We start from the raw sequence: 144,179 nt of genomic DNA on the forward strand, positions 1-144,179 counted from the left end.
GACGTATAGATGTCATATCTAGTCAACACAAACACTTAGCCATGGATTCTTGCATTCCTTGTTTGTATGACTTTGCTACTAGGTAGCACTAGCGACGCCATAGCCGCTTGTATTTCCCATTAGTTCACTCTATGTCCGGTAGATGGTAGAACAGTGATGAAGGAAAGTGCAAATGTGGCGAGAACATAGCCTACTATTCGTGAAAGAAACAAATCTAGGCTTTAAAATGAATACTGATGGCCAGTTTGTTACACTGTACTCAAGTTTATGCACTGCACCAATATTACGGAATATTAATCGATGAGTTACATATTTCAAGGTAATTACATAACCTGCCAGCTGCAATTCTATTTCTGGATTGATTGAATCTGCCAAGACACGCAAGAAACGGTTCACGATACCTACGACATTAGCAACAATGTTAGCAATAACTCGAAGACGTCATGTATTCAACCTGACAACACAGAATGTTCAATTTGAAATACGGAGAAATGTGAACAGTGACAATACTATCAAATCCGAAAAGAGTAAGAAAATGCCGGATGTTAAAGACCCTCAGCAAATAGAAAGAAGAAGACAATTTTGGGAACAAGAGAAAGAATTTGAATCCAACGTAGATTATACTAGATTAAACGATTTTGAGAAGATGATTCATAAGACACACGCAGACGCTGTTACTAGGGGTCATTTCACCTATGATGACCCTGAGAACGGGGACAGAGTCTTCACCCGTCTTCGACATTTCCTAAAAGGATCATGCTGTGGCAGTGCGTGCCGACATGTAAGTAAACGTCATATTATGTTTAGTAATTTTTTGATTTTGAAAGCATGTGTTTAGGCCAACTTTGTTTAGAAGGGTAAATTTATAGAAAAATAAAAATACAGTTTTATTCATAGAATGGGGTTTATTTTCATAGGAACTTTTGTTTCGTTTCAATTATTTCATTATTGTTATTGTGGCAAATGAAATAAATAGCAATTCAAGCTATTCATTGGCAAGTTTATGCTTTTTTTTTTTTTTTTTTTTTTTTTGCAAATTCGTACAGTACCAGAATTTTTTAAATTTTCTTTTTGCTAATGTGAACTGCTCTTATTCAGTGTTATTGTGATAGTAATAGAAATTGTTGTCCCAACGCACTGAGAAGATTCGGCTCTTTAACTGGATTGAAGTGTGAACCTTGCAATTTGTCGTCGTTGTGGAAACATAAAAATTTTGGGGGAAAAAAAAATGACCAGTTCCGTTGCAAGTAAAAAAAAAAAAAAGTGTGGTGTATCAAAGTCCATAAAATCGAAATGACAGAGCATATTTTAAAGATTTTGACCGCATAAATGCATGCATATTTTAGATATTTTTAGTGCATATACTGTAAATCCGATGTTTAATAATTTTATGTTCAAAGTTTTAAAAAACAAAGGAATTGCTATATCAAACTCATGTTAAACATGCATTTATATATAAACTTGTTCAATGTTGGCCATGTTATGACTAAGAATGTGACGTTGCGCCGTAGCCTGTCTTTCTCGTTAGCCACGTAGGCTTAATCAACAGTGTGACGTAGACTCAGAAATTGGTTTATACCTGAATAAATCCCACTCTTTTAGGAACAAGACTACTATTATTATTATTATTATTATTATTATTATTATTATTATTATTATTATTATTATTATTATTATTATTATTATTCGAATGAAACGTTTCTACGGTGATTTATAAATTGTTATTGGTGGTTAATAATATTAATCGTACATGTACGACTGCATTGTGACTATAGGATTAAATTTCCTACTTTACGACAGTCGACAACTATTGTTTATAATCAACAGTACAAGCCTATTGTTGCCACAAGATCACCTCAACCACCGATCCAGAGTTGCGCTCGGGCGTGAGTTCGACTCCCGCTTGGATTGATTAGCTGATTGGGTTTTTTCCGAGGTTGTCTCCAACCGTAAGGCGAATGTCAGGTAATCTATGGCGAATCTTCGGCCTCATCTCGCTATCACCAACCTTATCGACACTACAGGGTATATCAAAAGTCCGGTAACAATTTCAATATTTTATTACACAAAAAACTACTAATGATAGCACTTTCAAACACACGTCAGTTTAAAGTCAAACTCTCAAAGTTATCCAGCCGCTTAATTTTCAGCGACGAAGCGACATTCCATATGAGTGGGAAAATTAACAAGCACAACTGTTGTGTTTGGGGTACACAGAAACCTCACAGAATCATTGAACATGAGCGTGATTCACCAAAGGTGAATGTTTTCTGCGCGTTGTCACAACGAAAACTGGACGGACCTTTCTTCTTCATTGAGGCTACTGTGGCTGGACATTCATATCTGGACATGTTGGAGCAATGGTTGGTGCCTCAACTTAGACAAGATCTCGATGACGATTTCATCTTTCAGCAAGATGGGGCTCCGCCACATTTCCACAATGCAGTTCGTGCTTACCTGAATACGGAGATGTCTGATCGTTGGATAGGACGTGCTGGAGTAAGGGACAGATGTTTCATGAGTTCATGACATGGCCACCAAGGTCACCCGATATGACTGCATGTGAATTTTTTCTATGGGGGTAACTAAAGGACCGTGTGTTTGTACCGCCTTTGCCTCGTGATTTAGAGGAACTAAAAACCAGAATTCGAGAAGCTGTCGCCACGGTCACAGAGGATACTATGTTGAAAAGGGTATGGGAAGAGTTTGATTATTATTGTTTGGACATCTGCCGAGTCATTCGTGGTCCACACATTGATCTCTGTAAGGTGTAAACAGAACTTTGAGAGTTTGACTTTAAACTGACGTGTGTTTGAAAGTGCTATCATTAGTAGTTTTTGTGTAATAAAATATTGAAAGTGTTACCGGACTTTTGATATGCCCTGTAAATAACCGAGTAGTTTATACAGCGTCGTTAAATAAGCAACTAAAAAAAAAAAAAGATCGCCTCTTCTAGAAATGTATCTTACAATACACGTTTCGAGATAAAATATGAAGACTGTAATTTTAACATACATACACTTTTCCCTGATCTGTTTAATTCGTCACTTTCGTAGAAAAAGTAACTTATAACACACTTGCGGAAATGGCAATTGCAAAACTAATATGATTGGAGCCGTGCTTCAACTTTCGGCTAAACTAGCGCTGAGGTAGTTCCCTTTGTACTCCACTTATACACCTTGCATATATGAATCTCTGACAGGTTAGGCTTGGTTGGTTTAGTCTTTTGTTATACCTTGCATATACGACCAAATGCATCTCAACAACAAAAAAGTACCTTATAAATTCAACGATTTTCACTTCTGAAATCACCGGAACTACTTCAGCTCTAGTTTCACCCAACTTTCATCCTCGTTTTGCAATAGAGCTCTTTCCACACTTGTATTACAATCATAAATACACTATTTGGTAATTTTAAAGATATGATGGAAAGGTATGTCATAAAATTCAAATAATCCTCTGAACTAATCCACTATCCTGGTCACATAAGTACCTCAGCTTAATGTCAGTTAGCTATCTTCTCATTTAACCCGACAAGGTTAGTGGGTTAGTTGAGGGGATTATTTAAGTTATTGACATCCAGTGGCGTATACTGGTTAAAGGGTTTGGGCTACCGCTGACCCTATTATTACACAAAATATATCTAACAATTACTTTAATTTTAATTACTATGGTAAAACTAATAATACAAAATTATTACATTATGTTATATTATAAACTTTTTCTTTTGTAATTTCCTTGGGCTACCGCCGGTAGCCTGCAAAATACGCCCCTGTTGACATCATTCCTTTTCGTCGTATTTCTGTAAACTATCTTTTTAACAACGTCAGAGGACTTTCAAATCTTTCGCGAATTTTGAATAATCCTTTAGTTTCTCAGAATTGCCTATCTGTGAACCCATGGAACTACAATCTACTCTTTCATCCAACGATAAGAGATGTCACCACTAAAAAATCGTACTGTAACTAACACACATAAACATTGATGTGTTGTAAGTTATCATTCAAAAGCAATATTATAATTTCATAAACATCAGCTAGCTTTGTTTTCATTTCCAATCATAAACATGTCTCTAGGGAGTGCAGATTGTTTCTCAATGGTCAGGGCTCCTTATCAATCTTACCATAAATATTTCAGAAGTAGGCTACTATTCTATTCTTTCAAAACATTACATACTGGTACTTGGGTCGAGACCAGATCACTCACATAAAATAATTGAAACATAATTAAATATTTTTCCTTTTTTGTCACATATTTTCCAGTGTTTTAGCACAAAAAATAAATATTTTCCCGATTTTTAGCACCTAAAAATTCGAGCTCTAGTAAATAATTTTTACCTGTATATATTCCTTTTGAGTGTTTTCAATTGTAATATATCTTTCTTTGTTTTCAGTGTATCTACGACCATGTGAAGGTTCCAGAAATAAAGAAGAAGGGACGAAAATTCAATACAGCATATTGGACATACGACGATGACAGTGAAAGCAATATTAATTTATCTGAGAGCTTCAATAAAGTGAAACCACTGGCCAGGAAAAAGAACCAAACTGCAACTCAGAAACTAACAATCCCACCACAGCCTGCTCCCCAGGATTCATAGTTCGCTATAGTTTATTTCTTGCAGTATTATGAATTTTATCAACATCAAAAGATTTCAGTATGTCCTGCTAAAACAGTGATAAATTACTAACTTCGAAGAAACAATTTCCCAGAAATAGTGAGGAGTATAAGCTTGCAATATTTACAGCTTGTAGTTCAGTATTTTTCCTGAATTTTAACACGATAATTTGTATATATTTTTATTTTTATTTTTCATCTCTCACAATGAAATAATCTCTGGAAAATGGAAGGGAAAAGTATGCACATTTATTTGTCGAAAACGTCATATTAAGATAGGTTTTCTTAAAATTTAAAATCATAATATTTAAAAAACAAAAAAAAGCGATTAGTTGTATTAAGGGGCCGTAGGATTTAAATTTCAATATTTTCGTCAAAATTATCAATTTTTTGTCACTTTCATACTCACAAATACTTCAATGTCTTGTTTATTTCTTTCATAAAATATCATCAGTTTTGTTCTGCCACCATTTTAAAGCCCACACAGAGTAACATAATATAGTGCAGTGCTATTCTAATGTCAGCACATGGTGTTATGTTTGTATGCTATTGTCTCACTTTTTTTAATATGTATAAAATGCTCCTTGCGTCACAAATTTCGTCATATCATGTTGAAACTTTCAGGATATCTTCATAAATGTACAAATAACTGAATTTTCTCTGGGTTTTAGTGTGAATTATATATTGGTGAATTTTTCACATGTTAAAAATACCCAAAAAGAAATAAAAAATGGTGAAATAAAAAATCCGGAAGTTAAAAAATGTTTGCTATAAATATGTTAATCACATAAATATCCAGATAAAGTCTTAATTGCCTAACTTTATAGTAACTACTGACCATTCAGTTCTAAAAGTAAGAATTGCAATGAAAAGAGCATTGGTATGAGATGATATAGAAAAAACAATACAACAATTAATAAATGAAAACCTGTTTCACTTGTGAAGTTCAAATTTGGTATGATAACTAGGGACCGGATTTTTATGTAATTACATATTATATTCCTTTCAACCTAACTGTATATAAATAACAAATTTTTGCGAATCTTGTAATTACCATTAATATATTAAAATTTGATACTACACATTTACCCCACATTACATATTATGGCTTGGTATTACATAAATCTACATATTTAGGGGTTTTATTCATTTTTACTTCTCTGAAAGGAAAAAAAAAAAACTTCTGCTGGGAAAGTTTACAATTTGAAATACACAGATTTTTTTACCTACCCAAGAAAGGATATATTTCGGGACGAAACATAACGTCCTTAGTTCCAGGAAGTAATAGAGGCACTCACCCCATACTGTCCACTGTAAATATGAGTGAACAAAGGCAACCTTTCTCATACAACTACCTTGTATTGTAAAAATCACTCAAAAAGTAGCGTTGCTTTAATGCAGTGGATGGGACGAGGACGACATGATTTGTCTCGAAATATAATTGTTCTGCACACGTCTTAACAAGCCGTTCCCATGCAATTTTCAACCTTATCCACCCTCTTCCTAATTTTTCCAGGGAAAACCCGTGTCAAGTCTGACATGAGCTACAATAAAGTAGCCAACTTTTGTAAAGAAGCTGGAGTAAAGGAACAAATTGGAAAGATGTTGAAAGATTAAAATAAATAGCTTTTCAGGTTATTGCTTGACCTCTTTACTTTAAATTTAGTAGACCTATACGGAAATGGGATTTTCCGAGCAATTAGAAAGTATGGTTCTCGGTTGGAATAATCCTACCCTTCTGAATGAGACAGGAATGTCACTTTTCAAACAACAGTATGTAAATGCCTATAGTTCGAGGTTTTAGTAGGTACTTTGTTTCTTACAGGGAGTAGCTAAAATGCATGTATCTCACATCTCCTCTTATTTTCTCCTAATCCAGTAAAGCGAAACAGTGCTTGCAGTACTGTTGTGTCATTCATTTCACTCAGTTCTCTAGTTTTAGTACTTACAGTATAAAGTGCAAATGAGTTTATCTACTGCTTTTAACTAACTAAAATGACCCCTGTATCTTCAACCCTAATGACAAAAGTAAAATCATGGATTGCGATGGACGAAGCTTTCACTACAGATGGAAAAATAGTAATGTGTCAAGTGTGCGGTAAAAAAGTCGGGTGCTCTGTGAAATCACAACTGGAGAGTTTTACCCATCCTATATCTGCCGTAGAGTTTTACCTATCCTATACCTTCCAGATATTGATATTAAATATTTTCATGATTTTACAAATTTTGGTACATAGCTATTCAGCTTATTTTTCTTACATAAATATGTACATATTTCACACCTTGATATTACATAAAAATCCGGTCCCTAATGATAACACATGTTAATTGTGTGAGTATACATATGATAAAAATTTAAAAAAGATTGCTTCAAAAATATAGGTAGACTTTTAAAATTTCAGCCCTAACCTCTCTTGAGCACGACAGAAAAGCTTGTGGTCTTTTAAGGAATTAATTGGTACACTACAGAATATCTGACACTATAAACGAGATGTCTTATAAACCGATGTCGTTATAATAAAGTTCAACTGTATTTATTTTTCTCGATTTTCAATCCATACTTCCTAATTATATAATGAAGAGAAATCTCATTGCCTTATGAAGAAGTTATTAATCCACGAATGTGGAAATAGAATAAGTTTACAAGTACAAGTACACTACTAACATGTATTACTACATTGTGTAATGGTAATTTATTTATATTATTTATTATCAGTTTAATTAAGTATGTATAAATTTCAGTATGAAGTTTGGAAAAAATATAGCTACATGTGAATGCAATGCTACCATGCAATTGTCACTGAATTAGGAATTATTGGCAGTCAGTTCTCTTTTATTTCATAATTTCGAATGTCTTGATTATACTGAAATCAGTTTAATGTATTTTTCAGTATGGTACCTTTTATTTAATACTGTAAAAAAAAAATGAACTCAGTTGACTGTGATATAGTTGTAAAAAAAATGTATATTTTATATATATGTATATATTGGGTAAAGCAAAGAAGAAGTGAATAAAATCGACATGTATCCTACATGGCATTGGACAGAATTGTACACATGGCTAGTGATAATCTCTCAGATGACAGAAAGAATGCCAAAAGACCAACGAAAAGTTGGACGGATTCCAAACCTTTTGTTAAAACAGGTTTTAAGCTTGCTATGTAAAAAAAAAGAAGAAAAAGTGTAATTAACATAGTATTTTGTTATAACTTATGAGACATGTATATATATTTTAACGTTTTCAAGTGGAAATAGAATGCTTTCCCACATACCTCATGATCTGATTAATAGTGTTCTAATTCTTTATTTAACGTGTTAAATAATAAATGTTAGGTTATTCCAATGTTTACCTATTTTCTAACATGTTTTCAAGTCAATTGACGGCCTTTACGAATTATTCACATTCCATACTATGATCCCTTTGAAAATTAAACTATTTTTCCACTTTTTCGTAAAAAAAAATTTTGTTTTGCGTGTTATAGAAAACGCCCTTATTCATTAAGCTTTAACTACCAGTACTTACGTAATTTTTGGGTTACACATATCCCACTTGATGTTACACTAATGTCTACACTAAGCTCTTCATTTCAGAAGGTACAGTATATCTTCCATATAGCAATAAGATAAACTAAGAACAGTGTATGACTTTTCTTACCTTAGAGCAGGTCTGGAAGTGCCCATCTGCTTCATTGTAGACTTCACAGGTCTTAAAACTGTTCCATCACCACACAATGCAATTTCTCGAGAATTGCCAAAATTTCTTACCGAATGTATTGTCTTAGTTCTTTTACAATTATGCATATTGTTTCCACACACATTGTTCTTCAATATTACCCACAAATAAAAGTCACACATACTGTCCTTCAACATTATCCACAAATAAAAGTCACAGGGGTTTAGATATGATGCTCTGGAATACTGCACTTAAAAAATATGAGGTTCTATTTCTTTGATAATTTGCAGTATGATCTGTGATCTTTCATAAAATGTCCAATTCTTGCACTCCCTTTCACCTGTCAGTTAGTTAAAGAAAAGTGTTAAAATTAGTCTAATGTTCTACCAAAGAAAACTGATCCACTTATTTTCCGGGAACTAATGGCACACCAAATCCTATTTTCAAAGCACAGAAAAATCTCTTGTTCAGAATATGGGGATTTTCAGTTGGCCAGTATGTTTTTAATGCAATCTGGATTCACTGCACAACTCTTGTAGGGTATAAATTTTAATAGTTCTGTGGCAACATGAGCAGTTTGTTTTGAGATAAAGGTCGATGGATATCGTAAAGTTTTACTCCAATTAGAACACGTCTCTTTTGGTATTTTTTTTTTGCGTCTAAAGTAACACGAAATTTTCTATCTAAATTGTAAATTGTTCGTTTATATGGCTGGCGAAATTTAAAATGTTCTCCAATACTTTCAGCACGAACAACGTAAATATTTATTCTAAATAAAAATCCTTTCCTCAACACTGTAAATTTTATTTCACACTCAAATCACAAGCGAAAAACTGTTCACTATTATAATGCACATGTGTGAATGCTGTATCAAATTGGAGTGAAGCGGTACTATTAGATGATAAATGGCTCACTGGAAGTCAGGTCCTGGCTATCTGAGGTATTGCAGCACAGCTGAACAATAGAAAGAAATGGGCAGTGTCGGTGTGGTCTCAATTCATCCACTCTGTAGAAGTAAGAGAAGAGAAAAATTAGTTCAGATTCTTATAGAACAAAAATAAGAAACCTGAAAGATAATTTGCTAGGTACACTACACAAGAAAAATGGTGTATTTTTGGTGTGTAATGAAATAAATTGCATGACGATTTACATGGAGGTAAGAAATCAGTTTTATTGTGTAAGACATTAAGGACATTTCCATGCAAAGTTAAATCTGTAAGTGAAATCAAAAGAACAACTAAAAAAAACTGATATTTTTATTTTGTTTTATGCCAGTTGGCAAAATTATTGCTTGAATTTTAGAGAGATAAGTCGATTTTTATTTTATTGGGTTATTTTACGACGCTGTATCAACATCTAGGTTATTTAGCGTCTGAATGAAATGGTGATAATGCCGGTGAAATGAGTCCAGGTTCCAGCACCAAAAGTTACCCAGCATTTGCTCGAATTGGGTTGAGGGAAAACCCCGGAAAAAACCTCAACCAGGTAACTTGCCCCGACCGGGATTCGAACCCGGGCCACCTGGTTTCACGACCAGACGCGCTGACCGTTACTCCACAGGTGTGGACGAGATAAGTTGACACTTTACAGCAGAATTTAACTTTACGTTTGCAGTCTTAGTTTTGTCTCCAGTTATTAAATTGTAACATTGTCACGAGACCTTGTAATGGAGATTAATTCTCCTTCTTCAGTATTACATTTCCTTTCTCCAGGTAGTTGACCTCATATTTAGTAACTTAAAGTATGTTCTACTTTTGAATCTAAGAGAGAGAAAAAAGAACAATTTTCTGTGATTCACAGAATCATTACATAAATTACCTATATTCCAGGAAAATAACAGTAAAGAAATTAATAACACAGTTAAACTAAATTTTTTCACAATTTCCGGGGACAGATACCGACATATTAAAAAAATAATTTCAACGTTAGTTACCAGTACATTGCCATTCACTTATATCGGTTTTACATAATTTAAATACTTGAAAAACTGATATTCGTTCTATTTACAGATGAAAGTAATTTTTTTTCCAGAAGAGTGAATTTTTTTAAGTAGGTCTTCTCTACATCCAAATTTTTCAGATATTCCTGACAAGTCATGTTGAAGTTGGTTAAGATAGTAAGCATGACACGAAGAGTTTTTAAACTCCTCCTGGATTTTTGGGAGGTCCACATCATGTTCACTGAAGAAACTCTCTTCACTGAAGCATTACTTCCAGGACACAGAGATAGTTCAATGAACTTCTGGAGTTGTGCACAGGGAATCATTTTCTCAGAAAAAATAAATAAATAAATAAAAATTCCATTTCATTTTGAGCAAAGAGTAGCATTTTCTTCATTCTACTTTTTCATTTTCTCTTAAGTCACATATTTCTTCAAGCAAGACATTTCATCAAATAATTTATCTCCATACAGGTCAAGTCCATCTACATTTGAAGAAAAATAATAGACTGTCTCTTCAAATGTATCTCTTTCAGTGGCGTATACTGGTTAAAGGGTTTGGGCTACCACTCACCCTATTATTACACAAAATATATTTTAAAATCCCTATAATAAAATTCCTTACATATTTATGTGAATTCCAGACGTCTTGATTGGGACGAAAATACGTTGATGACTTCGTCCTTGAAATTACAGTTGGGCCACTTGCAAAGTTTCTGTAGAAATTACTTTTCAATGGTTATTAGTGCCAAGCCGGATAAACGTTCTTGCGTATGAGTTGATCTACAGTAGGATTTTATTCTCTTCAACGCAGAAAACGTTCTTTCTACCGATGCTGACGTAGCTGGTATTGTCACAATTAATGTTGCCAATTTAAGGACTTCAGGAATAACTTGGTTCAGCTGGTTTTCATATATGGCAGATAATATTTCATGGATAGGTTTGTTCGAAAAATCAAAGACTTCTGCTGAATATATTACTTAATTCATTTTTCAAACGTACTTGATCAAAGTGACTGCTATAAGACTGAAATAATTTGTTTAGTGCCTCATTCGGGAAGTTTTCTCTATAAGCAGAAAATTTTTGAGAATCTAGAAGATGTGTGAACTGAAACTTTCCATAATCAGAAAATCTGTCAGTAATTTCCATGTGCATACGATCTAGTATGCTGTAGTACAGCTGCCTGTATTTCAATTCATCATCTCCTTTTCTTTGCTTTAATGGTGGTTCCATTTTATTGGCTGAAGAATTTTCATTTTCCATATTATTCCATATGGACGGAAACCCACTACGTCTGAACTCTGATATAGTTTTTTTTTTTTTAACTTTGATACCTCTTGCAAGTAGTACGCTATGTCTAGACTTTTTGTCTGAAGAATATTGTAGAGCACATCTGTATGTGCGAACACTCTAGCATAGACTTCAAGAAGAAATATATGCTGAAACTGTGTGAAAAAATTCAAATATCCTTGAGCCTGCACATTTACAGCATCATCCCAGTTTTCTTCAAAGTCATTACAAATGATATTTTTAAAGAAAGCAGTCCGTTTTTCTCTGTATTCCTTTACTGTATTTACAAGCCGAGATGTAAAATTCAATCTAGTTGGTGCTACTTTTGGGAGTTTCTTGTTTATAAATTCCTTGAGTTTTCTGATCTTTTAGGAGATGATGAGAAAAATGCAGCTAAACCCGACAGTGTTTTGAAAAAAATGCGGCATTCTGGGATGGATGAAGTAGTTTGTTGCAAAACTAAATTGAGAACATGGCTGTAACAATGGACAAATAGTGCTTGAGGATAATTTCCTTGAACTTTTGTTTTTAAGCCATTAATATTTCCCACCATAACTGAAGCACCATCGTATGTCTGTGCAATTAACTTATTGCCGACATTGTATTCTGCTATAACACCTTCCACATGCTGAAACAAAGCAGCAACAGTTTTGTCCGAACTGACATTTGTGAATCCTATAAACCGTTCTTGAACATTGGCAGTACTGTCGACGTATCTTAAAACAGTGGACAATTGACTCTGATTAGAGCAGTAACTTGTTTCATCAACACATTGGCCACAAAAGGTTTTATGTTCTTTATCATAATCCCACTTATAGCAAATATTAAGTCATTCTGAATTGCGAGAGAAGTACCACGAAATACTGTTGAACTCTCAAGATGATTGGCCAGTAAATGGTCAAATTCACTTAAGGAACTTAAATATTCAATATAATTTCCTATATTGTCTGATTCCACACTCTCGTTATGACCCCGAAAAGCCAATTCTTGTTTTCCTAGAAAGCAGACTACGTAAATAAGATGCAGTAAAATCTCCCGATTTTTTTTTTCACAAGAGCATTGTGTTGGTTGATGTGTAGAGCTTTTTGCTTATCTAGCTGTAAATCAATTCTTGTCTTTTCCAAAGTTTGCAAAGTTCATGCTACTACAAATATGAGCTTTTGATTTGTCATATTCTAGGACTGCCGTTCGAAGGGAGTTCATATTAGAAAACCCCTCACATTAGTTTCGCGGCTAAATAACAAACATGGCCAGCAAAATAGTTTAGACAGTTTAGAAGAACCACACAACCAATTCCACTTACCATATGATGTTGAAGTGAAATGGCGTGTGTACTCTCGCTGTTTTTCTTTTACGTCCATGGACAAATTTAACTCAGGAGATGGTCTTTCCATTTTTACAATTTCAACTTTCTCGTTATGTACGACGGTTAAAAGGCACTTTTAATAAACCTTCTATTACAAAGTCATTTTCAACACAAACCTCTCCAGAAACTTGTTCTGCCATATTTTTCACAATATCACTTAATTGGGAAATTAAAAACTTAATAATTCACAATTAATATAACTCTTAGACACTCGAACAAATCACAGATTTAAAATAATGCACTGCAAGAACACAATCACATTCATGAGCTAGCGTACTAAGAGTATTGCTGCTTCGCGCCTGCGAAGAAACCGATCACGAGAGCGGCAACTCACCCGCCTGCATTGCACGATGGAAACAGATGGGAGAGGGGGGGATGGGCAGTTGTGCGAAGGACAGCGTGCGCGGTACGGTCACAGGCTACCTCACGTAGCAAGCGGTTTCTCCAGCGATGCCGCCTTGACAACTTGTTTCTTTTCGAGAGCAGAGAGTGCATATAAATCTAACAATTACTTTAATTTTAATTACTATGGTAAAACTAATAATACAAAATTATTACATTATGTTATATTATAAACTTTTTCTTTTGTAATTTCCTTGGGCTACCGCCGGTAGCCCCGGTAGTCCGCAAAATACGCCCCTGATCTCTTTCTAGAAGAAGTCCCAGTAAATACATTTCCTAGATATCTTATCTTGTGAATGAATAACCCAGACGGGGTATTCAACAGCATTTTCATAAAGTTCTTGAGAGACACTGAGAATTCTGAATGTGAAATAAGAACCACTTCTTCTAAAGAGGCCAAAAAGTTGCTTAATTGATGGTGGAATAAATTTATCTCCATTTCTGGAGTTCAGTTTTTTTTATTAACTCCAATAGCAATGGAACACTCAATTGCAATAATTAAGCTTACATCCTCACCTTCAGTTTTGATTATGGTATCATGGAAAGCAGCAATGTTGCATTAGCAAAATTTATCACAGCAATGTGCAAGAATCATTAAATCACATTAATAATTGACAATGAAAATCCGGTGTAGGTCTATCTGGGAAAATATTATTAAATCTGGAGACAGAAAGCAAAATTCGGGGACATCTGGTTAAACATTTGAGTGTCAAATTATTTAGTAAATATATATATAAACACAAATGTTTAAAATCCTTTCATACTCCTAATAATAATAATAATAATAATAATAATAATAATAATAATAATAATAATAATAATAATAATAATAATAATAATAATAATAATAATAAGTTGTTGTGCAGCACAATAAATATTAATAAATAAAATTATTATTATTATTACTTACTTACTTACAAATGGCTTTTAAGGAACCCGAAGGTTCATTGCCGCCCTCACATAAGCCCGCCATCGGTCCCTATCCTGTGCAAGATTAATCCAGTCTCTATCATCATATCCCACCTCCCTCAAATCCATTTTAATATTATCCTCCCATCTACGTCTCGGCCTCCCCAAAGGTCTTTTTCCCTCCGGCCTCCTAACTAACACTCTATATGCATTTCTGGATTCGCCCATACGTGCTACATGCCCTGCCCATCTCAAACGTCTGGATTTAATGTTCCTAATTATATCAGGTGAAGAATACAATGCGTGCAGTATTATTATTATTATTATTATTATTATTATTATTATTATTAATTCGTGACGCGATAGCCCACAAAGACCCAAGGCCGGCTGCTGGCCTCACATCCACATGCGTCAGCTGAGGTTAATGATAATCCAACCAGAAGGAAAGTGTCATGTGGTTAGCACTATGATCCCCCTAACCGTAATACCTGGTTTCTGTAACCAATTTCGTTTCCTATTGTAGGTCTCCAAATTCACCACAATGCTGGGTGGGCACCGGCCCTATACCCTGGCCGAAATTTCATGATAAAATTCCTTCCCTTTGAGGACCTGAACCAGCGCGCAATCCGTAACTATTCTACAGTGCAAGACAATTCAAAATAGTGAGTCTGGAAAATGAACCGAAATTGATATATTATAATTATCATAATGTAGTCAACTTTAATTTATTATTTTTTGTTTCTTAATAGAGCTTACCAGTGCTGTAGTTGGAAACAAATTTTAGGGGGTACTGTTGAAATCTTCTTGGTCAGACTAGACTCTGTATGGACTCTTTCTGCACTTCTTTTCCAAAATTACTTCTTCGTCATGCAGTCGCCTCTGCAGATCTCCTTCCAGATCGCAGCCACAATAAAATTGCATATAAGGCAAAAAAATAAACGCTGACACTGGTGGCCCAACACTTTCTAGGAACAAAAGCCTAGGAACTCTTTTACTGGAAGAGTATTCCTTTTTTAGTGCAGATATAGTTCATTACAGTACCTAATGCTCATTCACATTCTTTATTTGAAATTGGAATAGAATCTATAATATGTAACCGGACTCAAGATTCATCAAACGCACGAAAAGTGACAATATTTCCCTCCTCTAGCAAACTACTAGCATTACGCCTAAGAGAGTTTTAATATTAGCGAATCAGTGCAACAGAATTCTTGAGGCGCCACATCATAAAATTAGTGTTACGCGAAGGCATCTACGCAAGTTCTGAAATTAGCGAATCAGTGTAGCAGATTTCTTGAGGCGCCATGCCATAAAGTTAGTGTTAATTACTTACGTTAGAAATATCACGGTGTTATGTAAGCTTGAAATTAAAAAATCGCAACTACCTACTCCTGAAGTGCCAGAACATGGTTTTTAATAAAACAACGAATGGCCTAGCAAAGGATATGAGATGCCAGATGCTACTTTTGTGCTAAATATCAAAATCAAAATGTTTTTCAAATAGCTAACATCCTCCATTTCAAAGTAGGCTATATTAAAGACTATATTATATTAAGCATAATTAATATATTTTCGAGTCTATATTTTTTTCGGTACGGTAACAGCGAGTATTTATTTTAGACGGTACGGCATACCGGCCCAACTACAGCACTGGTGCTTACTTACAGAAGTATAAAATATGCGTCATCTCGTTGGATATTTTTTTACATACGTGCAAATGTTACATTTTACTAAGATTTTATGGATGATTTCTTAATTTAAGAAAAATTGTTAGTGTCGTTATTACGAATAGAACATATTATATTACAGACCATCAAAAAGGCTGACGAAAGGAGACTCACAACAGTCGAAATGTGATTTATGAGAAGAACTGCTTGTTTACTCCCTCCTTGACTATAAAAAGAATGAGGACAGTCTTAAAGAAGTAAAATTAGATTCAATTACCCAGTACAGAGAACAATACGGACTGAACTGGAAAAAACATGTTGCCAGGATGCCCTCCAATCGCTTGCCAAAACTGATCTTACTCCAAGAGGCCGAAAAAACTTGGAAGACCGAAAAAGCGCTGGACATAGACCATAACAGACCCCTAGGTCTAATACGTGAAATACGGTAGTTATGATGATGATTATATTATTATTATTATTATTATTATTATTATTATTATTATTATTATTATAAAATATGGAACATCTTGAAAATCGAACTAAACGCATCTATTTTAACCAAAAATATTGCACCACATCCTAATTTACCACATTAAGTTTTGTGACAATCGAAAACAAATTATTATTATTATTATTATTATTATTATTATTATTATTATTACTACTACTACAACTGCCGTACTATTACCAGTAGTTTTTGCTTTGGTCCTTCCATCCTACAGATCACGACTGGAAATGACTGACTGGCTTCCAGGGTAAAATCTAATAAATTCTATAAAATAATCGTAGACTTCCGTGTTATTAGGATCGTACATCACATTCGCCGAGATATATAACTACGACGTCTTTGGATCCAACCAATCATGTCAATGCTCGACTCTGGATTTCAGGGAGAAAGTGGATTTCCGAACATAACCTAATTCATGCAAATTCTCTCAAATCTGAATCTCTTATAACTCATAAAAAATGTTGACGCGTTCTTATGCATAAGCAAATAACATATTTAAAGAGTAAATGGTCTTACATAACATATTTATTTAAATAAATAGTTAGAATATAAGCAAAACGAAACGTGGTCCTCGGTAGTATAGTGGTCAGTATCCCCGCCTGTCACGCGGGAGACCGGGGTTCGATTCCCCGCCGGGGAGAACTTTTTATTTCATTCCACGATAATGTACATATTGCGATTTCCTTTGTAATTTGATCATCATATTCAGAGGAACTGCGAAGATCCATTTATATTGTATTTTCTGTAATAAAATTACCACTGCAATTTGCCAAGTCTGAAGTCTATGTTGCAACCACCCAGTTTTAATTTGGAGAAACCCAAAATTGAACACTTTGCTACACTGCCGAATGAGAGAGTTCGGAATGTCTGAAAATACCGAACTGCTGTATTTGCAAATGTCTTTATTGTGAAATGAACATTTCACTTCAGCAATTTAAAATTTTGACATTTCCTTTCATTGCTACATTGTTAACTTCATAAAAAATTCTATTCTGGATAGTATAATGGGGGCCACTGCGAAGACAGACCTTAACCTGTACCCTTTCCCTGAAGGGGGAATAATAATAATAATAATAATAATAATAATAATAATAATAATAATAATAATAATAACAACAACATAGATGGGAGGATAATATTAAAATGGATTTGAGGGAAGTGGGATATGATGGTAAAGACTGGATTAATCTTGCTCAGGATAGGGACCAATGGCAGGCTTATGTGAGGACGGCAATGAACTTTCGGGTTCCTTAAAAGCCATTTGTAAGTAAGTAAGCAAGTAGTAATAATAATAATTGTACAAATGAACTTAATTATCTGAATTTTAGAATATTAACAAGTACTCTACAAATCATTTACATTGTTCCACATAGCCAGTTCTGATAATAAGTTGAAAATAAAATTTCAAGTTGGAAGAAACTGATAAATCAGACTGAGCATGCAAATGCATATCTATAGCATTATAACAATTAATACCTATGTAATTTAGCACATATTTGGTCACATACATTCTATATGTATGTATGCGTGTGCTTTCTCTTGTACAGAGGAGAAACCCGAAGGCTGCTTGCACTGCAGCCTGTGGCTTATTGTGCTTACCACTCCTATTCTGTGAATGACTGGGTGGCCAAACGGCCATGCTCTTGTACAAGTACAGCACGCCACACCATAACTTAGCCTGGGTATTGTATGGATGATGATGATGATGATGATGATGATGATGATGATGATGATGATGACATGTGAATTAATGATGGCGAAATGAGTCTGAGGTCCAACGCCGAAAGTTACCCAGCATTTCTATATGATTTATTTAGTTTTTGTTTTAAAATATTTTGTAATATATTCATTCTAAAATAAAACATTTTAAACACCCTCATTATCTCCTACCTTAGTTGCCTCATCAGCGGTACCTTAATGGTGTCACCTATGAGATTCAAATCTGTCTCAGACAGTTGGCTAAACAACAACTTTAGCAGCATTCTTGGATAACGAGACAAGTATGAAATATGCTATATCATCTGAACCAATATTAAACACGTGCTTTCAGTTACAGTTTATGAAGGAACTAAGCAATAGATAGGCCTAGTATGCTGTAAATTTAGTACTTTTTTTTTTAATTCAGTTCCCGATATTTTTAATAAAAAAATAATTTCACTATGGTGTTGAGATGGTATCGTACCATTATAATTTAGAATTACAATTTCTGCATTAATTGACAAATTGAAACGTTAGTTCGATCCTCTTCCTCTTCACTATTTTGTCAATTCTATTATTTAATTTATTGTTAACCAAAATCAGTTTCGGACACCTATGGTATGTCAGTTTAAGGCATGTTATGTAACAACTCTCTTTCTCAGTGTATAAATTTACGATGGCATGAAGTCACTGAAAATGTGGTCTTACATATTGTTAAAAAGATTAAAAGACCCAATAGTACCCTATATATATATATATTTATGGTTTGAGTATATTTACTTCAAACATCACTTTCAATTAAGTTTTAATTACCGGTACTATAATATTGTTAGAAAATGAACAATTCTTATACATTACTTAAATATGTAATCTTATCATACATGTTTTCCACTTATTACGTGCATTAATACATATTTAAAGTGTGGAGTTTTTCATCAGATATTTAAATTAGCAAAACTGTCCTTGTTTATAAGGAAGATAGTAGCGATTGTGTTGGAAATTACAGGCTAGTAGTATTTTATCTTTTTTTTATGTTATTCCCCTACACTTCAGAGAATACTTTCACCATATTAAACTTATTAGTATTTCACAATTTGGTCTCTGTTCAGGAAAAAATCGGTGGTGTTCGGGTAAAGAGAGTTTAAGAAATTTTTTGTTCAAATGGAATTTTGCTCCCCAGGGGAATACACAGGTTAAATGCTACAAGTGAATGTGACAAAAAAAAAATCATTTGATGTGTTTTATTTTTGTAGAAAATTATTTGCAATAAATGTCCGATGTTTAATTTTAATTTCACTCATAACAAATTTATTTTCTCCCTTTACCCAAACACCATCGAATTATTCTGGACGTAATTGTTGATCTCTTCAGGACTAGGGTATGTATATGACTTTTGAGAATATATATATATATATATATATATATATATTTTTTTTTAACTGATGACAGGTACTTAACTTAGTCATTCTCTCATATGAAGACAGTTATGTAGATCAATTTACCAACAGAGTTATTCCCAGAGTGTGCCATAGGAGTCTGGTCGATAACTGAGATGAGATGAGATGATTATGAAGATTTGTTGGGATGCCACAGGGGAACTGGATTACCTGGACCATGGGCTTGCCCAGCACAAGTTATCGGGATCGAACCCGGGTCCACAGGATTATAAGTCCAGTCCTCTAGCCACTAGACACCATGACGGCTACTTTTGAGAATATAAATTTTCCCGTTCCTGTATCATACCTCTGAAGTGATCAGAGATCATACTCAATAATAAAATTTAAGTAGTAAGGCACTTGATCCCATTCCATTTATTGTCAATGAAACTTGCATTCTATGGCATAAGGAAAAAGAATATCATTTTTTCATACATTTTGATTGGACGCAACCATATTGTTGAAATAAATGAGGGAAATAGTGCTGAAGCTACAATTAAATAATACCAGTATGAAGTTCTACAGGTTTCAATACTTGGCCCTCTTTGTTTCTTGTTATGACAAATGGACTTTCCATCTAAAGTGACAGCTAAAACTATAATGTATGCAGATTATCCAACTTTTGTTATTACATGTAGTACTCATAAAAATAATATTGATAATAATTATGTGCGCTTGATGAATATATTATACAGTACTATAAAAGAAAGAAATACTGAACAATTAAAGATTACTACTGAACATGGTTGGTAGATGGTGCGCAAGTTCGAAATCAGATGTCGCTTTCAAACGAATCAAGTGACCGTGCGAGATTATTTTAATTTCTTTGGTTGGTAAGCCCTATACATGTACCACCCGCCCCCCGCGCTGCCATGAGACTGTAAACATGGTGGGTGAAACGCGTATTGATGATTTAGTTCAATCTGTTAGTCTCCATATCCCTCGTCAGTTTCTGTTTCACGGATATATATTACCATTTCTTGTTCTCTATGGAGGCTGGTTGTACGGGTGGATTTTTGTTTATGGAATTGAAGATTATTATGAAGCAGGTCTCATCGGAGTGGCGGTGATTGGTCTTGTACAAATTCTGAGTTGTCTCTGCTGCCACTGGTCTGTACACGTACAATGTTTCTTAACATGCAAAAGTGTAAGTTGACATTTATTTTAGGAGATCGCATTTCACAGTCTAGTTAAGTTTGTAAGTCGATGTGTAATCATAACCTTTACTGTATGTTGTCTTGTAGTTGGCCATATTTCATGTATACATGATTTTGCGAACGTGGCAATGTATTAACCTATTTCACTTTTTTCATAGTGTCCTATAGAGCAGAAGAAACTTATCGTTTGTTATTTTAATTAAGTGTGTGAATTACAGTCTTGTATTCTGCAAAAACATGTTAAGATTATGAATAGACATTACCTGTTTAATGTCTTCTTGAACACCATCTGATATGAATTTTAAGGTTATGAGCAGAAGGATTCTTCATTTTATGGACATATTATATGGGTAGTAAGTTAAAAGACTGTGAACCATTTTTAAATATGTTTCATATCTTAACAGAGATGATAATAATAATTCACGAAATCACTGAAGCCATGTTATTCTTAAGCAGAAAATTGTAAATATGCAGGTATACAATATTAGTAATCCAGGAAAGTGCTTATTGTCTCCTTTTTTTATTAAGATTATCAATATATTTTCTGTTTACCCTATTGACCTTATACTTGTTTATCAGCTGAGTGACACGTATAACAGCATAAATGACAATATGGGAATTTCCCCATTCAGAATCAAGGCAAAAATTATTTTATAACATGTTTATCCTAATATATGTGAGGTTTTAGGCTTTCACAATGAATGTGTTAACGAAAGAGACTTTTGGATATTTCACCATGTCTTGGAACTTATATTTCAACGTTTCGGAACTAATTATATACAGGTTCCATCATGAGGACATATAAGCAAGACAGGTTGTCTTTGATGGACGCCTTATGTCTGGCTAGTCCAAACGACTGAGCGTTTACAAATTCAATTAAATTTGCTCTTATTGACATTTAATATTAGAAGAGTATGGATTTTAATTAAGTATGGTAGGTATCTACTGGTTTATCAAGAACGTGTGAACGACAAAATAATGTCAAGTTTAATTTTTTTGCGATTTTAATAAAACAAGCATTTTTATTTAATGGTACGTGAAGCTTTATGTACAGAATGATTCCCAAATCTAGGTTCCCATATTTCAAACAAAGTTTGTAGGGTGTAGGGGTATATATTAGGCTATATACAGTACCATTGCCCTGGATAATTCAGTTACAAATGTGCCATTCTTGCACACAACCATTCACGTTAACTAGGAAAGATTCTTTTCCTCCATTACCCTGTACCCCCACCTCCTCTCTACCTCCCTCCTTCTGGTCACGGTCATCGTCTCTCTTCTTCTGTTTCACGTTCTATCCTTAATTTCCCCATGTAGACCTACAATACATTTTGCCTATGAGTAATAGGTAGTAGTACTATTCCCCCCCCCCCCCCCCCCAGCAGATTTTAAGGTTGTAAAGGAGATCTGCGCAAGTTCTGTGACATGAATTGGTATTGTAGCCTATCTAAGCTTTCGAGTTTTTTTTTTTTTTTTTTTTTTTTGAACGAATTCAATATTAACCCAATTTTTATGCATTAAACTTCAAATAAAATGAACGCAATTCATCACGCGATTATCTGGCGAAAATTAAGATACTTTCTATTTACATAAATATCCGATCTTGCATATTTTTCACAGACTAAAGGATTTAAATATCGATATTGCAACACTGTAAATTCGCTAGAATCAATCTAGGTCCAACAGGAACCATATTATAAGTTAAACTGCTTGGATGAATGGTCATCGTTTTGGCTTATGGACAAAGAGGATGCGGGTTCGATTCCATGTGAAGTTAATTTTTATTCGTTTATTTTATTTTTTACAAATAAAGGAAATTACAGATATTTTAAATAATTTCATTAAAAAATTCTTGCAATAGCCTAATTTGTCTGGTTGTAGTTGAAACTCAATTTTAAGTTCGTGTATTCATAATCAGCTTTACGGAAATAACGTGATTTGTATCCAGCAAATCAATTGAGACATTATTATTATTATTATTATTATTATTATTATTATTATTATTATTATTATTATTATTATTATTTAAAAACTAAGAGAAATGTACAATTTGAGTTCGAAACGTTCTATAATTTTATGTAAATCGTAATCCATTACGTGAAAACTTTACAAAAAACAAAAAAGGAAAAGTCTTGCAATGTGACATCAAACAGCCAAATTATTTAAATGTCAACGTAACAGCATTGTAAATACACTCTGTTCAATAAGAGAGTGTAGACAAGCTGAGATGCTTGGCTGAGTGGTTATGATATTTGCTTAAAAACGAAGAGGACTCGGGTTCAGTTCCAGTTGAAATTCATTTTTTTTTTGTAAACAGACACGAATGAAATTACTCATCTTTTAAATAATTTTATTTAAAAATTATTGCAACAATTTTATTAAAACTCAATCTTCGTGTATGCCTATTCAACATAAGATTTTCTGAAATAAGATAAAATTTGTATTCAGCACATCAAATAATACTAAATATCATCATCATCATCATCATCATCATCATCATCATCATCATCATCATCATCATCATCATCATCACCACCACTACTATTATTATTAAAAACCGGTAATTTTAAAGATACGATGGAAAGGTATGATGTCATATCACTTAAATAATCCCCTCAACTAACCCACTAACCTTATCACATACGTTCATGGGTTAGATTGGTTAAATGAAGGGTAGCTAATTGTAAGTGAAATTAAGTCGAGGTATGTGACAAGGTTAGTGGGTTATCGAGGGAGTTATTTAAGTGATATGACATCATACCTTTCTATCGTATCTTTAAAATTATCTAAAAATCAATAGAAATTTAATACAATTTGAATTCATAATGTCCCCTAATTTTATGTAATATGTAAGCCATTACGTGAAAATAAAAACAATCTGAATTTAGAACAAAAAAATAGGCTATTCTTATGGACTATAACAAATGTGAAAAAAAGGCCTATAGACTATAAGAAATATTCACCCAAACATTGTTGCATTACGACATTCCTGGAAGCGGTAATAGTAGAAAGTAATATTTACAGTATTGCTGTGTTCTCTGTTTCAATTTACATTTCTGAGAAAAATATGCGGCATTTGAAATTTACGTAAACAGAAGAGTTTATTGATTTTCTCTGAAGAATCACATGCTGGAGCTTGTCCGCGAATTTTTTCCTCACCCTGCTATTACTAATTCTTCCGAATCGTCACTTACTTTGATCTGAAGCATTAAAAAATACTGAATGTCAGAAACAGGTCTCAAATTTACTTGTACTTAAGCACAGTCCTCCTACCCCTTCTTCAATATAATTCCTGTTCTTGGTGCTGCGGCACGTTCGAATTATAACAATGCTATCTTTATTATAGAGAGATCTACTGCCTAATACCAACCTTGTAATAAAATAAAGCTGACACAATATGAAATTTAACTTGTTGGGAAACATATTGAAAAAGTTGTTTTGTCAATTCTGCAGTGCAAATGTTAAATATTGTGCATTGTCGATTTTAAACTCATTTTAAGAGCGGTATTCACCCGCTCGTTAGTTTGAGATCCAATTTTATTGTGAAATGTTCCTTTAACGTTTTGTGCATTTGACAACATTCATATTTTAAATAGCCTATAAACTTCACATTATCGTTCTGGGTTCTTTGATATGTCTAAGCGACCGCAAAACTCAATTTCACAATTTTTTAGTAAAATGTCGTGTAGTGATTCTCGCGAGGTTAGCGAAAATTTCATATTGGCAAATGTTTCTTCTCAGCCGCAGCACGACAATGTTGTCACGAACGATTTTCTCGGAACTAGTTTCACATCCCCCTGTGAAAACTGGACTGATGATGATAATAATAATAATAATAATAATAATAATAATAATAATAATAATAATACACAAAATTTTAAATACCGTTAATGTAAATTGTAAACAATTTTAATAATATATTCTTTCTTTGTTGTGACTGAATTACAAATGGAGAGTTGAACAAAGCCAATGATTTGTATCTTTTAAAAAATTCATAACTGGCCAAGTTTTGAACCCGAGAACCTAAACTTAATGGTAGGCATGGTGACCAGTCGACCACCGAGGAAAAACGGCCTTTCTTATTAAAAATTTTAGCGTTAATTACTGCATGGTGTTAGCACATTACGAAACGACACGTGGTTACAACAAGGATGTGAGTGACATAATGCTGTTTATTCTGTCATAAACACTGCCTCTTACGTCACTTGAAAATACGGTAGTTGCGAAGGTAGGCTATAAATGGGAGATATGTACCTGACCCAGTTAATTAGAATTATGTTTTAAATATTTTGTTGTACCTTCTTGCCTGTCATTTAATTTTTGTCTCACCGAAGAGGAAGTTTTTGTTCGTGAAAGTAAAATAATTATCAGGAAGCTTCTAGACTGAATGTTTTCGATTCAAACTTAGCTGAAGACAATACATTTTTCAGATGACAGAAATTCCAACTTGGAGAATGAAAATGGTGTTCTATTTTGTTTTCTATACAGGAGGAAATTTCCCGCGGTTGAGTTTAAACGTTAGGGCGAACCTTGCCAATCAGTAACGAGGGGATAAGGGTGTGCTACTTATAGCTCGCGCAAGGAACAATTACCGAAAAGCAATGGTGGCATTGCTGTCTATTTTGACGTGTGTATGTAGGCACGTCGAGGGAGCGAGAGGTTCGGGCCGATGGAAGTACTGTCTCTTCCAAGAAGATGAACGAATGAGGACATCGCTGTGGAAATAAAGAACGTAGCAAGAGAAAAATTCGAAGCTAATTAAACGCGCAACATATGTTTACGAATGAAATAATAATACCGTGCGATACAAGACACGTATTCACATGCAATGGAACAAACTAAAGTCGTAATGTAACTATCACAACGCAAGACTGATTCTATCGATGTCATTTCTCTTCCGATTGTACTCTTGAATATCATTCAAGCTATCTCGTGACCTTTCCTGTCGCCGGCTCTTCCTTATCGCATTGTTTCATTCGCATTCCTTCCGTCGGTATTCCCTGCTTGCGAGACCTATACCACCACATATCTGTTTCAAAAAATGTTCCTACATCACGTTAATGTCTTTGTTATCCTCCCTCAGTCTAGATCTGCTTGTAACCTAGTAAGTTCAGTTTTTAAACACTTCATTTACAATTACTTTTCATTCAAAATTATGGATATTGTGATAGGTGTGTTAATGTTCATGTGCTTAGTAAATTACTTTCTATTTAATAGATGGTAGAGGACATTAGTCTACATACTCTGATATCAAGGAAGTTGTGGGTCGTGTTTATAGGCTAGGCCTATATATTTTCAGAGCGAATATGACAATGTAAGGAATGGAAGACAAATTTTCGTTGGTCTTGTTTTGGAGAGAATGCTTTAAGCGACGGGTCTGTCTAGCAAAATACGGAACACTGCAAATTAAAATTTCACGTTCTTTATTGCGGAAAATACCAAAAGCTGTTGGATTCCAATACAGCAGAAACGATGGCAGTAAGAAATATTTAATGGAACGTGACGACATTGTTGCCAGTCGCAACGAATTTTTAAGAACAATGTTAAAAATAAGGGAATTAGAAAATCTATAATACTTTAGATGGAAATGTTTTTAGTGTAGTTCTGTATTTTGCGTTCATATTATATTCGAAGTGGAGATGGTCAGATCGTTTTAAATTTCAGCGAGAAGTTTTCTTTTGTATACAGTAAATAGCAGAGTAAAACATGTGTCATTCTTGCATTCAGCGTATTTAATGGACGTAAATAGACATTTACTGCTGTTTCCCTACCCCTTTCTCTTCCTTCTCCCTTTGCCCTCTCTGAAATCGGACACATTCACGTATATCACAAGTTAGTTTAAGAAATACGCCGCATTTAACTTTGAGACTCAAACTTTGGCGTGAACTGTTGCAACACATCTCAATTCAAGCATTATACGATACCTCTGTTCCAACACAAACAGAACATTTATTTATTTCAATTTGGTTCTAGAAAACAATTCCAATTTCAATATTAGGTACAACTGTAAAATGTAGGATGAAAGAGTAATGGAACGGAGAAAAATTCTCTCCGGCGCCGGGATTTGAACCCGGGTTTTCAGCTCTACGTGCTGATGCTTTATCCACTAAGCCACACCGGATACAACCCCGACGTCGGACAGAATTGTCTCTGGTTGAGTTCCAACTCTTGGGTTCCCTCTAGTGGCCGCCCTCTGCACTATGTCATAGATGTCTATGAACATAGGACCGAAGTCCACACATGTGCTGAGGTGCACTCGTTATGTTATGAGTGACTAGTTGGCCGGGATCCGACGGAATAAGCGCCGTCTTAAATCACTTCGTGATTTACGCATATCATATATTATTTCAATGTACCGAAGTACATATGGTATTTCCATGCAGAGAATTTTTCTCCGTTCCATTACTCTTTCATCGTATGATGACGCAGAATATCTGCATGGAAATATCATATGTACTTCGGTACATTGAAATAATATATGTAAAATGTAGGCTATGTGTTTTCTTATCTTTAACGTATAACCCCTTATCACACACATATTTTATATAATATAAAAAAAACACACACACACAGGGTGTCCCATTTATCTTGTGCACCTATTATAACTTTTTTTTTGTTTGGATAGGTACTGGAATTTTTGTTTTTGAGAGTTATGTTAGAACGAGAGGCTAACATGAGTGTGGAGATTTGGTGCATGTAACTACATTATGGTACAAGATACACGTGACGTCATCAATTTTTCAAATAGCACTAGAAGAGAAGGCCTAATGGCCTTAACTACACCAGAATAAATAAATACATACTTTAATCATGTTACATTGATTACACACATTAAGACAAGTTCAAAAATGTATCACAATGTCACCTTCCCAATCAATAACAACAACAAAATGAAAAATGAATGCCATCAGAATGTGCCATTTGTTGCGATGCCCCATTCATCTTGTGCATTAACTTACACAAAACGAAAGACGACTGATGTCCGTACACGTCGTGTGTCGTGTGTTTGCTGTCTAACACGTAAACAAACCACAACTGTCGACGCCACAATTCACGTACAGTGGCCTGCACGTTCTCCGCACCTATCGCCACTCGACTTCTTCGTGTGAGGAACTGTAAAGGACAGTGTGTACCAGAACATTGTGACAACACCAGACGACATGCAGCAACGCATTCGACAGGCTTGTGTGTCCATTCAGCCAGCAACATGCCGGGCAGTCATACGGTCTTTCGGGGAACGCCTTCGAATGTGCATTAATGTGAATGGTCACCATTTGGAACATCTTCTGTGACTCTCAAAGCATAACTTTATCACATTGGAAGTACGTTTTTTGTTTCATTTTGTTGTTATTGATTAGGAAGGTGACATTGTGATACATTTTTGAACTAGTCTTAATGTGTGTAATCAATGTAACATGATTAAAGTATGTAGTGCTACTTCTTCTACTATCGCTAGATGGCAGCTTAGAGAGATTGATAAAAGTTGTTGCCTTCAAAGGCCGTAAGAGTGATCAATCTGTTATATGTGATCTGGGGTATAACTATGAATGCTACTTATTTCAACATCAATATTCATGTGAATTATATGAGCCTAGGTTATCAAATGTTTTTAGCATGTTTTATTTTATTGTTAATCACTTTTGTAAACCAAATATTTTGACGTGCACAAATATTTAGATATTGTATAGTTCATTGCGTGATGATGCCAATAAGGCACAAACGTTCGCAAATGAAATTTATAATAAAAACCAAATTATTATATGTTGTAATATTTGTTTTTTATCAGTTAGATAAGTCATTAGACGTAAATACATAAATAAATTAATTGAATTATTACCTTACACTTATCGAAACACTACCACTACAATGAATTATAAGATAATTCCAAAACTGTCCAACACATGTTGACCTGCACTTGCAAAATACGATATGGCTTCTTATGGGAGAAAAGCAAAGCTACGGTTCTGTCATTCTAAGTTCGTGACGTAATAGCAAACCTTTTGCGTTTATGACAGTTGAAAGACTAATATCGTAAATATTACTGTTAACAGAATACGTATTGTTCAGCTACGAACCCCAAATGTGTCTTCTTGTGTCTGTAGTATTTCTCTGCTCTTGTCATCTTCGTGTCATGAATTTCGCCCGAGGGTGCGCCGATCTCATACAGGAAATGAAACTCAATCAGGCCATCAGAATTCCGTAAAGGTTTTAGTTGACCATATCTGAAAATATTGAAAATCAAGTAATCAATGCAAGGCAGTTTAATAACATTTTATGTCCATGATTACCCAACAATATATTAACACGTTGCGTCCGGAAGACTTATGCCACTACTACATGCAAATTTATAGCTTTTAACCAAGAGTTCGTATACCTGCATAATCGGGTAAAGTCGTATTGGGTTCGTTACCCGAGCAGTTTAACGCGCACAAGAAATGTCTGGCCAACATATCGTGCCTGAAGTCGCAGCTTCGCGTCCAGGCTACTGCAATCAATTGAGCCTGTGGTAAAGGATGGGGACAGCCCATGTAAAGCAATCGGCGTAATGATATGCATGAAAGGTGACGGGGTTTTAGTTAACTGCAGTTGAAATAAAACCCCTTTCCTCCTTTTAAGAAAAAAAACATTAGGTTTACAATATTTAAAAAATATAAAATTATTTTAAATTATTTAAATTAAGTCTAATGTTAATTAAAATTAAAAAAAAATATGAACGTAGTTGATAAAAACACAATTTTGCTTTTAATAATGAGGTGGTCGTGCCAGAGAATCAGTCCAATTCCGAAGCTTATTGTGTGGTTTCGTAACAAGCTGTTTTTTTACGGTGATGGATTGTTAGCCCTTCTCCCAACCCCCAAGCTGGAGGACCACCCCTTATCGGCTGTCCAAGACTGTTTATTCAATATATTTGCAGCTACCCTCCATATCTAGAGGCCATATACTCTATCCGCAAAACAGTTATATTATTGGTTGTTCTGTATGGCTGTGAAACTTGGACTCTCACTTTGAGAGAGGAACAAAGATTAAGGGTGTTTGAGAATAAGGTTCTCAAGACAATATTTGTGGCTAAGAGGAATGAAGTTACAGGAGAATGGAGAAAATTGCACAACGCAGAACTGCACGCGTTGTAATCTTCACCTGACATAATTAGGAACGTTAAATCCAGACGTTTGAGATGGACAGGGCATGTAGCACGTATGGGCGAATCCAGAAATGCATATAGAGTGTAGTTGGGAGGCCGGAGGGAAAAAGACATTTGGGGAGGCCGAGACGTAGATGGGAGGATAATATTAAAATGGATTTGAGGGAGGTTGGGTGTGATGTAGAGACTGGATTAATCTTGCTCAGGATAGGGGCCGATAGCGGGCTTATGTGAGGGTGGCAATGAACCTCCGGGTTTCTTAAAAGCCGTAAGTAAGTATAATGAGGTTGTACATGTAAAACTGCCGGATGCAAAGTGTTAACCTAGTTTCTATGTCAAATACCTCGCGATCTTGTAAGAGTCTTCAGAACCTTCGTATCATTCTTTTCGTGTATGCGTGCGTGCCTTTCATTTACAACCGATGTAGTCAAGCAATGAAGTGAGTTGCAGAACCTTTGTACGTGCAGTTACAAATAAACACTATTGGTGAACCTAAGAATTACGTCATGACTCCACTACCACTACATGAACACTACTACAGTCAGATTACAAGTTGTTTATAAACAAGCTCTTATTTATAAGCGTCTGTTTGTAAACTTGGGGAGGACTATTTGTAGAAAATGAGCTCTAACACGGAAATAAATCGTTTTCGGACCCATGTTTATGTAATATATTTTCATCCTCTACACGTGAGAAATATTTCCCTAAAGTTTTGATATCTCTTTTTGTTACATCTTGTATATAAAAATGACATTTCCTCCATTTCTACTGTGGAGTAACGGTCAGCGCGTCTGGCTGCGAAACCAGGTGGCCCGGGTTCGAATCCCGGTTGGGACAAGTTACCTGGTTGAGGTTTTTTCCGGGGTTTTCCCTCAACCCAATACGAGCAAATGCTGGGTAACTTTCGGTGCTGGACCCCGGACTCATTTCACCGGCATTATCACCTTCATCTCATTCAGATGCTAAATAACCTGAGATGTTGATACAGCGTCGTAAAACAACCTAATAAAAAATCCATTTCTACTAAAATGAGATTTGGATAGGAGAGTTAAAAGATGTGCGGCTGTAGAGAAAGAAGACATGTTGGTGCAGGAATATTAGAGTGTGAGAAGACTAATGGCTTCGTTGTCAAACGTCTAGGGCCTAGGCATTGGACAGACTCACTCTCTCCCTCTCTCTCCCTCCCCCTCTTTCTATCCCTCCCCTTCAACCTCTTCCCCCTCTCTTCAAGGATGAGATGTCAATGATGGTACAAGTGACCAGAATCTTATATAGACTTAATTTTAAGCTGATATATATTTAAGTATGTTTATTTTTTTTCTAGGCAAAAGATCCTATGAAAGCAAAAGTTGCGAAAGTTGTACCAACTGCAAATAATGGATCATCAGAATTGGTCTCTGTTCATCACTACCAGGTGAGTATCATTCATTACTTATTTTTGTATGTGTGTGTTACGAGGGAGCGAGCATTTTTTATAATACCACTTGGTAAATTTTATTTTGTGTAACAATCTTAGATGTTGGCCATCACGATTAATACACATTAATGATTTTTATAACAGTGCGAAATTTTTTTTTGTTTGTTTTTGTACTGTGTTTTAAATGCAGGAATATCCAGTGTCCTTGAACTACAGGGTGATTCAGTAAAAGTATGCACACATTATACAGGAAATAGGGTATGCTGTACTGAACATTTTGAGATAGGGAACTTGCGGCATACAAGATTCTGTTGCACCCTTCCAAATATTCCTGGTGTGTTTTTTAAACACATCACAGGTTGCTATAATGCTAGCAACTAATTTCATGTCCTTGAATAATTTCCTAACTACTACTGGGTGTTCATTTCAAAGTGTGTCATGACGATACTGTTGATGAGTCAGCGATTTTAAGCGGGTTTCAGCTTTTATGTCAGAGAAGTTGCCTATTATTCAAGGCGTTCAATCTGAACTTGAGAACGTGTACAGTATAACTTGAACGTCGTAGCAACAGATGGCAGGCTGTACGGTCTGTGTACTACCATAACCTCTTTCGAACTGTGTTTTTCGCGGGCAAGTCGTACGCAGGGTATTTGCTATCATCGGTTGCGTACGGCAACATTCCACAACACAAATCAAATGCTCCGTGTCCATGTTGACCGTCGAAGTTAATGTCAACAAATACGTAAGTAATCGTCTTAACCCTCTCCACATATCCCGACAGCAAGAAAAAAACTCACCTCAGTACGTGTTTCCAAACAGTTCACATTCCTGCCACTACCGGCGTTACCATGCGTATCGGTACGCACTCTTCAAAATGAATGCCGCACTTGCCAGGCAACTTCTCTGGAACTTAGGTAATACGCCTGTGCGGGAGTGTAGGAAGATTGAATTCTCTAGGCTCATCAGCTAGCCACATGACGGCATACGGCGAGCCATGACACACTTTGAACTGAACACACAGTAGAAGTGCAGAATAATCATGAAGTATTTAAATGTACATTTCTAGGATGATGGAAACCAGGGTGTGAACATCTGGTTCATCTTCCAGAAGACAAAGTATGTCTGGGATGAAAACAAGAAACAGTTTTGTGGTCTGCAGTTCCCTGTGGACCTTCCTTTTGGAGAGTACATGGAGTGGAAAGGTTATCAGGAGGATCATGAGGTTACAAATGCGGACATCAAATATGGCAGAAACCAGTATGTACCACTTTGTCAGCGTATTTTTAATATAAAGTGTAAAGAAAGAAACATGGCACCACAAACAGCAAGTTTCGTTTAGGAGAGCGACATGTTGATTTTTAATATCGTGAATTAAATTAAATTATGTTTGACGTATATATTATTTTAATGTACCGAAGTACATATGATATTTCCATGCAGATATTCTGCGTCATCATACGATGAAAGAGTAATGGAACGGAGAAAAATTCTCTCCGGCGCCGGGATTTGAACCCGGGTTTTCAGCTCTACGTGCTGATGCTTTATCCACTAAACCACACCGGATACAACTCCGATGCCGGTTAGAATCGTCTCATATCGAGTGCACCTCAGCACATGTGCGGACTTCGGTCCTGCGTTCATAGACATCTATGACGTAGTGCAGAGGGCGGCCACTAGAGGGAACCCAAGAGTTGGAGCTTAATCTGAGACGATTCTAACCGGCGTCGGAGTTGTATCCGGTGTGGCTTAGTGGATAAAGCATCAGCACGTAGAGCTGAAAACCCGGGTTCAAATCCCGGCGCCAGAGAGAATTTTTCTCCGTTCCATTACTCTTTCATCGTATGTTTTGACGTGCTCTGATTGAATGATTTTTATCTGATATTCGTTATTTAAATTTTAGTGTATCTTGCTTCTAAAGGAGTTTATTACCATGACCTTCTGTTTTTAAACTTTTTTAACCTGAATCTCATGTCTTTTATCCTCCAAAAGGTGTTTATTTTGCTAGTAAAATGTATACTGCTCTCTCTTCTCACAGCATTGTACAGTTTCCGAATTGTAGGAATTTCTCGTTTAACTTCATAATATCGAAGAAATTTGCGGCACACTACACACTAATCAAACCGTCCAAATCCTTTTTCTTAGTCATGAGTCTTTACGATCACATCTGTTGCCCAAATTTATTTCAATCTTTTTAATTTACTGTCTACATTCGTATTCTCCAAATATGCCATTATGCATTCTGTGTACATAATTTTGCAGTCTATTATTATTTTCGACCTCTTATGTTTTAGTTCTCCATACTAATGTATTCAGATTTTATTCATTAGTTAATTTATAAACCTCAAACACTGCTTTTTGTCGTTGATCTTCTGAGCTAGGGTTAACAATTATTTATTTAATAATTATACGTACACAGGGCTTTAAAAATGTATGTTGGCTCACCAGTCAGCATTGTGAAACTATAGAAGCGCAATTAAAACATCAGAATTTTTTTTCACTCATCACAGACGAGCAGACGAGTGCTTTTTTTTCAAGCCCTGAATATGTGATATAATAATGTTCGTTTGTGATTGACACTGAAACTTGTGGACTGTTTCAGACTCGACATGGTTGTGCCAGAGTTCATGGAGCTGTTCAAAGAGCGAGCCACAGCTCCTTTCTTTGTGTTCCAAGTGTTGTGTGTGGCCCTGTGGTGCCTGGACAAGTACTGGTACTACTCCCTCTTCACTCTGGTCATGCTCATTCTGTTCGAATGCACGCTGGTACAGCAGCAGCTACGCAACATGGCAGAGATTCGAAAGATGGGTAACAAACCGTACATGATTCAGGTAAGCACAAATGATCTCTTTGCTAGTATAAATATCATACAAATGTATGCACTTGTATGTATTGTGATTCCTCTTAATATGTTATTGTTATAGGAACTTCTACTTTTGTAGACACTAACAGCTCTGATGTACGTGTGTGTGTGTGTGTGTGTGTGTGTGTGTGTGTATCTAATGCTCTGGATTTAACAATGAAGTCATCATCCTTCTTGCTTCCCAATATTTTGATGGAAGGTCCACAAATGTCCTAAGAGTTTCACAATTAGCCAGGTGCTCCATCTCCATGTCCCCTTCTCTGGTGCACAGTAAGCATTTAGGTGAATTCAGTACTCCAATACGATGGAGGTGTTTACTGAGGCAATCATGACCAGTAATCAATCTAAACATGGCCACGGCAGATTTTCGAGGTAGATCAGGAATTAGTTTTGGATCTTTCAATAATTCTTTCCATTTTGAATTTTGATGTTTTGCCTGTTCGCTGTAACTTATTCTTTTTATGACTCGCTTTATTGATTCATATGGGAACTTGAAATTTGTTTTTAAGTTGATTTTAGTTCCTTTCTTTGCTAACATATCTGCTTTCTCGTTACCGTTCAGTCCACAGTGGGCCGGGATCCATTGGAAGACCACTTTTTTATTTAGCATTTGAATTTATTTTACCATGCAATGAATTTCTTTTACTTTTTCCATTTTAGGGGATGTAGTTGAGCTGATGGACTGGATTGCAGCTTTGGAGTCAGACAGGATGACTATGTTTTTGCACTGGTTTAGCCAAACAAATACATTTTGAAGTGATGTATAAATGGCTTCAACTTCGCCATCAAAATTTGTTGTGTACTTGCCAACATTTTTATAAAGAGAAAAGTATTGACAAGTAGCTCCTGCTCCAGCTCCTTCATTTTGATCCATGGGAGATCCATCAGTGTAAATGTACAACCAGTCCTTTTGTGGATATTTTCTATTAATTGTTTGTAGGGCAATGGCTTTTGCTATTTCTGGATTTATATCTTTTTTGTTGAAGAGTTCATCAAGATCAAGGCAGCAATCTACTTTGAAGTTATTAAGTGGATTATATCGAGACATCAAGTTTTCCTTTTCACTTTGTATTTCTAGAATTTGCTTAAGCTTTTCTACCTCTTGTATGTATCCATTTTGGGTCCTCAGTGTAAATTTAGAATCTTTGTATCTACTCCATTTATCGCAATTTGGAAGCCTTCTTAATTTTTCACAGGTTAAAAGGGCTTGTGTTTCAAGGTCTGTTACAACTGGTTTATTAGATGTGATTATTTGCGTGGCTTCAATTGGAGTAGTTTTGATTGCACCAGTGATGAGACGTAAAGCTTGATTTTGAGTGCGTTCTAATATCTGTTTATTTGTGGTTGATGAGGTTATTAGTGCTCCACCACAGTACGTTAAGATAGGCTTTATGTATGTGTTGTAGGTTGTGTTGAGTGTACTCCTTGAGCTACCCCATTTCGTCCCTGCCAGTCTTTTTAGTAATTTAAAACGATTTGTTGCCTTTGTGCTGATCTGTTCAATGTGATTTCTCCATGTGAGCTTATTGTCGAAATGTATACCCAGGTATTTTGCATTTTCAGTTCTTTGTAACTTATCATCTCTATAGTTTAGATTTATTTTCACTGGTTTCTTTCTTAATGAGAAGAGTTGAAAATTTGTTTTTTCTGTGTTCACTGACATCATATTATTTGAACACCAGATGTACGTATGTATAGCATAACGTCATGAATTTAATGTAGCAACTCATGTTGAAACAAAATCAAATTTCAGTAAAACTTAAAAACATTATCGAATTGGAGAATAATAATTTCAGGAATAAGGCAGGATTGTAGCTTTTCATCTCTGTTCATCATTTTTATGAATCACATTATAAAAAAAAATTCAGGAAGCAAGACATGGTTATATACCAATATCTACTGACAATCTAGTTCTGCTTGCTACATCGGAAGATAATTTGTTGTTGTTGTTTTCTAATGCCAGGCGTTTGACAGTAAAGTCATTTGACCTCTTGCACTCCAATATTTTTCAAAGATATTGTCATGGTCAGTCACTGAAGCACAGATTTTGAGGTGTTCCGAATCCATTTATTGGTTTGAATTGCACAATGGGCAGTTAGGGGACTGATATATTCCAATTCTATGCAGGTGTTTGGCCAAACAGTCATGGCCTGTTGCCAATCTGAATACTTCCAATAATTATTCAATCCTAGATTTAAAAAGGCATATGACTCGGTTAGGAGAGAAGTTTTATATAATATTCTTATTGAATTTGGTATTTCCAAGAAACTAGTTCGATTAATTGAAATGTGTTGTAGTGAAACACACAGCACAGTTCGTATAGACTAGTTTCTATCTGATGTTTTTCCAATTTACTGCAGGCTAAAGCAAGGAGATGCACTGTCATCTTTACTTATTAACATTGCTCTAGAATATGCCATTAGGAAAGTCCAGGATAACAGAGAGGGTTTGGAATTGAATGCATTACATCAGCTATTTGTTTATGCGGATGATGCGAATATGTTAGGAGAAAATCCACAAACGATTAGGGAGAACACGGGAATTTTACTTGAAATAAGTAAAGAGTTAGCTTTGTTGTTGTTGTTTTCTAATGAGGGAAGGTAATTTACAGTGTTCGATATGCAGCTTAATTATAGGAATTTCTTCTGAAAAAAACTGAGATAATGGCCATTCATGGCAAAGAATCAGTTGACTTCTACTAAATTTACTGCATGAAAAAAATACCTTTGTTTATGAATATAAATTTTTATCCAGATCTGTCATTTATTCTCAGCAAGTTACTCTGGTAATGTCTGGGGAGACCTCTGATGGAGAAGAGTGGGAACATAATCTCACTGGTCCAGTAATATCCATATACAGAGTGTCCAGCTTAAATGTGGAACATTTCATTATTTTATTACTTGAAAAGTATTGTTGATATTTACATTGGGTTTGCTTCTACGGGTAGGGTAACTCAAAATCTTTTTTACATACCTAATACACCTCGATATGCGCACCATTAGTGGCATGGCAGACGTCCAATTTGTATTCCACCAATTAGTTATGATCATTTATGAAATAAGACTAATTTTTAGGAATGTGATGGAAATGAGAAAGAAAATGAAAATGGCACAATAGACACACATGAGATATTTTCTATATCAGGTTCTCTTTTACAGAATTGACTTCTTGTTTAAGTTTACAGTCCACTGCTGTGCGTGGAAACCTATGCTCACTTTCTTTCTCACACAGCTCTCCTCTTGTGTTCTACAGATACTATTATTTGTATCAGTGCACAACCGAAATTTCTGCTATAGCACGTGTCTTTGCAATGTTTCCAGGTTTACAGGAATAGACGATGGCGTCCAGTATTCACAGACCAGCTAGTTCCAGGGGACATAGTTTCCATCGCCCGATCACAGCATGATAACTTTGTGCCTTGTGACCTTCTCCTGTTACGTGGGCCATGTATAGTTGACGAGAGCATGTTGACAGGTAGAGTTATATAAGAATACTTTTATATCGTGCAATTTCACTTTATGAAATTTGTTCAAACATTATCCTACTATACCAACTTTTAGAGGGAAAAAAAATTTCATATTTCTATGACGAAACACAGAAACCCACGAATATATACGAGGTGCATTTGAAAAGTTTGTAGCCTGACATATAGGTGGTATTGAAAACGTGTCAGCAGTGCCACCATTGTTAGCACTGCCATTTTATATTAATTAAGCACGAAAAATCATAATTTCGTGTCGACTGCATATTGTGTAATTTAACCTTCAAATTTATACAGATGGATCTCTAAATCCTAATAATGGGACACCAGGAGCAGGGTATTATATTCCAAAATATCAAGAAAGTTATTTCATACCATGTTCATCCTCCTCCAGTCTTGACACTGAATTACTAGCTATTGATGCTGCTCTTCAGTGTGTTACTCAAATTCTGAAAAATCTATTTGCATACTTACCGACTCCAAGGGGGCTATATTTAATATAATTAAATATATACCAAACCTATATGCACATAGAATTATTCCAATTCAGAAACAACTAAGTAAACTAAAAGAACTCCAAAAGGAAATAACATTTCAATGGATACCTAGTCATTGTGGTATACCTGGAAACGAGAAAGTCGATAATATTGCAAAACAGGCAACATATTTGCAACCAAGACCTCTTCAAGTGATATCTCTTTCCATTGCTTTTGCTTCAGTGAAGTCTCATTTTACAAACCTATGGATCAACAATTGGCTCTCTTCTGACAAAGGAAAAATTTTACAGTCTGTACAAAAGAAACCAAATGACCTGGAAATGTACAAAAACTTGCCCAAGAAGTTCAAACATTTTTAACAAGAGCCAGAACAGGTCACATTGTCACTCAATTGTACCTACACCGATTTCACATTTCTGATAATCCTACTTGTCTGTGGTGTAATAATCATGATGAAGATCTGGAACACATTCTTCTATACTGTCCATCCATAAACCACAAAAGAAGTAAATTAAAATCATCAGTACCAGTTGCAGAAGACACAGCCCTGCAGTATATATTGACTACACCCCAACTCTGGCTACTAGCAACAGGCACCTATAATGAACACTGATCAAAATACTCCTCATTTCTCGTGGAAAACAACACCTGAATAGACTACAGTGGACTATAGTGGACTTTATGTTGTCAGCAAACAACTGGATACATGAAGTAGATTGAAGATTGAACTTTTAAATTGGTGCTCCAAACAGAAAAATATCGAGCTTTATGCTGTCTAAATATTTAGTAAAAAAAGGAATAAGTTCAACAGAAATTAAAGCAGACATGGATGCTACATGGGAGAATCTGCTCCAGCAATTTCGACCGTGAAAAAATGGGCGGAACTATTTAAACCTGGGTGAGAGAGAGTGGAAGACAACCCCTGCAATGGACGTCCAGTAACAGCAACAATAGTGAAGAAATCATAGAAAAAATGCAAGATATGGTGTTGACTGACAGTCGACTGAAAGTGCGGGAAATTAGTGAGGTTATGCGTATCTCAGCTGAACAGGTGCACCATATCTTATTTAATGTCTTGGACATGTATAAGGTCTCCTCAGTGGGTTCCCACTTTGTTAACACAGAATAAAAGCATGTCCGATGTCAAATTTCGAGGGATTGTCTGGTCAATTCGAGAAAAATACACCCGATTTTTTTTAGACAGTTTGTGACTATGAATGAAAACTGGATCCACTACTACATACCAGAAACAAAATAGCAATAGAAACAATGGAAGCACAATAATTCTTCGCCTTCAAAGAAAGCAAAAACTGTTCAATCGATGGGGAAAGTCATGGTATCAGTGTTCTGGGATTCTAAGGGGATAATCATGATTGGGTATCTAGCAAAGGGGAGAACAATAACTGGAGAATATTATTCAAATCTCGTGCAGCAACTAAAAGAGAAAATTCGCGAGAAGAGACTGAGTAGGGCCAAGAAGAAAGTGTTGTTTCATCACAACAATGCAGCTGCTCACACGTCAGCAATCATGGTAGCTAAACTACACGAACTACAGTTCGAATTGTTACCGCACCCTCCCTACTCGCCAGATCTCGCACCCTCTGACATCTTTCTTTTTCCAAAGCTCAAACCTCACTTGGCTGGGAAGAAATTTTCGTCAAAAGAAGAGGTTATCGCAGCAGCAGAAGGCTTTTTTGCAGACCCCAAGGAATCTCGTATGTACAGTAGATACAAGGAAGGTATAGCAGCATTGCAGCACTGGTGGACCAAGTGCGTGAATCTCAAGGGGGATTATATTGAGAAATAAAGATTGTTCCAGAATAATCCTAGTTTAATTTCTATATCAGGCTATGAACTTTTCAAACAACCTTCATGTGCTGTAGAATTCTGCACTCCACTACTTCATAAAATATGTTAGCTTGTTCGATATGTTACAAGGATTTTGGAAAATAAATTGTTCTTTCTGTTGCCCTTTTGTAAAAACTACTAACAACAAAATTAAGAGACATTTCTGAAAAGCTAATTTTTTTAACGTCTTTTCTTTCAGGGGAATCAGTACCACAAATGAAAGAACCCATTGAAAACCTTGAGCCAAGTAGACTCCTTGACCTAGAAGCTGATGGAAAGTTACATATTCTTTTTGGAGGCACCAAAGTTGTTCAGCACACCCCACCTAGCAAAACATCTGCTGGATTGAGAGGTATCCGTCATTGCTTTTAACAACAGTCTTAAAGTTTGCTTGAAATATATATCTGATCTCCAAGTTGAACCACTTGGAAACCTCATTCTTTGAATATTGCACTCTGTACTGCTACAACTTCATTTAAACTGCATTCGTAGGTTTTCAGTAATTAATTTTATGAAAATTCCAATGGAACTAGGACTAAAGTTACTGTATTTACACGAATACTCCACACTATCGAATAATCTGTGCATCCTAATTTTAGGAGGGAAAATTTAAAAAGTGTTAGAGACAAAGTGGTACCAATCTTATTTCAAATAATCCACGCATCTCAGTTTTTCTTTGCTAAATTCGGGAAAAAATATGCGTGGAGTATTCTCGTATATATGATATTTTAAGAATTAATGAGCCAAGCAGATTATTTTGCCCTGTTGTAAAATAAAATTTGTTCCACCTGAGATTCAAGAGCCCCCATAACAAATTGAAAACTTACTTATCAGGGTACATCCGTTATCAACACACTTTTTATATAATATAATATGATATATGATATGATATATGATATATGATATGATATGATATGATATGATATGATATGATATGATATGATATGATATGATATATGATATGATATGATTTATTTGAAGGGTTCAGAACCATAGTGGGCCAAGCGCCATTTACTGAATACGTAGAAAACAAGGGTTAAAATTAAGTTATTACCATAATTCAGTGGAAACCTATAACAAGTAAAATAAAATATACACATTAAATGTAAATGATGTCAATGTTCATTAAACTATGGTTGCATGTAATAAAAATTAAGAAACATGTTAAAGGAATTGTCATTACAGCAAATGAGTGCTCTCTGGACCAAAATGATTCCATTTTAATTATTTAAATATAATTTAAATTAAGTAACATATTAAACGATTTATCGTTCTATCAAACACGAATGTTCCCTGGATCAAATGTCCTATTTTAATTATGTAATTACTTTATATTTATTTCTAACGGGTGCAGCGGAGCACACGGGTACGGCTAGTTAAATATATGACGAGTGAACTTCCAAACTGCACTTTGTCCAAAAAAAATCGCTTCAATATAAGTGTTTATGTAAGCCTCTTTGCTAATCGCGGGTACTTGACTTTTCGTCATTCGTCCCTATAAAGACAGTTGTGTAGACCGACAGAGTCATTGCCTAGGGTGTGCCCTAGGAGGTTGGTCTACGCTACACCCACAGTAAGATGAGATAATGATGGAAATTTGTTGGGATGCCACAGAGGAACCGGAGCTCCTGGAGAAAACCACTGTGTTATAGATCACGGGCTTGACCTACACAAGTTATAAATCGGGTACACCAGGGATCGAACCCAGTCCACAGGATTGTAAGTCCAGCACTCTAGCACTAGACCATCTTGGCGGCTATAAGTCTTCATATTATACATATGCTTTTTCACTTCAAAATAATTTCCGGTTATATACGTAGATATTAAATTGGTTTGGACATGTGTTCATTTTCCATATAACATGATAATGTATACAAAACTGCATTTTGAAAGTCCACTCCTCAATTGTTTTTTAATTCATAATTTATAGGAATTCACTTACATAGACTACTTTCCTCCATACTTCACTGCTGTGATACTTTCAGAAGTCAGCCTTTTTTTTTTTTTCAGATAATTTGTAATCTGAAACAAAAGATAATGTTAAATTTATTTATTTATTTATTTAAATTCAAATATACAGAATAAAGAAATATAATTACAAAACAAACAAAGAGAAATACAAATAAAATAATACAAGCAATATAAAAAGAAGATACAGTAGTATTAACAAAATTTGAGACCGAATGAGCAGCGCTCGTGCTCGGTCGCAGTTCAGATATAATATTAAAATAAAAAAAAAATAATAATATAATAATAATAATAATAATAATAATAATGATTTATTTTAGCTGGCAGAGTTAAGGCCATAAGGCCTTCTCTTCCACACAACCAGCAAAAGTGTATATACATATGCATGAACTTACATATAAATAAATAAGTAAAATAAAATAGGAACTAAACTATAATTACAGCGGCAATGGAATTATATAATATAATATTAACACTAGAGAAGAATAATATCGCACGTGAAAAGTAGGACTAATATATATTTCAAAATTATAGAATACAAATATAATATAGGTTGATGAATTCATACACATAGGCTATAAATTTATTTAATCAAATTGAAGATATTAACACGTTTCTAATTTTCTTGTTATATGTTAGTGGGTTACATGTTAGAAGTTCTGGGTGTAATTTAGTTAAAGCATTGTACAACCGAGGGCCAAAATTTATGCTATGCTTTAGACCAGCAGATGTGAGACATTTAGGTTCTACTAATGTTGAATTTATATTTCGTCTTGTGTCATAATTGTGTGTCTGTAATACAAACTTATTACGATTTTTATGATAAAAGTTTAACAGCGTACACTTATAAATTTGTTCAATATTAAATACATTAAATTCAGAATAAATTAATTTAGTTGGATAATCGAAACGTTTCTTCAAACAAATTTTGATTATTCGTTTTTGTAGTAAATTTAACGGACTAAGATTAATTTTTGTACTTCCACCCCAAACAATTATACCATATTGAATGATAGACTGAATAATGGCCAAATAAACATTTCATAGAACTCTAATAGGTAAGTAGCATCGAAGATTAACGAATTTATAAATTGTTTTACGAAGCCTCTTACAAAGATAAGTAATGTGATGAGGCCATTTTAAATTCTGATCAATAATGACACCCAGATATTTGACATACGTGGCTTCTTTCAAAGGTGGACATTTACAACTTTTGGGATCTAAACAATTTTCACTGTGTATTATTAGTCTATATTTATCGCTAAATTTTAAATTTTGAACACTGGCAGCTGTTAACGAAAAAGGAACTAAAGTTGATTTAGATATATTTAAAGAAAGGAAGTTGGAATTAAGCCATTTTTGAACAATGTTAGCACCTATATTAGCATTTCTATATGCTTCCTGCCAAGAAAAACCACTGAAAATAGAAACACATATATTAAGTTTTATTTACATGTACATTTTTTTTTTTTATACCTAAAACTCCGTCAACTTCATCCGGTATTGTACCTGTGTACCTTGTCCAGAAGGGAGTAACTAGACTGCCCATGCCAATTTGTTTGAGAAACTTAGATGATAGTTACCTATATTAGGCCTACTTTTATTTTGTAATAGAGAACAATACTTCAAATATGCCTCAACTTGAAGCGTGACAAAATAATACATTGAGGACAAAGGATTTACTTAAATAATCAGACACAAATTAGTGTCACATTGCCTTTTTCTTTTGGGAAGCAATGCCATTTTTGTTGCTATTTTGCACTACCCAGAGGACACATATGACTTAAAGAATACCATGGATGTCAGCAACTTTGTCTCTATTGGGAAGCAAGAAACAAAATGGGTTAAATGATCCCAATCATGGCTATTGGAGACCAATTTACCAATCAACCAATTAGTGTCAAATTAACAATTTGAAAGATGACTTAAGGTGTACCATCTTCAGCGTGAGTTTTTCTTTGCTGGAAACTTGGGTCAAAACTCCTTACAGTCCATTGGAAATAATTGTGGACAAAGACAGAGTTATACTAGCACTGTGATGTTGTTGTTGTTGTTTTCTAATGCCAGGCGTTTGACAATAAAGTCATTTGACCTCTTGCACTCCAATATTTTTCAAAGATATTATCATGACCAGCCACTGAAGCACAGATTTTGAGGTGTTCCGAATCCATTTCTTGGTTTGAGTTGCACAATGGGCAGTTAGGGGACTGATATATTCCAATTCTATGCAGGTGTTTGGCCAAACAATCATGGCTTGTTGCCAATCTAAATGCAGCTACAGACGATTTTCGTGGTAAATCGGGAATTAGCTGTGGATTTTGATGCAGAGAGTTCCATTTTTTCCCTTGGGATTGTGTTATCAAATTTTGTTTGTTGAAGTCTAAGTATGTAGATTTAATAAATCTTTTCACAGAGTAATACGTAGATTTAGTAACAGGTCTGTAAGTAGCAGTGCTGCCCTTCTTTGCTAAAGCATCCGCATTCTCGTTTCCCAGGATTCCACAATGGGATGGTATCCATTGGAATACAATTCTTTTATTAAGTGATATTAATTGAGAGAGCATTTTAGTTATTTCTGCTGTTTGAGATGAAGGTGTGTGTTTAGAGACTACTGATAGAATAGCTGCTTTGGAGTCTGACAATATAACTGCATTCCTAAATTTACTGATGTGGCATAGAAGATTCCTGATGTGCTGATGGGTCTGATTATTGATTTCAGACACAATTTTATTAACTGTTTCTAAGAGATACTCGTGGGCTTGATCCAGTGCATTAGGGATAAACCACATAGACATACAAAAATCACGTGTTATCATCTTCCTAACTTCACTATTTTCTATTGCAGAAGCAAAAGTTTTTAAAACTATGGCATGAATTACTCCCATGACTCTCATTTTCTTGTAGTCCCCCTACCTGAAATAGTGCTGACTTTGTATTATTTATATTTACTCTTTATGTCATTAGAGCTTTGGGGGAAGCGTGCAACCACTCTTTTTTCTCCCCATTTGATTTCGGATTTGAACAAGACTGCCTAACAAGTTCATGATCAAATAACTAATGATATTGCATTGCAATGCAGGTGTATTACTCAACTCTGAAGTGACAGTAATCCAAAGTCCTACATAACAAAGAAGCATGCGTCTTTTATTTTTAGATATTTAATTGTAAATTCCTCTTGGTTTCAGCGCAGGATAATGGTTGTGTTGCATATGTACTTCGTACTGGCTTCAACACCTCGCAGGGAAAGCTTTTGCGGACTATACTGTTTGGTGTGAAGAGAGTTACCGCAAACAATTTGGAAACGTTCGGATTTATCCTTTTCCTTCTGATTTTTGCAATTGCCGCTGCAAGCTATGTATGGATAAGAGGTAAGTGTCACGTTTAAATGCCCAGCTTTCATAATAAATAACCTGTGATATATTTAGTCTACCACCTCGTCTGCATTATCATCAGCAGGACTACATCTCTGTTCGAGCCTTGGCTTCCTTTAAAATCTTCTTCCAGGGCTCCCTATCCCTGGCATCCATCCACCATATTTAAATCTGATTGTACTCAGATCTACTACCACTCCATTGTCCTACATTTCTTCATCCCTCTGGCTTATATTTCAGTATCCTTCTGGCTAATTTAGTTTCTTCCATTGTTTTCGCATGTCCAGCCCACCTCAATCTTGACACTTTGGGTTTTTTTTAAATTATAGTTTATTTAACGACGCTCGCAACTGCCGAGATTATATCAGTGTTGTCGGTGTGTCGGAATTTTGTCCCACAGGAGTTCTTTTACATGCCAATAAAGCTACTGACATAAGCCTATCGCATTTAAGCACACTTACAGACGTGGACAAATTATTAGACTAAAACTTTTTCTTGGAAAGATAATATAATTCGTCATATCAACTATCAGTATAAGTCAAAGAGTCTCTGTTGTTGCAAATATGATTGTTTACATCTTCTGGTATATTTTTCCAATGGTTAAGTATATTTTTTTCTAGCTATGTTGGTACTACTGGTGTTTTAATTATACACTGCAGAAGATATTCTGCTATGGCCTGCAAGAAGACCGGACATGAACGAAATTGAAAATCTGTGATCTATACTGAAGAAGAAAGTGAACAAAAAGAGGCTTACAACAAAACATGGACTCATTTAAGCACTGTCTGATATCTGGCCAAATGATACTGATATTCAAAGAAAGTGTCAAACTTTGGTTTCCAGCATCCCTGACAAAATCAACGTGTTAATAAACAATAAGGGAATGTTCACAAAATATTAGTAATCTCAAGATTCAATTTTCTGTACATTATATCTGTGTAAAATACATTTTTGTTCATTGTCTTTACCGATAAATACAGCTTCTTTGCACATTAATTAATTTTGTCTAATAATTTGTCCACGTCTGTAAATGCCATCGAACTCGCAACCTCGGGCACAGAAGCCCAGCACTCTACCAACTGCGTCACCCAGGCTGACACTTTTTTGAGGTTTTAGAACAATAAGTTGCTTTACGTGAATGGGTTGCCAAACCATTTCACACCCTTTATTTAATCTAGTTCCTGTTGTTGTTGTTTTCTAATGCCAGGCATTTGACCTCTTGCACTCCAATATTTTTCAAAGATATTATCATGGCCAGCCACTGAAGCACAGATTTTGAGGTGTTCCGAATCCATTTCTTGGTTTGAGTTGCACAATGAGCAGTTAGGGGACTGATATATTCCAATTCTATGCAGGTGTTTGGCCAAACAATCATGGCCTGTTGCCAATCTAAATGCAGCTACAGACGATTTTCGTGGTAAATCGGGAATTAACTGTGGATTTTGATGCAGAGAGTTCCATTTTTTCCCTTGGGATTGTGTTATCAAATTTTGTTTGTTGAAGTCTAAGTATGTAGATTTAATAAATCTCTTGACAGAGTAATACGTAGTCTAATAATCTAGTTCCTGCCTGGAAAGAGAAGCCCTACCAGTAGCTATATGGCTCTTGGGGTCATAGGAACACGCAAGCCACCCTGCCAATCAAGACAAAATGGCTGGGAGGGCCTCCTCTTCTTGCATGTGTTGCAGTTCTTCTTCCAAAGCAATTACAGCCCAGGGTGGACTTTAGACTCCATCACAATTTGCCTCTTTAATGGTACTCATGGTACCACACCTGCTGTTGGTCGATGGGTCCACTGGACCTAGCTGGGAGATCTTGTTGATCACCAGCTTTCCCTCCTTAAGCCACTGGAGGACGATTTTAGTGCCATAGCAGGTCAGCACTAGGAACAGAAAAGTAGAAAGAGGAGGAAGGAAAGGGAAATGAACCCCTAGGCCTCGAATGCTCTAATGCCGTCGGGGTCGAAGAAAGTAAGAGTTCAGTCAGAGGACTGGATAGGAAAGAGTAAAGAGGGAATTAGATATTGAATAGAGGAAAATTATACCAAATTCAGTCATCTCACTACATCTCGCCAAAATGTAAAAAAATGTAAAAAAAATTGTACAAAATTGTAAAAATTGTAGAAAATTACTAAATTGTAAAACTATAAAAATTTGTAAAAATTGTAATTGTAATATTGTAAAATGTTGACATGTTCCACATCTTAAAGCTTCATAGCTCATGTAAGATCTATGGAATAAAATAAATAAATGAATGAATGAATGAATGAATGAATAACTCATCAAGCTGACCAATGTTAATTGATGAGTGAAAAGATTTATTAAATCTACATACTTAGACTTCAACAAACAAAATTTGATAACACAATCTCAAGGGAAATGGAACTCTCTGCATCATCATAATCCACAATTAATTCCCGATTTACCACGAAAATTGTCTGTAGCTGCATTTAGATTGGCAACAGGCCATGATTGTTTGGCCAAACACCAGCATAGAATTGGAATATATCAGTCCCCTATCTGCCCATTGTGCAACTCAAACCAAGAAATGGATTCGGAACACCTCAAAATCTGTGCTTCAGTGGCTGGCCATGATAATATCTTTGAAAAATATTGGAGTGCAAGAGGTCAAATGACTTTATTGTCAAATGCCTGGCATTAGAAAACAACAACAACAATTTGCCTCCTAGACAATCTGGCAATCTCTATCCTTTTCAAGTCTTCCTCCACGGACTGTAACCATCTTCTTCTTCTTCTTTTTTTTTATTCTCCAACAGTTTTTCAATAAGCGTGCACGTCACACACGCACTTATAAGTCATTATTTAGTACTCGATACATTCAATGACTGCCTCTAGAATGACTTCATTCATAAGGTATTGCAGCTTGTCCCACACTTGTGACATTACGGCAATGTGTGAATCAGGTCAAAGTGTTATAGTTAAACCTAAAATTTTGGGAAGCTGTGAAGAGTAGAGAGAAAACTATTGTTTTGAATGCTTTCAGTGCTTTCCTTAAATGCTACCCATATGCTAGCTTGTAAGAGTTATCTAAAATAAGATATTCTGAATAAGAACACTGCATTTCTCTAGCAGTCTGTAATACTCAGAATGAACATGTCCCTCGTTAAGATAAGAGTGGAATCCAGCTGAGGGAAAGCCACTATAGACAGACAGATGTTGTGAACCTATCACACTACTTGAGCATGGGAGTGATGAAACTGTTTTGTTTATGTGAAATTTCTTTTCTTGAGCTGGATAATAGATAATAGCCTAGATCGTATATAGAGAGATATGTCGGCCTTATAGGTTTTGAAGTTAACTTTTGTCAGGTTTACTACGCTGCCATCTAGTTGTTACATAAGGAGTCACGTCATAATTCCCATTTGAATTGCATTAGTGACTGTACTGCCATCTCGTGTTTGTTTACGGCGGACGGGTTGTGATCCTGGCGGTTGTTCTCTTCAAAGTGCAAATGATTTTAACATAGCGATGACCTATCTGTTACATATATGAGTAGCTTAATATCAAAGGCGGACATCTGACCTTCAGATGAAATTTAGATAATGTGGATTCTTATACATTTTTTCATGCTTTTTTCAGTTATGGTGAAACTATATACAAACTCTAACACTACATTTATAAAAATAAATTGTTTTAAAATACTACAAAGAACACTGTGAAACAAAAAAGTGCCTCTAGATCAAAACTATGGAGACGACAGATGTCCATCTTTGATATTAAACTACTCATATGATCTGGGATAATAGCTAGAGATCTGTGAAATTCGCGAGACGCGATAACATGAATTATTCTCATTTTGTCAGTTTTTTTTTTGTTGCGCCATTTCTTGATACTTCTTGTCGTAATCTCAAAAAAAAAAAAAAAATTCTGAATCGTAAAATAACGTATAATAATGTGGTAAAAAATCATTCGGATTTTTAAACGAATTTCACGAGTACTTGTTGCTTGAAAACGAGTTTATTTATCGTGCTGTTGAAGCTGTACGTTTTGAAAATGCCGAGAAATACAATTTAAAAACACCAATTTTTCCCAATTGAAAATCCCACTTTCTGCACTTCGAACTCAACGAAAAATTCGTCTTTAGCTATAGTTAGTGTGTGAAGTTCTTTGTACAGACTCAGGAACAAAATTTGGACCACCTGAATTTTCCAAGTTTTCCTGAGTTTTGGAAATTCAGGTGGCCCAAATTTTGTTTCTTTGTCTGTACAGTAGTAAACATTGTTTCATTTATACCAGAGTGCTGCATTGGAGTTAAATCGCTCGCTTGAACTCGGTCGAATGTCGCACCCTCGAGTGAGATAAGATCGGTCGTGATATGCTCGTAATAAATAGAAGCATAGTACAAGGTCATCTCACAGACATGTCTTATCTTGTATGGAAAGCGACAGATAAGATACACATATGTTTTGCTCATGCGGTAAAAATAAGGCTTTATTTTCTGCGTTTATGACAAACGTTTAATGGAACGTACCAAAACAGGAACATGAAGTTATAAATAAAATAGTATGAAAAACTTCGATATACAGTTATTATTGCTAATTAATAATTATTCAATATTTGATTTACCACATACATAATATGATAGGTCCATACATATTGTTCCGCCTATATACTGCGACAATGTAGAAACATTTTACAAAATATTATTGATATAGCAGTAGATTAATAACAATATTAGTACAGAGATAACGTCACAGAAAATATAATAAAACGAATAATAATGCTGCACAACTGTTACAGACGCAAAGATTGATTCACTAATTATTAAAGATTATTATTATTATTATTACTAGAAAACTTGATACAGTTCTTGCATTATCGTGATTGGGTTCTCCGTTTATAATAATTACATTTACATCCAATAACATCTATCAGATGTGGCAAAAACAAAATCACTTCGGTTTGGAAAAAAAAAAAAAAAAAAAAAACATTTACCTACAACATTTATATTACATTTTGAAGCAAGTTTTGTAGTTGTACTATGGAGAGGTTAGTTAAACACTGCAAAGTTTTGAAATGATAAAAATCTATGATGTTACTACACAGTTCATCACTGTAACAAGAACGAATGTCTAACGCTCGGCTTATACCTTTCGAGGATTTATCACTCGCGGCAATTTTACCCATCATGCATGTGCGCTGCCTATCGGATTATGCTATGAACTACTTGGTGCTTGAGCGAAAACGTCCGATGCAGACCTCTGGTTTATACTGTTAATTTATGTCTGTGCAATGTTACATGTAAAATATATTTTATTTGCAGGTTCAGAAGATCCAACTAGGAACAGGTACAAGCTCTTCCTAGAATGTGCACTTATTCTTACATCGGTTGTGCCTCCAGAATTGCCAATCGAGCTCTCTCTAGCTGTCAACACGTCACTGTTATCACTCTCAAAATTAGGTACTTTGCTTTTATCTCTGTCTTGGTGAGGTTATGTACTATGATCTTATCTTGCTCTATTTTCATATTTATAATCTGTGGCGAAATATCTAAATAAAACAAATTATTGTATTAGTACATAACCTTTCTTCCTCATCTGAGGTGAAATTTTGTTTTGGCTGCAGTATTTGTTGTACAGAGTAACTGTAAAAAAAAAAAAAAACAACAAAATAATTTTATTGTCACATTTCCTGAATAAATGATCTCCTGTAACGACATAGAAGTAGTATATTTAACATTAGAAAAAATAACACCAAGTGGGGGTGGCTCAATGGCAAAACACTAGATTTGCATTAGAAAGGTCCTGGGTACAAATCCCGAAGTCTGCTAATCGTATCTGGATTTTTAGTGGTTTCCTCGATTATAAATAACTAGAGATCTAGTGCAAAACAGAGTTATATTCCCGGCTGTTCTGTATGGTTGTGAAACTTGGACTCTCACTTTGAGAGAGGAACAGAGATTAAGGTTGTTTGAGAATAAGGTGCTTAGGAAAATAATTGGGGCTAAGAGGGATGAAGTTACAGGAGAATGTAGAAAGTTACACAACACAGAACTGCACTCATTGTATTCTTCACCTGACATAATTAGGAACATTAAATCCAGACGTTTAAGATGGACAGGGCATGTAGCACGTATGAGCGAATCCAGAAGTGCATATAGAGTGTTAGTTGGAAGACCGGAGGGAAAAAGATCTTTGGGGAGGCCGAGACGTAGATGGGAAGATAATATTAAAATGGATTTGAGGGAGGTGGAATATGATGATAGAGATTGGATTAATCTTGCTCAGGATAGGGACCGATGGCGGGCTTACGTAAGGGCGGGAATGAACCTGCGGGTTCCTTAAAAGCCATTTGTAAGTAAGTAAGTAAGTAAGTAAGAGATCTAGTGCTTTCAAAAGGCAAATACTGGCTTGGTTCCCACTTCAAGACACTAGCACAGTCTACTATATACAGTCACGAAGCTTGAGTTTTGAGGGTGCTAGAAACAATAGACTGTGACGGTTCTATTTTGCATTGCCTGTAATGAGGCGATATTAGCGATCCTATTGGTGAGCAACTATCTAATGTTTGCATATTTACTATGTATTGAGCTTCGCAACTGTATATACTAGACTGTGATACTAGTAACAGATACTGATTTGCAAAATCTGAATCTATGGCAGCAAATGGAGACCCAGTGTATCAACAACCGCGGTATGACCTTAAAGTTAAAGTGACTATCAATAAAACCGAAATCAAATAGAAAATAAGATTCAAGATTCGAGTGGCTACTGTCCTTTATAGGATAGGCAACGAAACATTTGGGTACTTGCGTAGAAAGTCACCAGTATTGTAGCTAGAACTCCTTACATCATATTTTTAATGAAAATCTGAAGTAGAACCTAACCTTATTTAATAACATTAGAAAAGATGACAGATGAACCATGCAGAGTAAAAATTATGAAACAGTACAAAACATTAAAGTGGAAGTAAACTGAATAAAAAGAAAAAGGAGTAGCTGATTTCTGGCTATTTACTAGACACAACTGTTCAACAGTGCATCTAGTTACATACAATATTACCTGGATATCCAATACAACATCTGTGAGGAGCAAAGGAAAAATTTAATACAAACCATCTCTTTCTGCTAAAAACCCTTGGAAACGTTGGAAAATGAGAACAAAAATGTCGCAGGATACACAGTCAATGGAAATTAGCTATAACATGTAAGGAATGTAAACAGTACTTGATTAAATTTCCTTAAAATTTGCTTTAAGTTATTCTGTACTGAAGTTAGGTCCAGTAAGGCAGAAGCAAAGAAAAATAGCCATACCAAATTTTTTTTTAACAATTTGAAACATTTACCCACTTTACTTTAAGTAATATATATTTTTTTTAACTGATTTTCATATGAAATAGTGGCATCTGTTTTTAACTATGTTGTTTTTTTAATTTGTTTTGCAGGTGTATTTTGCACAGAACCATTTCGTATTCCATTTGCTGGCAAAGTGGAAATCTGTTGTTTTGATAAGACAGGCACTCTGACAAGTGACAATCTAGTTGTGGAAGGAATTGCAGGACTTGAGTAAGTTAAAACTTTGTTACATTAGTTCAAAGTTAAAAATATAATGTGTTTTAACTACTGTAAACTGGGGTTACTTTGAACACAGAGGAAACTTTGACCATTTTTTTCAGAAAATCATATTTAAACTTGTTTTTTTGAAAGATGGGACATGACAGGAGCGTTGCGATCGGAAGAACAACTGAATGTCACATAGCGTGGTAGGCCTGTTGCTATGGTAACAACGTTTGAGTTGCCAAAGTTACAGTTTCCATATGGCGAGTGCTTAATAGCTCACTTGACTACATTTATTGTGCACACAATGTTAGCATTGGCACGTTTCGTCTTTGATTCTCTGTCGATTTTTGTATTGTTTTCTTACCTTCGCGTCAATTGTCAATGAATGTTTTAACATCAGCCATTTTAACGACTATTGCTAGCTACCATCAGCTGGCAGCATGTTCGTCCATATTGGCAACATGGCACTGTACTTCCAAGCTCGGCCGTTTAACTGTCATGTCCCATCTTTCAAAAAAAACAAGTATAGGTTTCTACATGCTGCACTTGTTATAGATGGAGGTAAATTTGGTATGAGAATGATTTTATGATAATTTACCTCCATCTATAACAAGTGCAGCATGTAGAAACCTAAATATGATTTTCTGGAAAAATGGTCAAAGTTTCCTCTGTGTTCAAAGTAACCCCAGTTTACGGTACTCGATTTCCATACCTCCAGTTTATTTTACTTTCTCATGATGTAAACATATCTCGAGATCTCTGAATTGGCAGTGATTCTTTTGTTTGTTGCCATGTGAACAGATCTATTAGTGTTCTGTGGTTTACATTACTTTACTCTCTGTCAGAATAGACTGTACAATTTATTATATTGAAAGTTTAGTCTCTCTCAGAGTGTATATGAGTGGGCCTAGAGCAAGCAACGTAACACGTTAATAATGCACTCATTGTTGAAGTGATCTAAACGACTTTTGACATTATTATTACAAATATGGCAAGTATTGCACTACCTGAGATTTTTACAACTGTCCACACTTGTGGAGTAAACAGTCAGCGCGTCTGGCCGCGAAACCAAGTGGCCCGGGTTCGAATCCCAGTCGAGGCAAGTTATCTGGTTGAGGTTTTTTCCGGGGTTTTTCCTCAACCCAATACGAGCAAATGCTGGGTAACTTTCGGTGTTGGACCCCAGACTCATTTCACCGGCATTATCACCTTCATCTCATCCAGACGCTAAATAACCTAGGTTGATACAGCGTCGTAAAATAACCCAATAAAATAAAATAAAAAATTTTGCAACATTAAATATGTTATAAGCAAATTGCAAGTGACAAAAATACCGTATTTACCCATGTAATATACACTTTTTTTTTTTCTTTCAATTTTTATAACCAAAAACTGGGGTGCATTCTTTATGCGAGAAAAAAATTTTTGTGGAAGAAAAAAACGCGTATTAAAGGTGTGCCAGCTCGAATGCTGAAATAATCGACAGAATATGTAACGATATGTGGGCCACGACTAATTTATATATCGATTGCATTGCACTTAAGACAATCGATAGTTAGCAGCAGTTGTATAAACAGATAACTTGTAACAATGAATATAGCGACAATAAGCTAAAAGACTTTATTGTTAATATTAACACTAGCCTTACCTTATTCACTGTCAGGTTCAGCATCACTGATATCATTTTCACAGATTCAATTTCTCTATGCATCTAATATGTGGGAAATTTTTTTTTTTAATTTTAACGCGAAAAATTGGGGTGCGTCCATTGCGAAGGTAAATATGGTAGTAACATTATTTTTGTTACTTCATTAGTCATAAAAGTAACTTCGTTACATAATTACTTTCTTTAAATAATAGTGCTGTTACCGAGTATTACTTTAAAAAACAATTGTTACTAGTAACGAATGACATTACTTGTAACATGTTACTCCCTAACTCTAGATAATATCGTAACCCCAATAAAATACTGCCGTAAGCTGAAAATCACATATTACTTTGTAATTAATTTCCAATGCTGTTTACTGGTTGGAAGTATGAAATTCTACAGACGTGGACAAATTATTAGCAAAATTGAAGATTTTTTAAATATATTTTTACGAAATATGATTCTTCAATTTAGACTACAGTTGACATTTTTGCGTATTTCCAAATTATTAGAAAAATTGAAGATTTGTATTGTATATTTTTAGAAAATTTAACTCTTCAATTTGGACTACATTTGATATTTTTGCGTATTTAAAAATTATTAGCAAAACTGAAGGTTTTTATTACATATTTTTACAAAATTCGATTCTTCAATTTGGAATACAGTTGACATTTTGGATATTTCCAAATTATTAGCAAAACTGAAGATTTTTATTTTATAGTTTTACAAAATTTTACTCTTCAATTTAGACTGTAGTTGACATTTTTGCTAATTTACAAATTATTAGCAAAATTGAAGATTTTTATTATATATTTTTACAAAATTTAACTCTTCAATTTAAATACAGTTGACATTTTTGCATATTTCTGTTTACTGTAATGATATAAATATGCAAAATTGTCAAGTGTAAGGTAGTCTAAATTGAAAAGTCAAATTTTGTAAACAGAATTATCATAAAAATCGTCAATTTTGTTAATAATTTGTCCACGTCTGTAATAATAAATAGTAAATTATTATAGGTTTTGGTACATATTTATTAAAATATTTTTACATCAGTATTTCGGTACGGAATAGCATATCTTTACAAATCACAATTTTTTAGTTACAACACTATTTTACTTTACAGTTCAGTTAACTGCATCAAGAAATGCATGTGCATAAATGTAAATAAAATTCCATTTGTACACAAATCTAATACCTGATGTTGATTAAATGGTTTGCTTGCTCGTGGTCTAGACACAGAAGGACAATAATGTTAGTCTACCTTATAGTATAATTATTTATATAAGGTAATAGTTGTAAGTGATTTGAATGATATGTTTCAGTACTCAGCAAGGAGTCACACCCTTATCAGAGACATCCCTAGATAGTATTCAAGTTCTAGCAACGTGCCACGCACTGGCACAATTAGATGACGGCCTTGTTGGGGACCCATTAGAAAAAGCAACTCTGACAGCTGTTGACTGGAATCTCACGAAAGGTGACGCAGTGATACCGAAAAGGGGCAAAGCTCCTGGAATGAAGATATTTCACCGACATCATTTCTCGTCTGCTCTGAAGAGAATGTCTGTAATTGCAGGCTACACTCTCCCAGGCAGCACAGATACTACATACATTACTACAGTAAAAGGTGCACCAGAAACACTCAAATCCATGGTAAGGATCTAAACTTCACTGTCTTTTCTAATAGTGCTGTTTTGTCCCTTAAATTTCCTTTGTAGAGTAGTTAACATAAAGTCTCATTTAAAATGTATATGATACATAGAGAAGTGATATTATAGCATTAATTTTTTTTATTCATAGAAAAAATGTTGTAAAAATACCATTTTATAGCATTAATTATTTGAAGAAATGGCGTTTATTGGCTAAAATCTGTCTTACTATTTTATGTATTTCAGAGGAATATTCATTCATTCACTCACTCACTCACTCACATACATTCATTCATACTTGAACTACATTAGGCATTGCAGCCCAAAAGAGCAGAAGCTCGTGCTCGGGTGCAGTTCAGATCAGTTATACAAAATATATCACAAAATTAAGAGAGTTCATTGAGCACAATAACATTAATAAATGGTAAAATAAATACAGCATGTAATAATACAGACGTGGACAAATTATTAGCAAAATTGAAGATTTTTATTATATATTTTTACAAAATATGATTCTTCAATTTAGACTACAGTTGACATTTTTGTGTATTTCCAAATAATTAGCCAAATTGAAGATTTGTATTGTATATTTTTCAAAATTTAAATCTTCAATTTGGACTACATTTGATATTTTTGCATATTTACAAATTATTAGCAAAACTGAAGGTTTTTATTGTATATTTTTACAAAATTCGATTCTTCAATTTGGACTACAGTTGACATTTTGGATATTTCCAAATTATTAGCAAAACTGAAGATTTTTGTTTTATATTTTTACAAAATTTGGCTCTTCAATGCAGTTGAAATTTTTGCTAATTTATAAATTATTAGCTAAATTGAAGATTTTTATTATATATTTTTACAAAACTTGACTCTTCAATTTAAACTACAGTTGACATTTTTGCATATTTCTGTCTACTGTAATGATGGAAATATGCAAAATTGTCAACTGTAGTTTAAATTGAAAAGTCAAATTTTGTAAACAGAATTATCATAAAAATCGTCAATTTTGTTAATAATTTGTCCACGCCTGTAGGGTCTATATAAAATAGAAAATACAAAAGTACATGAATATTAGAGTATCAATTTTTAACTCAATTAGCTTAAACAGTTAAATAATTAATCTGATTTGTTTTTTAAATCTATGTGTATTAAGTGTACTTAGCTCAGGGTAAGCTCTAATTAATGCATTATATATTTTGGGTCCAAAATTTCTGCTGTGTTTTAATCCAGCAGTTGTGTGGCATTTGGGAGTATTTAGAAAGAAACTGTAGTTTTGTCTCGTATGGTATTCATGAGGATCAAATTTAAATTTATTGTGGTTTTTATGGAAGTAAATCAGCAATGTTTTTTTTATAAATTTGTGAAAATAAGATATATCTATCTATGTAATATTGTTAATGGACGTAAGTGTTCATTGTTACAATGTTCAGTTAGATAACTGTAGTTTGAATTATGTTGCCAAAAAAACAAACAAAATCATGTTTTTAATGTGGGATGCAGTTTCAATATAATTTTTAAGGTATCTTCTTTTGCCCACTGAAGTGTTATAAAGACAGTGATGACGTCATGAAATAATAGTTGCTAGGTAACCTTTTCTGGCACCACTGCTAGAATTAGGCCAATTGTGCACGATTTATAGCGTCATAATGAGCGTGTTTTAATGCTAGGATTGCATAAAATAAACATTAATAAGTTCTCGTTAACACTTTGTTAAAAACATAATAACGTATGACAACGTAAAGTTTATAAAATAAACATTATGAAATGATTTGCTATGCTATAATACTTAATACATTATTGTTGTCATGTTGTTGTTTTCTAATGCCAGGCGTTTGACAAAGTCATTTGACCTCTTGCACTCCAATATTTTTCAAAGATATTATCATAGTCAGCCACTGAAGCACAGATTTTGAGGTGTTCCGAATCCATTTCTTGGTTTGAGTTGCACAATGGGCAGTTAGGGGACTGATATATTCCAATTCTATGCAGGTGTTTGGCCAAACAATCATGGCCTGTTGCCAATCTAAATGCAGCTACAGACGATTTTCGTGGTAAATCGGGTATTAACTGTGGATTATGATGCAGAGAGTTCCATTTTTTCCCTTGAGATTGTGTTATCAAATTTTGTTTGTTGAAGTCTAAGTATGTAGATTTAATAAATCTTTTCACAGAGTAATACATAGATTTAGTAACAGGTCTGTAAGTAGCAGTGCTGCCCTTCTTTGCTAAAGCATCCACATTCTCGTTTCCCAGGATTCCACAATGGGATGGTATCCATTGGAGTACAATTCTTTTATTGAGTGATGTTAATTGAGAGAGCATTTTAGTTATTTCTGCTGTTTGAGATGAAGGTGTGTGTTTAGAGACTATTGATAGAATAGTTGCTTTGGAGTCTGACAATATAACTGCATTCTTAAATTTCTTGATGTGGCATAGAAGATTCCTGAGACTTTCACTTATTGCAACGATTTCTCCATCAAAACTTGTTGTTCCATATCCAATAGATCTATAAAGCGAGAAGAGACAGCACGTAACACCTGCACCGGCACCTTGTTCTCTGGAGATCAAGGATCCATCGGTGTATAAATGAAGCCAGTTTTGTGGAGGGTACCTAATATTAATTGTCTCTAAAGACAATTGTTTCATTATTTCAGTGTTTATTTCTGATTTCAGTATTTGTTCTGTTAAATTTAGATTATATTCTATTATTGTTGTCATAGCAACCCCTTTCTTCATAGACCATATCAAATTATCCATCATTACAAATTTAATGTGTTATTTCTTTATTAATTGTTTTATAATGCTGTCGTAAAAAAATTGCATATACTGTAGGACATCTTTATAATGTTATACAGTTATTGCATTTTCAAAATTACGAACTGTCTTCGCTCATTTCCTAAACATTGACTTTTGCAATAAAGTGTAACATAAATTTGTTTCATAATATACTATTACAATATTTCGGTGGTAATGTCTACTTATAGTATTTATTTACAATAATGAAACTGGCTTCAAAAGGTTGCAATAATGATGAAAAAGGAGCAAAAAGCACTCTTCTCACTTTTATCATTTTTATTGCGATTGCGATATTTTCATGCCTCTAATGATTGCATGATTTTAACCATGAACACACAATAATTGTAAAATAGGTTAAGTTTTAAAGTTTTTTAAAACTGTTCATATTTATCAATGATGAGATAATGGTGAAGCTTGCAATAATGGTTCCGACACATTAAGATATAGGATAACATTTTAACAAATGATTGAATTGTGTAACCTAGAGTGAAACCCAGGTTCAAAGATGTTAATTAGACATATTACATTACACTTGTGTAGTTTTGATGGAGATATCATTGCAATAAGTGAAAGTCTCGGGAATCTTCTATGCCACGTCAATAAATTTAAAAATGCAGTTATATTGTCAGACTCCAAAGCAGCTATTCTATCAATAGTCTCTAAACACACACCTTCATCTCAAACAGCAGAAATAACTAAAATGCTCTCTCAATTAATAACACTCAATAAAAGAATTATATTGCAATGGATACAATCCCAATGTGAAATCCTGGGAAACGAGAATGCGGATGCTTTAGCAAAGAAGGGCAGCACTGCTACTTACAGACCTGTTACTAAATCTACGTATTACTCTGTGAAAAGATTTATTAAATCTACATACTTAGACTTCAACAAACAAAATTTGATAACACAATCTGAAGGGAAAAAATGGAACTCTCTGCATCATAATCCACAGTTGATTCCCAATTTACCACGCAAATCGTCTGTAGCTGCATTTAGATTGGCAACAGGCCATGACTGTTTGGCCAAACACCTGCATAGAATTGGAATATATCAGTCCCCTAACTTTCCATTGTGCAATTCAAATCAAGAAATGGATTCGGAACACCTCAAAATTTGTGCGTCAATAGCTGACCATGACAATATCTTTGAAAAATAATGGAGTGCAAGAGGTCAAATGACTTTATTGTCAAACGCCTGGCATTAGAAAACAACAACATTATGCTTGTGTGACACTGTAAGTTTAATATGTACTCACATTTAGATATCGTTATAGGTTTTTGTAGTCTGAAGATGCTGAACTGGCAAAAACGTTACCTATTATATTAATGTAATGTAAATAGCAGGATGTAAAAGTTTAATTACATTATTGTAGGATAAGTCATATTGAGTGTATTATTAATAAATAAGAATATTGAAATATCTAGTGATAGAGTAAAGGTGGCGTTCTTTCCTCTTTGTTTCAGTTTTCAAACATTCCGTCTAGTTATGATGCCGTGTACCTGGAGATGTCACGTCGTGGCGCTCGTGTGCTAGCTTTGGGCTGGAAAGAGTTGGGGCGCTTGACACCACAACAAGCACGCGAGCTCACCAGAGACGAGCTGGAATGCGATCTCAAGTTTGCAGGCTTTGTTATCATTTCTTGCCCACTGAAATCCGATTCACGAAGCGTTATAAAAGAAATACTGAATGCCTCACATCTGGTGAGTCTTGATACTGACAGGTTCTTTTGACACATTAGAACGTGCTGGTAGGGTTCAGTTCACTTTGTAACACATTTCTGTTCACAGGTGGTAATGATCACAGGGGATAATCCACTCACTGCTTGCCATGTAGCAAAAGAGCTGCGTTTCACGCAGAAGCCAAAAACATTAATTCTCACTGAATTAGCAAATGACAGTTGGGCATGGGAAAGCATTGACCAGTCCCAACGCTTGCCAGTATTGCCACAGAAAGGCTATAAGGATTTAGTATCAAAATATGATCTCTGCGTTACAGGAGAGGTAAGTTTTTCCTATTGTAGGAACACTTCATTTGTATATGACTTGAGTCTGGATTTCCATGCATTATCAAATTTTATTGAATTGAATTTAACGGACGGGGGCACTATGGCCCAGCACTGCGGCCTTGTTCAGATCTATTGTGCTAGCCCTCTGGTGACGCATTCCCAAACTCACACCGGCCAATCACACTAAGGTTCTCTGGTCCAGGTTTCGAGCAGGCAACCACACTCATCTCTAGGCCAACCCCCTCCATGTGTCACCGGCCGGCATTCGGGGAACGCTACAAAATAATGAAATGGAGAAATGGTGACAGAATGATGTAAATGCCTAATTTGGGGAAAAACTGGAGAACCCCAGGAAAAACCCCAACTGCGACCTTGTCCGCCACAAGTGTCACTATGGATTTTTTCAATGAAAAAATCCCAGACCTGACCAGGAATCGAACTCGGGCCGCCTGTGTAACAATCTGAAGGTCTGTCCATTCAGCCACTGCAGAGAAATCAAATCTTTAAAAAATGCATGTATTCATGCACGATTATATGACAAAACATGCACAATGAAGCGAAAAAATTGACAGTTTCTTCTTAGCCAATATGCAATATAAAAGTTTAAATATGTGCTATTAAATCTAAAATCTTCAGAATATGTGCAGTAGCGTGCAAATTAATCTGAACACGACATATTTTTACATTTTCTGTCATTGTTGGCCTCACAGCTGCTCATACCGCTTTAATTGACATCTGTAGTACGTGTAATTCCTTTGTTGAAGGTCTGTCATTATTTTTTTTATAATATGTGACATTTTGCCTGTTGTTTTGTACTTACAAGCATTTCAGTTGTGTTGAAGACTTAATACTGCAATCCTGTATACATTCTATCGTCTTCACAAATGGATACAACTCCACGAAAACGGTCTAAAATTATAACATTAGCAGAGCATTCTTCTATGACACAGAGGCAAATTGCTGCAGAATGTCACATCGGTTTGGCTACTGTTAATTCGATCATAAAACGATACAGGGAGACTGGATCCATCACACCCCAGAAAAAAGGAAACTGTGGCCGGAAAAGGAAGACTTCATCTGCAGATGATCGTTTAATTGTCAGGAAAAGTAAATTAAATCCTAGACTAACTGCTGTCGACTTAACCCACGAGTTAATGGCTACCACTGGGGCGAATATTCACGTCACAACAGTGCGGCGTAGGCTTTTGGAAGCTGGACGAAGGGCTCGTAAGCCTATTAAGAAGCAACTGCTAACCCCTGTTATGTGCAAAAAACGCTTAATGTGGGCAAAATTACATCAACACTGGACAGTGAATGACTGGAAGAATGTATGTACTTTTTTCCAATGAGTCTCATTTCGAGGTCCACGGCCACCGTATTTCTTACATACAGAAAGGATCCGAAAAAGTAACAGCAGCTCATCTCCAACAAGCACCCAAATACTCCCCTAAAGTAATGTTTTGGGGTTGTTTTACACATGAAGGGCCTGGAGCATTAATACCTATCAAGGGAATGATGAATTCTGACAAATATATTCACTTATTGGAAACCAGAATCGTACCCCAGCTGCAAAAATCATTTCCGGATGGTAGAGGTGTGTTCCAACAAGACCTGGCACCATGCCATACGTCTCGAAAAACTACAGAATTCTTCAACAAGAAGAATATTCAGGTACTCCCCTCAGGCAACTCACCCGACATCAACCCCATTGAGAACTTGTGGTCAATTTTCAAAAGAAGAATGCAAAAAATGGATTGTTCTACAAAGGAGAAGATGATTTCTGCTCTCATTGGTGTATGGTTTCGCGATGAAGAAATGAAGAATATTTGTGGGGAATTAGTGGAATCCATGCCAAATCGTCTCAGAGCTGTTATTAGGAACAAGGGAGGCCACATAGATTACTGAGGTATGTCTTAGATCCTTTTTTTATCCCGTTTGAGTGTTTTTGCATAAGTAATTACGTTGTTTGGATTAATTTGCACGCTACTGTATTATACATGAATTTACTCCCAAAAAAAGACCAAAACATGCATGGAAAAAGTACGGTTATTTGAAATCGATGTCATAAAGCGAATATTTACAAAGTTCGAGAAGTGTAACAAGCTTATATAAAAACATGCATTTTGCGTGGAAATCTGTGCTCTGTATACGACATATTTCTAATGACTGTATATAGGATCTGTATGTATATTTTCCTCTCTCTAACCTTTTTCAGTTGAAAACGCTTCTGACATTTTGAACATAGAATTTCAGTTAATTATCAGTATTGGCTCAAATCTAGTATGACCTTGAATATAATATGACCCCCAAGTTTTCAGATGTTCTATATGGAAAAATTAGTGAATATCCACAAAACCAAATATATGTTCATGGGGCAAGCAATATTACGAGGAGGAGAGTCTCTTTCAGTACAAGAATATGAGTTTGAACAAGTCACACAGTTCAAATACTTGGGATCAATCGTGACGGCAGATAATAGTATGGATGCAGAAATTAAAGCAAGGCTATTAGCTGCAAATAGAAGCTATTATGGAATGGCAAGACTTTTTGGTCTAGAATTCTCCAAAGGTCAACAAAGATGCAACTATATAAAACCCTAATAAAACCAGTGTTATTATATGGAGCAGAAACATGGACCATGGCGAAAGCAGAAGAAAATTCTCTTAGATCTTTTGAAAGATGCTACGTAGAATATTCGGTCCATTAAATGGCAGAGGTTTGTGGTGAAAGAGATACAATAGTGAAATAGACAGAATGTATGGTGAACATAACATAATCGCCGCCATAAAATCCTCGAGAATAAAATGGGGTTGGGACATGTAATGAGGAATATGGAGAATAACATCCCAAAAAGGTATTATTCAGTGAAACATGGGGACACAGACGACCTGGACGACCCAAATTGAGATGGTTGGATGGTGTGACAGATGATTTGGCAAGAATGGGAATAAGAAATTGGAGAAGAAAAGTACAGGAGAGAGATGAATGGAGGAAGATTGTTGAAGAAGCCAAGGCCCACTTGGGGCTGTAGTGATGATGATGATGATGATGATGATGATGATGATGATGATGATGATATATGGAAAAATAAAAATCTCAATATTAGGCATTTACACTTTGAAAAAAATGAAAATACTCAAATTTAAAGCTACAGACTGAGCAGTTTATAAGTTCCGAAACATTACTTGGCTGGTTTACAGTTGTTAGCTGGTATAACAAGAATAAGAAATTATCTTGCTGTCTATCTCAAATGTAGTTACGAGGTTTCAGAAGTAAGCCAACGATATACAGCAGGCATTCTCAACCTGTGCTCTTTTAATGGAATTGGTGCTCTTGTCATGAAAGTAAAAAAGTATTTGCAAGCACGAACATTCCAGAAGTCCTTTTTGTTCGTCTCCGTCCATTACAATATCTTAGAAAACTGATAGACCATCTTGTATTTCATAGTGTAGAACTCCTTTCAATTCAGTGTGGACTTTAATCAAGATTATTCAAAAGAATACTGTGACTCTTCGTGCTCAACTTCAGTTGATAGATTTCCAGTCCTCCTTAGCCTTGAAATTTTTGTTTTAAAAGGATAAATTCATATCCTTTGGGGATACAAAAAGACTTCAGATACTGATAAGTTTTTCTCTGAAATGTCTGACTTTGTTCAGGACAACCTACCAGTGTGAAGGAACTTCCTCACTTACGAAATGCCTCAAAGAACAAAGCAAGATCAGCAATAACTAATTCTCATCTGCAGAACTGTTTACGTGTAGCTATAAGCGACTTCTTAGTCATAATTGAAATTCTGGATAATATTCAAGTTCAAGGATATCATTACCCTGTCGAGTGTTTTCAAAGTGTATTTACAGTCAGCTCTGGATATAGTAAACTTGGTTATAGTGAACATTCGGCTATAGTGAACCTAAATCGTTAGTCCGACCCGCATACATTAAAAAGTACATTAATATTTCCGTTTATAGTGAACCCTCGCTTCAGTTATAGTGAACCTTAAACTATAACTTCCCAAGAAAATGTAATTTTAAAATGGCCAGAATGGTAATCTAGGAAACCCTTTCTCCTATAAACTTCCAAGAATATGTTCAGAATAAAATCTCAAACCTTCTACTCCTTAAGTGCATTGAAAGACAAAGAATTTGTTCAGCTTCCTGGACAGCTTGAAACATGTTAAAGAGAATAGCGTACACAGTGAGGAATAAAGGAAGGATTAGTTCTGACTCCTTTAAAAGAGGTTATTAGAAAAATAGGAAGAGAAAGCATTTTCTTTTGTAAAAGGGAATAGAGTGATGACCAAAGGGTAAATACAACAAGGATTACAGTATAATGGTCCGCAATCCTTCTTTCTGCATCTTTGTAAAAGTGAACCCTGGGAAATTCCAAGGCCGAGTACACAGTAAGCATACCTCTAGTGGGAAGAGGTGCGAAATCGGTCAGTACCTACTACCTACATGGCCAGATTAGATTCAAGTTTCGAAATGTGAACATCAGGATGTTGAAGCGTTAAGTGTTTAAGTTGGAAGACAAAGCGAACATTAGTACTGATACTGAACGTGGTCTGTCCCAAACGGGCATTAATACTGTATGTATAGCAACGTCAGTAGTATAAAAACAGACACTTCGGGTTTAGTGAACCTCGGATATAGTGAACGAAATATGCTGGTTCACAGAGGTTCACTATAACCGGAGTTGACGGTATGTATCTATTTATTTTATTTGTGTGTTCATATAGGCCTGTTAAACTTATTCGATTTCATGGTGCTTGCTCACTTAGTATTACATGTGAGCGGTGCTCAAATTCTTCAAATGGTTGAGAACCCCTGATGTACAGGTACTACATCAAACAAAAATCTTAATGATAACATTCTTGAGATTAAATTTCGGTGTGATTTTCTTTTCTCAGGGTCTCACATTTCTTAGTGAAGAGCACAGACAGTTCCTGTATCAGATCTTGCCACATATATCTGTCTTTGCACGGGTAGCACCCAAGCAGAAGGAGTTTGTTATCGTAACACTCAAGTCTCTTGGCTTCACAACCCTAATGTGTGGAGATGGTACAAATGATGTAGGAGCATTGAAACACGCAGATGTAGGTAAGTACCTCAACTAAAACCTTTTTCAATTTAGCAGCTGGCAGTAGATCTCCTGACAATATGCCTCCATACTTTCTTTCCCCCTCCCTTTACAATCTTCCAGGTCTTAATGGCTCTTTCAGCTATTCAATTGAAATTCATGTTTAAAATATGCTGCAATATTTTGTTTCTAGACTATAATGTTTTTCGAAGAAAAGATAAAAGTGTTGTTATCGTCGTCAAATGGTGATTAGTTGATTTGGATTGTTCTTCCTCTAGCTTCCCAATAAAGTGCTTCAATGTTGTTATTCTTCCTATTATTCGGAGTTTAGTTTATAACAGAGGAGAAGGTTCAGTTTGTTGAGATGCTCAATGAGACAATTAGATCTGTAAACAATGGAAATATGCTACTGCTCATCTTCGAGGTTTTGTTGTTGTTTTCTAATGCCAGGCGTTTGACAATAAAGTCATTTGACCTCTTGCACTCCAATATTTTTCAAAGATATTGTCATGGTCAGCCACTGAAGCACAGATTTTGAGGTGTTCCGAATCCATTTCTTGGTTTGAGTTGCACAATGGGCAGTTAGGGGACTGATATATTCCAATTCTATGCAGGTCTTCGAGATTTTGTTAAAATATGTCTTTCTTCATTGACTTTTTCATACAGTTTGGCCTTTCAATAAATTCTTCAGTGTTGTTTATTTCCGGTCTTTTATAGTGGTCTCTTATTAATTTGCATTTTGTTGGGATTTCTGTATGTTAAAAGCAGGTTTTGCTTTAGTTACGATAGTTTTTAGCTAATTTATCAGCTTCTTTGTTGCCAAGCAGAACCACATGATATGGTATCCACTGGAAGACAATTTCCTTATTTCTTTATTTGATATTTTCATATAGTTTTCTTAGATCTTATAGGTTATCTGATGTTATTGGATATGCTCTCTAATGCTGCTCTGTAATCTGGTAGAATTACAATTTTTTTCTTTATATGTGACCTTATAAAACATATTTTATAATCAATCATATTATAAGTACATAAAACGGCATTTTTTTTATTTTTCGAATAAATTTTATTCAGCTTCCTCCAAGTGAAGGCTGCCTAGAAGACAAAGCTTACCATAAAATTGTTGTTATAATGGAAAAAAAAAGAAAACAATGAAGAAGAAAAAGAATAAGAAATAGCACAATTAGAAATAATTAGAAAAGACTAAACAAAACATCATTAATTCCAGAAGAAACATAAAATTTCCTAGTATCTATTAGCTATTGGGTGATCACAGTCGTCTATTTGCAAGACCCAACTTAAGTGAGCAGATCGCCATAGCAAAGAGATCAATCTACATAACTGTAGAGATGATTTCTTAGGAATTATATGTTAAAAGTATATTAGCAATTTATTATGAGGATTTCAAAAAGTTTCTGTCTTTTCATTCTGAACATTTAAGATCTTTTTTTACACTGTTTCACAAATGCATAATAGATGCTTTTACAACAGAGTGGTTGTCTTCTTATCAACAAGTGATTGTTGACATGTTGTACTATGCATGGGTCTCTGAAGAAATTAATTAATTCTTAGTTTTCTCGCCAAGGGCAGGTCCTTCGCTGCAAACCCAGCATTCTCCAATTTTTCCTATTTTCCGCCTTCCTCTTAGTCTTCACATACAATCCATATACAGTATCTTATTGTTGTCTATCATCTGATATCTTCTTCTGCCCTGAACTTTTCTCCCATTCACTATTCCTTCCAGTGCATCCTTTAGTAGGCAGTTTCTTCTTAGCCATTGACTCAACCAATTTCTGTTAATCAAGTGTTCTTCCTTTGATATTCAGTAGTCTATATGATTTGTCAGTTTCTTCTACGTAATACAAAGAAATCACTGACAATTATAGAATCTGAACTACAGTGTGTTTTTTATTTCAAATAAAGACGCATTATTCTTTAATACAAAAAAAATATTGTATTTCATATGCATAATTTCCAGATAATTAATTAACTTATGGATACTGAACATGAACATGGATCCAGTGTTTTAGGGGAAATCCCTGTACATGGACACAGTGTCCAAAACCACTTCCTGGTTATAAGGGATGCTGAAGGCTTACATTTCCGCGAAAATTTCAAAATTGGTTTTTTGTAGCATCACGATGCTTTATCTTTATATTTTGTGTAGTGAGGAAGTAAAGATAATTAATACTATAATGCAGCGTTTTCCAACCAGTGTGCCACAAAAGATCCCCAGATGTGCCACTGGAATTTGGGGGAAGGTCGAAAAGAAGCAAAGAAAGAGTTGAAGATAAAAAATCTCGAGGTAAATTTTAGACGTATTTCATGTTTCATAAAAAAACTGACAAGACTGAAGACAATTAAAATTTAATAAAAAAAATGTTGTAGTGAAACTAGTGGCACATAATTGCAACATGTTGTCAAAAGTGTTTTTAAGTAAAATTGCCGTAATGTAAATGTTATTTTTTTAACTGATTTCAATGAAAATTAAGTGTGGTATGTGGTAAGCCAGACCCCATTCTGAACTAGTACTCTCTCCCAGTCATTGTCAACACCAGGCCAATGTACAGTGTGTTAATAAAATTAAGTATGGATTATCATTCCTAACATTTTATGTATTAAAATAATTTCAAGGGAAGAATTGTTCCTGAGCCGGGTATCGATCCCGGGACCTCTGGTTGAACATATCAGTGCTCTACCAACTGAGCTACGTGGGAACTCCACCCGACACTGTCTCAACTTTTCCCTTTATATCCACACAACTCACGTGGGCTGACGAAATGCCAGACACCCACATCGAGTGCACACAATCTCTGTGTGACTTGGAATTGTGGTTTTCTGTTAACGTACACAGTGACATATATATTTTTTCCCTTGAAATTATTCAAATCTGCTTTACAGGGAGCTTTACCTGAAAAAGTAGATTTGCATTTTATGTATTAGTTTCACGAAAGAATGTTATATACAGAAGTTGTTGCAAATAACTCATTGTTATGGCAGTGTTCTTACAAAAAAATGTTGATTCAGGTGTACAGGGTGTGGTAAAAACACTTCTTTTTTAATGATACTCTGTATTAATTTTTACATATTTGAAGTGCTCCATTCAGTTTTACATACAAATGCATAAAAAATTCCACTCATGTCAGTAACTGTTTCCTTGTCAATTTTCTTTAGACGCCGTCCTTACTAATTTTTAATTATTTTTAATCTGTTACTGATAAATTTTACACATAAAAAGAAACGATTTCAGAGAACAGTTCTGTGGCAGAAGCTGATATGTACAATTCTGGCAAAAATATTTCATTGTCTAGATATGTTAAAAATATTAGTTTTAACGTTATGGGAAAACATGATATGCCTATTCCCATTAGCAGCTAACACTAATACTAGTAAAAAAAAATATTTCCTCAGGATAACAGGCAGGGTTTGGAATTGAACGGGTTACATCAGCTTCTTGTCTATGCAGATGACGTGAATATGTTAGGAGAAAATACACAAACGATTAGGGAAAACACGGAAATTTTACTTGAAGCAAGTAAAGTGATAGGGTTGGAAGTAAATCCCGAAAAGACAAAGTATATGATTATGTCTCGTGACCAGAATATAGTACGAAATGAAAATATAAAAATTGGAGATTTATCCTTCGAAGAGGTGGAAAAATTAAAATATCTTGGAGCAACAGTAACAAATATAAATGACACTCGGGAGGAAATTAAATGCAGAATAAATATGGGAAATGCGTGTTATTATTCGGTTGAGAAGTTTTTATCATCCAGTCTGCTGTCCAAAAATCTGAAAGTTAGAATTTATAAAGCAATTATATTACCGGTTGTTCTGTATGGTTGTGAAACTTGGACTCTCACTTTGAGAGAGGAACATAGGTTAAGGGTGTTTGAGAATAAGGTGCTTAGGAAAATATTTGGGGCTAAGCGGGATGAAGTTACAGGAGAATGGAGAAAGTTACACAACACAGAACTGCACGCATTGTATTCTTCACCTGACATAATTAGGAACTTAAAATCCAGACGTTTGAGATGGGTAGGGCATGTAGCACGTATGGGCGAATCTAGAAATGCATATAGAGTGTTAGTTGGGAGACCGGAGGGAAAAAGACCTTTAGGGAGGCCGAGACGTGGATGGGAGGATAATATTAAAATGGATTTGAGGGAGGTGGGGTATCATGATAGAGACTAGATTAATCTTGCACAGGATAGGGACCGATGGCGGGCTTATGTGAGAGCGGCAATGAACCTTTGGGTTCCTTAAAAGCCATTTGTAAGTAAGTAAATGTATCCTTGATTTTTTATGAAAAAAAAAAAAAAGACTTCAAAACTGCTCCCCTGTAAAATAAGGAAAATGTACATATCAGCTTATGTCATAACACTACAGATTTTTAATTGAGGCTTTCTCTGAAACAAGAACTTAACTACAAAATCTTGAATTTTTTTTTAAACAGAGCATCAAATATTTTAGATCTGGTATAACAGCATTGTGTGGAACGACATTTAAATGGTTCTAGAAGGTGCTGAGTTGTTGAAGGGAAATAATATTTTGTCAGGAGGGAGATGTGTGCCACTGAGGATTCAATATATGCTGGAAACGGAAAAACGACATAACGTAAATTAAGTTGTTATTCCAGGGAATGCCTCAATTACAATAAATGTTCGCAATGAGAGCCATTCACGGCCAAATAACCAGGGGTGTATTTTGCGGGCTACCGGGGCTACCGGCGGTAGCCCAAGGAAATTACAAAAGAAAAAGTTTATAATATAACATAATGTAATAATTTTGTATTATTAGTTTTACCATAGTAATTAAAATTAAAGTAATTGTTAGATATATTTTGTGTAATAATAGGGTCAGCGGTAGCCCAAACCCTTTAACCAGTATACGCCACTGCAAATAATGTCCCAGTCTTGCATGAAAACAGTTCATTGCCTTAGTCACAATTTCTGGAGGGATCAGTTCCTTCTCAGTTCTAATTCTTAATTTCAGTGGCATTAGTGAAATTTTTATGATTAATTATGTAGATTAACTACCTCGGTTTATATCGAGTAAAAAGGTATGAAAAATAGGTTATTATGTACTAATTTCTATGTGGAACAGATTTGTTATGTCTCCGCATTTGTGTTAATATATATTTGAACATATGTTGTAAGGAAAGGTGATTTATTTAAATTAATGTATTTTTTCTAAGTTGTGTTCTTGCAGTTGTTCCACTTTTGCACAGCGATGGCATTGTGATGATTTTAGCAGCTGAATATTTGAACTGATCTGGGTGTGTAGTTAATTGATTGGGCGTTATTTTGCACATCAAGGGAAATTAGGAATAGACACTAATGTTGGAATCAAAATACTGTTGCTAGTCCAAGGAACAGATTTTGGAAGACAATGCTAGTGTCCATTCCGATGGGGATGCACAATAAGCCTTTTTAGGCTGACGTGCAGGAGGCCTTTAAGACTCCTTAAAGATCCCCTGTAACCTAACCTAACCTAACCTAACCTAACCTATTTTGCACTTTACGAGGTAGGTAAAATTAGAATGGGAGTTTGAGGGGGCTGTTAGGTTAGGTCGTTAGGTTAGTGTAGGTGAGCTAGGTTAGCATAGATTTGCTTATTTTATGTTTTTTAAATTATTTTATGTAGAGTGGCATATATTTATTGTATTGTATTGTATTGTATTTATTAACATTCCATGGTATTCATACATGCTTACAGCTAGAATATGGAACAAGTCAAAAAACTTAATACTATTATAAAATCTTAATTTATAGTCACAGTCTAGATGAAATATATACAGACGAGATTTACAATATAGTCTACTAGTACAACACATAGTTTTAGTATCAATTTCATGAAGCGTTATTGAATGTCATGAATTCACCTACAGAATAGAAGGCGTGAGAAATTAGGTACTTCTTTAATTTGGCCCTAAATAATCTTATGTTTTGAGTTTCATTTTTTATATTGATAGGGAGGCTATTAAACATTTTTACTGCCATATAACGCACTCCTTTTTGATAGCACTATAGACTTGCCGATGGAGTATGAAAGTCATTTTTTTGACGTGTATTTATGCTATGAACTGTTGAATTAGTTACAAAGTTTTCACGATTACATACGAGGAAGACTATTAATGAAAAGATATACTGACAAGCCATGGGCATTATTTGTAGTTTTTTGAAAATAGTCCTACACGATTCCCTAGATTTGGCACCTACTCTTATTCTAATTACTCTTTTTTGTAATAGAAATATATTGTTACTATCTGTGGAATTTCCCCAGAATATTATTCCAAAACTCATTACCGAGTGGAAGTATGCAAAATATATTGTTTTTAAGGTATTGATATTTACTATCTTTTGCATAGATCTAATAGCAAAACAAGCTGAATTTAGTTTGGGGGTAATTTCTTTAATATGATTTTTCCAATTTAACACATTATCGATTTTTAAGCCAAGAAATTTGGTTGTTGTTGTTTCTAATAGGGATCTATTGTTAATTATTGCGCTAGAAATTTGCGACGTTGAATTTGGACAGGATTTAAATTGAATTATGTTAGTTTTGTTACAATTTAATACTAATTTATTGACTGAGAACCAGACACATATTTTGAAGAGAATTTCCTCTGTTGAAGATTGGAATGTGTTGGAGTTATTGGCTGTAATTACTATACTTGTGTCATCTGCAAATAATATGGGATGACCTACATCTTTTATAAGGGGGGCAAGATCATTTATAAACACTAGAAAAAGTAGGGGACCTAATATTGATCCTTGAGGAATTCCATTATTAATAGTTCCCCATGTCGATGCAGATTTCATAGTCATATTGATTTCAACTTTCTGTTTCCTATCTATGAGATATGAGTGAAACCATTGGTGTAAAGTTTGTATAGAGAAATTATAATTACTTCAACAAATAATTTTTGTCAGAATATTGTATACTTGAAATTGGGTTAGAGTGAAAATATGTATTTGCAGGCAAAAAAATTTAGAAGTGTTTTAAAATTCGGGCGAAAATTAGACTGTTTCCCCCCCCCCCCCCCCCGAATTTTTCGGCCAGAAATAGGCGAGGTAGTTAATGCGAATAATTACCTCTTTATGTATCTGCATGTAAAATTGAATGGAGATTTTAAATATCTATGTAAAAATTAATATAGGGTGCCATTTAAAAAAAATATCTTTGTTTTTTGTGACATGCTATATAACTGTATCAATATATTTGTAAAAATATTGTAACATTAAGCAGGCTATTTGCAACAGCTTCTGTATATATGTAACATTATTTTGTGAAATGAATATAGCTAAAGTTATGAGTGGTGTTCCATACTTAATTAACACTTTGTATACAGGGTTGCAGCTGGTGTTTTGTGTTTGAATTATTTTTGTTTCCAGAAACCAAATCAAAGCTGAATTTCATCTGCCATTATGACTCTAAAATAAGCCCGAATTTTATTGTGCCACACTGATAGTAAATAGTGTTGTTATTTTTGTGCTTTTATACTAACTTCTTACATTTTCTCCTATTTTTGAAAATGACGCATTACTGTGAACTATACCAATTTAAACGATGTTAATAGTTGCTTTTAATGATAAAATCTCTGCTTACAAATTGCTGCTATGCCTTGATCATTTTAGCACCTTGTTCAGTGTGTTGTGAGTTGAAAAGAGTTCGAAATGACGTAAAATGAATGCTATGCATGCAACTAAACAGATTTATTCATGTATGCATAAAACTCTACTTTTGTGTCTGTCTGGTATTAATTTATTATAGTACATTTCTAATCTGTGATGTTCTTAGAACACATTTGATGATTCAAACATTAACATTTACAGTTTCGTCATATGTGTGAAAAAATTATAGCCGTGTACTTGCACCAATATTGCAATTATTTGTATGCATTAAAGGTTGCGCAATTTTGTCAAATGCTCCTGAGAGGTTACCAGAAAAGAAGAGACCAGACAGAGGGGAAAGAGAACGCAGTAGAGGCCATGGACCAGGGAGCACAAACCCTGGTTCACATGGAAACGCGAGACAGGTAAGTGTCAAGTTGTCTCTAGTTTTGCAATAAATAATTTTCCACTTATTTTTCTACTTCGGAATATGTATGATAAGAACTTTGTGTTAAATTTTAACGTACCTTGTTAACATGTTTCATCCTATTTTCGGTCATCTTCGGAACTGGTCGTTGTTGGTCTTGGCGCCTCTTGTTTCCTGTGTGGGTGCGTTCATAGTGTAGAGTCAAAGAGTGTATGTGTTTTGAAATTGAGTTGTGTGTCGAGAATATCGTTGGGGCGCGTTTTCGTGTGTCTGTATATTTCATATTGTTCTAGTGTGTTGAGTTTCTGGCTTTTTGGTTGGATGTGCAGTATTTCCATGTCTGTGTTGATGTCTCTGTAGGTGTGGTTGGCATTTTTTGTGATGTGTTCTGCATATTTGGAGGTGTTTTCTAATTTTGTTATGGCGTATACAAACTCAAATGTAACACCTGCAACAACTTCTACATAGGACAGACAGGCAGATCATTTCAAACACGTTACAAAGAACACATCACAGCCATAACAAAATTACAAAACACCTCCAAATATGCAGAACACATCACAAATGCCAACCACACCTACAGAGACATCAACACAGACATGGAAATACTACACATCCAACCAAAAAGCCAGAAACTCAACACACTAGAACAATATGAAATATACAGACACACGAAAACACACCCCAACGATATTCTCAACACACAACTCAGTTTCAAAACACATACACTCTTTGACTCTACACTACGAACGCACCCTCACAGGAAACAAGAAGCACCAAGACCAACAACGACCAGTTCTGAAGATGACCCAAAATAGGTCGAAACATGTTAACAAGGTACGTTAAAATTTAACACAAAGTTCTTATCATACAGTGTTAAAAGTTGTGTAATCAAGATGTAATATTTTTCTAACTTATTCTTTCATTAAATTATTAAATGAAAATGTTGAAATAAATTCAGCAAATAATATAAACGATATTTTATGTTCATAAGGTATTGAATGAAGAGAACCATCAATATCATCTATATGTACTTTCACAGTGGGTGATTAGAGAGGCACTAAAATATGTTTGGAACTTGATCTTCTATCTAATTCTTGTAAGTTCTGTTTTCTTTCTTTTATTTCATTACTTTAATGCAAGTAGAAGAGAGATCACTGTTCCTAATACAGTTTATTCCGCATACTGTCTCAGAGTATATACAGGGTGAACTGTAAGTATTGTCATTTATTTCAGGGGTTATTCTTTGAGATATTTCAAACAAGAAAGTTTAATACAATTTTTACTCGTTTTTGCTTCTTTTTCGAGATAAAAATTGTTTTATACTAAACATTTCATAACATGTTTTGGGAAAATCATTGATTTAATTCCCAATATGTCCAATTCAATTTAAGAGAGCAGTGTATTATGATAATAAGATAATAAAATGATTGAAAGAATTTTAGTTTTGTCCTTAAATGTGCAGAAATTTGTGCTGATGCTTTATCCATTAAGCCACACCGGATTCCCATCCCGGTGTCGGATTGAATCCTCTCAGTTTAAGTTCCACCTCTTGGGTTCCCTCTAGTGGCCTGCCCTCTGCACTACGTCATAGATGTCTATGAACATAGGACAGTGTCCACATATGTGCGGAGGTGCACTCGTTATGAGCGACTGATTGGCCGGGATCCGACAGAATAAGCATTGTCTTAAATCACAAAGCGATTTACGCATATGTATATTATTTAATGTACCGAAGTACGATGACGCAGAATATCTGCATGGAAACATCATATGTACTTTGGTACATTAAATAATATATTTGAACTTCAGTGTTACGAGCAATCTTCTGATTATTCACTTGGTGGTGGTGTAATGTCTCGTGTACTATTAATTTTGTAGTAGATTCACAATTATTAATACATAATGAGTTTTTATGAAAAATTCAGAGTCCGAGGTTTTATATACAGATTCCACAACCCTGGCAAGTTTTGTTATTGGCTGAAATTTGTTTGAGGTTAGGTGGATAATCAAGATTCTAAAATACTAATTTACACGAAATAAAATATATTGGGATTCTTGTGTGATTTTGGGAGTTCTTCTATAAGACTGATTTTGTGCAGAATGCAGCAAATGCATCACACACACAGCTCCAGAAGCTGCTGAAGGAGATAGAAGAGCAGGACCAAGCGCAGATTGTGAAACTCGGTGATGCAAGTATTGCGGCCCCATTCACATCGAAACTTTCTTCTATAATGTGCAGTAAGTACTTATAACAACTTCGAATTTTTTAAGTAAAATCTAGACCCTATAAGAAATTTCTTAACTATTACTGTGAACACTGATGATATGACCATTTATTTTTATATGCAGCCACATTCAAGATAGCCTTTTCCAGCTATGATTAACATCTGCAGGCATTCATACAATTGCTGAAAATTGTTGAAAAACGCTTTTATCTAGTTGTTGAATCTCATGCATCTTGTTCTCTGTTCTCACTGTGTGCCTCATCTTTTAGATGACATTCTGTGAAGCATTTGTGTAACTTAAAATATATCCCATGGTTTCTTCACTCGTTAAGAATTTTATCACCCCTAAAGTTATTTTTTATTAAAAACTTTTCTCATTAGAGGATTGCCACGAGGATAAAGGTATATACTAACAATTGTGTGATTGTATAAAAGAAAATTATTGATATTACACATATAAGCTTTATCGAAAACAAAGATTTATATCAATATACAAATACAGAAATATGTTGCCAGGCATTTGACAATAAAGTCATTTGACCTCTTGCACTCCAATATTTTTCAAAGATATTGTCATGGTCAGCCACTGAATTACAGATTTTGAGGTGTTCTGAATCCATTTCTTGGTTTGAGTTACACGATGGGCAGTTAGGGGACTGATATATTCCAATTCTATGCAGAAATATAGAAATTTACAGCTGTACAGAAAGTTATAACAATGATTTTTAGAAGAGCTGTTATGGATCCTGTAAGAAATTTTAATTTATAGATTATGTGTTTGCTAAAATAAGTTTACAAATTGAGGAATAGTTCCTCTAGCTCCTACCACGAGGCCTATTACTTTGATTTCTCAAAGTTTCGCTGTAAAATGCATAATGTGGCCCTCTGAAGTGGTGTGCAACTTGAAAATGGGTCACAATCCTGCCATCTATCCACAATATGCGGAACCCGAATCACGCAAGTAAAGTGAGTACACACACACACTCTCTCTCTCTCTCGCGTGCTCTCTCTCACACTCATCTCTCTTTTTCAAAGCAAACAGTTGGGTCGATACTAAGCCAATATCAGAATTGCTTTTATAGGCCAATGTATCAATCCTTCTATTGCTTCCATTTTCAATCAAACCAAATAGTTCCTCAGGTACTGTGTATCCTACATCTTTAAGTGCACTGGCATTTTCAGATATAATTTCATGATGTCTATTATTACGCATAACCACTCCATATGAACAGGATCCTAGGATATGCACAAGAATTTCGAGCTCTCTGCGACATCGTCTACAGAGATTACCACATACATTAGCAGTCATTTTGATGGCCTCATGCCATTCGCTAACCGATAAATCTTCATGATTTCGGACCCAGCTGTTCGCAGGTGTTCCCTTCCCTTTATGTGGTAATTTGCACTATTTATGATATTCCTTGTGTCTAATAAGCAAACGTTTTGATGGGGGCAGATAAAAATGTTAATTTTTTTTCTTCCACCATGTTAATAATGTCAAAAGAAGTGCTTATACAAATTTTGGCCACTCGACCGCAATTACGAGGCCGTCCAGAAAATGATTTTCCGTGATGCCGTTTATAGAAAAAAGCACAATTGCATGGAAATATTTATTGAAACAGATACAGCAATTGTTGTGCTATTCGTCAACATATCCCCCACTGCAATTGAGACATATGTAATACCATGGGATCAATTTTTGTGTCGTAGAAGTCAGCCGCCTCAGATCGGAACTAGCGTTTGACTGCGTCTGCACCTCTCTCTGTCAATCTCATGATATGAGAAATGTCTCAATTCCGATGGAAAATATGTTGAAAAATAGCTCAACAATTGCTTTGCCTGTTCCAATAAATTTTTCCAATAAAATTGTGTTTTTTCTGTTAACGGCCCCTGGCAAACTTATTTTTTTTACAGCCCTCGTAATTGCAGTCGAGTGACCAAAATTTGTATAAGAACTTCTTCAGACATTATTAACATGGTGGAAGAAAAAAAATTAAATTTTTTTATCTGCCCCCCTCAGAATGTTTGCTTGTAAGCTCCTCCTTGCTGCCAATAGTTGCGTGTATTTATCAACAGTAATCTCACTAGACGTTTTGATTTATCTAGAGAAAATCAAAACTCGAGTGGGATTTAATTGACTATTACACGATTAGAAGAAAGTATATGAAGATTAGAATTAACGAAGTACTCCAATACAATAAAATATTAGTTGCCTTACGAAAATACAACTGTCTTCAAATGTATTATTGTACTATCTCAACATTACAAATATTACGCTAGATGCATGCTAGATGGCGGTAGTGAGTTACAGTTGCATTCCACTTCAATTATCCGAATCCCAGTAATCAACACCACTTGACAGATGATTTTCAATAAATCTTAATATTGAACAATCTCTGATACGTGACTATCCATAATATCATATAGCAGAAGCTATAACATACCCTAACTAATATACACAAATGAAGGGTACACGGGAATAACGAACAAGGTCCATTCAGAATAATTTTGAGATAAGTGAAATTTAAAGTTTGAGGACTTGAAACGTATAGTTTATTGTTAACTTATTGTTATTTTTTATCACACAAGAATGTACCATTATAAAGTAAATATGTGACAAAATATTGTTTTGATTTTATGAATTACAACAATGCAAAACTGCAAAAAGTCTACTTTGCTACGTTTTATAAACGGGAAGAATGAACAATGTCACAATTTAATTGAATATTTGTTGGGAATGGAATCAGGCATAATATTTTCAAACAATGTAGCGCATGTTTACTTTCGTGTAGGGTATTCTTTTTAAAGGTTATGAATATTGTTGATCCATTATAAATATCTTTATCTTTGAGTGTTTATTGTTCCAAACAATTATTGAAAAACAAATCTACAAACTAATCTGATTGCACTGAATTTTCCATTGTGAATGAATAGATTGAACTATAAAATCGTCTCATTCACTGTTATTGATTTCTTGTGACTCGTCATTGGTGGGAGGAAGACTGAAATATTCTCTAGCAGTTGGAGAACAAACATTTTTCAAAATTTGTAATTCCTTGTACTTTGCCTTGTAGCTGTTTACAGTTTACAATGATGAATGGTTTGGTTTCCTCCTAGAATTCGCAATCTCTTGCCTCCAGTCATCGGGTACTTCACACCTTGCTCTCTGATTGATAAGTCCCATGTTTTTGTCACATTCCAGGTACGAGTGGCACCTCGAGTGGGAAATCTGATCCACTGAGCATCAATCTCTTCTTAGTATGTACTACATAATGACAAAATCTAGATACCGTAAAGTTCCTACTTTGTCCGGAACAAGAATCGTAGAAAATACGGATTTCACTAACGCAGCTTGGTACAATATTCATACAGTGGTGCCATATCTTAGAGCAAACTTCATCAGAGCCTTTACTTTAAATATTTTGGTCATACATGTCTTCCTGTTGACAGCGTATGTATGTTACAAGAATAAAAGGGCAGCTGTCGACGATAATAGCCCTCAATAGTTCAAAAGTTTGGAACTGGTAATTCTTTTGGAAATCCATGCAGATAGCTTCTTTATACTCTTACTTCCTGGATTTTAGACGTGCAGCCCGTTTTACTTCATAAAATTTTTGTCCTTTTCTCTTGTGCAATTCATTCTTCCAAATCAAATTTTGTTTCTCCTTCTCAAAATTATCTAATTTACTTGCATCTTTTTCATTGGAAATTTCTGATTTAATGTGTGAAATGTCAGCTAATGTTGTATTTAGTGACAAAAAGTAGGCCTACTTTGTATTGCTCGTAAGATATAGAGTTCACAGGAAATTTTTCTAAGTGTAACTTAAGCAGCTTAGAAATATTCAAGTTCTCTGGAAGATATGACCTTCGGCTATCGTGACGAGATTAGTGGACTTTCTGACCTCTTAAGTGATTGAATGTGCTGACAAATTTTAGATAAAATCTCTCCTTTCATTTGGTGAGGCCTGTTTCCATGTTTAACTCTTGTTTCTGTATGGGCTTTACCAGTAGTAGCCAATGACGTTTTCAAAGTGACTAAACGTCTGTCTGTTATTCCATGTAGAGCAATAAATGCTTTATAGCAAACGGGAACATCAGTATTTTGCCCATCTTTGTTTATTCGCATTTTATATCTGTAAGAAAAATTATGAAAATCAGCTTCGGCTTGGTTTTTCTGGATCTTCTTCTTTGCACAGGAAGTACCGAAATTAGCCCTGAAAGGTGAGCATTTTGAGTGTCATATGGTGCTAATTCATTGAAATGTTTAATAAGATCGCTTCTTTCACTTTGGCTTATTTTCTGAAGCCTCTGTAATACGTCCTGTAACTTTTCTCTTCCTTGAATTTACAGAACGTGGAATGGGTCCGAATAATTCATTTTCTCTAACGTCAGACATTATAAAAATAAATTGCACTAACCACAAACGCTACAATATGTACCATAAAAGTAGCTATAATAAAGTAAATCAATACCCTACCACTGACATCTGAACACTGGAATAGTGCAGCTGTTTGTATTATGCTCACAAGTAGTTCTAATGAAAATTAATATAATTTATTGTCACGTGGAATAACAGCTAAACATCATACAATCATTTAATAATATTATTATTGTATAATACAGATCGTATTGGAATATGTAAAAATAAACTAACCAGCAATGTGCTATGGCTCAAAGATCAAGTTTGTAACGGCTGTCTGCATTAGTTTCTGTGTTTAAAATGGACATTGTTCGTTCTTTCTTGGGATGGATGTGACATTGTTCATTCTTCCAAAGTATACAGAAACTTTAACGCAGAATACTGAGGACAATTTTCATTCTTACATAAAACCAATGCAGCCACATGAGAGTACTCCCCTTCTACTATCAGATGGCACTATTAACTCAATTTCGATTTTTGATGGACCTTGTTCGTTATTCCCGTGTACCCTTCAAATGTTAGAGAAGTTTTAATTAACGACGATGTCATAAAAAATAAACATGAATAATTTTAAAAGGAATAATTATTGAATGTACAATTTTCAAATTTGAATGTGGTTGGTGGTTCAATTGATGTTATATTGGACGTGTGTGTAATAGAAGTGGAACTCGTTGATTTAGGCCTACATGGTGTATTCAACTTATTCAGGATTTCCGAATGGTGCTCTTCATTTATTTGTAAATAGGATTTCAGAAGATGCATAGGTATGATCAGTGATTTTTATTAATTCTTGTTCTTGAATGCCAATGCGAGTCATATTTGAAACTGCTGTGCATCGACTGGAGTGGTTTGTAATTTTATATATATATATATATATATTTTTTGATGTCCAGACCAGCGCAGTTTCAAATGTTGGCAAACAAAGAAACAAATGCTAGGGACGCGATAAAATTAAACAAATGCTAGGGACACGATAAAATTGTGCGATAAGCAGCCATCATTGGTTGAAATACATCCTTTCGTACCGTTTTATTGGTCATAAGTAGTATGACGTAGTAAGAGTGTAATAGTCAATGAAATCTTCTCTCTTTTCAAGTCCTAGATGTAGGCAAGTTTTACTTTCTGTCGAAAGTTGTCTAGTTGAATTGATGTACTCGTTTCCAGTCATCAGAAGTAATCAACATGTATTTATATGTTCTCAGTTGAGCTTGAATTCAGGACACTTGGTTCCAGAACTATATCCAGCCATCATTAGACCATAAAGTCGACATGCTGTAGTCCCTAGTGTAAGCTACACTACATGATAGATTTTTAATGTTTTTTCTTCTTTCTTTCCAGTTTGCCACGTCATAAAACAAGGCCGATGTACGTTGGTGACAACGCTACAGATGTTCAAGATTTTGGCGCTGAATGCGCTCATCCTTGCATACAGTCAGTCAGTATTGTATCTGGACGGAATAAAGTTCAGTGACATGCAAGCTACATTGCAAGGGTTGCTGCTAGCTGCATGCTTTCTCTTCATATCTAGATCAAAGGTAAAAATGTGTTCTATATAATTGTATGTAAAAACCACTTCAGAGAAAGAATGTACACTGATGAGACATTTCGGATTTAGAGAGAAAGTTGGCATGGACTATCACAGAAATTTTTGCAATGCAAATTACTAATGCTTCTTTTTAGCAAGCATGTCTGCAGTTTCATTTCCTATTATACCTGCATGGACTGGTATTCATTTCACTATTATTTCTTGGTACTGTTGATTTAGTAATAGTAGTAGGTTTATTTTGCCTGGCAGAGTTAAGGCCATGAGGCCTTCTCTTCCACTCAACCATGTCTAGTTTTCCATTTTTAAATTAAATGAATTTCAAGGTGAACAAAAATATTTAAACATTAACTAGACAGTAATTTGTGTCTTATTGCATAACGCAAAGATAAAATTAGAATTAGATATTAAGAATTCTACGATATACATGATGATTCACGAGGATTTACCGTCCCTTATGGAGCTTATTTCTGAAAACATTTTGAGCAAAAAATGTCGTATAAACATTTCTCCTAATCTCATTATTTTCAGAATTACACTAATTTGGAATTGTTTGTAAAATAGCATTATTCTTGAGTTTTAATGGTAAAGGAATATTACAGATATTTAATTATCTAATATTCTGAAGCTAAAAATGTGCTGCGAATTCCATAGTTGCTTCGTACATAATTTTTTTTTTCGATTTTTAACTACAAAATTACATTTTCTTACTCATTTATCACAACAATTGTTACAAATCACGCCACTTCTGTAAATTCTTTAAGACTGTATATTAGGATACATAATTAAACTGTAAAAAATCAATCAATCTTCTTAATGTATCCAGCTGTTTGCCGACAACATAAAGTCCACTATAGTCCACTGTAGTATATTCAGTTGTTGTTTTTCACGAGAAATGAGGGGTATTTTGATCGGCGTTCATTATAGATGCCTGTTGCTAGTAGCCAGAGTTGGGGTGCAGTCAATATATACTGCAGGGCTGTGTTTTCTGCAACTGGTACTGATGATTTTAATTTACTTCTTTTGTGCTTTATGGATGGACAGTATAGAAGAATGTGTTCCAGATTTTCATCATGATTATTACACCACAGACAATTAGGACAACTGTAAAGAATAAAGTTCCTAAAGTCGTATGATTTGTAACAATTTCTTTGTTAAGTGCGTAAGAATGATGGCATTTTTAGTTAAAAATTGAAATATAAAGTCTGTACAAAGCAATTAACAACACATTTTAGCTTCAGAACACTAGCCAATTAAAGAAATGATACTTCTGAATAGTTCATTCTCTGTTTGTAATATTTTTTACCCTTAAAACTGAAGAAAAAAGGTATTTTACTAAGAATTTCAAATTAGTGTAACTTTGAAAATATTGAGATTAGGACAACATTTTTTGCTCAGATTGTCTTCGGAAATAAGCTTCGTAAGTGATGGTAAATCCTCGTGAATCAGCCTGTATAATCAGAAGGCTATCAATGTGCTACTTAATAAATAATATGAATCGTCCTGTTTCATTTTCAGCCATTGAAGACCTTATCAAGACAGAGACCTTTACCTAATATCTTCAATTTTTACACAGTTCTAACTGTATTGCTGCAGTTTCTAGTCCATTTTATTTGCCTCATCTACTTGGTCCAGCAAGCTACAATGAGATCACCACCAAAGTAAGAAAACTTTCTGTTTGTATAATACAGTATTGTAAGCCCCCCGAATTTTTAGGATGTGAACTACTCAAATCAGGGTTTTTTAAAAAGTGATTTAGTGTTTAGTATTTATCTGCCCCAACCCTCCGTATCTGCAATGAAATAGATTAAAAATGGATAGAACACATCTCCTCAGATGTAGCGAATTAAATCAAGACACACAAAGGACATCAGTTTATATTAGGAAGTAAGATGCTTAACAAAGTAATATTCAAGGCCAGTTATTAGAAACTAAATATGAACTATGAACCTATGTAAAATCGACTAGGATCTCACATGAATGTTAAAAAAAAAGTCCAAAAAAAAAAAAACCTGAAGGGACGCAAACTTTTGTACCTTTCATATTATTTCTCCTTCTCTATCCCTTCATTGGTATAAATATTGAAATGAATGAATCATTTAATACAGAGACATTATTACGTGAGGCAAGAAAATGGCAGGTTCCTGATGGCCTGCTCCTTGTGCAGTCTGCGATGCATGGGCTGTTAGAAGTGTGGCATAGTATCCTCAGTCACCATATGGCATTCGCTGTAGTCACAAGTCGTGTTACAAAAGTCCTGATTCTTCAAGTGTACAAAGTTAGTTCGACCACCTCTGTGGTATAAGGGTCAGCATGCTGATCTTTTACGCAGAGGGCCCAAGTTCGATTCCTGATCGGGTTGAATTTCCTGGTTGAAGTTTTTCAGAGTTTTTCCTCAACCATAAGGCAAATGCCAGGAAATTCGGGCCACAACATCCCTGAATATCACCGGCCTCATTCATCACCGAAATCATATTCATAAAAAATCAGTCATACATATACAGTCGCCATCTAGTTCACAACAATAGAACCAGTCTCAACAATAGTACACAGGCCTTCGGATTTCAACCAAAGATTAACTCGCGATATGACCAAAGATGTTAAAGCGAGTATAAATAACAATGAGGAAAAAAAAAGTTAGTGTATAAAGTTTAGTGATTATTGTGTATGTATTTAGGTAATGCCTATCAACAAATTCTCATTGCGTGTCTATGTCAATGAGGGAATTACAGTGTATTTTTGGTACGAGACTAATAAGTAATTATTTGTGGGCTCCACGAAGCCCAGATCTAACATGCTGTGATTTTTATTTATGGGAAACACTAAAAGGTAGGATTTATAGAAAAAAACCCTCCTTCTATGAACTCAAAAACTATATACGAGAAGAAATCGAGCCTATCAATGATGTGAAACTTCAGAGTGTTGTTCATTCGTTTATCAGAAGATGTCAGTTGTGTGTGGCAGCAAATGGAGGTCATCTGCCGTTTCTTTGCCTCACATCCTAATGTCTCTGTACTTCCTGAACATCACAGAAAATACTTTTCTTTGAATTCAAATCAGTCCACTCAAAATTCTCGTATTTTGTTCACCAGAACTCGAAACGCAAATAACTGAACGAATGAATGAATGAATGAATAAAAAAAATAGAAATGAAATTACATTTCCATATTCAGATAGATATAGATTAGGTTCGAACAGCGAATATGGATTATAAAGAATGGACATTTCGCGTCGATACCTTTGATGTAGCAGGACTGATTTCAATGACCTTCAAGCCAGCTAGAGCGTCAGATTCTGCTTTCTCCCTAGAGTTGGCGCTGACATCACACCAGCTAGCAGTTGACACAGCGGAAATATAACACGTATAATTAATACATCTAGGTACATTATGTACTCAAATAAAATAAATTGGATCCATAAAATAATAAATCCGTCATTAACTGTAATGTCTAGACTCTAGAGTTCCTTTATAATGAGAGTTGAGACGTTGACCCCAACAACAATTAAAATATGTAATGATGTGATAGCACTGAAAATGGAAAAACAAAACTCTTATGAGAATTAAAACCATATACCTATATTATATTATATACAAATATTAAACGAATTTGATACATAATTTTATAATGTATTATATTATTTTATAATATAATTTATTATATCTGAAATATAAAAAATTATTATTACAACTAGTTCGTCACTGAGAAATAAGGAAAAGCTGTTAACTTGAATTTATTTGAAGCAAAGCGTTACTGGATTATGCAATAAGGTAGGCGATGTTTGAATCCTGTGTCTCAACTCTATTCTCAATTATTATCTTAGCCTATGCTCGATTACACTAACCTTTAGTGCTTGAAAGTAGAATTAAACGCTGGTGCACAGAGAAACAAAACACAGGAAAATTCGCTCAGTGTCCATTCTTTATAATCCCTATTCGCTGGTTCGAACATAAGAAACAATGGTTAAGTAATCAGTAATGATTAATGAATAAATAAAGACAGGAAATGCCTAGGCAATGTACACAAAAGTTGAAAAGGAATGTTTGGAAATATACATGTTTTTGAAATGATTTACTTGTGTGTTTTTGAAATGATTTACTTGTGTGTTTTTGAAATGATTTACTTGTGTGTTTTTGAAATGATTTACTTGTGTGTTTTTGAAATGATTTACTTGTGTGTTTTTGAAATGATTTACTTGTGTGTTTTTGAAATGATTTACTTGTGTGTTTTTGAAATGATTTACTTGTGTGTTTTTGAAATGATTTACTTGTGTGTTTTTGAAATGATTTACTTGTGTGTTTTTGAAATGATTTACTTGTGTGTTTTTGAAATGATTTACTTGTGTGTTTTTGAAATGATTTACTTGTGTGTTTTTGAAATGATTTACTTGTGTGTTTTTGAAATGATTTACTTGTGTGTTTTTGAAATGATTTACTTGTGTGTTTTTGAAATGATTTACTTGTGTGTTTTTGAAATGATTTACTTATGCGCTTTTGAAATGATTTACTTGTGTGTTTTTGAAATGATTTACTTGTGTGTTTTTGAAATGATTTACTTGTGTGTTTTTGAAATGATTTACTTGTGTGTTTTTGAAATGATTTACTTATGCGCTTTTGAAATGATTTACTTGTGTGTTTTTGAAATGATTTACTTGTGTGTTTTTGAAATGTTACTTGTGTGTTTTTGAAATGATTTACTTATGCGATTTTGAAATGATTTACTTGTGTGTTTTTGAAATGATTTACTTGTGTGTTTTTGAAATGATTTACTTGTGTGTTTTTGAAATGATTTACTTGTGTGTTTTTGAAATGATTTACTTGTGTGTTTTTGAAATGATTTACTTGTGTGTTTTTGAAATGATTTACTTGTGTGTTTTTGAAATGATTTACTTGTGTGTTTTTGAAATGATTTACTTGTGTGTTTTTGAAATGATTTACTTGTGTGTTTTTGAAATGATTTACTTATGTGTTTTTGAAATGATTTACTTGTGTGTTTTTGAAATGATTTACTTGTGTGTTTTTGAAATGATTTACTTGTGTGTTTTTGAAATGATTTACTTGTGTGTTTTTGAAATGATTTACTTATGCGCTTTTGAAATGATTTACTTGTGTGTTTTTGAAATGATTTACTTGTGTGTTTTTGAAATGATTTACTTATGCGCTTTTGAAATGATTTACTTATGCGCTTTTGAAATGATTTACTTGTGTGTTTTTGAAATGATTTACTTGTGTGTTTTTGAAATGATTTACTTGTGTGTTTTTGAAATGATTTACTTGTGTGTTTTTGAAATGATTTACTTATGCGCTTTTGAAATGATTTACTTGTGTGTTTTTGAAATGATTTACTTGTGTGTTTTTGAAATGTTACTTGTGTGTTTTTGAAATGATTTACTTATGCGATTTTGAAATGATTTACTTGTGTGTTTTTGAAATGATTTACTTATGCGCTTTTGAAATGATTTACTTGTGTGTTTTTGAAATGATTTACTTGTGTGTTTTTGAAATGATTTACTTGTGTGTTTTTGAAATGATTTACTTGTGTGTTTTTGAAATGATTTACTTGTGTGTTTTTGAAATGATTTACTTGTGTGTTTTTGAAATGATTTACTTGTGTGTTTTTGAAATGATTTACTTGTGTGTTTTTGAAATGATTTACTTGTGTGTTTTAGAAATGATTTACTTGTGTGTTTTAGAAATGATTTACTTGTGTGTTTTTGAAATGATTTACTTGTGTGTTTTTGAAATGATTTACTTGTGTGTTTTTGAAATGATTTACTTATGCGCTTTTGAAATGATTTACTTGTGTGTTTTTGAAATGATTTACTTGTGTGTTTTTGAAATGATTTACTTGTGTGTTTTTGAAATGTTACTTGTGTGTTTTTGAAATGATTTACTTATGCGATTTTGAAATGATTTACTTGTGTGTTTTTGAAATGATTTACTTGTGTGTTTTTGAAATGATTTACTTATGCGCTTTTGAAATGATTTACTTGTGTGTTTTTGAAATGATTTACTTGTGTGTTTTTGAAATGATTTACTTGTGTGTTTTTGAAATGATTTACTTGTGTGTTTTTGAAATGATTTACTTGTGTGTTTTTGAAATGATTTACTTGTGTGTTTTTGAAATGTTACTTGTGTGTTTTTGAAATGATTTACTTATGCGATTTTGAAATGATTTACTTGTGTGTTTTTGAAATGATTTACTTGTGTGTTTTTGAAATGATTTACTTGTGTGTTTTTGAAATGATTTACTTGTGTGTTTTTGAAATGATTTACTTGTGTGTTTTTGAAATGATTTACTTGTGTGTTTTTGAAATGATTTACTTGTGTGTTTTTGAAATGATTTACTTGTGTGTTTTTGAAATGATTTACTTGTGTGTTTTTGAAATGATTTACTTATGTGTTTTTGAAATGATTTACTTGTGTGTTTTTGAAATGATTTACTTGTGTGTTTTTGAAATGATTTACTTGTGTGTTTTTGAAATGATTTACTTGTGTGTTTTTGAAATGATTTACTTATGCGCTTTTGAAATGATTTACTTGTGTGTTTTTGAAATGATTTACTTGTGTGTTTTTGAAATGATTTACTTATGCGCTTTTGAAATGATTTACTTATGCGCTTTTGAAATGATTTACTTGTGTGTTTTTGAAATGATTTACTTGTGTGTTTTTGAAATGATTTACTTGTGTGTTTTTGAAATGATTTACTTGTGTGTTTTTGAAATGATTTACTTATGCGCTTTTGAAATGATTTACTTGTGTGTTTTTGAAATGATTTACTTGTGTGTTTTTGAAATGTTACTTGTGTGTTTTTGAAATGATTTACTTATGCGATTTTGAAATGATTTACTTGTGTGTTTTTGAAATGATTTACTTATGCGCTTTTGAAATGATTTACTTGTGTGTTTTTGAAATGATTTACTTGTGTGTTTTTGAAATGATTTACTTGTGTGTTTTTGAAATGATTTACTTGTGTGTTTTTGAAATGATTTACTTGTGTGTTTTTGAAATGATTTACTTGTGTGTTTTTGAAATGATTTACTTGTGTGTTTTTGAAATGATTTACTTGTGTGTTTTTGAAATGATTTACTTGTGTGTTTTAGAAATGATTTACTTGTGTGTTTTAGAAATGATTTACTTGTGTGTTTTTGAAATGATTTACTTGTGTGTTTTTGAAATGATTTACTTGTGTGTTTTTGAAATGATTTACTTATGCGCTTTTGAAATGATTTACTTGTGTGTTTTTGAAATGATTTACTTGTGTGTTTTTGAAATGATTTACTTGTGTGTTTTTGAAATGTTACTTGTGTGTTTTTGAAATGATTTACTTATGCGATTTTGAAATGATTTACTTGTGTGTTTTTGAAATGATTTACTTGTGTGTTTTTGAAATGATTTACTTATGCGCTTTTGAAATGATTTACTTGTGTGTTTTTGAAATGATTTACTTGTGTGTTTTTGAAATGATTTGTGTGTTTTTGAAATGATTTACTTGTGTGTTTTTGAAATGATTTACTTGTGTGTTTTTGAAATGATTTATTTATGCGCTTTTGAAATGATTTACTTGTGTGTTTTTGAAATGATTTACTTGTGTGTTTTTGAAATGATTTACTTGTGTGTTTTTGAAATGATTTACTTGTGTGTTTTTGAAATGATTTACTTATGCGCTTTTGAAATGATTTACTTGTGTGTTTTTGAAATGATTTACTTGTGTGTTTTTGAAATGATTTACTTGTGTGTTTTTGAAATGATTTACTTGTGTGTTTTTGAAATGATTTACTTATGCGTTTTTGAAATGATTTACTTGTGTGTTTTTGAAATGATTTACTTGTGTGTTTTTGAAATGATTTACTTGTGTGTTTTTGAAATAATTTACTTATGCGCTTTTGAAATGATTTACTTGTGTGTTTTTGAAATGATTTACTTGTGTGTTTTTGAAATGATTTACTTGTGTGTTTTTGAAATGATTTACTTATGCGCTTTTGAAATGATTTACTTGTGTGTTTTTGAAATGATTTACTTGTGTGTTTTTGAAATGATTTACTTGTGTGTTTTTGAAATGATTTACTTGTGTGTTTTTGAAATGATTTACTTATGCGCTTTTGAAATGATTTACTTGTGTGTTTATGAAATGATTTACTTGTGTGTTTTTGAAATGATTTACTTGTGTGTTTTTGAAATGATTTACTTGTGTGTTTTTGAAATGATTTACTTGTGTGTTTTTTAGTACGAAACAAATTACTTCTATTGGTAATATTTTTTTTTCTTCTGATTATTAGAGAAGATAAACCAGTAGACACAGAAGAAGAGGAGGAGTTCGTGCCCAGCTTGTTGAATAGCACAGTGTATATAATTTCTATGGCTCTGCAAGTTTCTACATTCGCAATTAATTATCGGGTGAGTACTTCTGTATTGTATGCAAGCCACTGTGTGAATCAGAATGATGTGTAATCCACATTCTAAATCAAATCTTCATCAGTGAGAGATTGCTGGTGCTATTCTGTCACGTTTTCGTGGTTCACGTCCTTTTTCATCAAGAATTATTTACGTTTCATTGTACAATAATTTTTACCTCTATATAATATAAAAAGTTTTTAAGTGAGACTACAAAATAAATTTAGATAATCAGTAATCCAAACTTCCTCTCCATCAACGTCATTTGTTAAAACATTTCAAATATCTTCAAAATCATAGTTTCACTCTTGGCCAGTAGTACGAAACTTTAGAAAAATTTTGATTAATTCTTGTAACATGTTATATCCATGTTTATTGGTACTGTATTTATCAATTTTGTCCAGAATGCGTGAAATTTTTTATTTCTTTATAGGAGTAAGAATCTGAAACTATAGATTGTTTAGTGTTCATACACAATGGCCGTATTATTACCATTAATATTACTATATTTTATTTTTATTATTTTATAATTATTATATTGCTGTTGCTGCTACTATATTAATGGAGAAACTTTAAATTTTGAGAATGGTGCTCTTTCTTGTCCTCATTCATGATTTTGTTATCAGAAATAATGGACTGTGCCTTAAGATCTCCCGCCTTCCCCACCTAAAGGATCCCATACACGCAAACTCTTACCTCGTGCTAAGTCTGTAAAAACCTAAATCCACAGAAAAATTCTCTTGTGTATGGGCGAAAAGTATTAAGACTTTCACCCTGGATGTAAGTCTCTAGAGTTCAGTGGCTCCTTGAATTTTTCCATCTGTAACACTCTTCAAATTAAGTACTTACTTACATATGGCTTTTAAGGAACCCGCAGGTTCATTACCGCTCTCACATAAGCCTGCCATCGGTTCCTGTCCTGAGCAAGATTAATCCAGTCTTTATCATATTCACCTCCCCCAAATCCATTTTAATATTATCCTCCCATCTACGTCTCGGCCTCCCCAAAGGTCTCTTAACCTCCGCCTCCCAACTAACACTCTATATGCATTTCTGGATTCGCCCATACGTGCTACATGCCCTGCCCATCTCAAACATCTGGATTTAATGTTGCTAATGATGTCAGATGAAGAATACAATGCATGCAGTTCTGCATTGTGTAATTTTCTCCATTCTCCTATAACTTCATCCCTCTTAACCCCAAATATTTTCCTAAGAACTTTATTCTCAAACACCTTTAATCTCTGTTCCTGTCTCAAAGTGAGAGTCCAAGTTTCACAACCATACAGAACAACCGGTGATATAACTGTTTTATAAATTCTAACTTTCAAATTTTTTGACAGCAGACTAGATGACAAAAGCTTCTCAACTGAATAATAACAGACATTTCCCAAATTTATTCTGCATTTAATTTCCTCCCGAGTGTCATTTATATTTGTTACTGTTGTTTCTAGATATTTGAATTTTTCCACCTCTTCGAAGGATAAATCTCCAATTTTTATAGTATTTCCATTTCGTACAATATTTTAGTCACGAGACATAATCATATATTTGTCTTTTCGGGATTTACTTCCAAACCTATTGCTTTACTTGCTTCAAGTAAAATTTCCGTGTTTTTCCTAATCGTTTGTGAATTTTCTCCTAACATATTCACGTCATTCACATAGATAAGAAGCTGATGTAACCCGTTCAATTCCAAACTCTCTCTCTCTCTCCAATTTAAGTAGGAGAAAAAAATAAACATAGAAAAAGCAATACTGCGAGCGTGTAGTCGATATATTTCGTCATTTATAAGTTATAACAGCAAAACCAGAGAGATTTTATTTAATAATGATGCTAAAGAATGGCGAACAAATGAATGCAGAACCATGCAGGAATAGTATTTCTCGAGGGATCGCATTTCTCCATTGGAAATAATTCATTTCAACAGTCTCTTACGACTTCTTTGTGAACTATAAGTCTAGGAGGTAAGTCTGAGGATGAATGGACAGTCATCCAATTCAGACATACCTTTCTAGCATAAGTCTATACAGATAAGTCTCTGATAAGTCTTTGCGCGTATGGGGTCCTTTAGAAATAGAATTTAACTGTCACACTAACAAAATTCCAGAAAGAAGAAAGATTTTAACAACCTTTTCGGAAGACATTGGAAGCCAACCAACTAGGATTGTTTTTTATGTATCGGCTATTCCATATGAAATCTATCAGTAAAAAACCTCGCATTTTTTTTATATTCTAATTTTTTCCGTACTTATACAAGGTGCTGAGGGGAGTGCATTTTCAAAAGTACACTATCGAAAGTCAAACAATTTTTGTATTATTGAGCGACAAATTTAGCGTATTTTATAAAAAGAAGCCTCTTTCAGCGCTCAGAACTCTGGAACCATTTACTGCAGAACATTGAACGAGAGCTTATTTTGAAGCTGGTATGTTATGATAAGAAGTAATCCTTATTTTTATTGTACACAGAGAGACAGATAATCTGATTTTACTTGCTTTTAGGCTTTTTGGCCATTTGGCCATTTGTAAAAATGTAAAAAATATTGAGAAAAAACCTTGCATTATTAAGTAGGGATTCGGCATTGTTTGCTTAGTGGTATGGCAATAAGTTTCGAGGGTATTAAATAGATTATTTTCACACGCCTGGACTTGAACGGCGCAATACCCCACGCACTGGCCAAGAGCTGAAGATAAGCGAGCATTAGGCGTCATTTTACTCCTGTGTTTAAGAAAACCTGTGATAGAGCTAGCACAGCCATGACTGCTAGACGACACATCACGTGTTTGTCTCCTGGCCTTGCTTGTCTCAGCTAAGCTCCCATCTCACAGTTAGCTGGTTAGTTCACATGCGTACTATTTATTTTCTTTATTTGATATTTTCAATACTTTCTTATCAACATACCATCAGTAAAAAATATGTGTTTATTTGTATCTTCAATGCGGAATCTAACTATATATTTTTAAAATATTTTTTCCTAGCCAAAGGCGTCTTAATGAGGAAAAATCTAAATTTCTCCATTTCCATAAAAAGTAAGAAAGCTGTTTATATGTCAATATAAACTTTAATTTCTCAGCATCAAAATAAACCATGATTTTGATCATTGGGCAAAAGGGTTTCGGAGCCACAACAGTTTAAAGTTGCTAATTTTATAAAAATACGATAAATTTAAATATTTTTAATTTAAACACTATGAAGTTCTGATGCCTCAAACTTTGCACAAAGCATTGTATCACAGTTCTCTACGTACAAAAAAAGTTTCATTGTATTTAGAAATTGTAAGGTCAATTTTCTCTATATTTCGGTCGATTTGAGATGGAATAGCTCGTATGTAGTGTTGTGAAAGAAATTTATGAACTGAAGCTTAGTTTCATGTTTTGATGTACGTATTTATCTTCCAGGGTCATCCATACATGGAGAGCCTGACAGAGAACAAAGCTCTTCTTTACAGTATTGTAGGTTCAGCGGGTGCCATATTGGCTCTGGCAATGGGAATATTTCCAGACATGGCATACCAGTTTGAAATAGTAGACTTTCCTGCAGAGGTAAGTGATTCCTATTGGTGATAAGTGGAAAACATTTAAGCCAATCCTCGTACTGCTCATGAAGTGCCACTCTGAATAACATTAAGTACATTTATTATACAGACCTGAGATATTAGACTTTCATAGTAACTGAATTTATGTTCAAGTTTTTGGATCTTGCACCTTCTGTTAAAATATAATCTCTCCAACATTTTAGAACTGTCCACAGAGTTAGCTTTGTGATAGATTGTTTGTCTCCAGACTAGCCAACCTAGGTTTGATTCCTGGCAAGGTCAGAGATTTTTGTGTAAAATTTCTACATCGGGAATAGGAGAGGTGACGGTGCACAATTTCTAATGACTAAATTGTGTACCAATATGTCTGGGTTAAATCCCAGATCTCATCGCAGTGCACATGAAAAGAAGGCATCTGTCACTGTTGATTGTTATTCGTCCGTCGGACAGGGGCGTTAAGCCTGGCAGCCTCCATGGTGCTATTCAACAGAAATAGGCTACATACCAGCATTGAGTTTCCCTTTCTCCCTTCCTCATCGCCATCATCACTCATTCCACGAACATTCACCCTAGTACACGCAAATACCAGAGGTCTGCATCGGACGTTTTCGCTCGAGCGCCAAGTAGTTCATAGCATAATCAGATAGGTAGCGCACATGCATGATGGGTAGAATTGCCGCGAGTGATAAATCCTCAAACGGTATAAGTCAAGTGTTAGACATTCGTTCTTGTTACAGTGATGAACTGTGTAGTAACATCATAGATGTTTATCAATTCAAAACTTTGCAGTGTTTAACTAACCTCTCCATAGTACAACTACAAAACTTGCTTCAAAATGTAATATAAATGTTGTAGGTAAATGTTTTTTTTTTTTTTTTTTTTTTTCCAAACCGGAGTGATTTTGTTTTTGCCACATCTGATAGATGTTATTGGATGTAAATGTAATTATTATAAACGGAGAACACAATCACGATAATGCAAGAACTGTATCAAGTTTCTAATAATAATAATAATAATAATAATAATAATAATAATAATAATAATAATAATCTCTAATAATTAGTGTATCAATCTTTTTTGTCTGTAACAGTTGTGCAGAATGATTATTCGTTTTATTACATTTTCTGTGACGTTATCTCTGTACTAATATTGTTATTAATCTACTGCTATATCAATAATATTTTGTAAAACGTTTCTACATTGTAGCAATATATAGGCGGAACACTATGTATGGACCTATCTTATTATTATATATGTGGTAAATCAAATATTGAATAATTATTAATTAGCAGTAATAACTGTATATCGAAGTTTTTCATGCTATTTTATTTATAACTTCATGTTCCTGTTTTGGTACGTTCCATTAGACTGTTCCACTAAACGTTTGTCACAAACGCAGAAAATAAAGCCTTATTTTTACCGTGTGAGCAAAACATATGTGTATCTTATCTGTCGCATTCCATACAAGATAAGACATGTCGGTGAGATGACCTTGTACTGTACTTCTATTTATTACGAGCGTATCACGACCGATCTTATGTAACTCGAGGGTGCGACATTTGACCGAGTTCAAGCAAGCAATTTAACTCCAATGCAGCACTCTGACAGATACACATCATGTATAGTGTGGTCCGCCAAAGTGGTGTGCAACTTGAAAATGGGTCACAGCCCTGCCATCTATCCGCATTATGCGAAACCCGAATCACGCAAGTGAAATGGATAGGCATTGGATACACACATTTTAGAATTACCACCATGGTGACTCAGTGCTAGTGTGTCCGGGTTCAAATCCCGGTCGAGCCACCCTGGATTTATAACTTTGTTGGGCAAGCTCGTGGTCCAGGTAAGACAGAGATTTTCTCGGGTACTCCAGTTCCGTGTGAGATCCCAATAATTCTCTATCGTCATCCTTCATTGATAAATGTGCCTTATTCCACTTTTGATGTTGTTTATTTTGTGTGTCGCAGTTCCGGATCATCCTGGTACAAGTGCTGTTTGCAGACTTCGCTCTTTCATTCCTGGTGGACCGTGTTTGCCTGTGGTTGCTGGGCGAAGGAAAATTGCGGATAAAAAGAAGTGCATAAATGTAGGCAAATAAAGTTATTATTGTTTAAAGACCTCTTTGCAGCTGCCCTGCCACGAGCATCAATATTCCGAACTCAAATCAACATTAATGGGCGTCAACTTCAGAATTTCCACTTACGTGAAATTTCTTTGCAACATGTTAAATTCGGTGAAATATATTTTGAAAAATAAAAAATATAAAAAAAATTTCTTGTTTGTACAGCTGTGTCCAGAGAAAAGAAAATTAAAATTGTGGACATAATTACTGTACATTCACAAGAGTACTGATTGCATTTAATAATAAAGTGATTAAGAAAAATCAACTGCAGATCTCTGTGGTGTGACCTACATGTGAAGTGTCGTATGCTTTGTTGTGTTGTGTCACCTCGTGCTAAGATTTGGATGTTGCTTTTAAAGATCAGGCGAGTTTATAAAAATTATAATACCCCAGGCGCACTACTGTTTAGTTGCAAGTTACTGAAATCAGTGAAAGGTATTTCCTAAATCCTTCTGATCCAAATCTTGAACACTATCATCTTGCTGCAGACACTGGATGTCATTGCACATGTTTTAAGGTTATGCAATATGTTTAAAAATTGGAACAGCTAGCTTAAGAAAATTGTTGGAAATGGGAGATGGAGTGTTAAAAATGTTATAGTCACTTGTTTACGAGTCTCAAAACTTAAAAACTTCATAAATTTCATGCAGTACTAAACTCAGTTTTTCTTTGAAGCAACTTTGAACTCTAATCAGTATAGAAAACTAGTGCATGCATGTACACACGTTCACTTTGAGAAAATTATTTTAGAAATGTTAGCATTTAGATTACAAAATATTTTAATACTCTGTTCATGAACTGTTCTTTGTCTTACCATTCCAACATTTTCATACATATCCACGAGTTTCAAATCGTCTAAATTTTATAAACCACAAAAAACATATTTATTAAATGTCAATTCTGTTATTTAACTGAAGGAAACTCGTGGAAAATTCACAAATTAGTGTGAATATCACTATTTTCACTGTGAAACGATTGGTTGTGGTTCTTATTTTTGTTATAAAAAGTTATTTCCCTTAAAACGCATACGAGTACGAACATGGCTTCTAGTTTGCATATTGGTGGACATTCAGATTTCTCATTTATTACATTTGCAGTTCTGAAGAGCACCCATAATGTTTCTGTGAAATATGTTGAACTGGCCAGCATCTTTGACATGGAAATTTAATGTTTTTTCAATACTGTTTTGTATGTAAATAAAATGAATGTGGTATTTTGATACCAGTTAAGTTGTTCAAGATTCTGCCAGCGTATTATATATTTAAAAATCATTCCTGAAGTATAATGGTATGGATTACATTGTAACTGGAGACAGAAGTACGGAATTTAATACTGTTTGTATTTATATTACCTTGTAATGAAAGTTACCTGAACAAGCAAGTGAAAGTGATCTTACTTCATTACACTTTGATATTGGTTTTAATTCTATTTATTCCCCTTTTTCCTTTACCCTCACACCAGGAGCAATATCACCCCTGTTTGGCTACTGGGAACGAGATTGTTTGACAAGATAAACTAATATTGTTTCTGATAGGGATGTCATTTGGTGGGTGCCTAACTGGTATTAATTTCCAAATGCATCCAATTTTCTATAATGATGTATTATTCATTACAATTTTAAACAACTCATTGGCGTCATATTGATGCGTGAATGGTTTTGATTATTAATATTTTATTGTTTTAATTGTCCAACTTACATAATATTTATAGATTTCAGGGGCGAATGCTGGTCACGACAGTTAGGCTTGCTCTTTTATTGATGGGGGGAAGATGGGAGGATATAATTCATCTGGTTTGCAGACTTTTCGTGTCTTGTAATAGACAATGTTAAAGTATTTAAACTGTCAAAGCCACTTTTACACCATACACCGTTATCTGTAGAAAATAACAAACACGGCCAACAAAACAGTTTATTCAGTTTTTTCGACCCTGCCAACCAATGCGTGTTATTGTATTGAGATGTACTGAACGAGCGCACATATTCTCTATTTTTCTCCTTATGCTGTCTTTTTAAATCTGGGAGCCCTGGACATGGTCTGCCGTTCTTTATAATGTCGGTCTTCTCTTGAATAGTCCTCCGGGAAAATGGATTTGATAATAAAGTTTCAGTAACACACATTTCCGAACTTATTGCAACACTTCAAATTAACGTTTAAGAACTAATAATACATGCAGCAGCTAACATATGCATTCCGCTCATAAAATTACATTACACTCGCAAATCACAGCACATTCACTGGTAAAAACTGCTGCCAATCAGTGTTGCCAACTTGATTCTTAAACATCCGCTGTGAAGCCTTACAGAAACCGCTAAATTGCTATATTATCAATGTAAAATTATATTATTTTGCCGCTGTGAGTGCTAAAAATACCCGCTAAATCCCTAGATCAGCAATAATAATAATAATAATAATAATAATAATAATAATAATAATAATAATAATATTTATTTAATCTGATAAGGTTAAGGCCATAAGGCCTTCTCTTCCATCCTACCAGATAGCACATATAAATACAAAAAAGAAATACAAACACTGATGAAAATGATACAAATTAAGTTAAAGCCCTGTAGAGGGTCAACAGAGTCAAAAGTACATTATAGAGCTCTCATCGAGCTAATACAACAAAAAGAAAGAAAACAGAGATAGCAATGATGATATTGATAACTGACAATAATAATAATAATAATAATAATAATAATAAATACATTACATATTAATTTTCAATTTTACAACAGCATAGTTACAATATTTACTATATGTCATGGGTTAAGGTGAAGTTGCGCAACCAGACATGTGTTCAACAAGCAATTCCACGAACTAGAATGTGATTTTTTAATTTAAATTTGAATTTTGATATTGTCCGACAGTCTCTGACATGGTCCGGGAGAGAATTCCAGAGGCGTGGAATAGATATGCTGAATTTACCCGCTAAACTAATGCCGAAAAACGCTAGATCTAGCGGGAAAACCGCTGAATTGGCAACACTGCTGCTATCTGTGTAACGTTAAATAGTCGTTGGTGTAGCTCTCAGACCAGAGCTTCATACAACATATAACAGAAGCATGTGCGACTGGGACGGATTAGGAGGAAGGCACTTGCGCGCGCATCATATTCTCGCTGTTTCTACGTCTTTCCTGTAGCTCCGAGAAACAAGCAAGCGTTGCGATCTTGCAGTGTGCAACCTGCGGATGGTATTATGCCTAGACATTATTACAAAAATCAAAAGAAATTTTAATGTACGTAATCCCATTTTGAGAAATACACATTCTACGAAAATATTGGGCTTGCACAGCAAGCATAGCATGCCCGGAGAAATCGCCCCTGATAGATTTTAGTAAAGCATTTGATAGAGTCGATAGAGATAAATTATGGGATATAATGGCCTGCAGAGGAATACAAATATTAATCTGGGAGTAAGACAAAGGTGCTGCACTTCACCCACTCTAATCTATATTTGGACAACGCAATCCAACATCGGAAACAGCGGCTAAGTACTTTACATATATCAAACAACTACGATACAAATAACTTTATAATAACACTCTTATATGCGGATGATCATGTCATAATATCGGATAATGAAGATACAATGCAGAGCCTTGTTTGAACTCCACAAAATAATACAGAATTATAATTTTGACATCTCCGTAAGTAAAAGTAAGGCAATGGCATTTCAGGGACTCCAACCTATAAGATGTAAATTTGTACTAAATAATATGCCAATAGAACAAGTAAATAAATTTAAGTTCCTGGATTGCTCGTTGTCATACATTAAAGAAGTAGATACAGAAAACAAAATTGAAAATTTTTCGAGAATGTGTGGTACAATTAAGAGTAACAAAGTCAGAAAAGACACAATGATAAAGTTCTATAAAACTATGGCAATCCCAGGAGCGCTATATGGCAGTGAGACATGGACAATGTCATCTAGAGATAAAAGTAGATTACAGGCCACAGAGATGAGGTTTCTGAGGTCGGTACTGGGAGTAACAAGAAGAGACAGACTTAGAAATGAAAATATAAGAAACCAATTACAAATTTGTAATATAAATGAACAGATAATAAATTATAGACAAAAATGACTGGAACACGTAGAGAGAATGGGCGAGAATAGATATCCTAAACAAATTATGCATTATATACCTAAAGGGAGGAGAAACATCGGTAGACCTAAGAAAAGATGGATCAATCAATGAGTGCAACTAATTTGGAGCCGCAACAAGCCTTAAAAGGCTTAAAGCTTTGAGGAGAAGAAGAAGAAGAAGATTTTATTGCTGTCTTGATAGTAGGCCTCATGAAATGAGGAAGCAGTTACCAAGTAATTAACGAGAAGGCTCTGTCTTGTTAAATTTACGAGTACATGCAGGTTCTTTCTTTGTAGAGGACATACATAAGTTTGTGGAGGATCGAGATGCCTGTCTAATCAGAGGAGATGCTTTGTATAGATATCGTATGTACATTCGTCTGTGTATAGTAAAACAATTAAATGTAATAAAAATCTAAACACTTCACGGTGTTAAACTTTCTTATAAAGTTAATATACTTTAACTTTTTAACAAATTTTAACACTGTAGTCAAGTTTATAAAATTACCGAACGAGTTGGCTCAGACATTGGTGTTTGAGACTCGTATTCGGGAGGTCCCGGGTTCATGTTTCAACCAGGATCTGAACCTGGGCCTGCTTGTTTCACAGTCAGGCATACTGACCCAGAGTTACCATATTCTGAAATCTGAAAATGCTGACATATTCCTCTCGCCAACAAACTCCTTGTACCAACTTCGTCATTTATGTCACTTCTGTAGCTTCTGCATATTTATCACTACATCTAATTTTCTTTAACAGTTCCTTGTTACTTACTATACAAACAGTCAAACATGTAAAATGTCGGAAATTAAATTTCACTGAAACAAGTCTTTCATGGAATCAATAGTAATGTATCTGGATAAACTGCATTTACACATTTAACAATCACATAAACTGCAATATGCTTCTCACAGCAACATGAGGCCAAACGAAAGAAAATGAATAAATAAGACTTCAGTATGAAAAACGCAGACAAATTAGAGGATTTCCAAAACTGTATGTGGACAGCTATTTTTATTATCAAAAAGTGGACATGTTCATATAAATGCTAACATGTGGTAATCCTATGCTAGCCATTGCTCCACAGCGATGGACTGTTTTGGTCTTACATACCAGTCAGTTCCTGTAGGAGAGAGTGTGATTCTATTAGACACATTTGGCCCCCCCCCCCCCCAGCCTGGGGTCAACAGAGCATAGGGCTTCTACAGACACACATTAACAAGGGACATTCATCCATGCCCAAGGTGGGATTGGAACCCACAAACATTTTGACCGTGCTGCCTAAGGGGAGTTCATCTTACACTGCATAGCAACTCTACCCAGCATAATGTAATATAATGATTAGAGCCCGTGTGTTTAGGCATTTATTTTGGTTAAAATAGGCAGGCATATAGGCACTGAAAGTAGTAAAAATAGGCAGTGAAATAGGCATTTATTATTCACGGAAACACAAAAAATAGACAAATACTTAATAAACTACCCCATATAGTACTCACTTTCCTTGGTTACATGTCACAACAAGATGCTTTTATAAGTTGTCAACTGTCATAGTGAGCCGCCTGTCATAACCTTTTTCATGGTGGAAAGAGATCTTTCTACTTCTACTGAAGTGATTGGAGCAAACTTAAAAAACTTATTTCAGAAGGACTGTCTCTACTTTCTTTCAGAGATCGGGAAAAACCGACTGTGTATTGTCCCAAAAAGAGGGGTTTGAAAAGGGATTAGGGACTTCAAAGTACATGTGATAATAGTAATGGGACCTGGAGACTTGCTTTTAATACTTCCCTCATTCCCTTTCTTTCGGTGGTAAACCCCAAAGTGACCTGAGCACTGAGGGTTATACTGTTCAAACTTCTTTGTTAAATGACATAAAAGATGGAATCGGTAGGGAGAAAAGTTTACCACTTCTTGGAAACATGTATTGTTGGAGAATAAGATTCTCAGCAAATATTTGTGTGAGGTGAATATATATTTTTAATTTGTACAACCGTTCTGTTTTGTTTTTTGATATAATTTATGTCCGGTTTATTTTAAATGCATTAAAATTATAGAACATGTATAATAACGATGAAAAAAGGCATTTATCCTTAAAATAGGCAACGGGAGCTAAAATAGGCAAAAAAGGCAAAATAAAAATTGGGCCTATCATCCCCAAATGTCTGGAAACGAGTTTATCTCTGATAAGTCTTTCATACATACACTCAGTTTAAAAAAGGCATTTTGCCTAACATCCAGGCTCTAATAATGCTATTACGTAATGAGCAAAGCAATGATAGAAGACTGTAATCAAAGCTCCACTGTATCCCTGTACAGTTGGACATGTAACATACGAAACACACAAGAGTGCAAACTATGTAACAGAATTAAAAATGAAATATTAATGAAGTATGTATAATCTGTACACTAAAATTAAGCATGAAACTATCTATAAAATTGAGAACTAAAATTCAAAATATTACACTTTAAGGAAATTCTGCTCTGGGTAACAAATTAAACAAAAGAATGAATAATGTAAGTCCATGTACAGTCTTTGATCCCCCCCACCATTGGGGAATTTAATTGAAGTGAATTTATTATGGCAGGCAGAGTAACTATCTCATGCCCCCATGTTATATTGCTAACTATGCACTTCATTAGAACCAGGTACCCAGCTTCGAAGCCGTTAGCCCTGTGAACTTACAGTGTATTTATTTTCCCCTATTTTCATATTACAGGATTATCTAAGAAATTAGCAAGTTCTTTGTAATAGTAGAAGAGAAAGTGTGGGGGAAGGGAAGAGGTCCGTGGCCCATTTCTTTTAGGTATCATCCCGACAACTGTCTTAGAAAAAAGTTTTGTCGCATATATACTTTATAAGCCCCAGAAAAGAGGCAGTGCGCATGATCAGAGAATGAGCAACCTGGTTCACAAGAGAACTATCTGACAGTTATAAAGTATCTGTGTAACAAAACGTTTTTCTAAGACTGTACATATTGAAATCGTATATTAAATTTTACAAAGAAAATTACAAAACAATATTTACAAAAATTATGAAACATCACTAATTTTTCTTTAATCTCATAGTTTTAGTTAAGAGAGTATTATCCTCTGCCTCCTTCCTGAGTCTTGCATAAGTACTCCCAGTGTTGTCATGGTAATTTTTCTCTTGGCCATATGCTCCAACCGTTGTTTTCTCCTTTGAACTATATTTTAATCTTTTCTCTCTATCTCTCCGACCATCACTTAATGATTTCTTATATTAAAGAAGAAGTAAAGAAATCGTTTTGCTTTACCTTTTAACTGTAAAACTAGCTTGATTTAAAGAATACACCATGTAGCTCTCACAGTAGATACAAACTTGTCGTGATGAATCTTTGAGTGTGTATCTACAGCACTTTGTATTTTTCAACCATTCTTTTATGGGTATAATTCTGGATTCCAGCACTGTAGAGGTGGACAGTTTTGTTTATGAACATCAAACAAGATGGATTAGGAACAGCAAGAGATGATCTAAAATCTGTACAGATCTCCAAGTACAAAACGTAGGCACCCATATGCTGTATGGCTTTGTATAGACAAAATGTTCTTTTCCCCATATGATTAATTAAAAAATTGTAGGTTCCCTTACGACATATGGCCTCTATGACACCATTGAGTACTCCTATCTTATACACCACCATCTCCAAATGACAAAAATTAAATGCATGTTTGGTATTCTTTCAAGCCCAGCATAGTAATAAATGCCAATTCAAAGTATCTGTAGAATTTATGATATCAGCCTGTATAGTCCTATATGAAAGCACTAATTTGGTTATCAGTACATTTTGATTTCTGTTCTAGATCATGTAAATTTATTCACTGCATTGTTAGCCATTGTTTATATTACCCACTTCTCGTTTTTGCTCTACACTTCAGACAATATTAAGTTTGAATCTTTATTAAAATATTTTATATCACTACACAAATGTAATACAGTAAAACCTTGGATTATAAGTAACTTGGTTTGCGAGTGTTCTGCAAAATGAGTGAACAATGAGGAAACATTTTGTTTGATAAACGAGCGATGTCTTACAATACAAGCAGCACAATTTGTATGTAACTTGCTTCGCTTGCCATGCATCACGTGATTGATCACATGGATCGCATTGTGAGCAACAGCAAGAGGCAACGGAGATGTCATCTGAAGAGAAAGAAAAAAGAGCGGACGAATTCCTCGCTTCAAATGAGATTAAAGAGGTGTGTAAAAAGTGGGAAGCAGTACAAAATTTTGTTCAAATTCATTACCCTGATAAAGTTGTAGCAGTGCGTGCGATAAATCTGTTTAACGACAATGCAATGTCACATTTCTGCAAAATCCTCAAAATGAGGCAAAAGCAGGTGTTGTTGAATAGATGCTTAGTCAAAGCAAAAGATTCCAGTCTGTCAAGCAGTCAGAAGTGATTCAGTGATAGTGAAAATATTTTCTTTAAAAGTTCATGAAGTTTACTAAGCAGTAAAACAGGTGAAAGACACTCAAAAACAAAATATAGTAAATATAGTAAAGTAATTTGTGTTGCACTGTGAATTTTACCTAAATTATACTGTTTTTTATATGAATATGTGAAATGAATTAATCTGAGTTAGCATTTTTAAAGGCATGTTGTGTCCAATTAGTATAGTATCAATCAAATAGTGTAAGTTCTTATAGTCAATTACTTAACAATATTACATACATTGAACCTTTATGTTATTACATGAGGTAGTATTTACAAATTATGACATGTTATTACATGAAGTAGTATTTATAAATTATGACATGTTATTACATGAGGTAGTATTTACAAATTATGACATGTTATTACATGAAGTAGTATTTACAAATTGTCATAATTTGTAAATACTACTTCATGTAATAACATAAAGGTTCAATGCATGTAATATTGTTAAGTAATTGACTGTAAGAACTTACACTATTTGATTGAGTTAACATTGTTTTTTATGGAGAAAGTCGCTTTGATATGAGAGTGTTTTTGATTAAGATCACGTTTTCGAAAGTAATTATGCTCGTAATTCAAGGTTTCATTGTATGTTACTACGGTAAAATCCCTCATAACCGGCACCCAAACAACCGGCAATACCAAAACAATGGCACTTTTGGCAGAGCACAAAAAAAAAAGTCTAAATCTGCCAGATTACCACAATCTGGACCATCAGTTTTGCCACATTAGGAAGTTCGCACAAACCTAAAATTAATCCATTATTTGTGTTGTGTTGTGTTTTAATAAGGAAAATCCACACAGTATTTATGTTTATGCAGTTATAAGCAAGTAATGGAGAAATGAGCTTCACATGGCTGTAGTTTCAACATTTGGCACCATGAAATACGAACTTCTTTTTTTTTTTGTATATATCGGTATTTATTCAATTATCCGGCAAAATCTCGTATCCGGAACTAGCTTAGTCCCTTTAGTGCCGGTTAAGAGGAATTCTATTGTAATATATTTTGGTATCTTCACAGTATGTAAAAATATCTGATTAATAATATCTAATATTTTAAAAGGTAATGTAAAAGTGTTAAGTATATGAAACCAATATCAATGTGTTGAATGAGTGTATTAGCTGTGTCCTAATTTGCATGCACGCTGGGGTACATGCACATTTAGGTAAACTTTACGAACAAATAATTTATTGTTGATATCCTCAGAAAGTGAGGGTAATATTTTAAGAAACGGTACATGCTACCCAAATTCTTATGCTTGTTTTAAGGCAATTTGAAGAGGGTTTGAGGAACGAATGGAGTGATATTAATACAGTAGAACTTGGTTATAGCGACCTCGTTTGATGCGACACCTCGCCTATAACGTCAAATATTCTGTGGTCCCAACTAATTCCCCATAAGACATATGCTTTTCTACCTTGCTTAATACGAGGCATGTTCTTAAAGTAATTTCCAAAAGGGTGTAGTAAGTGAACGGGAAGATATTTACAAACCATTTTTGTTGCATTGTATTCCCCACACTTCAATTACTTCTCACCATAATCTCCACCATTATTGAGGCGTTTATCGAGTCGTGCCACAAGTCTTTCTGTCCCTTCATTGTAGAATTCACCTGCCTGCGATGCGAACCACTCCTGCACTGCTGTTTTCACTTCATCTTCGCCATCAAAACGTTGACCACCGAGGAACTTCTTGAGGTGCAGGAAGAGATGAAAGTCACTCGGATCCAAATCCGGGCTGTAGGGGGGATGGTCAATTTGTTCCCAGTCAAATTTCGAGATGAGATTTTGGGTGTTGTCGCCATCAAAACGTTGACTACCGAAGAACTTCTTGAGGTGCAGGAAGAGATGAAAGTCACTTGGAGACAAATCTGGGCAGTAGGGGGGATGGTCAATTTGTTCCTGCCCTCATGAATTTTTTCATCGACAGCACGCACCAAATCGTCATTGATCAAAGATGGCCGACCGGTACGCTGCTCGTCATGCACAGAGACGCGGCCCTCGTTGAACTTCCTAACCCATCTCCTGACCATTCCATCACTAATGGCGTCATCACCATACAACTCACAAAGTTGACGATGAATGTCGGCTGGTTTGATGTTTCTCGCATTCAAGAAATGGATAACAGAGTGCATCTCACAGTCGGCGGGGTGCTCGATCACTTTAAACATTTCAACTGATCACAACTAACCACACACACGGACTGAAGCTCTGGAACTGCATGCACAGCTTGTATGAGGACTGAAGAAGAAAACACGCATGTGCAAAATAACGATTGCGGTGATGCGACGGCTAAAATTGAAAACGGAACTTACTTTAAGAACACGCCTCGTACAACAAACGTATATGCGTCTGCCTTGCATATAACGTCATTTTCAACCTCGGTTTGGAATACGATTTTCTAAAAACCAAAGTATTTTAAGATATATTTTGTTGAAATCTGGCAGCCTGGCAAATCCTTTACTGTTCCCTTCTATCATAGACCCCTGGAATGCAGGCAGATTCCCCACCCCATTGTAACCCGCCCGAATTCATGTGGTATTAACGGTAGCTGCCTGCGATCAATTTCGATAGGAAGTTTTCACTAAATGGACGCATTTTAACGCAGTATGGCCACTAAAAGAAGAGTTTTAGCATTGGAAGAAAAAGTTAAAGTGATTCATCAAATTGAGAATGGAATTAAAAAAGCTTACATGTGTCGTGAGTTTGGCCTAGTTAATTCCACAATCCAAACGATTTGGAAGAGCAAGGATAAAATTGTTGCTGCATTTGAACAGAATGGATCGAAGCTAGAGGAGGGAGCAGTGAAATTACAACTGAAATTATGAACATACTCATAGAACGTAATTTAGAAAGTGTGTATTCGGCAAGTAGGAGACAACAGAGTAAAATGACTGATTACTCCACTCCTCAGTAAAGAAGTTTAGTGAGTACGGAACAAACTGTTTTAATACAAAATACTGTATTTATAATTGTATGTGCACTTTATTATGTTCATGGTAGGCTTAAAAGTCAATACATAAACCTAAAATAAGCCTAATTAAGTTTGTTATTTTCCATTTTCCACCTCACTAGACTGATAATACTAATCTCTGTTACTACGACACTCATTTATAACAACATAATTTTTAAGGTCCCTTGGATGTCGTTATAACCAAGTTCTACTGTAATTTAAATTAATGAAAAGTCGGAGGGGAGAATTTGTACATGCTTTATGCTGAAAAATAAAGCATATACATCTCACTTATAACTGTCGAGAAAATTTCTCAAATTTGTACAGTTGTCACATTCCATGTTGTTGTTTGTATTTCCCATTATTCCTGCAATGAAAGATGTCTTTCATACGGCACAATGCCCCTTGATTCTCTCAGCTTTATTTATATTTCCTTCTACAACATAATGCCCAAATGCATATATGCAGTATTTTATATACAACACAGACTACATACATAAAAATTTGAACTTTTTCAGATCAGTTATTTTTAAAACACAGTGTACACTATCCAGTCCTTTTCACATTATTTTTATCTGTTGGTTCTGTTTATAGATGCAATTTCTTGTAGATTGAAATATAGTATATGGAACATGATGGACACATCAGATCTAACCAGAAGTGGTGAGTATATGCAGTGCTTTAGTTGGACCGGAGCTCACTGAGTAGCATTATGGGAAATATTGGATTCAATTTTTTATACAGGGTGATTCACAGGAGTTACCGCCACTTACGAAGCTTATTTCCGAAGACATTCTGAACAAGAAATGTCATGGTGCCTATTCTCATTATTTTCAGAGTTACACTGGTGGCCATAATTCTGGAAACTTTTTGTTTCTGTACTGAATTATTATAACATTTGTATTAATTCACAGATTTATACAATAGAAAATGTTATTCGTGACTGACCCGTTACCGATGGGGTTATAATAAAGGTATTATATTAAATCCTGACTATTTTAACAATAAATTATCATTACTAAGTGGGAAATTATGCTCTTGTCGTTTAAGATCTAAATATTAATTTCAGATTTCATTATAATTTCCCATTATTTACTGTTATAAAAACTAGTCCATTGTTGAGTTTATGATTATTGTTGATCAGTAGAAGTATTGTTGAGCACTGGTAGCATAAAATATGGACATTATTAATTTGTTTCTATCATTAGTCTGACTTAAGATTTCGTTAGGTGAACACCTGATTGCTTTACAACAAACTTTATTGATCATTTTATCACAATGGCTCCACGAAAGGACTGAACACCTTCTAGGGCAGCCATACTTCGAGAAGAAGGCTACACAATCAAGGAAATTGCAAGAAAACTTGGTAATGGTGCTACATTGCCTGGCGTCCAGAAGATATGTGAGAGGTACAAATCCATAGAATCTTGTAAAACAACACTTAGGACTGGTAGAAAACCTAAAGTAAGTCCAAGAGAAGTGAAGCAGATTTGTCGATTAGCATTGAAAGATCGAAGGGAAACTTATAATGAAAATCTGAAATTAATATTTAGATCTTAAACGACAAGAACATAATTTCCTACATAGTAATGATTATTTATTGTTAAAATATTCAGGATTTAATATAATACCTTTGTTATAACCCCATAATTAACGAATCAGTCAAGAGAAACATTTTCAGTTGTATAAATATGTGAATCAATGCAGATGTTATAATAATTCAGTACAAAAACAAAAAGTTTCCAGAATTATGGCCACCAGTGTACACTAATTTGAAGTTGCATGCAAAATACCGTTTTTATTTGGTATTAAGGGTAAAAGAATATTACAAATACAGAATGAACTATTCGGAAATATCATTTCATTAATTGGCTAGTATTATGAAACTAAAAATGTGTTGTAAATTCCTTTGTTGCCTTGTACAATTTTTTTTTTTTTCAATTTCTAATTAAAAATTACATTATTTTTATGCATTTATCACAACAATTGTTATACACGACTTCTAGCAACTTGATCTTTACAGTTCAGTTCTGCATCCTAATGTATAGTCTTAAAGATTTTACAAGAATGGCGTGATTGTTGTGATAAGTGCGTAAGAAAAAAAAATCTGTACAAAGTAACTATGGAATTCACAACAGATTTTTAGCTTCATAATACTAACCAATTAAAGAAATGATACTTCTGAATAGTTCATTGTCCATCTGTAATATTCTTTTACCCTTAAAACTAAAGAAAAAAGATATTTTACAATCTACTTAAAATTAGTGTAACTCTGAAAATATTGAGATTAGGACCCATGTTTATATGATATTTCTTGCTCATAATGTCTAAGGAAATATGTTCCGTAAGCGGTAATTCGTAGTGAATTATCCTGTATATATAAACAGTTTTTGGGGACCCAGAATAATGCTGGCTACGTGAATTAAAGAACTTGATAAACGTTAACAATTAATGCAGGGGAAAAGATCTTTGCATTATCAACCAATATGGGCCCTGTTGACATAAAAGTGAGTTCCCTAAGGACAGGGGCAGACGCAGGATTTTTTTTCGGGGAGGGATTTGAGGAGATAGTAAAAATGGAGTAATGAGAAATAAGTTTATATACTCACAATTTGTTTCCGAGTCACAAACATTTACAAGTTGATGAAAGAGTAATGGAACAGAGAAAAATTCTCTCCGGCGCCGGGATTTGAACCCGGGTTTTCAGCTCTATGTGCTGACGCTTTATCCACTAAGCCACTTTTTCTCCGTTCCATTACTCTTTCATCGTATGATGACGCAGAATATCTGCATGGAAATATCATATGTACTTCGGTACATTAAAATAATATTTACAAGTTGGCCTGAGTAGTGTAGTCGGTATAGCCTTCTGTGCTCGAAGTTGCGGGTTCTACCCCAACCCAGCTCGATAGCATTTAAGTGTGTTTAAATGCGACAGGCCTCATATCAGTCGATTTACTGGCATGTAAAAGAAGTCCTGAGGGAAAAAATTCTGGCACACCGGCGACGCTGATATAACCTCGGCAATTGCGAGCGTTGTTAAATAAACCATAATTTTTTAAGTTTAACATTTACAATGACTGCAATACAAAAACAATGGCAGAATGACATTTGCAGAAGAACGCGACGAGGATTCTTAGATATTTCATCCAGTACTTCATGAGCTTTTACTGCTACATTTTTATGTATATAGGCTACATCAAGGCCAGTGCATTTAATCTGTCTGCTCCCATCTGCTCCTCAAGTAAGTCTTCAAATACCGCAATGTTGAGAACGACCGTTCTGGTGTTGCTGTAGTTACAGGCAACGTGCAGAAAAGTTTCAGCGCCTTGCGAGTGCAGGGAAAAATAATTTCATTGCACCTGTTCAAAGGTGATATAAAATCAGTAGGTATTAGGTGAAGATTTTTCTGATCAAGGAAATTTCTTCTCCACAACCTCAATTCATTGAAGAAAGACTCTGGTGATGCATCAACATCATTGGGCCACTGATTTACTACAGCCTGAACAGCAGTTTCTAAATCTTCATCTGATGCTCGCACTATGTTTTTAAGCAGAAAAGTTTGTATGGACTTTAGGATTGCCTTATGATTTAAAAACCTGTCCTTGAGCTGACTAATGAAATAGTCTAAGAAGAGGAGGAAAATTACAAGCCTAAAATACTCTTCATGACTCTCTGTCTTGAAGTAAGAACGCTGTGTTTGTCTTCCTGCAGTTCTTGGAACTTAACATTTTAGCAAAGAGAATTTATGTGGAAAACTCTCTAAGTCCTATGTACATTCACAAATGAAAATTAATATTATTTTTGTTTCTTGTTTCGTATTTTTCTCAAAATTTCGGGAGGGGATATATCCCCTCAATCCCCCCTCTTGCATCCGCCCCTGCCTAAGGAGGATGAAATTGAGATAGGAGTTTCTGGTAGCAAGACTGGCCAGGCCTCTGTTTTGTTGCCTGGGCATCAGCCATGCTAAATGTTTCAATGGAATTTTCTATTGGATCTGTTGGAAAATTCCGTTGCCTAAGAGATATATTTAATACCGGTAATAATAAATTAATAAATCAATGTAATAAAATTTTATCTCGTAACCAACAGCTACAAAAAACAACAAGGTAGCCACCATATTGTTTTGAGATGAAAACCTTGAGATGAAAACCTGATGACAGTGTTATGAGTTGTTTGTGTATTTGTGTTATTTAATTAAGAAACTAAGTGAAAATTTAATCAGAATAACTCATGATTTATTTATACTTGTTCAGATGAAATTTTTATCTAGTATCTTTATTAAATAACAAACACACGTCAACGCCTGTGGAGTAACGGTCAGCGCGTCTGGCCGCGAAACCAGGTGGCCCGGGTTCGATTCCCGGTCGGGGCAAGTTACCTGGTTGAGGTTTTTTCTGGGGTTTTCCCTCAACCCAATATGAGCAAATGCTGGGTAACTTTCGGTGTTGGACCCCGGACTCATTTCACCGGCATTATCACCTTCATCTCATTCAGACGCTAAATAACCTAGATGTTGATAAAGCGTCGTAAAATAACCTACTAAAAAAAAAACAAACACACAAAATAATAACGTTCATCTGTAATAGTCTGTATAATTTGATGAATAGAACAATCAATTTCGCACTCAAATGTTAAGCTTCATAGCCAGGCCACCAGGAGCACACCAGTTCTTTCCTGTCGTAAAATGCACCATGCACTTCTATTATTTTATTGTTCTGTGTTATCAACCTCGGCACAAAATGAAAGTGAGTTCCCTCAGATAATTTTTTTTCCAGCTAAAGCACTGACTGTGAGTATAGGAGGCTGTACCGGAAGTATTCAGTCATTCAATGACATTAAAAAAAAAAACTGAAGCATAGTTGCTATGCTCCAAGAATTTAAATGTAGAACTACTATGTGCTACTGAAAGTGATGGAATGGATTGTGACCCGCATTTAATTTCTCTGTTTCTAGCAATAGAAACAAAACAGGAACTACAAAAATCTGAATCACAGATACATCTGAATATCCGTCCCTCTTTTTAAGCAAAACGTGAAACGCTGGAGCAAGACCGTTCTTTTATTATTTTTTGCTTCATGTGCTACTGCAGCAAATCCAAACACTAATTTAAGAGTTTACTGCACGATCCAACTTGGCAAAATGCGTATTTTCGTCTTTTGCAACGTTTATTTTTGTTAAAATCGTCTAGTAGTAATGCAGGGTGATTCGTTTGTGTATGGATAAAATAAAAACACCGTAAAACATTTACTACTGAACTTTATTTGGTGAAACTTTGTGCATACAACACTGAAAGATGGGAGCTTCCTCAGAGCTCAACGTGACCCCCATTGCGCACCCTGCACAACTCGTAACGGTGATGCAATTCAGCCCATGTCCGTTGTAACATAAGAGGGGTGATTTGTTGAAAAGCTTGAGTAATTTTTACTCTCAGATCATCAATGTTCCTGGGTTTCTGTGAATAGACAATGTCTTTAACAAAACCCCACACGAAGAAGTCAGGAGGAGTTAGATCTGGGGGAGTTTGGGGACCAAGCCAAGAGATAGCTGTTTCTCGTACTAGGTTTCGCCTGCGACCTCCTGCATGTTTTTTTTTTTTTAAACACAACCTGTTTCTACAAATGTTCGATACCACAACATTATGGAATCGTATTTGGGTACATTATGCACACTATACTCAGATGGAAATTCCCTTTGAACTCTTTTAACACTCTCAAATTTAGCATACCAAAGAACACATTGTGCCCGCTGTTGATTTGTAGTAGCCATTTTAATCATCTACGATTTTCATTTGTCCTTTCAGATTATGCATTGTTGATTGTCATATATGGAAACTCCCATCTTTTAATCATAATATAACCAGCAAGAATTGTTTCCTACTATCATAATAGCTTTATAATAATAAATTAATATTATCCATACCCAAACGGATCAAACTGTAATTCCATGCCATTATCATGGAAGTCGAAAATATTTAACATGTTCCGTTCTTTTAAGGTTAAATTTATTACTGCAGTAATAAAAGTCAATATTAATTGTCCACCATTTTGCAGTCAGCTGGCCGAATTACGTTTTTTTTTCGATCCTCTTGAAAGCGCTGTACTGTTTAAAAAAAAAAAACGCATGGTATCACTTAATGCCAAGGCCACCTATACAAAGTCGCTTACCCCAATATTCGTTCTTAGGTTTGTACACATACAGATTTAATAACTAGAATAAACGATTAGCTGGTGTAATAAGTGGTGGGTTGACAACCATGTTCGTGCGTCAGCTGTTTTTCCGATGTCGTGTTTTCTTATTGTGTTGGGTTGCGTCTCTATGCCATAACTGCTAGTTTCTTGCAATGAATCGCAAATTAACCACAGGACAACGTGTTTTTGTACTACAACGTTGGTGGAAGCACAGCATTGGTGATAGACTCTGAGGCGAGGTTCCGTGATGTTCAGAATCTGCATCAATTGCGACAAATGATCGAACAGTCATTAGTGAAAATCAATGAAAATCGTGAGTTATGTTCTGCCATCTGTAAATCAGTGTCTAAACGTTGTGAATTGCATATCTAGAAACAGGGCCTCCAATTTAAACAAAATCTGTAATGGAATGTGTAGTCAAATGTGAATTGAATGTAAGGAAGTGTTTATGGAAAGTGACTTTTAACCCATCCTGTATTTACAGTACACACTTAATCAAATTTCTGCTCTTGTACCTTCAACCAGGCACTGTACTCTCGTTTTAGTTCGGCTTCCGACATAATGCGATCTTTTCTGAACCTTTTTACCTTCACCCACCTCTCTTAGTGCATTTCACTGGTTGCTATGATATTTTGCTTGGGCATACCGGTATTCGAAATTTTCACTACCACTCTCACAAACTGGATCTCATAACTCTTGTAATTTAACTCGCAGATAGTATTTTTTATCAGTTGACAGCATTGTATTTAAGCTACAGTGACAGCGATGGCGACTGATGTATGTCATACTGTACACTTGAAGGACAACATAACTGGAATCTAATTAACTATCGCTCCACTATAAAGGTTAACATCGGCAACTCTTTGATACTCGAGCTACAATACCAATACACTGGCTATATTCTGATAATTCACCTAATCATTCGTAACATTCTTGGGCGAATGTAGGCTACGCAACGATGAACTGCATAAAGTCCGCTCTCACTTAGCGGAATCGAAATGAAACGAAAAGTCTGCTGCCGCTCACATCTAGTGGAATCGAACCGAACAGTACTTCTGTGTTTTGTGATACAAAAGAGGATAATTATACACAAGATTAAATAATTTTTATTCGTTCATATTACATTGTGATTTTTGTATACGTACTATTCAAGCAAGAACTTTCAATAGTATGTAAATTAATTAAGTCGCCAAGAATGGATATGGTTCATTTGTTTTTTTCACGAAGGCTTCACGAGAACTTACGATCATACCCGAAACAAGAAATTCTGTTCCGGCAGTGAAACAAATATTCTAGCTCCTGAATTCTGTTCTGTTCGATTCGATTCGACGCGCCACTTTCTGGTACTTCCATTCAAATACATTGTGAAGAGAAATTCGGTTCTATTCCGCTAAGTGGGAGTGGGTCTTTAGACTCCAACCTCAAAAGGGGCCCTGACCATGGAAAAAAATAATACGGTAGTGGTATTTGTTGGTACACTAAAACTTTCACATACAGTATATAGAGGACGAAATGGTACACAATAAGGACATAGGACACTGAAAATAATGTTAATTTTTCCGAATGAAATAGAAATTAATTGACCACAGTTAATTTTTTTGTAGTTCAAGTGGCAACACCGTAGGGTTATCGTCACTGGAACTATAAAAGTATGTCCTGGAAAAAAGATTTTTGAACGTCTATCCAAACACGTGGGAATAGTGCTCCAGGTGCTATTGTGTACACCAGAGTCAAACTGTTCGGCACAACAGTAGTTTTCAGCGCTAAAGAGAGTAAATAATTATTTAAGAACTTCTAAAGATCAGGTTAATTTGTTTGTAAATAAGAGTCAGAAATAATGCAGTATGTGGACTATAGTGAGGCATCCATCCCTTTGCAGAGAAGGAAGTTCGTCGCGTGGCAATGTAATCTTGTAATTATAAATATGAAAATTATAATATATAAAAAAAGTATAATTGGTACTTGTCTATTTCATTTCTAAGTCTGCTCCTCTATTTTCTAAACTCAAAGTACGTTACTTACTTACTGGCTTTTAAGGAACCCGGAGGTTCATTGCCGCCCTCACATAAGCCGTCATTGATCCCTATCCTGAGTAAGATTAATCCAGTCTCTACCATCATATCCCATCTCCCTCAAATCCATTTTAATATTATCTTCCCATCCACGTCTCGACCTTCCCAAAGGTCTTTTTCCCTCCGGTCTCCCAACTAACGCTTTATATGCATTTCTGGATTCGCCCATACGTGCTACATGCCCTGCCCAACTCAAATGTCTGGATTTAATGTTCCTCATTATGTCAGGTGAAGAATACAATGCGTGCAGTTCCGTGTTGTGTAACTTCATCCCTCTTAGCCCCAAATATTTTTCTAAGCACCTTATTCCCAAACACCCTTAACCTATGTTCCTCTCTCAGTGTGAGAGTCCAAGTTTCACAACCATAAAAAACAACCGGTAATATAACTGTTTTATAAATTCTTTCAGATTTTTTGACAGCAGACTGGATGATAAAAGCTTCTCAAGCGAATAATAACAGGCATTTTCCATATTTATTCTGCGTTTAATATCCTCCCGAATATCATTTATATTTGTTACTGTTGCTCCCAGATATTTGAATTTTTCCACCTCTTCAGAAGATAAATTTCCAATTTTTATATTTCCAGTTCGTACAATATTCTGGTCACGAGACATAATCATATACTTTGTCTTTTCGGGATTTACTTCCAAACCTATCTCTTTACTTGCTTCCTGTAAAATTCCCGTGTTTTCCCTAATCGTTTGTGGATTTTCTCCTAACATATTCACGTCATCCGCATAGACAAGCAGCTGATGTAACCCGTTCAATTCCAAACCCTCTCTGTTATTCTGAACTTTCCTAATGGTATACTCTAGAGCAAAGTTAGAAAGTAAAGGTGATAGTGCATCTCCTTGCTTTAGCCCACAGTGAATTGGAAACGCATCTGACAGAAACTGACCTATACGTCAAAGTAAGTTAAATAAATAAAAAATAAAAATAGAGTTTGTTTCTTTGCTAAAACTTAAAAGTAAAGTTTGCTTTTTGTTAAATTACCAAAATGAGGACCCAACTCTGTTAACTGCATAAGGGCCCTTGGTCTCTCTGCCCGGGCCTGAATATACGCGCGCGCACATCGCTATAACACACTTTGTATTCTCACTTCGCTAATGAGTATTGTTAAGACATGGCACCCGTATTCAATTCGCAGAAGAGCGATAAACACAAACATCTGTGGGCTCGTGATCAGAAACATTCACAATCGCTGAGACTCACTGTCACAGCGATATGACCGCAGCAGTGACGGCAAAACGCTGTCACATTCCACCTCTAGTAAGTTGACGTGTGTTGTAAAATCGCATCATTACTACCCATGTTATACTGTATGCAGCGGCGGATTTTCAGGGGAGGCAAGGGAGGCCGAGCCTCCCCTAATATTTTACCAGAACACAATATGGCGGTAATAATTTCAGCTCAATTAAGATCACAGACAAGTTACAGCAAATGACGAACATTTTTCCTTTTATATTAATTTTATTATTCACTACGACTAAGATGTAGGCTAAATTACGTAAAGTCGACCACATTCTGTTGGTGATGCCCGCTCGCTATACTGTACATAGTACAAATAATTCGTACTGAAAAATAACAGCGCTGTAACCTGTATAGTCGACATCTAGTAGCCTGCAGTGTCTATGTGAGAGCGGGAGAGAGGAGCAGGCTACATGACGCTACTCCCCGGTAACCATGACAACAGCAATTCAACCAATAAGATAGCTGGTTAGAAGAGTGTTTAAACTTGACTAGAACCTGCGAAGGGAGTCGATTTGGAGACGTCCTACCCATCGCTGACAACTGTACTGCTTAGTCACGGCCGGTTTCGGCTGTACTGGGAAGCTCTCTCTCTTTCTCTCTTCTTGGTTTTAGAGAATTGAGTCACGTGTTGTTAGTTTTCTCTCCCTGCGTAAAATTTTTTATAAATGTTGTGTAATTTTCTCTTGTTTGCGGGTGTTCTTGTTATTTTATTCTTTTGTGTTACGAGATGTATTTATTATACAGTATTTTAAATATATCGAGAGTTTAGAAACAAATGCAGATTTGTCTCTAGCTTCTTCTAGTAGCAGTTATTCAGTATGTTGTGGCCTATTTGATCGGTTTGCGAAGAAAGAGGAACGTCCAGTTAATTTGCTGTAAAATTAGGCTATGTAATAGTAATAAGCAAGCCCCGGATTCTTAGGTTCGAATCAATTTTGTTGCTATCTCGTTACTCTCGAAATACTGTTTTTCTTGTTCGTTTTATGTAGCAAAGAGTAACATTCTTAAATGTAATATGACCTAAAAAGACCTAATTCGTAGGTTAGGACTTATAATGTCCCAAAGAGTGGCAATATTTACCAAGCCGTTGTAATATATTAACAGTATGTTGTTTATATTTATTTTTTTCCCTAAAATCATGTAAATTCCTAAAACATAAATTGGAAAACCTAATTTTAATTTCTTAAAATCTATAAATTCTGCGCTTGGTAATGAGGTACGTCACAGGCCTTATATTTTTATATTCTCATCATTCACGTCTTGGCCTCCTCAACTTTCAAACCCACCGTCCGCTACTGACTATATGGCTGCAATGGTAGCAGCAATCACAAGAAAATCACAGGAATTCACTATCTTACAGTGTCAGGATTTTTGTAGAGCCACGTGCGACTTGCGGGCCGCGGTGTGGTCACCCTAAGTGCATGGATACCTTCTCGACCCGACCCTAGAGAAACCAAGCCAAGTATCAGTGCGACATCACTTAGATAGAATCTGACTGGGGCCAGGACTGTCCCTTGAATTTCACCACGAAGCGTCCTACAGAAAGCACTCCCGTACACCAGTTGGTATCGTCTGTAGACATCACTGCAGGGTCGTGGTAGTTTTACAGAGGAACAGTAGCCTAATTTTGTGACGTAGAATTAATTCCTTTCTTCTCATTAGTTGGTGGGGAGAGAACTTAGTGATTGAACGTCACATAAAAATGCTACACTTCCTCGTCGTCAGAAACGGGAAGACAAGGAGAACAAGGGGAATAGGACACGGAAAATACAAGGAGAGCAAAGGGAAATCAAGCAGAACAAGGAACGGACACAAGGAGAATAAGAGGATGACAAGGGGAAGGTTGTAATGAATTTAGAATTTAGAAATCTTCTCACTATTCGTGAGCTGCCACAAGGGACAAAGAGTACTTAACCGTAGAAATGTTTACAAGTTCAGTGAACCATTAATTTTGTTTTGACAATGAACCTCTTACAAGTACATAGCTGCAAATACAGAAACCGCGATTTCGTTCTTGCGTCGCGCATGAGGTCTGTTATTCTTGCACAGCAACGAACTAGTAAAGCGAGATCTAAAATACGCTAACGTAGTAGGCATAGAACAATGCTATATTACATTATCTAGAGTAAACCGTACTTCACAGGAGCCGATCAGTACTCTTCAAGAGACTCGAAACAAATTAATTATCCCCCACTTCAGTCTGACCGGTAGAAGCCCTTGGTTTCTGCGCACTTTGAAACGTTTGTTGTCTGACTGTAGCACAAGACTCATAGATGGCAATTTTGGATCATAATGATTAGTTCCTCTATAATAATTGAATAGAAGATTTGAGAAAAATATCCAAACATTGCCTACCTTGAATAATTTTAAGAGAAAAATTGTTCCGGGGCCGGGTATCGAACCCAGGACCTTTGGCTAAACGCAACAAGGCTCTACCAACTGAGCTACCCCGGAACTCTACTAGACTCCTACTCAATTTCTCTCTTTATATCCACAGACCTCAAAAGTGGGCTGACAACCGTCAAGCAACCAACATTGAGTGCACAAGTTCACACAGAGTTTGTGTGCACTCAATGTTGGTTGCTTTACGGTTGTCAGCTCACTTTTCAGGTCTGTGAATATAAAGGGAGAAATTGAGGAATGGTCTGGTAGAGTTCCTGGGTAGCTCAGTTGGTAGAGCCTTGGTGCGTTTAGCCAAAGGTTCCGGGTTCGATACCCGGCCCCAGAATAATTTTTCTCTTAAAATTATTCAAATCAGCTTCACAGGGAGCCATACCTGAAAACTAGATTTGCATTGTCTACCTTGTTGCATAATTCAGTAAGCACTTACAACGGCTTTGCTTCTAGTAAATACAAGTTAACAGGTTTTCTTTATTCCTCAGTGATAAACTAGCTGTAATAATAGTTTTCATGTATTATATGCAACAAATAATTATAATAAGTTATACTATAAAATTATGCAAAGAATTTGTTTCATATCTGTATACAATGCAGCTGTAGGCTTATGGTTTTACTTCTCAAAGGAGATTTGTTTTTCCATTTTCAGTGCTATCAAATCATTACATATTTTGATTGTTGGTGGGATCAGAGACTATGCAACGTCTCAACTAGAATAATAAACGGACTACGGACTTTAATAATGACGACCCCTCCCAATAACAAAACAAAATCATTAAGGTAAGCTCTCGCTAGCCGGAACGGTTTTATTCAGCACGTTCGGATTTCTATTATAGTATCGCTTACTTATTTGTCTGCATTTTCGAATTGATCATTAATAATATTGTTATTTATCGCTAAAGCGACAGCATTACTTCCTTGTAGTGTTCTGGATCAAAGCTGGAAGTAAAATTATTAGTTCTGAGGAGGATATATTTTCAATTGCGTTAGGTTTGAGAAAAGAAAAGGCGAAATTAGCTTTGCGTCATCCATTTCATTTTAGTCTTCAATATTATCGCGATCGGAGGCCTTGCAATCGATATAGTCCTATTGTCATATCTGTATTTTGATCTTGGCCCGTACGGAAATCAGTCTAGAATTCTCGAAGACAATATTACAGGTATATTCAGAGTCGGTATGAGTCTAACGACAGTCATCTTAAAAGATGTGGTATAACCGTTGCTTACGAGATTATACAATCTCGTAAGCAACGGGTATAACAATGAGGAATATGATAAACCACTGCCTGCTATGTAGTATTTGGAGGGCGTTTGATAAACATTTACGTTGACACAGCGATAAACACACAACACAACTGCGGCACAAAAAACTTAAATAAGTCTGAAGAGCCTATGGAAACTTTTAATATTGTATTGCTATGAAGAAAGATGATCTCTCTGAAATTCCGATCTATCTGGAACAATGAGTTACGAAGGATTTATAGGTAAGACATGATTTCGGTTTGTAGTTTAATATGGTTAAAGAACTTCACACATTATGTGATAAATACGAGCAGGCCTACTAGAAATATCAAGTATCTAGTCCCTCCCTCGCTGATACATAACCAAAGCCAACAATGTGAGGCAATGTTCACTCATCTTTTCCATGTATCGTTTTCATTTCCAGTGATATTCCAATTTCAGTATCAAACGTGTTTCATTTTCATAAATCTCGGAATTTCTTTTCATACTATTTCTGATTAAATTTAATTCTTGTTGTTTCAACTTTATTTTTGAATATTAACACATTAGGGAAAAGTCAAACAACACAATGTTCGGTTTTGGGGATCGGACAATTGAGATGTTGGCGAAAACATGATATGAAATCGGGTTTCGATCTGACGTTCTCCGGGCAACAAACGGGGCACATGTTGAGGTGTATCTATAAAAACTTTGAAGGTTTGAGGGATCATTTGCTGAAAACCGCGTCCCTGTATCTAGCGTAGTTGTTTAGTATAGATGCCTATAATCAGGGAAAGACTTAACGTTCACCCTGGATATTTGTTTTGTGTTTTTCTACATCGATTCCAAGAGAAATAGGCCTCTGAGAGGAATGGTCTCTTAATGGAAATGGTCATTTGAAGAGGTTTCACTGTAACTACACAAATTTACAATTTACTTTCTGCAACAGTAACAGTAACAATATAATTTTGCTCTTAGACAATCATCGGATATAATTACAGGGCGCAATTATGGGCCAATGTTTTCTTAAATGTACGGATCCTTCCCGGGTCCAGCCCTCCTATAGCCAAGAAGCCAAGCAAGCCCAACTATTCTTCTGGACACGCTATGTCGGACAGACATATTTCGTGCAGAATGGAAAGCTCCATGAACATGAAATACGTGCGTAATAATCAGGGACCTGAATTTTTAGCATTTATTTTTCTGAAATTAGCATCTACTTTTTTCCAAAGGAAACTTTGTGCATTCTTCTTTTCATTTATCGAAAGATAACATTGTGAACAATTCAGCGTTTTCCTCCTTCAAATTACATCGTCTTTCTGAAACAACAGCACCATACTGCGATAAAACCAAAGAGTTTGTAATACTTACTAGAGACACATACCCGTGAGTGGCAGGCAAGAAAAATGTCACAAATTGAATCGGCTAGCATCCACCATTAAAGGGAGTGTTTGCGGCGCAAAATTCGAAAACAGTACCACAATACATTGATGTAGCCTGGTGATAGACACTGTTTTAAACATCTTTTACAAAGGATGAGTCGTGATGAAATATGAATGGCAGAGGAGCGCTATATTTATTAAAGTATTATAATGGTTCATCTTTGGCGATATTCTAAAAAATAAATTAAATCACCCATATACACTCGGGATAAGTATGTGAAATAGTGAATAATGGCAATGTCAGCATTAATTTTCAGTATTACTAGTATTGTTTTAAGGACATAATAATGGATATTTACTGTAATATTTCAAGTGATCTTTATTTCAGTCCTTTCATGCAACGGAAGAGGAAGGTATATGTTGCTTAGAAAATATTTAGTGGTGAAATATGAGATCATAAAAATTCTGGAAACAGATTTAAAATATAATGAGAATAAATTTGTGTAGTTGATGACCACCAAGTTAGAGGTCAGTACAGACTTTTTAATACAATTAGTAGCGGTAATAGTAGGCCTAGAAGTAGTGGTAATAGTAGGCCTAGTAGTAGTGGTAATAGTAGGCCTAGTAGTAGTGGTAATAATAGACCTAGTAGTACCGGTAGTGGTAATAGTAGGCCTAGTATTAGTGGTAATAGTAGGCCTAGTTTTTGTGGTAATGGTAGGCCTAGTAGTAGTGGTAATAATAGGCCTAGTAGTAGTGGTAATAGTAGGCCTAGTACTAGTGGTAATAGTAGGCCTAGTAGTAGTGGTAATAGTAGGCCTAGTACTAGTGGTAATAGTAGGCCTAGTAGTAGTGGTAATAATAGGCCTAGGAGTAGTGGTAATAGTAGTCCTAGTAGTAGTGGAACATAGTAGTAATGGTAATAGTAGGTGCAGTAGTAGTAGGTCTAGTTTTTGTGGTAATAGTAGGTCTAGTTTTTGTGGCAATAGTAGGCCTAGTAGTAATGGCAATAGTAGGCCTAGTAGTGGTAATAGTAGACCTAGTAGTAGTGGTAATAATAGGCCTAGTAGTAGTGGTAATAGTAGGCCTAGTATTAGTGGTAATAGTAGGCCTAGTATTAGTGGTAATAGTATGCCTAGTTTTTGTGGTAATGGTAGGCCTAGTAGTAGTGAGATCTAGTTAGTAGTAGTGGTAATAATAGACCTAGTAGTAGTGGTAATAGTAGGCCTAGTAGTAGTGAGATCTAGTTAGTAGTAGTGGTAATAATAGACCTAGTAGTAGTGGTAATAGTAGGCCTAGTAGTAGTGAGATCTAGTTAGTAGTAGTGGTAATAATAGACCTAGTAGTAGTGGTAATAGTAGGTCTAGTTTTTGTGGTATTAGTAGGCCTAGTAGTAGTGGTAATAATAGGCCTAACTAGGCCATCAGCTATATTTTCACTAATTTCTTTGCATTTAATGCAACCAAAAACTAGGAGCACATACTGTACAATACGGAAATTACATTATTAATTCATTTATTGTGAAACAAAACAGTTTTAGACAGATATAGTCTGAGGATTATCTTATGCACTCTGCTATTATAATCCACTGTAATATGATGGCACCTAACCGTTACAGACACTGTTGAAACCAACCTTGTAAACTTGATTAATTTGTTTCTGGAAAAACTTTATCCAAGAAATATTCCGACATTCTGTAAACACATTCAAAGGAGGAACTGCATTCGGAACATTCTTCCAAATATTAAGATATACATGCTTTCCTGGGCATCCTACAATAGTAGCTATGTTCGAACAATTATTTGCGGCGCAGTATTTCACCATTTTCTTATTATTTCCCTTCAAGTGTACTTATATTTATTCGTACTCCTCAAATAAGCATGAACTGCTTGCACTCCTGGCGAAGCATCAACTCCCTTTAATGGCGGCCGAACAGCGGTTCAATTTTGTACGCGAAACTAGCGCCGTTGGTGTCTCTAGTTATATATTACAAACTCTTTGGTATCAATCAATCTTCTTAATGTATCCAGCTGTTTGCTGACAATATAAAGTCCACTGTAGTCTATTCAGTTGTTGTTTTTCACGAGAAATGAGGGGTATTTTGATCGGTGTTCATTATAGATGCCTGTTGCTAGTAGCCAGAGTTGGGGTGTAGTCAATATATACTGCAGGGCTGTGTCTTCTGCAACTGGTACTGATGATTTTAATTTACGGTACTTCTTTTGTGGTTTATGGATGGACAGTATTATTCATTATAAATGTATGGAATTTATCGAATAAAGCGGGTTCGACACCCGGCCCCGGAACAATTTTTCCCTCGAAATTATTCAAATTAACTTTACAGGGAGTTATTCCTGAAAGCTTGATTTGCATAATACACGTCACTGTACGTAACAGAAAAACCACAATTTAAAGTCACACAGAGTTAGTGTGCACTCAAATGCTGGTTGCTTGACGGTTGTCAGCCCACTTTGAGGTCTGTGGATAAAGAGGGAAAAATTGGATCGGTGTCGGGTAGAGTTCCCGGGTAGCTCAGTGGGAGAGCGTTGGTACGTTTAACCAAAGGTCCCGGGTTCGATACCCGGTCCCGGAACAATTTTTCCCTCGAAATTATTCAAATTAACTTTACAGGGAATTATTCCTGAAAGCTTAATTTGCATAATACACGTCACTGTACGTAACAGAAAACCACAATTTAAAGTCACACAGAGTTAGTGTGCTCTCAAATGTTGGTTGCTTGACGGTTGTCAGCCCACTTTGAGGTCTGTGGATATAGAGGGAAAAATTGGATCGGTGTCGGGTAGAGTTCCCGGGTAGCTCAGTGGGAGAGCGTTGGTACGTTTCACCAAAGGTCCCGGGTTCGATACCCGGTCCCGGAACAATTTTTCCCTCGAAATTATTCAAATTAACTTTACAGGGAATTATTCATGAAAGCTTAATTTGCATAATACACGTCACTGTACGTAACAGAAAACCACAATTTAAAGTCACACAGAGTTAGTGTGCTCTCAAATGTTGGTTGCTTGACGGTTGTCAGCCCACTTTGAGGTCTGTGGATATAGAGGGAAAAATTGGATCGGTGTCGGGTAGAGTTCCCGGGTAGCTCAGTGGGAGAGCGTTGGTACGTTTAACCAATGGTCCCGGGTTCGATACCCGGCCCCGGAACAATTTTTCCCTCGAAATTATTCAAATTAACTTTACAGGGAGTTATTACTGAAAGCTTAATTTGCATAATACACGTCACTGTACGTAACAGAAAACCACAATTTAAAGTCACACAGAGTTAGTGTGCACTCAAATGCTGGTTGCTTGACGGTTGTCAGCCCACTTTGAGGTCTGTGGATATAGAGGGAAAAAAATTGGATCGGTATCGGGTAGAGTTCCCGGGTAGCTCAGTGGGAGAGCGTTGGTACGTTAAACCAAAGGTCCCGGGTTCGGTACCCGGCTCCGGAACAATTTTTCCCTCGAAATTATTCAAATTAACTTTACAGGGAGTTATTACTGAAAGCTTAATTTGCATAATACACGTCACTGTACGTAACCGAAAACCACAATTTAAAGTCACACAGAGTTAGTGTGCACTCAAATGTTGGTTGCTTGATGGTTGTCAGCCCACTTTGAGGTCTGTGGATATAGGGGGAAAAATTGGATCGGTGTCGGATAGAGTTCCCGGGTAGCTCAGTGGGAGAGCGTTAGTACGTTTAACCAATGGTCCCGGGTTCGATACCCGGCCAAGGAACAATTTTTCCCTCGAAATTATTCAAATTATTGATAGATCGTCGATCTTCATGTTTTGGGTATTTAAGAAGTGTCTTTAATTTTTGCATAAGATTATACGAATATATAATGCGCTTTCCGCTTTAAAAGTAACATTTTACTGTTAAATCGCTATTAAATACCATTTTCTAGTGATTTTGCAATTTGATAGGAAATTCGCATTTTTCGCACTTTCACTTCTGCTAGGATACCATGCTAAAACACCTTACAAATGAAGAAAAATACTTTCTACCTCATAATTAAAAATTCGCGGAGGTCCCTAGTAATAATGACCAATGAATCTTAACATTCCACACCACACCTGTAGAGTAACGGTCAGCGCGTCTGGCCGCGAAACCAGGGTTCGAATCCCGGTTGGGGCAAGTTACCTGGTTGAGGTTTTTTTCCGGGGTTTTCCCTCAACCCAATACGAGCAAATGCTGGGTAACTTTCGGTTCTGGACCCCGGACTCATTTCACCGGCATTATCACCTTCATTTCATTCAGACGCTAAATAACCTAGATGTTGATACAGCGTTGTAAAATAACCCAATAAAATAAAATTAACATTCCACTTGTTTTAGGAACGCCAGCACAGCAGTCTCTTCTGAATGCAACATTGATATCTGTCGGAAGGAAGCCACACAGACCGTTCTGGATGACGTGGTCCCCGACGTGCAGACTGTGAAACCGCAGCCTTTCACGGTCATCGTTGGAGCCGGCATCGCAGGGCTCTCTGCTGCGACCCGATTGGTGCAATTGGGGATCACTCATTTCAAAGTTCTAGAAGCAACAGATAGGTAAATAAGCGACTCGTACTTAACAGCCTTAAGTAGGCAAATTTTGGGTTTGTTCGCGTGTCTTAGACTATTTTTTCAATGTTTCCGACACGCTTTAATGTTACCAGACGTCCCCGTTTCCGGGGGACAGTCCCCGAATCAGAGTCGCCAGACGTCCTGGGTTTTAATTTTTGTGTCCTGAATTGAATTATATTTGTCCCGGAATGTCAAAAAAAAAAAAAAAAATACAATTATTTGCTCATTTCTGCAAAATTATTTTTAAAATGCCTTATTAATTTTTTCAAGACTCTGTCCAACCTATGTTCAGTGTTGTCGCCAAAGCTGCCTGCTTATTGGTTCAGGCGAGTCCATTTAGTTTACGCCAAGGGATGTTTGGGTCATTCACTCGCTTGCCTTCGCAGCGATCCGATGTCACGCTTGCGGTAGAGTGGTATGTTTCCAGTACAAATTAAGCTGTACTGCATTCCTTTGCCGACCGCTCGCCCTTGTCTCTACTCCGGAGCTCTCCCCACTCCTCCTATTACTTCCCCTCTTTCACGACGCTGAGCTGTCAGGACTAAATAATCGGTCTGCACTATAGTATATATATTATTAGGTATTATACAGTATCTTTATTATTTACGCTCTTTGGAAGTTGATTTAATACTGGTACGATTTAAACGCTGTATCATGCACTTTTTCTGTATAGATCAAGCCGTAATAAGGAATTATTTTTCCAAATTCTATCAATAATTCAGACGAAATTTCAGGATCTAACAAAAAATGTAACGAAATTAAAAGTCTAAGCCCAATGTAATTAGTTGAAATACATAAAACGAATAAAATCAGTTGTATTACATATTGATAATTCACATGGGGGCATGAGATAGATACTCTGCCAGCCATAATAAATTCACTTCAATTAAATTCCCCCCTCCCAAAAAAAATTGATAATTCAACACGTTAAGGTATGCGGTATGATCAAATACCTTACTATAATAATACCGGACAGCTGTATACTAGCAGCATTGGCGTGAGTACGAAATATCGCGGACCTGACATCTAGCGGAGCGGAATGGAATTACGTCCACATAATTATACAAATATTAACATAGCGGGCTTCTGACTAGTGTTTAAAACGTGAGTTACTAATGTGAAGTAATATATGAAACACTTAAGAAATGTTGATTAATGTTTAATGTAAAATTATCTTATATCAAAGCTGCATATTACGAGAAATATTGCATACTCCATATTACTTTCTGTAATTAATTGTTACATAGGCTATTTTTTCTTTAGTTTACCGAGACAAAATCAATCTGATATTAGGAATGAATTTACAATAATGCTTTATATACGCATTGCTGACAACTGCAAAGATAAAATTGATAGTAATCTGATGCTTGTAATAATAAGTAGACAAAAAAAAAAAACTTAATTTGATAAAACCTTAAAATTTCAGATACATTTTAACTTCTATTCATTTGTATTTTTCTATCAACACAAAGACGAAGGAATTAGGCCTACTAAAGAATGTTGTTGACTCACGTTTTATGATCCCTCGGAAATCGAAAGTACGATTTGGAGCAATTTGTAATGCTGTAATTTTGTAGCAATTATAAACAGCACATATACACCCTGACATTTTAACATAGCACTAATTAATAAAAATATTAACTAGTCCAGCAACAATATACATTGCAGTTGATTATAGATTATTTCACGAGTATCACCACACCGGCCGCCTAGGTAGCAGCACCAGCGTCGTTCGCACGTAAAATTGCTAGCTGTCCGGTATTATTATAGTAAGGTATTTGGTATCATCATAGTCCTGGATTCGTGACTACAGTAGGCTATAATTTAAATACAGTAGAGCAATTCCCATGTATAGTTACACACTGCTTATATATCCATCGCTTATGTATGGTTTATTAGGAACGTTTTCTGTCCCGACTCTGTATAAGTCGTGTAGGCTATAATAGTACATTATGCAACGAGCCTATAATGGTAGTAATTAAGACGCGAGTATGTTTATGAAACGAGCGCAAGCGAGTTTCATAATTTTCATACGAGCATCTTAATTACCATTATAGTCAAGTTTCATATGACTTTTTTATGCTCGACCATATTCCTAACTTGAAATTATTCATAAGTATTCATGTTATTCTTATCTGACTGAGGAGCGGAACTGACCTAGTGCAATACCTCGTAAATTGTGAGATGTGCGCAGACGCGAAAGTATTGATTTTTTCCGAGAAACAAATGTCATTGACCTTGATATAATCTAGAGAGTAAAATAAACATTAATCTTGATATAACCTTGAAATTGATTTAGACATTGAAAAACGAGATGACAAATTGAATTTATTTTAATATTATTTACAATTAACGCTAATTATTATAGTAACAGAACATAACCTTCTGCGACAGTACTGGATTTCCAGCCTCCGTGACGTTTCGCTAGTTGTCTTTCGATTGCATATTCCGAGAATAATCGATACTTGCGCTTTGATATTGCTACAATGGTGTTTTCTGATTGGTGGAACACCTGAACTTTAACGAATAGGTGTACTTTAATGAGGTCCATTAAAGGGCTGCTACCAGGTGTATAACCTAGAACTTAAAGAACGTAGAACTTTACACACTTTGTCTTTACTCTTTCGAATTCTGCACACTTCAACACCAAATTACCTTTCGTCTCGTTTCTCTTATCTATACTCTAACCACGACGTAAATACCAGATCACTTATCTGTGGCACGCTAAGTATACCTCTTCATAGAACATTTTGTTATTCATCATCTTTTACAATATCCACCTCCCGTCAATGGAATTCCTTGTCACAAAGTATTGGGGGCTGCAAGACAACAAACACCTTTAAGAACAGCTTAAAAGCTAACCTTATTAGCATTTCACTCCAATCATACTGATTTAAACTATCACTGACTACATTGTTACATTTTTCTTCAGACATCATCCTGATTGTGCTGTATTTTAATTGTCTCATAATAATCTCTTTCTGTTATCTAATATTATTTGAAATATATTAACATTCTATGTATTTTAGCTTAATTCTGCTACACAGTTTATTTCATCTATCTGATGCTTTCCCAATTCACTGCGGGCTAAAGCAGGGAGATGCACTATCACCTTTACTTTTTAACTTCGCTCTAGAATATGCCATTAGGAAAGTTCAGGATAACAGGCAGGGTTTGGAATTTAACGGATTACATCAGCTTCTTGTCTATGCAGATGACGTGAATATGTTAGGAGAAAATACACAAACGATTAGGGAAAACACGGAAATTTTACTTGAAGCAAGTAAAGCGATCGGTTTGGAAGTAAATCCCGAAAAGACAAAGTATATGATTATGTCTCGTGACCAGAATATTGTACGAAATGGAAATATAAAAATTGGATATTTATCCTTCGAAGAGGTGGAAAAATTCAAATACCTTGGAGCAACAGTAACAAATATAAATGACACTCGGGAGGAAATTAAACGCAGAATAAATATGGGAAATGCGTGTTGTTATTCGGTTGAGAAGCTCTTATCATCCAGTCTGGTGTCCAAAAATCTGAAAGTTAGAATTTATAAAACAGTTATATTACCGGTTGTTCTGTATGGTTGTGAAACTTGGACTCTCACTCTGAGAGAGGAACATAGGTTAAGGGTGTTTGAGAATAAGGTGCTTAGGAAAATATTTGGGGCTAAGCGGGATGAAGTTACAGGAGAATGGAGAAAGTTACACAACACAGAACTGCACGCATTGTATTCTTCACCTAACATAATTAGGAACTTAAAATCCAGACGTTTGAGATGGGCAGGGCATGTAGCACGTATGGGCGAATCCAGAAATGCATATAGAGTGTTAGTTGGGAGACCGGAGGGAAAAAGACCTTTAGGGAGGCCGAGACGTAGATGGGAGGATAATATTAAAATGGATTTGAGGGAGGTGGGGTGTGATGATAGAGACTGGATTAATCTTGCACAGGATAGGGACCGATGGCGGGCTTATGTGAGGGCGGCAATGAACCTTCGGGTTCCTTAAAAGCCATTTGTAAGTAAGTACACAGTTTATTTCAGTGTTTAATTAATAGTTCATAGTATTTTGTTGTTTAATTTGTAAATAACTCTTGTATACATGTAACTCTCATCTAAATCAAATTGTTGAATTCTTTGTAAGTTAATGCATATGTATATACACTTTTTGCTGGTTGAATGGAAGAGAAGTCCTTACGGCCTTAACTCTGCCAGCTAAAATAAATTATTATTATTATTATTATTATTATTACTACTACATTTCGGCATGGTCGAGCATAAAAATTATTATAGGCATACACGGTTTATTAGTAAGACCGCTAGAATATAACATTTTAAAAACTAAAATGTCAACTGTTTACAAATTCTGAGAAAGCGAAAATCTCTAACTGAAATTCCGTTTGCAGGCCTGGTGGGCGAATTCATTCCTGCTGGATCGGCGATGTTGTGGCAGAAATGGGGGCGCAGTACAATGAAGGCGACTGCAGCGCCAATGTTCTCCACTCCATGGCGTCTCAAGAAGGCCTCACGAAGTGGCAGCTCAACCGCCCGGACCCCAGCAGGGGGCTGTTCTGCAGGAGTGACGGGCGCGTCATGGACCTGCCCGTGAGCGTCATGGCCTTCAACACCTTCAGACAGATCGAGCAGGAGGCCGCCGACCTGTTCAGCATCGGCTGCGGCAGAGACCACGGCTCGCTGCTGCACTTCATGGGCGCCCGCATCCAGCAGGAGCTGCGCAGCTTCTCGGAGGAACAGCGCTACGACGCGGCCCGGATCCTGCACGGCTTGACCAACTGCGTGCGGTGCCGCTGTGGGGACGACCTGTCCCTCGTCAGCGCCGACACGGTCGGCAGCTACATCGAGATTCCGGGGGGCGGCGTCCGGGTGCCGCTGGGGTACGTAGGGATTCTGGCCCCACTCCTCAGAGACCTCCCGAACGGAGCCATTCGGTACTGCAAACCGGTGCAGAACATCCTTTGGGGATCACTCAGCAACAGCGGTCCTAGAGCCATCGTGAAATGCAGCGACGGTGACGAGTACCGTGCAGATCTGGTACTCGTCACTGTATCGCTGGGCGTGCTCAAAACGCAGGCGCACAAACTCTTCTGTCCTGGGTTGCCAGCCAATAAGATGACAGCGATATCCAAGTTAGGCTTCAGCAATGCCAACAAGATCTTTCTAGAGTACGACTGCCCTTTCTGGGCTTGGCGGGACAAAGATATAAAGCTGACGTGGACTCCGGGCAAACTCGCAGGCAGAGAAGGGTGGGTCAGAGGTTTGAGCAGCGTGGAGGAGATGTCAGACAGCCAGCACGTCATGTGTGCCTGGGTTCAAGGCCAGGAGGCAGCAGAGGTGGAGCGGTGTTCTGACGAGGAAGTAGCCCAGTCCGTGACCCGGGTCTTGAGGCAGTTCACAGGCGACTGCAAGCTGCCGTGCCCCGTCAAGGTGCTCCGTTCTAGGTGGTGCTCGGACCCTTATTTCTGTGGTGCTTACAGTTACATGGGCATCGAGTCTGAAGTGGGGCACCAGCAAGAACTGGGCGCTCCTGTGCCAGGTACTTGTGACCCCATTGCCCCTATACTTCTCTTCGCGGGGGAAGCCACCTGTCCCGGTCATTACTCAACAGTTCATGGCGCTCGACTCAGCGGTATTCGAGAAGCCGAGCGGATAGCTGATCTGTACAGACGGCTCAAGAGTAGCTCTTCGCAATATTGCATGACGTAAACGTAATCATTCATGATATTAATTTACCTTCACTTTTCTCTTAGAAAACTATTCGATGCAATATTATACCCTTTGTTTTGAAAATCTAATTTATCTTTGTATTGAATTTAACTATTATACATTTACATTGGCCTTTCTCTTTAAAAGTATTCGATGAAGATGCAATATGGTTTATGTTTTGGAAATGTAATACATCTTTTTTTATTAAATTTTATTGTTACACTTAACCCTTCCCTATTTTAAATTTCTACTAGTGGCTTGTGCAGCAAATTCTGCTGCAAACTAAGTTCGTTAGACGTTCAAATAAAAATTTTTCAGATTTATTTTCAATGAAGAATACTTGTCTTTTTGATAGTTATTTGCTTCCATAATAATGAAACATACTCCCTCTGAATGGATTTTTTTAGGCCAAATACTTTCTCTTGAACCTATCCAACTTCAGTTTTTGAGTTTCAACGCGAAAACGCAAGCATCAATGTCAGGACGATAGCAGTAGCTATTTCAGGTCATTGTGGATTGTAGGCAAAAGTTAAAAAAATGTCAGGTTTGCTAAGCTTTCGAACAATAGCATTTTCGTATAGCTGCTGCATGTAGAACTTGAAATGTAGAGCGTAAAATCATTTTATCCTACTAAGAGATCTTGCTGAAATGATCTGAAGACTACACAATTTTCTAGGCCTCTTATTTTATCAGTACGTAATACCTTTTGATCTTTCCTTAGGAAGTGTAATTTTTGCGCTCTCTCGAGCCAATACTGAAGACAATGACACATATCAATATCTACACTGCACCGCCATTAAGTATATGGAAAAAGACCCAACCCCACTGGGTTAATAAGTATAAAAATATTTGATTTTTAATAACAATATTATCATCTTACTTAAGTTTTGTAGTTATATATAGCAGCCACTCAGTAAATTATAGAAATGAAGATCTAAATTAAGATATTCTCTACATTTACTTACATAACCTCAAAACGTTTCACTTTCATGTCATCAATATAGCATCAATATTGTGTACAATTAATGAAAAATAGACGCATCATGATATTAACTATAATAATATTTAATTTCTAATGGTAATAATGTCATCAAACCACCTCAAATTTCGTAGATTTGAATATCCAATACACAGCTGTACTCAGAAAATTATACACTGCAGAATCAGTTTTTAATAACAAATTGAATTGAGCTCTAAATATGTCGGCATTCCTGCAGGTCATGGCCTTCGTGTAATAGCCTATTGTTTATTGTAGTGTGTGTTTTGTTCTGAAATTCAATAAAGTCGGCCGTGATTAAATAAAATTAGTTCTCAAAACTGACAACAGATGGATTTTGGAAAATAGGAAAATTATGTAGGAAAATTGACATTTCACTGAAAACTACTACTTTCCCGAAAAACTTTGGGTTCCAAGCTTCAAAATGAGGGGCCATTTATTAAAATCCGTTCAGCCGTTTTCCCGTAATTTCCATTACCAGTTCAAATTATATATATATATATATATATATATATATATATATATATAGATATTTGTATAAAAATTTGTAATCCTTAGAAAAATGTGACCCTTCGCGATTGCATAGAATTGGAGGTCTGCCACAGGATCGTTTGTTGCATGGTTTGAATTTAAAATTCTCGAAGAAATACCGGTACTTGAAATGACATCAGTGACGGTTGTTGGAGAAGGGTTCTCAAACACGTGAAAATACTGTGGAACTTTAATTCTGCAGTGCTCGGGAAGAGTGACATAAGTCAGTTTCCACAAACATTTTTTTATTAATTTATTGACAACTTACGGAACATCTGCTCGCTTGGGAAAAGAGACATAAGTATTTCTCCCATTACAATAATTAATACAGAAGAAAATCAAATCGACATAAACCAGTGTGAAGACTTTTTTTTCCTTCTCCTGTAAAGTTGACTTGTGCCACTTTTCCCGGGCACTACAGAATTTTACAATTCATTTTTGATTTTCAGATAAATCTATTCAAGGTAATAACAGTGACAACTAACAAATGTAACATGAGTTCCATGTAATTAACATTCATATTCTAGTCGACTGGTTGGCACGTTGGTATAGCGCTGGCCTTCTATGCCCAAGGTTGCGGGTTCGATCCCGGGCCAGGTCGATGGCATTTAAGTGTGCTTAAATGCGATAGGCTCATGTCAGTAGATTTACTGGCATGTAAAATAACTCCTGCGGGACAAAATTCCGGCACATCCGGCGACGCTGATATAACTTCTGCAGTTGCGAGCGTCGTTAAATAAAACATAACATTTTAACATTTCATACTCTATAATTATAAATTTTATATTTCACCTTTCGGCAAATCAAACAAAGCTCTTATTTCCGCCAGCCAATCACGTTGTAGGTCGGCTACATTTAAACGTGTGCGTCTTGTCATTCGCTATTGATGATGTAATGCATTTCCTATGGCTCGATAAATACTTAATATAATCGCCCGCCATTTTGGCTCTTTTGTTGGCGTTCGCAGAAAGCACACGAGGACGTTATTTGCCGCTCAATTATTTGCTGAATTATAGTGCGTTTGATTTATTATCATAGGAGCTACGACATGATAATGTTTAACGGTGAAGCAAATAGACTCCTCAACTGGTAGCTCGGCAACGAAAGAACAAAAATGGCGAACGATACTACCTACCTAGACTTTATAGAGCCTTCACTTCCTAAGACGTAAGCAAAGGGGAGGAGTCACACCGGAAATAACAGCGACACTTTTATAGTCAAAATTGAGCATTTTCCAATATAAGATTTTCATTACATATAACTCATGATTAATCATTCAACTATTGTTATGTATATTACTGCGTACGACTTAATTGACTTATGTTTCGATTTGGTCAAAACTTTTGAATATCTGATGATGTCCTACAGGCAAAAACGTTCATTAATTTCTTTTATAACATGAATAAAATTAGCAAATAATAAATTTGTAAATTGATAAATCATATGATTGAGCAGTTAAAAAAATTATCATCACTACAGAATTATCCGAACAAATATTCGGATCGCCAATTATCCGGTTAGATTTTCAGGAAATTTACAAATATTTATTCAGTAACAGAAGATAACTTTTCTTTACTCCAAAATACTGCACAAATATTATAGAACGTATTCACTCCTCAAATATGAAGAGTTCCTTTTAATGTTTTAATCTCATCTGCTCTGAGTAGGCTTATCGATCCAACATGAACCATAAAATAGTTGATTCAAAAGGGTGTGTATTAACTATGTAAAAATGTAATGTAATATGTTCTGAATACTCTCCATAATATCAAAGAAACTTAATGTGAATATTTCGTGATACGACAGTCATCTTCCTTCAGTTGTGTTTTTACTATGGAAAAGACGTTAAACGAAGATTTTCCCGTTACAATTCTACCTATGAATAATGAATGAATAAATATTTTGGTTATAATGAACCTTATTATTAAATTATAATTTCAATAATATAAAAGGACTCTAAATAATAAATGTTACAATTAGGAATATTTTTATATTCTAAACAGTTCACATAGCTTAAATGTGGATGCTTAAATATAGCGAAACCTGCACATTTTAAAGTAAATAAGACCTAAAAACCACTTCCTTGTTACCGCCTTTGTTTATCATACAAAATAAATGAGTTAATTAGTCATATTTTCCTCATTAACGTTTTCGGTACGTAACTTGTACCATCTTCAGATGTTTGTATATTATTTTAATTGTAAACCAAGCCTGTGGGTGCATGTATCTGGACTGAAATGGCACCCACAGGCTTGGTTTACAATTAAAATAATATACAAACATCTGAAGATGGTACAAGTTACGTACCGAAAACGTTAATGAGGAAAATATGACTAATTAACTCATTTATTTTGTATGATAAGCAAAGGCGGTAAATATACATTAATTATAGTCAAATTGTGACAGCTTATCGGTATATCTTCAACATGAAATTCACTTCCTTGTTAGTTTTTATAAAACGACGGTTACATAAATTACCTGTAAGATAGTTCAACAACGATGACACCACGCAAATACCACGCAGAACTCGCAGCCGGCTACACTAGGTGGTCAAAAGGGGATCCTGTATTCTTGTGTGTATCTTCACATCAACACGGACTCCAACTGCTCTGGTTAGTCAAACATTTGAATGTGCACAAAAGCAGCTCAATTCCTTCGCCCTTGTTCCACCCAATCGTAGCTGATACTTCACCAGTACTGGGAGAATATCCCAATGCGCGCCGGAAGGATAGCAATTTTGGATTAATGAATATTTTTATTATGTCGTTAGAAATGCACATTATGTATTGTGTATATCTGCAAATATTAGGAGATATTGGAAATGATTAGTTCGGACTGTTTTTTGAAAAATAGAAAACAACTGACATTTTAATAGGCTATAACAATAGACGGTAGAATGAAGTAAAATATCACAGCCTACTATTCTTCTACTGTATGTAGCCTATGGTTTACTTACTTATTGGCTTTTAAGAAACCCGGAGGTTCATTGCCGCCCTCACATAAGCCCGCCAGCAGTCCCTATCCTGAGCAAGATTAATCCATTCTCTATCATCATATCCCACCTCCCGCAAATCCATTTTAATATTATCTTCCCATCTACGTCTCGGTCTCCTTAAAGGTCTTTTTCCCTCCGGTCTCCCAACTAACACTCTATATGCATTTCTGGATTCGTCCATACGTGCTGCCCATCTCAAACGTCTGGATTTAATGTTCCTAATTATGTCAGCTGAAGAATACAATGCATGCAGTTCTGTGTTGTGTAACTTCATCCCTCTTAGCCACAAATATTTTCCTAAGCACCTCATTCTCAAACACCCTTAACATATGTTCCTCTCTCAAAGTGAGAGTCCAAGTTTCACAACCATAAAGAACAACCGGTAATATAACTGTTTTATAAATTCTAACTTTCAAATTTTTTGACAACAGACTGGATGATAAAAGCTTCTCAACCGAATAATAACACGCATTTCCCATATTTATTCTGTGTTTAATTTCCTCCCGAGTGTCATTTATATTTGTTACTGTTGCTCCCAGATATTTGAACTTCTCCACCTCTTCAAAAGATAAATTTCCAATTTTTATATTTCCATTTCATACGATATTCTCGTCACGAGACATAATCATGTACTTTGTCTTTTCGGGATTTACTTCCAAACCTATCTCTTTACTTGCTTCCAATAAAATTCCCGTGTTTTCCCTAATAGTTTGTGGATTTTCTCCTAACATATTCACGTCATCCGCATAGACAAGCATGGTTTACTTGTGAAAGTTACTATTGTTCGTACAGGAAAGTCATGAGCTCCATACAAATTCAAGTCAGATTAATAATGGTAGTGGTTAAAAGCGATCGTTTCTGTCATTGTTTACAGCCACTTATTCAAAAGGCACACTTCGCCATTGCCAGGGGTTTTTAGCAGTAATGAATTGAATGGGTGATCCAGAGGGAAATTTATGTCCCAAGGTCAAATTTCTGCCCTCTCCTGCGAGTTTTCAGGTATATATATATATATATATATATATATATATATATATATATATATATATGAGATTTTATATTTTAATTTTAAGTTATTTATGATAAATTAACTTGGAAACTAAGAGCAAAAAAATAACGGATCTCTTGTTTTGAATCCGAGTGGCTGTTAGCCTACAAATAGCAGAAACGTTATTCAAACCCGCAAAATTAAATGCTTACTTACAAGCACAACACTTCAAATGACAAATGATAAGCAATCTCCAAACAATGCAGTGTTGTGACAAAAGCGCTACGAACTTACGCATAATAATAATAATAATAATAATAATAATAATAATAATAATAATAATAATAATAATAATAATAATAATACCACATACTACTAAATAGCTGGAATAGTACGAATTAGGGATATATTGTTTATGTAAGCCTAGTAAAATCCCTTTTATTTCGGGTTAAAATAAAATAACGTAGGCTAGTGTATCTAAAATAATGTAAATAATTTATCAACAAGATAAAAATAACAAAAATGTGTTTTATGCCAAATAGAGGAATAATTCATGTGACGTGACACATTCAATCCAAGATCGTTCCTCGTATTATATAATTTTTCATTATTATTGTTCTATTTAATATATCAGTAGCAATATGGCCGCATTTACAACGGAAGAAAAGGTGAAAATAAATTAAGAGCCACAACGCGCTTCTGATTCGTGATTGGATGACGTTCAATTTACGTTTCTTTGCGTTACCTTGGCAATGTCAAATCAGCGCGTCGTACGTTCATTCATTTTAACGTTAACCGTAATCAAATACACGGAACTTGTATTTGTTAAACTTCACCGTAACGAAACGAACGTCGATCGTAATCTCGGCCTTACAAGCGTATCGAAATCGTTTTAAATAAGTTAACGTGTTTTCATGCAATACAATCCGTATTGAATACGATCCGATCCCACTTTTTAGGCGTGTCGCCATTGAATCCCCGTTTTCATTAAAGTTTCAATACGGTAAACGTATTTAAATCGATTTGAATACTCGATGAAAACTTAGTAATCGATTAAAAAAGTACGATACCGGTTGTCACTTCTGAATATCATCATCGATTGAAAACGGGCGGAACTACAACTACAATCATGTCATCGACTGTGAACATCCTCATCGATTCAAGGAGGGCAATAGTAGGTCCTAATTACTTACAGCGGCAGTAATATCAGTTCTGAGTAGACATATCGAACGATAAAACGAGCTAATTCGAAAGGAGTTCCTATTAACTGAGTAAAAATGGAATCTAATATGTTCTGAATAGTGTCTACAGACGTGGACAAATTATTAACAAAATTGAAGATTTTTATGATAATTCTGTTTACAAAATTTGACTTTTCAATTTAGACTACAGTTGACAATTTTGCATATTTCCATCATTACAGTAGATAGAAATATGCAAAAACGTCAACTGTAGTTTAAATTGAAGAGTCAAGTTTTGTAAAAAATATATAATAAAAATCTTCAATTTTGCTAACTATTTGTAAATTAGCAAAAATGTCAACTGCATTGAAGAGTCAAATTTTGTAAAAATATAAAACAAAAATCTTCAGTTTTGCTAATAATTTGGAAATATCCAAAATGTCAACTGAAGTCCAAATTGAAGAATCGAATTTTGTAAAAATATACAATAAAAACCTTCAGTTTTGCTAATAATTTGTAAATATCCAAAAATATCAAATGTAGTCCAAATTGAGGAGTTAAATTTTGAAAAATATACAATACAAATCTTCAATTTTGCTAATAATTTGGAAATACACAAAAATGTCAACTGTAGTCTAAATTGAAGAATCATATTTTGTAACAATATATAATAAAAATCTTCAATTTTGCTAATAATTTGTCCACGTCTGTATAATATCAAAGAAATCTAATTTGAATATTTCGGGATACGTCATCTTTCTTTAGTTGTCTCTTTACTTCAGAAAAGACGTAAAATGAAGATTTTCACATTGCGGTAAAATTCTACTATATCTGAATAAACTTTTTGGTTATAATGAACGTTAATTAAGAAATTATAATTTCAATAATCTCTTCGTCTCTGTGTATCTTCTTTAATATACTGTAAAAGGACTCTAACAAAAGTTACAATTTACGAATATTTCGCCTCTAATCAGGCCACATAGCTTAAACGTGGAGGTTTAAATATAGTAAACCTGTACATTTTTCAACTAAATAAAAACACAAAAAACCACTTGCTTGTTATTTGTCATAAAATATCAATTACATAAAATTACCTTTAAGAGAGTTCAACAACGATGAACCACAATCACAAACACCAGGTACGGTAGTCGAAAGGGGACCCTGTGTAGACGCATCTCCACGCCAACACTGACTCCAACTGCTCTGATTTGTTAAACATTTTAAACTTCACCAATCAGTTCAATTCCTTCGTCTCTTGTTCCAGCCAATCGTAATTTCCGATACTATATCAATAGTGGGAGAGCATCCCAACGCCGAAAGAATAATTCTTATGTTAGCAACTAGCTTTGGATCAATGAATATTTCTAGTATGTCGTAAGACATGCACGTGAAGTACTGTATACATTTGCAAATAGAAGGAGATATGGAAAGAATTAGTTCGGACTTCTCTTTTGGAAAACAGAAAACAAATTACATATTTTAATGTGGAAATAGACGGCAGAATGAAGTAAATTAAACTATTACAGCGACGTCAATTCATATAAAAGTAGGCTATGTATGGTTTATTTCTGAAAGTTGCTGTCGTCCGTATAGAAAAGCCACGAGCTCCATACATTTCAAGCCAGATTAATAATTAATTGCAAGGATTACAAGCGATCATTCTTTACAGTCACTTATTCAAGAGAACACATTTCACCATTCCCAAGCTTTTTATCAGTAATGAATTCAGAGGATGGTCCATGGGGAAATTATGTCCGAAGGCCGAAGTTCTGCCCCTCTCCTGCGAGTTTTCAACAGATTTTATAGTTTAATTTTAAGATATTTATGACAAGTTAACTTGGAAACTAAGTACAAAATTAACGAATATCTTGTTTTCAATCTGAGTACCTCAGTGATCAGACCTTCAACCTGTCATGCAGGCGGTACGGGTTAGGGTAAGTACACGTTGGAGCAACGATAAACGATGAAAGAAACGATCTAGCGACGCTTTGGTATAACCACAGTCTACTATATACAGTCGCGAAGCTTGAGGTGTTTTTTTGCAAATCTCGTGATAAAGCGCTCCAAGCGGTTAGCAACTAGAAACAATAGACTGTCCATGGTCGACTTTGGACTGTGTCGTATTTCTATCGAGTGCTAGCTCGTTGCGTATTTCACATTGATGCTTGTGAAATGTTCGTTATTGGTTGTAATGAAAATGTTAATGGCTAAAATATAATAATTGGAATAATAATATGGGACAAGGAGGAGACGTTTGTAGTGCTATAAATTGTAGCAACAGTAAGAGAAAGAGGCCAGAGTTATCCTTTGTCCGATTTCCGAAAGATTCAGAAAGGTTCCTGGCTTTCCACAAGAATGCTGTGCAGAAACAAACTCTTAATTTTGAAGTTCTTTGTGACTGTTAGAAAACATTATATCCTTAAATTTCACAATGAAATGTTTCAGTCTAACTGAAAGGACATTACATACCGGTTAAAGTTCTGTCACTTAGGCTGCTAAATTTCCAGAGAAATAAAGGTTAGGTCTACTTTTTTATCAGAGGATATATTTTTAATTGTAGGTATTAATTTTGTTATAATTTTTATGTGTTATTTTACTAAAGACGTAGAAAAATTAAGTTTGTTTTAATGAAATTTATTGATCACGTTTTATTTTCAAATCTGGTGGGATTATTATTGCTTAGGCCTACTTTTTTCTTCAAAGGATATGTTTTTAATTATAGCTTTTAATTTTGTTGTTATTTTTATTTGTTGCTTTACTAGAGACGTAGAAAAAGTCTGTTACAATAAAATTTATTGATCACGTTTTATTTCCAATTCTGGTGTGATTATTATTATTATTGCTTAACCTCGCCCCGTACGTAAGCCTACACTACAAGTATCGATACACGTAAGTTACTCCATTAATTCATATTTCCATTATTATTGTTGTAAAGGGAAATGCAAATTAATATTTATTGGTTTCATAGTTAAATATCGCTATAATCTTGAATGAGTGAAGCTATTATAGTAAATTTCAGTTCGTTTTGCACAAACAAAAAATTATATTAACTTATTTCTTGCAGGTATCTTGGAGTTTATGGTGGAATTTAATATACTTCATTAAAATAATAAATTAACTTTATGCATTTAATATTTCAATAATGGAAGGAAGGTGTTAATTTTTCCAAAAGAACACGACAACGAAAGTGTAACATATTTTGTCGGCTGCTAGGAGAGAGATCTGCGATGATGAGGCGATAGTAGCGATCCTAGTGGTGGGCAACTACCCATGTTTGCATTTTTACTACATATTGAGCTTCGCGACTGTATATAGTAGACTGTGGTATTATCAAAGAATCAAGTGTTCATATCGGAGCAACGAGGATGCGGGAAGCGAACATTTTGATTTATCAGTAGAAGATATTCTATGCATCCACTTAAAGAAAGAAGATATATATATATATATATATATATATATATATATATATATATATAGAAAATATCAGCTGCTAGGTTCAAGGTTAATATAGGCCTAACTTAAATACGTGCAAAATTGAACCCGTTTCTTATCTCAAAGCTAGTATAAATTCAGTGTGATGTGATTGATTCTTGTGACCACATAACGTATTACGAATAAATACATAACTGATCAATTTGTCAGTATCCATGATAATTAATTTAATATGCCGAAATAAAAATAAATCGATTAATATTCGGATATATTGATAACCACCGGTCATTATACAGATTAAATATAATCTTAATCAGAGATCGTATGAACGACAAGAGCGAAGAAAATGAAATGTTTCTTTTTCGTCGCTTTTATCGTGTATCTTCGCTTTTACCGTTACTCCAATATGCACACCTCAATAACAATGCATGCTTCAATTCTCCCTGATATAGCATCGCTGCTTCTTTTATCGTTTATCGTCGCTCCAACGTGTACGTACCCTTAGGGTCCCGGTCTGGCCTAGAAAAAAATCCATAGTGACACTTGTGTCTGACGAAGTCACTACTGGTGTATTTCGCCTGGTTCTGCCATTCTCCATATTGGCCATCAACGGCTGTCGATCATGAGCGCCAATTTGTGGGGGGAAAGATTGCATAAGCAACAATGACAGTATTACAAAAGCGCCACTGACATCATCATCCAATTCAAGCACTAGACCTAGTGGTCTGTTGCGGTCATGCCATCTTTTTATGGTCTTCCAACAGAGCGTTGTCCAGAAGGGCGGTAATGTATCACTGCCTTTGGCCATTTTTCTGTTGGCATTCTCTAGACATGCTGTTTCCAATTAACTATATATTATAGATTTGAAGAAAATTTAATATAGGTTGGACGTTCAATTCTTCCAAAATTTATGTATTTCGTTTTGTATATCAAAGTGTGTATCGTGCCGTTTTTCTCATGAATTTCATTTCGTTGGTAGTTATACGTTGAACTTTTTTTTTTGTCAAAGTCCAGGCTTCTGGTCCAAAGACTAAAGAACGTCGTGCTAAAATGTTGTACAGTAGTGGCCAAAAAAAAAAAAAAAAGAAAAAAAACCGGACCGACCCTTGTATCTGACTTCAGAGCCTTGTTCACTCCACAGCACGATAGACTGGTAACTAAGACTTTCGTGGTTCGAATCCTGTCTGGAAAGGAAACTTTTTTTTGTTCCTTATTCAAATGCATCCCCAATACTTTTCGATTGCAGCGATACTTTATTACTTAATTAACTTATTATTCCCAGAACATGAATTTCACCAGCAATCGAAAAGCTAAATGTTATGTTTTATTTAACGACGCTCGCAACTGCAGAGGTTATATCAGCGTCGCCGGATGTGCCGGCACACTTAAATGCCATCGACCTGGCCCGGGATCGAACCCGCAATCTTGGGCATAGAAGGCCAGCGCTATACCAACTCGCCAACCAGATCGACCAAACGAAAAGTATTGGGAATAAATTTGAATAAGGAACAAAAAAA

The 144,179-nt window shown here is 35.1% G+C and overlaps 2 protein-coding genes and 1 non-coding gene across 3 annotated transcripts; all 3 read left to right on the forward strand.

Annotated features, from left to right (window-relative positions):
• Positions 1–16,938: 16,938 nt before the first annotated feature.
• On the forward strand, positions 16,939–17,010 carry TRNAD-GUC (transfer RNA aspartic acid (anticodon GUC)). Its single transcript has one exon. It is a non-coding gene; the product is annotated as a tRNA-Asp (tRNA).
• A 3,344-nt stretch (positions 17,011–20,354) lies between these two features.
• LOC138711164 (endoplasmic reticulum transmembrane helix translocase) lies at positions 20,355–96,628 on the forward strand. Its single transcript, XM_069842518.1, has 20 exons — positions 20,355–20,651; positions 31,128–31,217; positions 32,287–32,477; positions 33,820–34,048; positions 37,401–37,554; positions 40,106–40,258; positions 45,060–45,242; positions 50,529–50,666; positions 52,649–52,769; positions 55,737–56,067; positions 60,329–60,565; positions 60,653–60,865; positions 65,777–65,966; positions 73,857–73,987; positions 76,092–76,230; positions 81,976–82,172; positions 83,699–83,841; positions 90,458–90,575; positions 93,972–94,115; positions 96,076–96,628. Exons 1-20 carry the CDS (start codon positions 20,391–20,393, stop codon positions 96,190–96,192), a joined length of 3,480 nt encoding a protein of 1,159 aa, XP_069698619.1. The 5' UTR covers positions 20,355–20,390; the 3' UTR covers positions 96,193–96,628.
• Positions 96,629–120,995: 24,367 nt separating this feature from the next.
• On the forward strand, positions 120,996–133,204 carry LOC138711165 (peroxisomal N(1)-acetyl-spermine/spermidine oxidase-like). The gene is made up of 3 exons (XM_069842519.1): positions 120,996–121,120; positions 126,579–126,794; positions 131,221–133,204. Exons 1-3 carry the CDS (start codon positions 121,065–121,067, stop codon positions 132,536–132,538), a joined length of 1,590 nt encoding a protein of 529 aa, XP_069698620.1. The 5' UTR covers positions 120,996–121,064; the 3' UTR covers positions 132,539–133,204.
• Positions 133,205–144,179: the final 10,975 nt, after the last annotated feature.

The sequence above is a fragment of the Periplaneta americana genome, chromosome 12 (genome assembly GCF_040183065.1).
Source record: "Periplaneta americana isolate PAMFEO1 chromosome 12, P.americana_PAMFEO1_priV1, whole genome shotgun sequence".
Lineage (NCBI taxonomy): Eukaryota > Metazoa > Arthropoda > Insecta > Blattodea > Blattidae > Periplaneta > Periplaneta americana.

What these genes read in the sequence shown, in the direction of transcription:
- LOC138711165 (XM_069842519.1), top strand. Translation starts at nt 121,065, where the DNA reads ATGATCTCTCTGAAATTCCGATCTATCTGGAACAATGAGTTACGAAGG. An exon ending in GAGTTACGAAGGATTTATAG is followed by an intron (nt 121,121 to 126,578) that starts GTAAGACATGAT and finishes CACTTGTTTTAG; the next exon opens with GAACGCCAGCACAGCAGTCT. An exon ending in GTTCTAGAAGCAACAGATAG is followed by an intron (nt 126,795 to 131,220) that starts GTAAATAAGCGA and finishes TTCCGTTTGCAG; the next exon opens with GCCTGGTGGGCGAATTCATT.
- LOC138711164 (XM_069842518.1), top strand. Translation starts at nt 20,391, where the DNA reads ATGGTGGGTGAAACGCGTATTGATGATTTAGTTCAATCTGTTAGTCTC. An exon ending in GTTATCACTCTCAAAATTAG is followed by an intron (nt 50,667 to 52,648) that starts GTACTTTGCTTT and finishes TTTGTTTTGCAG; the next exon opens with GTGTATTTTGCACAGAACCA. An exon ending in ATTGAAACACGCAGATGTAG is followed by an intron (nt 65,967 to 73,856) that starts GTAAGTACCTCA and finishes TATGCATTAAAG; the next exon opens with GTTGCGCAATTTTGTCAAAT.